The sequence below is a fragment of the Pantherophis guttatus genome, chromosome 1 (assembly GCF_059756535.1).
Source record: "Pantherophis guttatus breed Tessera chromosome 1, ASM5975653v1, whole genome shotgun sequence".
NCBI lineage: Eukaryota > Metazoa > Chordata > Lepidosauria > Squamata > Colubridae > Pantherophis > Pantherophis guttatus.
Window position 1 is genome coordinate 194,638,283 of NC_142063.1, and position 144,179 is coordinate 194,782,461.

Consider the following 144,179-nt stretch of genomic DNA (forward strand, 5'->3'; position numbering starts at 1 on the left):
TCTTTCTCTTTATGAGGGGAAGAAGAGGGTAGAAAGGAGAATTCTCATCTGATCTGTGAAGAAATTTTCTTTTCTTTTCTCATCTCATTCATAGAAGAAAACTGATGCCAAATAGATCCTCTTCAGAACCAGCTATTGGAGATCCCCTTCTATAAGATATCCAAAGTTTGAGAAAGATAGACTCTACATGACAACATTTAGGTCTTATTTTTGTTGCCACCAGCATGTCATTTCTTATCTTCTCAGAATGAGAGAGTCTTGACTGAATGAGTGATAGCTGCCAAGGCAATGCTACATCATTTTAGCTCTCAATAGACAATTCATCAGCAACAGAACCCCTTGTTTGGGATCCCCTCTTCCTTGAGATTTATTTTTGTTCTAAAGCTGCCCTGACTTTCCTGACTGCTTATACCCAAATGCCATTAATAGTGTACTCTGGGGCTACTTCTCCCCTGAATGGCTTTACGTATAGCAATCATTGGCCCTGATAGAAAGCAAGATCTATCTTACGATAATGCAATAACCTCTTGTAAGTGGAAATAGCCAACATTATAGCAGGAGATTTCCAATATTGGCTCCCAGCTTTGTAGCATAATTAACAGCAACACGCCCCACATTTTGACAAGAAAAGCTGCATGTGAAGTAGTTATGATTCCATGAGAATGTTTGTGATATAACCATGAATAATAAGTTTATTACATGTATGCGCTTTGACCAGTTTACAAAACATTTAAAAACAAGAAAAACAAGAGGCAAAAAGGAATAAATAAGATCAAGATAACAAAAACAGACAGGAACAACAACAACAAAAAAAGTCCCATCAAGCCATACAGTCCAAAGATGTCACTCACCCTTGCCAAAGGGCCTGGGTAAAGAATCAGGTCTTCAGGGTCCTTTGAAATACCAATGGAGTGGCGGGGGGGGGCATTCAGATTTTGGGGGGTTGGGAGTAGGAATCTCATTTCCAGAGGGCAGATGCATGTGTGGACAAGACCGCACATCTGACAAATAAAGGCTAGATTTGGATAGATGCATCCAAATACCTATCACTAGTCCCAGCCCTTAGGGATTGGAATTAAATCAGAGTTACTGTTAATCTCTGGTGCTAACACATGTGTGCAAACATGAGAAAAAAACTAAGCCATACATTATTTTCTTATGACAGTAGAGTTTTTTTTTTTACACATTTCTTTCCTCCTCAATAAACTGAAAGCTGAAATATGCCACTGGAATCTACACCATGTCCTGGGGAAAGAAATGAATGACTTGGCTTATTTCCATCTTGTAGTTTCGTCTCACAATAAGTGAACAATAGGCTAAGTAGGATGTTGTGTGCATTACTTTAGAGTGAAATATTGATAAACTGAGATTAAAAGGTTTTTTTTTTCCTCTCTCTCTCTTCTCCTCCCTCCCCTGCACACACATAGAGCAATTTATATCAAGTGCATATGCTTTGCCTCTTGGCCATTATGGAAATGTCAGAAGTTTAATTGGCAGTTGTGAAGAACAGCACCTGCAAACAGCTCAGAGCTTGTTCCTGTGGTCTGGCAACATTCTTATTCTACGCTTTAAATAAAGGCTAACTCAGGGAGACAGAAATAACTGACAGCTGATGATTGATTATCAGCCATCATGCAATGGCTGACATCTACCATTCACCAAGCTTACTTGTGGGTTCCATTGATGAGGGGATGGTATCAAGGAGCATAAATGTTACATAGAATGTAATTCAGTTAATACCCTTGGCGCATTGTCATCTTTCTAGTTCCAGTGCTTTTTGGAACTGCCTCACCAAGAATCTGGTAGTCATAGTGACACTTGTGGCGGCCCTAGTTACAATCCATTCCATTGCATGCATTCCATTAGCTTTATACTATTTTCATTGTATTTCCTATTCAAAAATGCAGCTGCTGCCAATGTGAAAACACTGTCAAAAAGCAACGATCAGGTGTTAAAAAGAGCAACTGCCTCACACTAATGAGAAAACATACCTCGGGCAGCACTCTAATGAGAGAATGTCTGAAGGTTATTTTCCTTCAAAATTCATATTTTGAAGAGATCTAGGAGAGGAAAAATGTTTTCACCTCTCGATAATGTGCAAGCATCTTCCTTTTCTTTGACAATAGTTCTTTCAGGATGTCACTAGGTAAGAGTGCTTCCATTTGTGATCAGGAATCTGGCTAATGCTGATTGATGCCTAGGTTGAATGTTGTAGACATTTTTACAATGAGGCAAAACAGTTTCTCACCCCTGAAAATAACTCATTTGATCATTATTATGAAGTTTCTTTCCAAGGGTCTTCTGCAATATATGGAATATATAAAGATACATCCTTTCAACAAGGATCTTACATAATGTGTAGTGACGTGCATAAGTGAATGAAACCACATGGATTAGATACCACTGACAGAACTCTCATACCATATTATGTTGATTTTAATATAATTTGTTTAAATGAAAATAGTTCGTGCATCCTAGTTGGAATCATCAAATAACGCACAAGCTACACCTGATGCTTGAGATATAGAGGACATTCTGGAAATGTATGACTATTATTGAAGGAGAAAAAGAAATTTAATCTGGTAAAGGTAGAAGTCCTGTTAATGAGGGATATTATGACTTGGGGGATTAATATTAAACATATGTCGTGCTATGGATTCAGTTGGAAAAAAGTGTGTCAGAATATACAGAGGCATAAGGCAGCATCCATCCACAGTTCATTTAAGCAGCTGCACCTGTCACCCAGATTGTGCCTCCACATAGCAGCCACATGATTCAGGAAATGATGTGGCTGCCTTAAGTAGACACAGACCAGAGCTGCATTCATATTTGTCCACATTTGAAGGTTCCTGAACTGAATCCAAAGCACTGTACAACCATAATAAAGATATTAAATATACTTATGCAGGCTCAGTTTTGCAATTTCAGTATGTTCTTGGGCTTGGAATTGCTTCTTGTTCTTCTAGCAGCAGTGGCTAAGGGCATCTTTGTTTCAAAAATGTATATGCAACCATTCAATGTTTTGCATGTTGCCCTTCAAGAATTTGTATTCTTGAAAAGTTTACAGCTTGGATTTATTCACTTGGATTACAGTGGTATTCTGTTTTCAAGATAAAATATGATCTCACCATAAGATATGAATACAGTTATATATAGCCCAACTTGATTACTATAATTTAGTTTATCTGGGGCTGCTTTTGAACAGCTTTCAGAAACTGTAGGATTAACATGACAAGCAATTGCTCAGAATTGGCTACAGAGAAACCAACATACCAGCCAAAAGAGCTTCATTACTTTCCATTCCAATATTTGGAGGGGGAGCAATTGAAAACACTAAATGGTTTGAAAGATTGCCTCCTGCCATATCAATTCCTTTTCTGAGATCAGTTGTGGAATCTGATCAGCGCCTTCCTGCAAACATTTCTAATGCATATAAGAAAATGGTTCCTTGAACTGCTCTTGTTAGATTTTTGTTTTTATTGTCATGGTATAAACTGCAAGTAATCTTAATCTGCTATCTTGTAACAATTCTTTTATTGTGCCATGTTTCTAATTATTTTATTACATATCTTAATATTTTTTTTTACTAACTAAAGAGAGCCATCGTGAATTCTAGGTGGGATATGGACTCATTAATTAATTCTTCACTTCCCTGAGATGATGCCCATCAGAAGAATAAGAAATCATACACTGTAAAGTGATTCATACACTTTACAGGGTGTCCCTTTTAGACTGGATTATTGTACATGGGAAGAGTTTCCTAGTTCAATATAATATTGTAACTCTGATTTATGTATATGAAACCCTTTACTAAGGATTCAGTGAAATCAGGAGCCACCAAACACCAAAGTCCAATCAACTACACATAATTTAATATGTTGTTTGAAGAATCTCCTTAGAATCAATTTGTGAAAAGGAACCCAAGCAATTTCAGTTCCTTTTCACAAATTTGGCTACTCCCCCCATTCTACACCTGTACTAGTGTGCCCTGTGATATCTGACTATATACTTGAATGTATATAAGAGCAAGGGACATGATTGGGTGATGGTTTATGACAGGGGTGTCAAACTCAAGGCCCGCGGGCTGGATGAGGCCCGTGGGGTGCTTAGATCTGGCCTGTGGGGCCGCCCTGGAAACAGCAAAGGACTGACCCACAGTAGCTCTCCCAGTGAAAATGGAGCTTGGGAGGGCTGCGTAATGGCCCTCTCAAGCTCCATTTTCACTGGCAGAGGGTTGCAGGAGACCATTGCAGACAAAAAGGGAGCTCAGGAGCCCATTTTCGCTGGCAGAGCACTCAGGCCATCACAGGCGCCTGCAACACGAGTGACGTTGAGCTGGCCATGCCCATCCCAGCCCCCCAAGTTCAAACACAACCCTGATGTGGACCTCAATGAAATTGAGTTTGACACCCGAGGTTTATGATCTCTATCTGACATTAGCTGCCAGTTGGAGTATTGACTGCATTTTGCTTTATTGTTGTAATTCTTTTGGATAAGACATAAATGGCATTTTCAGTAAAGTTGATTGTCCAATTCATCAATGATCCAACAGAAGCAAATAAAGGTATGTATGCAATGTGAATGCAAAGAATGATCCAGCAAGAAAAACAAATAGTACAATGTCTGCCTTATCAACACATACAGATTGATACCAGGGGTGTGCTGGAGCTAACTTGCACAAACTCATGAGAACTGACCATTATTTTTTGGGGAATTTTGCAAGTTGGTTGACAGGAGAGGTGAACCTTGATGCCTAGTCAATCAGCTGCTCTGCAGCTAGTGGCACAGCACAATGGTGGCAATGGAGCCAGCAGAGCTGGATGTTAAATATTTATCAGCACATCAGTGATTGACACAGCTAACATCTGGGGTGGTTATGAATGGAGTTTCATGTCCACGTCTCTGTGATAACAGGACAAGGGTCCATGTAACTTGGCCAAGAACTCTAAGGCAGTATTTCCTTAGCAAGGTGAGTTTTTAGCACAAAAGGCCAAATTTTTGGAACCCAGAAACAGAATCCAAAAATAGAACCCAAACCTTTATTGGAACTCAAAAGCAAAATCTGAAAGCAGAACCCAAAACCTTCCAGCATTTTTATAAGTCAATAATAATAATAATAATAATAATAATAATAATAATAATAATAATAATAATAATTTTATTTCTATACCGCCCTTCTCCCGAAGGACTCAGGGCGGTGTACAGCCTGTTTAAAAATACAAACAAAACAACAATATAAAATTTAAAATAATTAAATAAAGTGGCTCAGATTTAAAACCCCAATAAATTTAAATATCCCAATTTAAAAACTATTGTGTTGCTAGTCCGGCCTGGCGGAATAATAGGGTCTTCAGTGCACAGCGAAACGCCCGGAGGTCGGAGATCTTACGAATTTCCGGGGGCAGTTCGTTCCACAGGGCTGGGGCTCCCACAGAGAAGGCCCTCCCCCTGGGCGCCGCCAGTCGACATAACTTGGTTGACGGCACCCTGAGGAGACCCTCCCTGTGGGAACGGACTGGTCGGTGGGAGGCTATTGGTGGCAGAAGACGGTCTCGGAGGTACCCGGGTCCTATGCCATGGAGCGCTTTAAAGGTGGTAACCAACACCTTGAATCGCACCCCGAAGACCACTGGGAGCCAGTGCAGCTCGCGCAGGAGGGGTGTCACATGGGCACAACGAGTTGCGCCCATAACCACCCGCGCGGCCGCATTCTGGACCAGTTGGAGCCTCCGAGTGCTCTTCAAGAGGAGCCCCATGTAGAGAGCATTACAATAGTCCAACCGGGAAGTAACAAGGGCATGAGTGACCGTGCGTAGGGCGTCCCAATCCAGAAAGGGCTGCAACTGGTGAATCAGGCGAACCTGATAAAAGGCCCCCCTGGCCACGGCCGTCATATGCTCTTCTAAAGACAGCCGTGCATCCAGAAGGACACCCAGATTGCGAGCCCTCTCTGTGGGGGGCAGAGATTCACCCCCAATAGTTAGCGATGGCACCTGCTGACTATATCGGGGCGCCGGAAGCCACAGCCACTCGGTCTTGGAGGGTTTGAGTCTGAGCAAGTTCTTCCCCATCCAGATCCGCACGGCCTCCAGGCAGCGAGACATCACATCAAGGGCATCGTTGGGGTGGTCTGGGGTGGAGATGTACAGCTGAGTATCATCAGCATACAGATGGCACTTCACCCCAAAACCACAGATGATCTCACCCAGCGGCTTCACATAAATATTGAACAGGAGGGGCGAGAGGACTGACCCTTGCGGCACCCCCCATGTGAGACGCCTCGAGGTCAATCTCTGTCCCCCTGCCAACACAAACTGTGAGCGGTCGGAGAGGAAGGAGGAGAACCACCGCAAAACGGTGCCCCCTATTCCTAACCCCCTCAACCGCTGCAGCATGATACCATGGTCGATGGTATCAAAAGCCGCTGAGAGATCTAATAGGACTAGGACAGAGGAGCAACCCCTGTCCCGAGCCCTCCAGAGATCATCCACCAACGCGACCAATGCCGTTTCTGTGCTGTACCCCCGCCTGAAGCCCGACTGGTACGGGTCTAGATAGATAGCTTCATCCAGGTGTCGGGAAAGTTGTCGTGCCACCACGCTCTCAACAACCTTCGCCACAAAACGAAGGTTGGAGACTGGACGATAGTTAGCTAATTCAGCCGGGTCCAGGGAAGGCTTCTTGAGGAGGGGCCTCACCACCGCCTCTTTCAAGGTGGCAGGAAAGGCACCCTCATTCAGAGAAGCACCTATAATCCCCTGGAGCCAGCCTCGTGTAACCTCCCGGGAGGCCAGTACCAACCAGGAGGGGCACGGGTCCAATAAACACGTGGCGGCACTAATCTTACCCAGAACTCTGTCCACATCCTCGGGAGTCACAGGATCAAACTCCTCCCAGATAACATTCTCAAGACCTGCCCCGGTCTCCTCCCATGGACTCATCCAATCGGAGTTCAAGCCATCCCGAATAATCATGATAAAATGATAAAAATGATAAAAAACAATCCCTCTCACTTTGTATTTTGAAGAATTTTAAATTTAACTGTTGGGGGTTTTTGCTTGCCATATGAACCTAGATATATCTTTCTATCATTGCTTAAATTGTACATCAGTTGTTAAAGGAGGTATTCAAAACAAGATCATTCTAGCGATTGAATGACAATTGTAATTTTTCCCATCTTAACATATACTTTTTGATTTCATTCCATATTTTAACATAGTTATTTTGAAGCATGCAATTCATATTTGTCATAGTAATTCCCAAGTAGTTTACTTTTTTCTCAATCTGAAACACCATTTTTTTTCTTTTCTTTTCTTTCTTTCTTTCTTTCTTTCTTTCTTTCTTTTTCTTTCTTTTTTTTTTTTTTTTGCTCTAAGCTCATATTTTTGATAACATCTTCTTTTTCTCTTTATTGATTTTAAGGCTGGCAATCAAACCCAAAATCTTCACTTTTTCAATTAATATTTCAATTCCTCCCAAAAGGTCTTCCAAAATTACCACCAAATTTATTCTTTACTTCAGCAATTGTCTCTTCCTATTTTAGGTACCTCTTCAAGCCTTCAAGATTCAGAATGAACAAATGTAGGGATAAAGGACATCCTCGTCTGGTCCCTTTTTGTATTTCACAGGGTTTTGTTAACTTTCCATTAACAACTATCTTTTGTATCTTTTATAGAGGATAAATTGATTCCATTTGTTTAACAAAGTTTTCTCCAAAGCCTGTATCTTCTAAAATTTTAAACAAAATAATCCAGTTTAAATTATCAGATTTCTGCATCTAAAAAGATAGTGTAGCTTATTTTCAATTATGCTGATTTTTGTCCGGTACTTTTCTTATATTGTCTCTTAGGTGTCTTTTGGGTAAAAACCCATATTCATCTTCATGAATAAAATCCTATAAAACTATTTTCATCCTCTCAAACTAAATATTTGTACATAGTTTATAGTCATTGTTCAATAATGATATTGTAGGTAATTTTTTTTCTATAAAGCCAAATCTTGACCTTCTTTAGGAATTAATATTATATTGGCCTCTATCCAACTGACTACATCTATTCAGGAAATTTCTAATGGTGATTTTGGACATTGTACTCTTTGTATATGTGTTTTTGTATACACACCCACACCCACACACAAACAAACAAAATAATATATATAATCTATCATCTTCACAATTCCATTTTTGTCACCGTTGTTCATTCTAGGAATAAAATCATATTGGAAAAATCCAGGGATCAGCAAGTGAATCATATATTGATTAGAAGACGGTGGTTTATAGAGCAAAAAAATGAATAGGAAGAAAAATTAGTAAAGTTAAGGGTACATTAACTTTACTTCTTTCCTTTACATTTAGATAAAAAATATTATTGAGGCTGATGCATGCATGAAAGAAAATAAAAATAAACCTTCTTTAAGAAATAACATGATGCTAGAAAGCTCCAAGTTACATGACTCTACTTACACTTAAGAGGCTGAAGGGTATCTTCCTCAAAGAGAACAAATCAGATGAAAATCTGAACTGCACATTCAAGGGTTAGAAGCAACAGTGAAATGCACTTACCTTCGCTAGTGGTTTGAAACTGTGAGCGTGTGTGCCTCTTCTGCGCATGCGCAAGCCTTCTGTGCATGCGCAGAGGGTCAAAAACGGGACATAATGATGTCCTGATGGGTGGGCAGAGCCTCCACCACCGGCCCTACCGGTTTGCGTGAGCTGGATAGATCCAGCCGGATTTCACCGCTCGTTAGAAGGAAAAGAAAATGAACTGAGAGAAGGAAATGAGGAAAACACTGAAGATATGCAGCAGGAAGCATGGTATAGAGAGACACATAAGTTAAGTCTTTTAAAGGGAGGAAATAGAAGTGCAGAATCTTTCATTCTAATATTTCTAGTGGTCAGAAAGCAGGTGCATGAATTCCAAATATATATATTCAGGAACATCAGTGCTGCATTCTTTGCCTGTTTCATAGAAAGAATGCTAACAATTTCAGGGAGAAATGTGCAGCTAAAACTTTTGAGCTATTTTTTGTCTTCTCATCCCTCCAGGCTGGCACAGAAAGTGTTGAGAATTGGAAACTCAAGAGAAGATGAGGAAACAGTGAGAGGCACCATCAATGCAGCTTTTTTCACATTTTAGTTTGGCTGTCTTGGAGAGTCCAAGTCACAACAGTATGGAGAGAAACACGAAATAATATGAAAACCGCAGTTCCCTAAGGACATTCGTGCATGAAAGCTTAGGGCATTTAGGGCACCTAAATGTTGTTGTTTTGTTATTCGTGTTTTTGATTTTGTTAATGAAACTATATTGTCTTATGTTATTTTCTGGAGTCAGATTTATTCTTATTTTTCTGTTGATGTATCATGAGTGTAAAAGATTCATGGCATAGAAATGTAAATTTTAATGTTCTGGTTATTATTGCTATCTACACAATCTACTAGATTGTTTGGATTGGATTGGGTACTTTTGATTATCAGCTCCTTAATTAAAGTTGTTTTGTAATATATGTGCTGTTCCAAAGTTTGTTATGAAGCTTTTCTTAACATTTAACCAGAATCTGCCTTCTTTTAACTTAATATGTTTATTTGATATCTTGCGCTCCAGGATAATGTTGAGGAAACAAGGACTTTCCAACTTTCCAATTACTTCTAGTAATTCAAGAGTGCTGTCATATCACTCTAAAACTGGAGAAAAATTCTTGGGACCAAGTTAAAAGCTCCTAAGCTAAACTTTTCTTTCCAAGGGGAAACAAGTCACTGGTTCAACTATATGGTGTCAAACTGGGGGACTACCTCATTACAAAAATATAAGTAATCCTTGACTTATACGACCATAATGGAGCATTACAATCATAAGATGTGACAGTTATAAAGTGGGTCATCTTGTGACTGACCCAATTTTATGACATTTTTTGCCATAAAAGTAAATCACTTTAGTTGTTAAGTGAATTTGCAGTCATTAAGCAATCACCATGTTCAGTAAATGAACCCATGGTTTACTATAGGTATTTTTCCCCCAGAAGTACCAGAAGTAAATGTCAGTTTTAGGCAAAAAAGTTACAAATAGTGATCATGTGACTAAGGGATGCTGCAAACAGCCAAAAATTCAGGTCAGTTGCCAAGTGCTCAAAAATGCAGTCATGTGACTGGGGGGGGGCATCCATCAAAATTTCAGAAGTGGGTTATAAGTACCTTTTGGGGGGATGGGTTCTGTTGTCACTTCAAATGGTTGCTTAACAACCGTTCCTAAATTGAGGCTACCTATATTTATACTTCCCATATGGGACGTGATGGCTCAGTAGCTAAGACGCTGAGCTTGTCGATCGAAAGGGTGGCAGTTCAGCAGTTCGAATCCCTAGTGCCGTGTAATGGGGTGAGCTCCCGTTACTTGTCCCAGCTTCTCCAACCTAGCAGTTCGAAAGCACGTAAAAAATGCAAGTAGAAAAATAGGGACCACCTTTGGTGGGAAGGTAACAATGTTCTGTGAGCCTCTGGTGTTTAGTCATGCCGGCCACATGACCACGCAGACGTCTTAGGACAGCGCTGGCTCTTCAGCGTTGAAATGGAGATGAGCACCGCCCTCTGGAGTCGGGAATGACTAGCACACATGTGCGAGGGGAACCTTTCCCTTTCCCTTTATACTTTTCCAGCAAAACTACAATGTCAGCTTAGCCACAATGCAAAGAGAAGGCCAAGTAATGATAATTTGATAAAAGATACTGGAAGAGGAGCAGAGTTCTGAGAACATGAAACTAACAATGTTTCTGAAAGATGGCCTCTTTGTTCTTTCAAATCTCCATTGTCCTTGTAGTTTTGTTCCATTATATCATCTAGCCCTTAGGACCTCACTAGGCACATGATATGCTACATCCAACGAAATGCCTGACAGATTATCCAGTCACATACAAATTCCAACTTGCATGGGTCTATAAAGAGGGACTGTGACTCCATCCTTCTTTAGGCCTTTCTTTACCTCCATTGCTAAATAAATTTGTACTTCAGGATAATATGTCCTTGTCTCCAGTTCAAATGTGCAGCTTAGAAGCTCTACCATATGTTTTCAAAACTACAAATATTAATTTAGTTCAATCCCTTCTTGCAGGATTTAGTATCTGTCCCTTATTGCCTTTGTTGCCCTTCTTTGCACCTAACTATCTGAATTCATCTTAAATCTTGTCCTGGTAGTGGAGTAGCAAGGATTTTGGCCAAAGAACTTTTGTCTTTTGGGTTTGATTTATTGCTTCCTTTGACTGAATTCTTTTCAGGCCAACAAAACAGATCTTTGAAAACGTAGGTGCTCCACTGAGCCAGTTCAGAGCAGCATTATTGCTCTTACACAAGCATTTGTAGTTTTGTCAAAATTGCTTTCTTCAGAGAGTAAGTTTCCTTTGAAGATATATCTTTCTTTGCTGACAGAAAAGCCTGTCAGCACAACATTGGGTACTCTGATGCCTGACTTTATTCTGTTACAGTATCAAGACTGGTTTCATTTACCCTTCCACTGAATACCACCAGCCAGCAATCACTCTCTTTAACCTGTGATGGGATGGGGTGCAGTAAATGTAGGAAGGGTGCTTAAATATGCCCAATGGTGAGATTGCAGATACAGACCTTCATTCCTGTAGCCCATTATTTGAGCTTTTTCTGGAGTTGATTCTACTGCTTTTGTGAAACAAGACTCCATTTATGTCCAAAAACTGAGCAGCCACCCTCATGAAAGAAGACTGTGGGTTAAATGGGAGTGGGTGATAAGGAGTTAGTTGAAGGTTGACTCAGCCTTCCATCCTTCCGAGGTGGGTAAAACGAGGACCCAGATTGTTGGGGCTATATGCTGACTCTGTAAACCGCTTAGAGAGGCTGTAAAGCACTGTGAAGCGCTATATAAGTCTAAGTGCTATTGCTATTGCTATCCTTAGCTAGGGTTGCAAGAGACCATGTCTGGCATCACCCAGAAGAGTCTGATTCCTCCACTCCAGCCCATCTGCAGGTAGTCTTTGAGTTATGACCGTAATGGAGCCTCCCCATTATGGAGGCTCCATAATGGTTGTGATGATTGTAAATGACCTTTTTAATTAAACAAACATTGTAATTAAACAAACATCATGGTTATTAAGTAAACTTGTGGTTCACTATTGGCCTATTTTGCTGAAAACCATGATTAAATGAGCCACGGTGGTGCAGTGGTTAGAGTGCAGTACTGCAGGCTACTTCTGCTGATCATCGGCTGCCAGCAGTTTGGTAGATTGAATCTCACCAGGTTCAAAGTTGACTCAGCCTTCCATCCTTCCGAGGTTGGTAAAATGAGGACCCAGATTGTTGAGGGCAATATGCTGACTCTGTAAACCACTTAGAGAGGCTGTAAAGCACTGTGAAGCAGTATATAAGTCTAAGTGCTAGTGCTAAAAGCCAGTTTTCAGCAAAACTGTTGTAAAACACAGTCATATGACTATGGGATGCTTCAAATGTCTATAAATGTGATCTGCTTGCCAAGTGCCTGAAGTGCAGTCATGTAACCACAGGTATGGGGGAGTTGACCATTGGACCTTCAAATCTGGGTCCTAAGTACCCGTCCCCCAGTAACTTCAAACATACATTACCTGTAATACAAGGATTATGCCAGTATGAAATCGCTTATCAGCAGAAGTAATGAAAAGTCTATAATGCTTTCATTGTTGACTAACCCAGGAATGTAGAATGAGCAGGACTTGGGTCTTCTGCCTGGCTAAAATGAAGATTTTGTGCATTACAGGAGCTGGATAAAGATATAAAAGTCCCCGTCAGACAGTACTGGGGCAGCACAGGAGCTCAGTGGTTAAGACACTGCGCTTGTTGGATGGAAAGTCAGCAGACCAGTTTCGAGACCATGAGTGCCATGTGACAGGGTGAGTTCCCATCCTCCCCCCCCAGCTCTTGCCATTCTAGCAGTTTGAAAGGATGCAAAGGCGAGTAGATAAATAGGTACCACTTTGGTGGGAAGGTAACAGCACTCCATAACGTCCTGCTGGCCACATAGAATTGCCTTCGGATAGTTCTGGCTTAATGGCCTTGAAACGGAAATGAGCACTGCCCCTTATAGTTGGTGATAACTAGTGGAATAAAATCTGCACGGACTCCTTTACCAATTTTTTAGTCAGACAATATGGAACTAACTTCTCTGAAAAATCCAGACTGCAGTTAAGCCAAAATGATAATTAAGGAGAATAACCAGAGAAGAATTGGCATGCTCCCAGCTGCCTAAGCTGGCTAGTAGAAGCTGAGCAGATCCTGGCCTCTCACTGCATTGTCAACTACACAACATGCAAAAAACATGCCAGGAGAAATGGGTTTACATTAAAACTGGAACAGATAAGATCAATTTTAAGCTTCTTCTGCTGTTGTTGGGTTTAAGTTGAGCGCATCTCAAATGCGTGTAACTTGAAACCATTACTTAGGCATGTTCCTATCATTGCTAAGGGAATGTGAGGATGATCCCTCACCCTTTATTATAGTTAAAGTAATGCAGGCTTTATAGTTGAAATAATGAGGTTTTTTTAAAAAAAAAACTGTACAAAAGAGATACTTTTATAGTAATGTAGAATATTATTTTATAGTATTACAAATAGTTTTCCTTACTTTCTTCCGAAAGGTAACTAATTATTCAACTAAACCAAAAGTAAAAGTAAGGTTGAAGTATTGAGAAACTACCATGTTTAGACAAAATGAGGTTCTGCATATGGGAATTACCCTGCCTAATTTTCTATATGCTTCTCTGTCTGTCTATGTTTCCTCAAGTTTTGTTTTGGGGTTCACTGGTGGTGTACTTTAAAGCGAAGTTGTTTTTGTTGTGGTGTTTAAAAAATTGCTGATATTTAAGGCCACTGGCTTTCTTCTACACCTCTTCCTTCCACCAGTGACTGCTTTGAAAGGTTAAGTTAACCTCAGTTTATCCTCAGTGACTGAACTAATCCACAATTGTCTGTAAAAAGCTTTAAAATATGGCGCCAACTTAAAATGTGACATTCTGGATCCATTTTTGACAGGTATTCCTTGGTTTCACTTATCCAGATGGAGCTAATTTGGCTGAACTGTTGTGACCCACATTCAGAATCGTGAAATGTAAATGGTACAAATGTAACTTCACTTGCCAACAAAGTAGTTCAGTGTTCAGATTTCCAAGATCTGTCTCCCAAAAGAGACCTTAAAAGGAGCTAATTCTTTCTGTAGGGATTCCTGCAGCTATTAATCTATTACTTGTTTCAACAATAGAACGAAAAATGGGATGAGGTCATTAGGATGGATGGTCTGGTAATGACTATACAGTCCTTTTTTAAATTAAAAATGTTTTAAAAATAGATTTAATTCTAACATAAGTTACAATTGTCATATCATGCACACGATCATGAAGTCTTTTCAGTATTAATCTTTAAAAATACAATTTCAAGCGAGGAGCTACAATTACATAAAGAAATCAATGTTGCATCGAAACATCATTCTTCCCAGTGTAATGTTGCAACCAGATTGTTTGCTTGTTTATTTTTGGGCTCTGGAACAAATTGGATAACTAATTAGGATGGTTTGCATCCTTCTTGTCTGAAACAATTGAGACTGCTTTGATCTTGTAACTGAACCTTTGGACAAAAGTCCTAAGTTCTGCTGTATTCTCCAATGTCTTTATTTAAGCTGTTCTACCATATTAGGACTTGTTCACACTGATTCTGTAGTAGAAATGTATGGAAGCAAATGTTCCAAGAATATTCTAGAGAACTCCGGAATATTCTGCAGAAAAAGCCAGCATGGATGGTGAACCCACCATTGTTATAGAACATGCTGTAGAAGTAAAGAAAAGATGAATCCTTATCCTAGGGAAATAGGTAATGACATATTTAGCATAATTCAGGATAAATCTATTTCTATAACAACATAGATCAGAATAATTAAAACAGTGGTCTTTCCAGTGTCAAGGTATAGCTCGGAAAGCTGGACGTTGACAAGAATGAAGAAATAAATTAGATGTCACCTTCAAATTAAGGATTTGGAAATAGTTAATAAAAGTTTTAGCAAAAAGAATCGTCAATCATTTCTGATTGAAATCAAAACATAGAACTCCTTTGAGGTAGTGATCAGCAGACAGACATTGTCAGTCTGGCCATGTGATGTAAGCAGATAATACAATGGAAAATATGACTATGTTTGATAAGATTGAGTGAAGGAAAGCTATCAATAAGGAGGATGGATAGAGTCAAGAATATCAACAGAGATAAGTAATGATGGCAGGCATACAGTCCATACAGTCATCAGAATCAGGCCCAGTTCAAAGGTACCTTAGGTAATACAGCAATGTCCATTGAGTAGAAGGTGCAAAAAGATAAGATGGCACTCATGGAAGTAGAATTGAAGTTCCAGCTCTTTTATCCTTGAATCAATGTGGCATATATGTATAAAAGGGCAGGGCTTTGTTTGCATCATCATAACCACCATCTTGCCTTCTTTGATCCCACCTCATGGATGCAGCTACATTCACAAATATAAACATGGACACCCATTCATCTGGATAATTTATTAATCTATATATAGTAATATTACATGTTATACATATAAATACACACACACACACACAAGATAGATAGATGATAGATAGATAGATGATATAGATTTATATAGATATAGATGATATAGATTTAAATATAGAACATTTTAGACAGATAGATAAGAGAGAGAGAGAGAGAGAGAGAGAGGTGTGTGTATATGTATGTATAACATGTAATATTACAAACAGTGGTAAACTTTCTCAGTCTTTCTTCCCAGATTGCCAGGACTATGGGAAAAAAATAATTATTAATTGCTGTTTCGATTTACTTTTTATCAACTGAAGTTCCATTTACATTAATTAGTCACTTATTGGTTGGTATCGGTCTATATCTGTGATGGAAAACCTATGGCACATGTGCCACAGGTGGCATGCAGCGCCCTCTCTCTGGGCACGCAAGCTGTCACCCCTGTTCAGCACCGCCATGCATCCGCGTGTGCCTCCCGCCAACTAGCTGGTCGTCGGGTCTCTGCCGTGCATACGCAGGGGTGGGTGTATGCGGGGGCATGCGCAATTATGCACGGGGTGGTGGGACACATGTGGGGGGCACGCGGGCATGTGCAGTGTGGCTGTGAGCATGCAGGGGGGTGTGTGCATGTGCCGTGGATGGGGCACATATACAGGGGCCACATGCGCATTGCATTTTGGGAGTTCGGGTGCACATGCACACATTCGCATGCGCATATGCGCGCTTTGGGCACTTGGTCTGGAAAAGGTTAGCCATCACTGGTCTATATGGTTGCTAAGACCTGACACTGAATGCATGGCATGCAATCATCCAATCACCTGTTAACGGCTTTTTGAGATTCTTTAATAAGATGTTAGAGCCATGGTTTAAATAGATGGAGCAGTGATTAAAATAAAAGTCAGAATAATTCTCATTTTAATACAGAGTTGTCATAATACTTCCTAGAAAGACTGTTTACTCTAAATCAGAGTGATCATTAGTGATGTTACAGTTGTGTGAATGTTAATATGTAGGTTAATAGACAAAATGAAATTGCTCCAATGGCTTTCCAAACAAATAATTAAAAAAAAAAACCCTACATGGAGCTCATATGCTGAATACTATCAACAGACCAAATACTTCATTTTATATAAATAGTGAAGAAGATTTGGATCCAGATTAAGGCATACTGATATTACGTGGTTATTGTTTCTGGGTTTCTCTTTAAGATCCTGACATTCTACCTGGCCATTTTCATACTTAACCTTTCCCTTGGGACCTGATAAAGTCAGCACTAGCTATTTTTATTGCTGTTATATGTCAGAGATATAGTAGTTTATGCCAATTATAAACTGTTTTAAAGGACTTGAGTTTGGCTTTTCTTATAGGAAACAATAATACTTGGATCTCCCCATTGTTAAACTTCACATGCATTCCTACTTTATATGGCAAAGACTATAATAGGTCTTGCCAAAGGAAGCCATATATGTCATACATTTGGAAAATGTAAGTAAAATATCACATAATAACACCAGATCCAGGTCATTCTCATTGAAGACCAAAGCAGAATATGGAGTAGACTGTCTTAAATTTCTATGAGTGCTGTTCAATCCTTTTGAACTATGCAGATCCATTCCAAAGTGCTACATACAATTAAATACAAGGAGTCCTGATTAAATGACCACTCATTCAGTGACCATTCAAAGTTATGGCAGTAACAAAGGGGGCTTTGATAGATCCTTGTAGTTACAGCCGTCACAGCATAGTCATGTGATCACTGTTTGCAACCCTGTCAACTTCCAACAAGCAAAGTCAACAGGAAAACTGGCAGAAAGTTGTGAATGGCAATCATGTGACCAAGGAAAATTGCAACTGCATAGGATTTACTTAACAATGGCAATTGGGACTGCAATAGCTTCCATCGTGAATCAGATGGTTATGTGACACCATGCATTATGATTGCATTGCTTAGTGGGAGAGTTGCTGGTCCCAATTACTGTCAGTAAGCAAGGTCTAACTGCACACACACACACACACACACACAAATGCAATATCTTCCCCTCATTGAGATATATACGAAAAGCAACTTCAATGGTTCACATCAACCTCCATATGGAGGCCATGCTAATGCCAGCCTGGTTTGGTCATCCCCCCCCCTTTAACTGTGATTGTTTATTATCAGAAGGTTCAATTTCTTTTGTATGGTTTTCTAAATCCAAATAATAAATTATTATCTGAATATGTATGAGGTGCGTTTTATATACAAAGGCTGCCATCCAACACAGAGTTAAGCATACATAAGCCCACTGATTTCAATCAGCTTAAGTGCACTTAACTCTCTGCTGGATTTTGGCCAAAATGTGTATCATATCCCATATTGTTGAGCTATTGTTTTTTATCTCTTTCTGACACATCTGGCTTAGAGATTGGCTCAAATAGATTTGATATCCAATGCCACTTTATGCGGAGGCTCTGCTCCAGCAGACATATGGGCTCTCAGGGATAGTCACATTCTCACGTCCAGACCCAGATGCACCTTTCTAACTTGGAAACCTGCTATGTTTCTCATCTCATAATTGTATATCTCCCTTCTATTTGCCCCCTTCTCATCTTAAGAAAGAACAATCTCTCACAATCAGAAGGAATGTTTAAAGGTGCTTCATGTATGAAATGGGCAACAGAGATTCAGGGATGATTCAATTACATGCCAGCAAGGATAACTCCAATTTGGTGATTGGGGTAGTGAGGTGTTCAGCTTAACTAGGATTTCCACACAGGTCTTCATGCCATCTTGTGTCTTGCATTAAGTTTAAACGTTTAATTTATCAGTGGTATAAGATGTCTGCCTCTGTGTTAACAACATGGCCTTTTTAGAGTAAAATAAAATGGGACAGTTTGCCCATTCAGGAATGTATTGGCTTGTAAAACAGAGCAGTATCTTTTTTCATCCTTAAACAGCACACTGGTTGTTACTTATCATTAACCGATTGTTCAGAATCTGACAGAAAGAGAAAATGGCTGCTCCAGGCAACTAAGATCCTTAAATTCCATACTTTCAAGAAGAAACTGTCAACCAGATTTGAAAGTAGTAATTGTAGCAATACACTAGAAAGATTTTTCATTCTAGAGCTAGTACTGTTGGGTAAAAATGAAGGACCAAAAGACCACAGTTTGCAAGTTGAGGATTTATTTTTAGAATTGTAAAATTCTAAAAATAAATAATAATGGCCAGGTGTTAACTTGTTCTGAGATCCTTGCTGATGAAGAAAACCTTGCTGAGATCCTTGCTGATGAAGAAAACCTCAACTAATCATTTTAGATCCATAGAATCAATCAGATAAAGAAGTGATGGGCCACAATGAGCCAATTAAGATTTATAATCAGTGAGGTCAGGATTTTTTATTTAAGTTTTTAAGTGTATGAGAGAGAGAGAGATCATGTCATCTATTTTCAAAACAACGTGCTCAAAATTGGCTCACATTATTGGTATCCTGAGCTCCTTGATAGAACATGAATGTCTGCATTTATCGTTATCTTTATCTGGCGGAAAATGGAAAGTTTCAGTGAATTAACTTGTTTTGCAGTCAATGCAAGAACAGTAAAGAAGCAAATAGGCAAGTGTGTGTGTGTGTGTGTGTGTGTGTGTGTAAGAGAGAGAGAGAGAGAGAGAGAGAGAGAGAGAGAGAGAAAGGGAGGGAGGGAGAAGGAGGGGGGAGAGAGAAAAGCTTATGTGAAAGGAGCTTGCATGTTTATATAAAGATGGGGTCAATATGTTTTACAAATAGTTTGATTTAAATTTTAACCAATCTATTTTAACCATTAGTCATTATTTCAATTAATATTAATTTATCTATTTTGATTCTAGCCTTTGATAGGTCTCTGATCAGTTGTACAGTATATGTATATAATGTACCTAGTAATATAAATTATGTTTCATGCACACCTTTCTTGGGGATGGGGTCGGCATCAGCAACTGTAGTTGACAAGACAGAAAAGTTGGGCAGCATACCAGATATTTAATTTTGTTCATAACATTTTTTTCTTCATTTCTTCAATCTTTTTTAAAATCTATCTTAAATTCGGAATTGTTTTTCTCTAACATAAAACATAGTAAGGAATAACTATTACAGGCCTATGCTTTAGAAATACTACACATCACAATGTATTTCACAGATAGTTTTGTATGCATGAAAAAGATAATCCTTCCTTCACTGAAATGGATCTGTTTATGAGAGAAAACAATGACTTCCTTTCTTAAACAATTTAAGATGAACAAAGTAATTTCCTGTTTCATTATTCAAACTTCTTTGTTAAGTTTGGGCTTACGTGTTATATTTTATGTTTGCACAAAGCTTTCCATTGATTAACCTTTAGGTGTACATGCATAGCCGAGAACATATTATTTATTTGTAAAAAATAAATTAGTTGATTTAGCCATGGAGCAAATTCAAGAATCAAAAAAAGAGAGAGACCTGTACATTAGAAAATGATATTTGCTGAACTTCAGTTCTTGGCTCACCCACATTATGAAGCAAGTTCACATTCATTAACACAATATTCTTATTCATATCAGTATCTTATTTTATTCTAGTAGATGCTCTTATTTCTCCACACTTTGAAATGTACACCCAGAAATACTTTCTTTCTGTCGTGTTGAAATGTTTGATGTGTATTATCTGTCATTAGAGTCTTAAACAAGCTCCAGAGAAGCAACTTAGCTTGTTGCTCGAATAGCAACAGTGACCTCTAGTGTGTCTTTTTAATTTCTTCTTTTTTTCTTTCCAGTCCTTGTTCGGACAACCCTTGGAGGGGAGTTCTGGAGGGAACAAAACCCTGTTTTATTCTATTGACTAATTTTTATATTGGTTTTCCTAAAACACAAAAAGTTCCTTATCCTGTAGGTTTAACAATGTAATTATACTTATGAAATAACTGGAAATAATCTTTAAACCTCATAAAAGCAAAAATAGTTTTATTTATTGAATGAAAATTGTACTTCTGTTAAAAAAAAAAATCCATCAACCTTGCAGCGATTAATGTCCTGATCCCAAACCCAGACTGTATCAACTGGCAAATTTCTGCCAGATGTAACAATTCATTTCTTCTTGTGCACTAGAAGAAACAGGGTGTGCAAGAAAATCCACTCTTACACTACATGTGTATCTGCAACCTTTGTGTCGTTTTCTTCAAAAACGTGCTTTCAAAAATGCCAGAAGTTGAAGAATCTTCTATAACTTGTTCTCTAGCCAGGCAAGCATTCTTTCCAAACACAGATTTTTTTTTTTATTTTAAATGTGAGCTGAACTTTGTTTATGTCAATTGAAACAGATCAAACTGTTTAAACATGCTAAACTTTAAGGCATATAAGTAAACATTTCACTGATGAAGTTATCTTCTTCTGGGAAATTTGCACAAAGCTCTTCATTCCACCCCTTTTTTCTATACTTGCAGGTGATCATAGCTTATGTGCTTTTATACATTTCATGTAAAGAAATGTATTCCAGCTGTTTATAGTAACAGCTGCCTGAGTGTAAAATCATCATGCTCTTATTTATATCAATTTATTTTATTTATAAATGTTATAAAGCTGTCCCAGAAAGATAATTTGAAAGATCAGAACACAATTTTTTAAAAATACTGAAAGAAACATAGATTTTAAAAAAAGATAGGCAAATTAGTTACTGTCCTTACTAAGAGAAATTTGCAGATGTCTCAGGTGACGGAATCCTGAGATGGCAGAGAAAAATACAAGACTTCATACTGCAGCTGGAACTCTTCAACATTTCCCTAGTAGAAAGAAAAAATTCTGTGAATTAGGGATGTGCAACAGTTTTCTTTTGAATGATATGCTCAAGGCTAATCCTTAAATATTAGCACAAAGAAAAAGACGTATAGAACAGCCACCTCAAAATCTTTACTAGCACTGATGATGTTACCGAGTTAGGCTAATGAAATGTTTGCAAGAAAATAACAGAACAGAACAGAACAGAATAGAATTTTTTATTGGCCAAGTGTGATTGGACACACAAGGAATTTGTCTTGGTGCATATGCTCCAAGCAAGCTCAGAGAGCACCAAGGACCCCTCATTCCTGAATTTGATTGAATTTAAATTTATGGTAGAGAAGCCCTTGAGCCAATGTCCTGGTGACTATATATGGGCATATCCTCCTTGCAATGGTCTTGGCTACGGTAAAGAAGTAGTTTGCCACTTCCTCCTTCCAGCATGTTTTTTTTCTTTTCAGCTTCTCGATCCAGCCATCAGCCCCAGATTCCAAGTACTGATCAGGGTCAACCGAGGCTAGAACGCGTGGCTGCCAGTGAATTGACGTAATCCATACAATTATTCCCCATTTATTACTATTCCATCTCCACCCCCCACTTTAAAACCCTTTAATGGGCTAAACCAATCAACAAAAGAAAAAATACATACAACAGCAAGAAAGGATCAACTCCGAATGAATTGAGCAGAGCATTTAAAAATAATAATAATATTTTTTTTTTTTACACTGTAGCAGTAATAACTTTGGATGGCTCTTTGGGAGGTCATGCAGATTCCTGGAATTTTAGGTGATACATTCTATGCAAATAGAAGTCTCATACATCAAGGAGAAAAGGTTTATCTCTGCTTTCCTTCTGTTGCCGTCTATCGATTTGCAAGGGGGGGGGAATTGCTTTTTAAAAAAACTATTTCCATCTGGAGTAACAAATGATACAGCCTTTCCGTTCTACTTATTTGGCAACTTCATATAGCTGCAAGCCTTCGTTGTAGCTTTTCCAGTTCACTGGGATGCTGACTCATTGGAACTGGGAATGTTCGGCCACTGGTTTCCTGAAGTGCTGCTGAACCTGTTCCATGACATCAAATTCATGGTGCTGTTGGGCTGCTTAAGCAGTGGGAGAGGGAGTTTCTCCTCTCATGTGTCAGCAAGCTTCCCTGCTTGGCTCTGAGATCGCCTCGCTGTGACATATAAATGTAATCAAGAACTACATTTTTATTACTAGTAGCAACCCCCAAAGTGGAAAAACATCTGCAAAAGATTCCTGCTTGCTACAAATACTGTGAGGATATGTCAAGAGGATAGCTAAAGGGAAAAAAAGGCATTGAGGCTTTGTGAGGCAGAAGGAGAGAAGAAAGCAGAGAGGGAGAAGGACAGCTTCAATGAATAGTAGTAGCAATAATAATAATAGTAATACAATATTTCTGATTTCTCGCAGCAGAGTTCATGACAATCTGTGTGACTGACTACTGCATAGATATACTATGTATGGATGTTACAAAAGACTGAATGCTGGATGCTGGGTTTCTAGATTTCATTAACGGCTTTTCATCCATCCTCAGTGATACCAGCTTCATACACAAGGCATGTAAGAAGGAAAATAGTGAATAAGTTGCATGCTGTGTTCCCAACAGGGAGGAAGGGGGAGAGAAAGAGAGAGAGAGAGAAGCTCAATTTAATGTACAAGGATTCCTCTACATGTCCACTCTAAAGCAACATTTTAATGAAAAGAAGGACTAGGGGTCACATGATAGCAGTGTTCCAATATCTTAGGGGCTGCCACAAAGAAGAGGGGGTCAAGCTATTCTCCAAAGTACCTGAGGGCAGGACAAGAAGCAATGAGTGGAAACTAATCAAGGAGAAAAGCAACCTAGAATAAAGGAGAAATTTCTGTAAGAACAATTAATCAGTAGAACAACTTGCCTGCAGAAGTTGTAAATGCTCCAACACTGGAAGTTTTTAAGAAGATTTCGGATAACCATTTGTCTGAAGTGGTGTAGGGTTTCCTGCCTGGGCAGGGGGTTGGACTAGAAGACCTCCATGGTCCCTTCCAACTCTGTTATTCTATATTCTAATGGGGAAGTCCCCTATTACTGAAAACACTTATATCTGTTGCTCAGGGGTGGGTTCTACTTACCCTTACTTCCAGTTCACAATGGGATCACAGGCGGACCTTGCTTCACTCACACACGCACCTTGCTTTTGCGCATGCGGAGATCGCCGATAATGACATCCGTGGCAGTGGGGGGGCCTCCTGCCGGTTTTACTACCGGTTCTTGCAAACTGGTCCGAACTGGGGGCAACCCACCACTGCTGTTGCTCCACACTATGGTTCCTTTAAGGCAGGGGTGAAATCTAAAAAATTTTCGCTACCGGTTCTGTGGGTGTGGCTTAATTAGTGGGTGTGGCTTGTTGGTCAGGTGGGCGTGGCCAAGTCAACATCACTTCTTTGCCCTTTTTTAACCTACAAAACACAACACAACACAACTGGCTCACCCAATGTAAAAGCAGCTGTGGTAGACCCAAAATGGCCCCTGCAACAAGCAGGAACCTCACACAGCCACAAAAAGTCCAAAAAACCAACTTTCACACTTTACACACACACAACACAACACAACACAACTGGCTCATCCATAATGTAAAAGCAGCTGTGCTAGACCCAAAATGGCCCCTGCAACAAGCAGGAACCTCACACAGCCACAAAAAGTCCAAAAAACCAACTTTCACACTTTACACACACAAACTTTGTGAGATTTTGTGTGTTTGTGTAGTTAGAGTGAAACACTACAGAAACACACAAAATCTCAGAAAGCTGCACAAATATTATTTTATTTTATTTTATTTTTATTTGTATATAAAAGCAGCTAATTTTAAAACTTCCTAAACTTTAAATGGCTAGGTCTAAAAAAAGAACAACTAAAAAAAACCCCAATTAACTATTTTTTTTAAAGCTCCCAAAGGGGAAAAAAAACTTACATGCAGGCAGGCAGGCAGAAAGAGCTGCTCACCGATGAGCTTGATTGCAGGCAGGGAGATTCAGTTGCTTGCTGATGCAATGGATTACAGGGATTACAGCAAGCGAAGCAAGGCAGGTGTGTGAAGGAAAGCAAGCTGGAGGCTGAGGGGGGGGAAAGGGATTTTTGCTACCGGTTCTCCGAACTGCCCGCCGCCATTGCTACCTACTCACCCGAGCTGGTCTGAACCGGGAGCATTTCACCCCTGCTTTAAGGTATGGCTTCATTTATATACCGCTCAAGATAATGCAGGTAAATAGAAACCTGAAAACCCACCTGATAAAAATCAATGTTTGTTTCAACAAAAACCTGAGAGGTTAGATAAGTGAAGAATTATTTTAAACAGAAGAACTTTTCATATGCTATAGCAAGAATATACTTGGAATTTTGAGAGCATATTATGATTATTCCCTTAAGGAACTCACAACCCCCATCTTAACTTTTTTTTCCCTCCTTTATTTCCTCCTGTAGAATTTTCCTCCTCTCAGCTCAAATCCCAGCCCACAATTTCCTTTCTTGGGGTGAGGTGCACACTTTCACACAAGCCATTGCATGGATGGCTTATAAAGCCAGGCTTGATAATAAGTGCTTATTATAGATGCTTTCCTTACAGAGTGCCTGGCTTCTCAGTCTTATATTATAAGAATCTTTAATAATAAATAAAGTCAGGTGATTCAGCTTTATGGGCAGCAAAAGAAGTATCTCCTGACGCTTATGGAATATATATCACATTAACCACCTCCAGTAGATACATCAGTCCCAGATCTGTAAATTGTACTACACACTGACTTGGCACCAGTCTTCCAAGGAGTTAAGAGGAAGCCTTTCTCATTTCTTCTATGTCACTGAGAATCCAGGATCTCGGCTTGCAAAACAGATGCCCTATTATGGAACTGTAGTCCAGGTCTCTGGTCTATGACTGCAATAAACTGAATTGAAATTGGACTGCAGATCTTCTGGGAACAAAATGGGTTGGGTGTGACAAGGCATCAGGTGAAAAAGGTATGGACCCCACACTTGGTGGGAGGAAGAATGCCAATTAATTGCATTTTTGTGTAGCAGAGGGATAAAAAAAAATATGATATTGTTGAGAATGTTTACTTGACATACAGTAATAACCTGCCTCCTAATAAAAGGAAAACTCTAAATGTAAGGCATCCCATTCAACAAATGTCAGTACTTTTCTTAATAGGAAGACACCCATCTGGTTACTCCCCCCTCCACACCATTCTCTCCTTTTGTGCCCCCCCCTTACCGAGTCTGTAAACAGCATAAATTAGTAATCAAAAAGATACTGCCTCCTGAATATTTTATGATGGTGCGAATGAAAGGGAAATGTGCAGACCAAGGGCTTGGTGATGCAAACATATTTGTCCACGCTTTTCTTTGTTTAAGCAGAAGAGTGAAAATGCTGGAGGTTGGTCCCTCCCCTCCCCTCCCCTGTTCATTGGGAGATAATTATCATCTCAGCAAGCTGGCTGATTCTCAGCCACTGTGTGTTGGGTGGGGGGATGTGAGTTGGCGGGAGAGAGTGGGGGCCAAGTTGCTTACACAACATAGCAGCTTCCTTCAGTCCTCTGAATGGCCCCCTCCCACTATTTGATCTACAGACAGCACAACAGAAAGTTCTAAGAGAGGATGGGGCCCAAAACAAACAAAAAAAACCTTGATTAGTCTTCTCATTTTACCTGTGAAATAGCCTGTTTTGCTCCAGCCTGGAAAATATAGCTATACTCTTTACCAGACCTCTTACTGTTACATTTATAATCGTGGAGATTTCTGTTTGCTGATTGTGTAAGAGAGAGAATAGAAATACTACTGAATTCAATACATCTTATATCAAGAAAAATTAGATGCCACTGCCACCGTCAACCAATCAAACTCTGATCCTTCATGCATAATTCTGTAATGTTTTGTTTCTGTAATTGTGCATAATTTCTTGATCTTTGGCTGTTTAGCAAAGTACATCAAAAGAAATTTTTGCCAAAAGTTTCTCTCTCTCTCTCTCTCTTTTTTTTTTTTTTTTTTTTGAGATTTCTCAAAGCTTGATCTGTAAACCTAAAACCACATACTTGTAACCAAAAAACTCAGTAATTTGGGAAAAAAGGCATAACATTTTTCTTGAGTAGCAAAATTTTATCGAATATCATAGTCTCTACTTCCCCACTGGCATAAAGTACAATGCACATAATGTCTTGCTTATAACAAGCATTTTCCTTCAGTGATTTGATTACTGGGGGAAATGTAGAAAGATCTTAATGAAATTTTGAAAATTTCTTATTATGTCTGCCATCAAGTTTAGCAATCATAATCTCTGATAATGTTATTTAACAAGGAAAAAAAATAAGTTGAGGCAAGAATCAAGAATCACCTCATGTTTCCTGTAAAGGTAGAATAAAAAGGCAATACATAATAAAATTACTCCGCTCAAATAAAAGCATATCTAAGATAATAATCATATTGACCTCTACAAAGAACTAAGCATCACAGAATAAACCACTGTATTGTCTTGGTAGGCTTATGTACCGAACAATATGTCCTTGGAATTCAATGACAGCTATGTCCTACTAAAGAGGTATGTCATTTATTTTCATGTGTAAAATTAGTGCCTCATTCAGTGTAGTTTGAAAAGATTTAACCTCTAATGGATTGTGCCTAAGAAGTCTACTATCGTGAAAATCTTACTTTTCATTTGGTTATTTTTTTCAATAGCTATGGCACGCCTGTATTTTTTTCTGTCATGTCAGTCTTGTCCTTTAAAGTCCTGTAATGTAAACAGAACAATCAATTGTTGCTATTGCAGACAATAATAAAAGTTCTTTTTTTAAAAAATAATTTTATTGAGTATTTTACATTTTAAAATCAAACACACAATAACAAAAGAAATCAAGAGATAAAAACAAAAAACAAAAACACACGTACACCAGACGTTAAAATACAATATTAACAACAGATATATACAATTTTACAACTTTCTGCATCGACTTTTGTCTTTACTTTTTGCTTTTATCCTTCTGCTCCTTCTCTTTATTTTTAAATATTCATAATTAACTGTTTTGTTAGCAGGATCATTATTTACATTTATATCCAGTATGTTAATATCTAATTTCACTTTAAATTCTTATTTCTTAATTTGATTTCTGTTTTCCAACCATGTATAAAACCTATTCCACACTTTATAATAATCCGAGTCTTCTCTTTCTTTGATCTCCATCGTTAATTCATCCATTTTGGCGCATTCGAGGATAATAAAAGTTCTTAGTCTTTAGAGCAGATATGTGAAGACCCATTAAAGTGAGAACTGGCCACAGGTGAGTACATAGAAGCTTCAGCTTAAATTTCTGTTTAGGCAAAGGAGAAGGGGGATGGTTTAATGACAGCAACTACTGGCCCATCAAAGACTTAAACTTTGCCCTTCAGACCATAATCCTATATTTATATGGGAATAGGTTCCATTGAACACTAAGACATTGATATCTAAGCAGATGAACAGGATTACCTTAGGAAGGTAATGCTTCCTAAGGTAAACTTCACTTGAAGTTATTGAACAAAATATGACATTTGCATTGAGTGCAGAAAAAAGAATTTGCAGGAAAAGCAATAGATGTGCTAGCATACCAGCCTGCTTCTTGCTAGTGTGCAGTTGATTTAATCATAGTTAACTGGATAAACCTCCATTGGTTGGATTCATAAATTGTAATAAATTAAAAGCCATGGTTTGTCAGTCATAATTGATAGATCTGCCCTTTACATTAAATCAAAACCAAAAAATTACCTCAGAACGTATGTTTGGTTGCTACTATTTGTGTAAAAAATATTGTCCAAGAGCTATAGGAGATAAGACCAATGCCCAGAGAGGTACAAAATGGAGTGTTTAGCTAGCAGGGCATTCTGCTCCCTTCTCTCTTTGCCGAATGTTTCATTTTTTCCCCTACACATGTGTTCTGAGAGAGGTTAAGCACTTTGGACCAAAATAGAAAGTGACACTTTATGAAAGAAAATAAAAGCCAATACACACCTTTAAACCAGGAGTAAAATCCAGCAGGTTCTGACAAGTTCTGGAGAACCAGTAGTGGAAATTTTGAGTAATTTGGAGAACCGGTAGCAGAAATTTTGAGTAGTTCGGAGAACTGGCAAATGCCACCTCTGGCTGGCCCCAGAGTGGGGAGGGAATGGGGATTTTGCAGTATCTTTCCCCTAGAGTGGGGTGGGAATGGAGATTTTATTTATTATTTATTATTTATTTTATTTATTATATTTCTATACCGCCTTTCTCCCGTAGGACTCAAGGTGGTGTACAGTCAAGAAAAATATAGATACACAAACATCATAAAATTGCTAATTAAAATTATTACTTAGTTTGGTCAATTAAATAAAACCCAGAATTAGATAACATTTTAAAAAATCATTCACATGTTCATATGTTTAGCCCAGCCTGTTGGAACATCAGGGTCTTGAGGGCACGGCGGAAAGCACGGAGATCAGGGATATTTCGTATCTCAGGGGGCAGTTCATTCCAAAGGGTTGGAGCCCTCACAGAGAAGGCCCTCCCCCTGGGAGTCGCCAGTCGGCATAATTTGACTGACGGTACCCTGAGTAGTCCCTCCCTGTGAGAACGAACTGGTCAGTGGGAGGCTATTGGTGGCAAAAGACGGTCCCGTAGGTACCCAGGTCCTAAGCCATGGAGCGCTTTAAAGGTGATAACTAACACCTTGAATCGCACCCAGAAGACCACCGGGAGCCAGTGCAGCTCGCGTAGGAGAGGTGTTACATGAGCTTAACGAGCTGCGCCCATAATCACCCACGCGGCTACATTCTGGACCAGTTGGAGAATTTGCAGTATTCTTCCCCTGCCACACCCACCAAGCCACACCACTCCCACCAAGCCACACCCACAGAACCAGTAGTAAAAACAATTGGATTTCATCACTGCTTTAAACTCAGATGTATTAAAGATTGAACCAAACAGAGTCATACCCTCATATGACTACAGACACATACAAAGCATGTCCTGCAAGGTTTGTCATATGTCTGGGCATGTAATGGCCATGTAGTCTAAAATAACTACACTAAGCAGGTAAAAACATACTCAGCAAGAAGAAGGGGGTTTGGGTTACATGTCTGGGCAGAAGCAGGGCCTTTTAAAAGCAAGAATGGAAGTTGATTTGACTGATGTAAAAATGATCTCTGAGGCTCCAAAGGGAAGGAATGGGATAAGAAAGAGCTTCCACGCTCCTGAACTGCGCAACCCCCTTGGGGACAATGCAAAAATGGAGTTACATTGCCTTGTGTTAAGTATAAAGAGTAAGAAAATAGTATTTCAATTGAACGCTAAACCAAACATCCTAATTTGATTTTACATTATTTTTGAAAATGGTGAGGTCTCAACATGTTAGTATGACATAAATTTGGAAAGCTTGCATCATGCATATCCTTCCTCCTTGTTTGATGGGTTCTGTACATAACCAAGAAAAACAAGTTGATGGCTAACCTGAAACAGAGCTCAATAAAAGCTTTTGATGCAGGCTTTCCAGATCTGGGGGCTTTGGATCGTCATAAATATTTCCATTAAAGTTAATAAATTATATTTTACACATGATCCTTTCGTTGAAACGGCAGCCTTCATAGGTTGCATTAAGGATGATTCTACTCACTTTTAGGAACATCAAACACTGGGGCCAAATTGCTTATTAGTTCTGAAAAGGCTGGTATGTCAAACTTTCTGTCAGCTGCAAGATGTTAACATTGAATTTTGTGATAAAACATGTTTACATGTAAAACAAAATCTGTTTTATTTCTTTAGCTAACTCTGTTTAACTATGTCATATTGTAAAACAGATACAATTTAATCAAGTTGAAGCAATATACTATTTAAATCTCTTCCTTAATCTGACAGATTTTGCAAAACTATTACAAATTTAAGTCTGATGTGATTAATTTGTGGCACTGACTTGAGTCTTAAACTCAGAAACATATGCAGCTCATTCAATGTGAAGTTTTCTACCTTACCAAGCCACCATTTCATAGCTAAGAAGAGCCTTTTTAGAAGGGACACCATGTACTGTATATAGATAGACATATATGTAACTTTATTTTTAATGTAACCTTGTAAGAAGCAAAACATTGTAGTATTTGTGAATTTTCTGTTTTCTTTCTTCAACAAAATGAAATATTAGATTTACAATATCTGAACAATTATGAAGGTAAATTGATTTTCATGGAAATAAATATTGATGGAATTTCAGCTTCCTTTGAAGCATTTCTGTAGCAATTCTGGCCACTGTCGTGACTGTTTTCTTTTTTTCTTGAGTTTGGTTGGATGATCAAATCACTCCAGAATTGCCACTGCCCACTGATGCACCTGGCATTGGCATCCTTCAGTCTCAAAAGACTATGGTATTGTACTCTGGAAAGAGGTCCTAAAACAGCATCTAGTGTGACTAAAAAGACCAATTCAAGAGTAGCAATCCCTTCCACACTGATGCAGATACATTCTGTCCCCTGCCCAGCCCCCAGATTTCGCTGGTTCCAGGATTGCCTCTTTGCCTCAGCCTGCCGAACAAGTGTCTCTTCGAATTGGAGAAGGCCATGCTGCGTCTTTAGCCTCCAAGCTGAACAATTGGAGGTCAAGGTTTCCCAGCTGTTAATGTCCATTCCCAGGGCCTTTAGGTCCCTCTTGCAGATATCCTTATATCGCAGCTGTGGTCTCCCTCTGAGGTGCTTTCCCTGCACTAATTCTCCATTCAGGAGATCTTTCGGAATCCGACCATCAGCCATTCTCACAACATGCCCAAGCCAGCGTAGACGTCACTGTTTCAATAGTGTATACATGCTAGAAATTCCAGCACGTTCCAAGACTGCACTATTCGGAACTTTGTCCTGCCAGGAATACGTTGGAAACAGCGTATATGAAAGGTGTTCAACTTTCTCTCCTGCTGTGCGTAAAGGGTCCAAGACTCACTTCACTACAAGAGTGTGCTCAGGACATAGGCTTTATAGATCTGGATCTTTGTATGTTCCATCAGCTTCTTATTAAGCCATACTCTCTTTGTAGGTCTGGAAAATGTGGTGGCTGCTTTACCAATATGTTTATTCAGCTCAGTATCTAAAGAGAGAGTGTCAGAGATAGTTGAGCTGAGGTACACAAAGTCATGGATGACCTCAGTTCTTGTGCAGAGATTGTAATATGAGGAGGTAAATCCATGTCCTGATCCATGTATCAGTATTACTGTATTACTGATACAGTAATACAGACCCATGTATCAGTATTACTGATGCACAATTACACTAATAAGTTGTGGAAGATCTCCATTCTTCTACATCTAATGCTGCACAAGGAAGATTAGAGCATAAAAATATTTGCTGTGTTTTATTCAACTGCAAACAAGCTTAAGGGGCCAGGCATGTTGTAAAGCAGGGGTGGGCAAACATGGCCCCTTTATGACCTGTAGACTTCAACTCCCAGAATTCCTGAGCCAGCTTGGCTGTCTCAGGAATTCTGGGAGTTGAAGTCCGCAGGTTGTAAAAGGGCCACATTTGCCCACCGCTGTTGTAAAGGTATTACTGTGGTTTTCCTGGAGTTCTGTTTGTTTCTGCTGTTTTATTCAGAGACACCATGCAAAAAAGTAAACATGTAAGGTGGAAGGTTTCCTGGAGGTTTCTCAGGCAAAATAAGCAGCCCAGGGAAGACTATACTAGAAGCTCCACTAGTGGAAGATATAAACAATCATGAGACATAATCAGAGGACCCAATGAATATGCATGATGTACATGTAGGAGAAACCTATCAGGAATTGTGGTGCTATGAAATATTACCAAACTATTCATTCATAAATCATGATCATATCCATTCGTTCACACATATCATAGGTATGATTCATAACACAATAAGGAATCTTTGCAATGATGTCTAGGAGTTAGGGTCGAATGATTTTGTAGATCTCAGGATGGATGCAGATTTTTCCTCTTGGGAGGCATGGGGTGATTTAAAATGCAATGAATTCCTGAACATGGTGAAAGCATGTTAGAGAGAAATGTGGATATGTTTTCAGTGATGATTTATGGTTAGTAGTCTCCCTCGTTGAGAACAGACAGGGACTTGTTTTAGGAAGTTAAGCATTGTGTTGTTTAACCAAAATCTACAGAACAAAAGACACCATATGGTCAATTTCAAGGTAGAGTATATGGTTAATTTTCCAGATCTGCTGGGTTAGATATTGGGCTTTTTACAAAACATAACATTATTAGAGCTCTCTATCACAGAATGGATTTTTTTACTGAAAAGATGGTTTAATTTTCACATATCTATAACTTTGAAGACCGTCTTGGAGTAACCCTTAAGATTCTCATTTACATCTTAGTATAAACACATTTTATTTATTTTAGTTTTACAAATGCATTCCTTTTCCCATCAAACTTTTTATTGTATTTATTTGATGGTATAACCATCAAAGTTGGATTTTATTAAAACCATCAAAGTTTTAAAAGTGGGAGCTTTTTTTTTTTTTTTTTTTTGTCAAGAAGGCTCTCTCTACAAACAACTGGGTGTGAAATACATGTTTTATTATTTTGAATATTGTCAGCAAATAAAAGTTCACCTTCCAAATTATGTAAATGCTATGGATAAACTGCAGTAAGAGGATGATGAGGATTTGGTCAGATGGGAATATTATAGTGTTGGGTGCCTGACTCACTTTATGAAAAATAAATGTAATAAAAATCATGGTTAGCAGGATGTTTTTTTCATTGTTTCAAGGTTACTTGTTATCATGGTTACTGTTAGAGTTTGCAGCAATCCAACTAGCACACAAGTAAATAATTCAGCAGGATTCATTTATAGAAGAAACTTGTTTATATACAATAATATAAAACATGATGCATGTATACAATACCCATGCAACAGAAGCCAGAACCAGAAATCATAAAAAGTGATAGTGTAATAGATAGCAGTTTACTTCCTTTCGTCACTTGAATCTTTTCTCAGGTCAGCTATCCCAGAATCCCCAATGTCAAATAATTCTGAAACTATCAGGAGGTACCTTGACTCATACTGGACAGCATAAGATAAAGACCAGTGCATTCAGGATGGTGAAAACCACAACTGCATCCTCTTGTGTCATGAGCATATCAAAGTGATGCCTACAAAAGACTGATGATAGCCTGTTTTTAAATTTACTATGCGATAAATTTAGGCAGAGTATCAAGCATGCAAACATATCCATACTGACAAAGCCCATAGGAATTGTTCAAATATCTTTTTGCCTTCCTGTGTTATTTCTTTATGTAAATTTATTGACATGGAGACAGATAATGTTACATGAAAAACTGCCAAACACCACCCTGTCAAATGCACACATACTAACGTATTTCTTTTCTGTTTTAATTCAGTTATGCAAGGAGGAATTATATAAGCTCCTGGGGAGTTTGGGCAAAAGATATCTGCATCATGACATGGATTTGGTCATTTTTATCAACAGGGAAGGGGCAGGGGCATCACAATTAAGTAATTAATTAGGACAGCTGGCAAGTAACATTCCACCAAACACCATGAGATTGAGTTTATGTCAGCAACTCCAAAAATGTACAGGTATGCTTTATGCTTTATCAAATGGGAAAGTGGGGCTGATGGTAAAGATGCTAATTGAAATTAAATTAATGTTGAGAACCTGAAAGATGTGGATGGATGCCTACTGTTGCACTGACGATGAATATAAGAGAAGAGATGGAACAGACTTGTTAGCATTAAAGAATAGTAGCTGCTAGAAATGGGGGTATTTTGGGGGGGAAACCCTAAAGGTGGCATGCAGTAAAAGGGTGCTAAAGGGCAGGAACTATTGTACTCTATCTTGTGATTATCAAATATGATGGAAAAAGTGTACAGTGTGCATCCTTTCTCTTGTACGGAAAGCAGGTGTTCAGGGGAGTTTTCTTCAGATGATCTCTTGTGTCTTTAACAGACATATCCTTAACAATTCCAGATGTCTTTGTGCTGAAAAAAAGGTGGTAAGAAAAAGGTGCCCCTCATCAATCCCCAGTTGATTTACCACCAGCAAAATCACCTCTTTCCTCTGGAAAATTATCCTAAGGATGACTTTTTAAAGAACTGAAGAGCAGCCCAGCCAGCAATTTTACTAACTCTCCTTGTCTTTTTGCAGGAAAAAAAAAAAGAATTCAATTGTTACATGTCTACTGCTAGTTGTAATGCAGGGGAAAGGCAGAAACCCTTGTAACAACTGACTCTATGATTGAATCTCATTAATTGGTATCTTAATGCAATGTTTGCTTTACAAAAAAATGGCTCCCCTTTGTTTCACATTTTACTCAAGTGAACTAGCAAGCCTGAGTAATTAACTTGTTTTCCCACTTCTTTGCCAACAATTTTCCACATTATTAATTATAGCTGTAGCTCAGAGGGAAGGAGCATTAATTAATATTATTATTTTAGGCTGTGCTTGATCTTTGAGAGGCATGCCAGGGGCTGCAACCCAAATATAGGCAAGGTCAGCCCAAAGAAGACACTCCGCCCAAACAAAACAATTCATTCTAAATCCATACATGAATAACAGATGCCCAAAGGGTGGGGTGGAGAGATACCAAGAAATTGGGTTTTGTTGAAATTGCGTTAATGATTCATGCTTTTTTTAAAACAATTCTGTGTTGCACGTACCTATCATAACCAGCTATGGTAATTCTCTTACCTATTTAGAGCAAGAGAGAATAGATATGCCACAAGATTGTCTTCTCCACCCAACTGATTTCTTGCTTTCTGTTGTCTGCATTTCACATGTTTGGGCATCAACTGATTGCACTTGAGGGCTTGTAGCTGAATTGCTGATGTTGGTGCTGTCGGTTAGGATCATCAGGTAATAGACATGAATGGCTTATTGTGGAGACTTAACCCACAGGAATCTATGTTCATATGGTACCTACCATATGTTTCTTAGAAAAGAATCACTTTCAGCTATTCTGTTTGGTTCATTTATTCATCCATGTGCCCCAATCATTGAATGCAAAATCCTCACTGGTAAACATACACCTACACCTTTCTCTCCTTATTTTTGGAATGGTAATTAAAGTAGTTCCCAAACAATTGTTATGGATTTTTATGGAAGTGAATGTTCAAGATCTTCTAAAATGGACATCACTAGAATGTAGTCCGCTAACATCTGTCTTTCTCCAGTCTTAAATGTAGGAATGAGTACACATAGTCACACGGCAGAGCACGCAACACAAACTCAACTTGGTTTAGTAAGATATATTTGCAAAAGAGCATTTGGTTCCGAAAGTTGCTCAGAAACAAGAGGAATTGCCTTTTTAAAAGAGTAAAAATCATCAGGTAAATTGCATTTTAAAAACTAGATACCTTAAGGAAGATGCATTGAGAATCTATTTAAAGACCAGAATATCTCCCTACTAACATAAACAGTAAAATGAATGGGTTTTATACCGATCCAGAGATGTCTGCACTCATTAAAATTTCACTGGAAAAAAAAGATGAGTACTTTCCTTGTCTAAGCAACATTTCAAGCCAAAGTAGAGATCAGTAACAGATTAGCCAGTTAAAGGCATTTGTATTAAGATCATTGATAACAAGGATATGGAACAGCCACATATGCTGATAATTTCTCTATGAAGGAAATTATCATAGAGTCATATAGTTGAAACTGTCCATTTAGACTAGGGAGTCCCCCAACTGTTCAGCTTATCAACCCCTCCATGAAGTTTCAGATGGTTCATGAACCCTTAAACATTCATTATATAAAATTAATTTTATAAATGCTACTTCAATTAATAATAGCACAAAAACAATCTCTGAGGTTTGATACTGACCATTTTGGGGAGTCCTGATTTAGGCTCTAACCCCTGCTAGATGCTGGTGTAGCACAAAACGATCTTGAATCCATGTATTATTATGTGGTCATAGAGTTATACCAAGGAACTCTGCAAAGAAGAATCTGAGGCAAGTCGCCCCTCCCTCCTATGAAGAAGTGGGAGCTTTTAAAAAATTAAAACAAAGGCAATGGCAGAAATGTATGACATAACTCTGCAGGACATTTTTGCTGTGGAGGAGGGGGAGGGGGAGCCAAAAGTCATATCTCATTTTGTGTACTGTGTTTCCCCGAAAATAAGACCCTGTCTTATATTTTTTTTGAACTCCGAAATAAGCACTTGGCCTTATTTTCAGGCAGGTCTTATTATTTTGAGGCACATGGAGCAAGATGGGGCTCCTCTTGCCATCTTACCTGATTTCCAGCTCTCTGCTTAAATATTTTTGTGGAGGGCTTATTTTCAGGGGGAGGCTTATTTTAGCGCATGCGCTCAAAAGCCCAATTGGGCTTATTATCAGGGGATGTCTTATTTTCGTGGAGACAGGGTATTTGCAGATGGAAGTATACTTCTTCTCACAAACAGCCAAACAAATTTAAGTCCTGAAATTTCATAACAAATCTGGACCTAAATCTTCTTTTTTTTTAAATTTTTTATTTTTAACATTTTATATTTTAAATTACTAACATTACAAACAACATGTACAATATTTCACCCTGTGCTATACATAAGAAAGGAAGATTTGGTTCTTCGGATATATCCTCATGATCGCCAAAATCCATGTTCTCGGGATACAGGTACCGAAGCATCCAATTTTCCCAGCGCATAGTCCACAAATGGTTTCCAAATTTTCCAGAAAATGTCTTCTTTATAGTCACCATTTCTAATTTTAATATCACATGTCATTTTATCATTTAAAGCTAATTTCCACATTTCACAATACCATTCTTCTATTCTAAAATTCACATCTAATTTCCAATATCTGGCTATTATAATTCTACCCATTATAATCATAATTCTAATCAATTCTTTCTCATATTTTGTTGGTTCTATTTCCTTAATTAGCAACAGTAATATAGTTTCTGGTCTCAATATTATTGCTTTCCCCATCATTTCAAATATCATTTCCTCCAATTGTTGCCAAAACTTTTTAACTTTATCACATTTGTACCACATATGTTCATAAGTCCCTAATTCCATATCACATCTCCAACATTGTTTACTAATTTTTTTATCCATCAATGACAATCTTAATGGAGTCAAATACCATTTCCAAACAACCTTATAATTATGCTCTTTAATCCTTACAGATAAAGTCTTCATAATTCTACTCTTCCAATTCACGTTCCAATCTAAATCTGATATTTTAATATTAAGTTCTTTTTCCCAATTCATCTTCATCACCCTTTGTGGTTTTCCATCAAAATTTATAATCTTATATATCTTACTAACGAGTCCCTTTAGCCCAATTTCATCTTTCATAATTTGGAATACTAAATATTCAAATTCAGTTTTACTTCTACTTATCGAACAATTGTCCCTTACCTTCTTAGTCCATTTTTCTATCTGTATTTTTTCAAACCAGCCTAAACCCAATTTTTCAATGATTTCTTTTTTCCTCCTTTCATTTTCTGAAGTTTTTAACCAATCTATTATAGTTTGTATATTTTCATCTTCCATTACCCTATCACGACTTATATTAGTTTTAATCGGCCAATTTTCAATTGTCTTCCCTAAGAAACTTATATCTGGAATTAAAATTTTAACAAATTTGTTCCAAATTTTACTCAGTCCCTTTAACCAATAGCTATTAATTACACATTTTGATTTTGCTTTATCTAAAAACCATGTTGAGCCAAATCTCTTGATGTCCTTTAATTCTAAATCTCTCCAATGACTATCTTCTCCTTTAAATATTTTTACCACAGTCCGAATAGCATAAACCCAATAATAATTGAGTAATTTGGGGATTCCTAATCCACCTTCCTTTTGATTTTGATACCACATTTTCTTCACTAATCTAGGTCTTTTCCCACCATTACAAAATTTATCCAATTTCTTCTGATATCCTTCAATATCTTTCTCTGTCAAGTTTAACGGTAACATCTCAAATAAAAAATTAAACTTTGGCAACAACATCATCTTACACATTGCAATTCTACCAAACCAAGACAACTTTATCATTTTATATTTATCTATCTTTTTCTCAATTTCATTCATCACCACATCATAATTTAATTTTTTCATTTCTTTAACTTTGAGTGAAAGTGTTATGCCCAAATATTTCAATGTTTGTTTAATCCTTATCCCAAGTTGTTCTTGCATATTCTCCCACTCCTTACCATTATTATTCATTAATAATTCCGATTTTGACCAATTTATTTTCAAACCTGTCATTTCCTCAAATTCTTCCAAATGCTTATGTATCCTTTTCAAATCTTTCTCTATATCTTTCAAAATAATCAAAGTATCATCCGCATACAGATTTATCTTATATCCCTTATACCCTTCCAATTCTTCATCTTTTTCTATCATTTTAGTCAAAATTTCCATAACTAATAAAAATAATGTTGGAGACAGGGGACATCCTTGTCTTGTACCCGCTTCCAATCTTATCTCTTCTGTCAGCCTTCCATTCACCTTCACTCTTGCACTACTTTTTTGATACAGTTTTGAAATAACATGTATAAACTTATTACCAAAACCTAGTACCTCAACAATTGTTTTAATAGTTTCCCATTGTACAGAGTCAAAAGCTTTGAAAATATCTAATGATATTATACCTATTTTATCAGCATTATATTCAGCAACATCTATAATATTTAATACTCTTCTGACAATATCACTCATGTATCTACCCTTCACAAAACCTACTTGGTTATAACTTATATATCTATCTATAAATCTACTTAATCTATTATTTATAATGGCAGTAAATATCTTTGCATCTTGATTAATTAAAGAGATGGGCCGATAGGACTCAATCCTTTCTAAGTCTTTATCTGGTTTAGGGATTATAGATATCACCGTTCTGTTCCATGACAACGGAGCTTCTCCACCATGTAAAATTCCATTAAATAGTTTTTGCAATTTTGGTATTATTATTTCCTTAAATTCTTTATAAAACTCAGCAGGTAATCCATCTTCACCTGGAGCTTTCCCTAATTTTATTTTTTGTATTACTCCATTAATCTCGTCTTGTGTTATATCTTCTTCCATTAAATCTTTATATGTTTGGTCAATTTTCACAACATGTTTTTCTAAATAGCTTCTCAGTTTTCCCCGATCAATTAATTTTTTCGAATATAAATTTTGAAAAAAGTTCCTGACCACTTCACATTTTTCTAATTTTTTATAGCGTCTTATACCCTTATCATCTATCAAGGCTCCAATTTCTCTCTTCTCTCTTTTATTTTTCGCCATCCTTGCTAATAACTTAGAGTTTTTATTGCTAAATTCAAAAAAATTCCTATTTAAATATCTCATATTCTTTTTTACCAATTCTATATCTTCTTCTATCAATTTATTTTTTAGCAAATTTAATTCCTCCAAAAAAATTTTTTCTTTAGTAAGCAAAAATTGACCTAAATCTTCTGGAGTAGAAATTTGTCCTGCCAAATGGAAATCAAATGACTCAGAACTGAAAATTAGTATGGATCACAATTGTACTGATGTCATAATTTAAGAAAATATTGAAGTGCTATGTCTTCACTAAAATATTTCCAATTTAAATATATAAATCTGAAGCTTGGTTTTAGCTTGAAATGTCACTATATTATATTACTTCAAGACAATAGTCAGGTGATAGCAATAGTAATATCACTTAGACTTATATAATGTCCCATAGTGCTTTACAGTCTTCTCTAAGCGGTTTACAGAGTCAGCATATTACCCCCAACAACATGCATTCCTGTCAAACAGGCAACAAGTGGTCAAAACACCCTATTAAATCCTGTACCTGTTAACAGTGGTGTCCTCCAAGGCAGGGTTCTAGGACCAACACTCTTTATACTTTACATAATTGACCTTTGTGATCATATTAGAAGCAACTGCATTCTCTTCGTTGATGATGTAAAACTATTCAACACCACCGACAATGCTGCTACCCTTCAAGAAGACCTTGACTATGTGTCAGAATGGTCAAACAAGTGGCAACTTCAAATATCAACCAACAAATGCTCTGTCTTACATATTGGCAAAAAAAAAAAAAACAGAACATAAAATACAAGCTGGATGGACACGACCTTGTAGACAACCCTCACTCAGTCAAAGATCTTGGACTACTCATCTCTAATGATCTAAGTGCCAGAGTCCATTGTAACAACATTGCCAAAAAGGCATTAAGAGTTGTTAACCTAATCTTGATTAGTTGTTAACCTAATCTTCTCTGATAATATTGTACTGCTAACTAGAGCATACAAAACATTTGCTAGACCAATTCACGAATACCGCTCATCTGTCTGGACCCATACGACATATCGGACATTAATACAATTGAACGTGTCCAGAAATATTTCACGAGAAGAATCCTCCACTCCTCTGCTCGCAATAGAATACCTTATGCCACCAGACTTGAAATTTTGGGCTTAGACAATTTAGAACTATGCCGCCTTTGGTCTGACCTAAGTGTAGTACATAAAATTATCCACTACAATGTCCTACCTGTCAATGATTACTTCAGCTTCAACCATAACAATACACAAGCACACAATAGATACAAATTTAAGGTAAACTGCACCAAACTTGATTGCAGGAAATACTACTTCAGGAACAGAGTGGTCAATGCCTGGAATACACTACCTGACCCTATGGTTTCTTCCCCAAACCCCCAAAATTTTAACCTTACACTATCTACTGTTGGCCTCACCCCATTCCTAAGAGGTCTGTAAGGGGCGTGCATAAGTGCACCAATGTGCCTACCGTCCCTGTCCTAATGTCCCCTTTTATTCATAACCATCTCATATATTAATAACCATGTTTATACCTATATCTGTTATCTAATACGTGCTTGACAAAATAAATAAATAAAATAAAATAATTAAACAATCCGGGTCCTCATTTTACTGACCTTGAACGATGGAAGGCTGAGTCAACCTTGACCCGGTCAGGATCAAACTCCTGACAGTAGGCAGAAACAACATGCAATATTGCATTCTAACCATTGTGTGATGCATAGAAATGAAAGACTCTTGGGTAAACGGTGTTTTTTTTTAAGGGGGATAAAAATAGAATTAAATTGGTGAGACTGTGAAACAGATAGTTAGATGACACAGATTAATGTTACATATCTCTGCTTTACATTTTCTCTCAGGCATCTTATTATATGACATGATGGAATATTAACAGAATTGGAAAGAATCAATGCCTCCCTCCCACATTGCTGTACATTTTGAAGACTTCATCTGGTCAATACATTTTATTAATTTTATTAATTTTATAAAACCTTCCCTAGATTACTTTTATACCTCATTATATGATGACATGCCTGCTAACTGTCTGGCAGCTCACTCTTTCCTATTGATGCAATCCATACATAATGTTTTATCTTTTACTTCAGTTAATAGAGAAAGTAATGAGGAGAATTCTATGTGGCCATTATAATAAGGGGTTGTGATATAATAGCAATTGCCCTTTTCTTTAAATGGATTAAGCCAGCGGCCTTCAAGTTAACCCACAATGAAGGGATGCCCTGATCGAGTTATTCCAGTAGCAAGATCACAATTTCTTTTTATGTCATTTGAACATGATACGTGATAGTAATAATAAAGAGCAAAAGGTTAAATAGTGTTTAGGAAAAAAAAAACAAAGATAAACCAGACACATGTGAAAATTTGTGAAACATGGATTCAATGGTTGCAGGTTTGAAGGCAAAATTGTGCATTTCTAAATGAATTGTGTATAATCACACCTTGAAATATCTTCTGAATTTAGGGAGCTGGTTTCTGAATTGTGTTGTTCTGTTTATCTCTTATATTTTGTCCCAAATTTAGCACACAAACTTTTCCAGAGCTTTAAGTCTCCTCTTTTCTCCTTCTGATGTGCATGTTTGGCACAATGCATTCTTGAAAGGTCCATATATATGGTTGCATCACACATAGATATTTGTCAATCATTAAGGAAAAAAACCTCTTGACACAGTGGTAGATATAATCCTACTGATAGTTCTTTTCCTGTATCAAGAGCTTTGACAAAGTGGAGGGATAGAAAAATAGGAACAGACAGATCAATCTTTTCTACCCTCATTCCATACTTAGTGGCAGTTTCTTTCTTTAAAAATCTATATAAGAGATTTCTTAGAACGTTTGAAAACTTATGTCTCTGTATGTATTCTTTATTATTTTGTTGTGACAGTTGTGTCACAAAATAGGAGGAAATGTAAAATTGTCTGCATATATCAAAGGGACTCTGTTCAGATGTACTTGTGAATCCAAATCTTCTTCTTGATTAAAAAAGAATATTGATATCTGAAGTTTCATCCATTCCTTTCCTTTCTTTTATTTTATTTTAAGAAATTCAAATCCTCAGTCAAAACAAAAAACTCATATTTATATATCTATATCTATATTTCCCTATGCCTACCCCTATCCCTATATCCATCCATCCATCATCCATCCATCCATCCATCCATCCATCCATCCATCCATCCATCCATCCACCTACCTACCTACCTACCTACCTACCTATCTACCTACCTATCTATCTATCATCTCTATCTAATCTATCTATCATCTATCTGTCATCTCAAAGCAATATAATCATATACAGGAGAAACAGTAAGATAAAAAGGTATGTACCCCTCAAAGGGCTGTAATTTTTAAATTTAAAAAAAGGAATGTAAATTGTTTCTAAATTATTCTCATGTCAAGCAGTTCATGAAATAGTATACTTCCTCATTCTGTAGCCAATTGGGCTTCTGACTGTATTTGATTTTAGAAAGTTTCCTTTCTCAAAAAGGCATTTAGCTAAGTGTATGAGTTTGACAGACTATTGCACTGGATGCATCCAGATATATTCACAAACATATATTATTTTGTAGTATGGATTTAACATTTATGAGACAGATTTCTGGCAAAGACACTTGGGCACAGTAAGCTTCAGGAGATTCATACAATGTGTTTTTGTTGACATCATCCTAACACCTTGACTTAAAAAAAAGTCTACTTTATGGAGTTAAACGATATCAAGGTTGAAAGGCAGCCCTGGATGTGAAAAATAGCTGGTTGGTTGCCAGGGGTTAGAGCCTAATTTTGTTTCTGCTTATTCCATGAGGCAGTGTTGCTCTCATAAATCAACAGATACATGCAAATACTCACTTGCCTAGTTTTACACAGCCAGATAACCGAAACCCTATATATTGAGTAACCCAGAACTTTTGCAAAAAAAAAGATTTCACCATTTGCAAATGCAGAGGTGCATTTGCAAAAAATGCACTGTATAATGCATTTCTATCTAAGAATATTTCTGTATGGTACATATCAATCGCGTGTCTCAAACGATATGGCTTTTCAGTTCTCACACTTTAATTCAATCAAGTAGCTAGGAGCCTTCCTGAGGTTTCTTTTCATTTACCAGAATTAAACTATTGATCTTCTTGCTGTGTCCCATCCTGAGGCTAGCCTCGGAGATATTAAATCTTTTCTGCCCTTTTGTTTTGCAACATGTAAATGACTTTGAAATCGGTCACTTCTTTTTTTTTTTGCTCGAGTACCTGGTATATTGGTTGATTTGAGTTTTTAAGACCACTCTGAACTTGGTTTGGCTTGGCTTCCAAGACTAGGTTTTGGATTCTTTTTTGCTGAAATGCTAGCCCATATTTCAGTACAGAATTCTATCGTTTCTTGAAATACATTATGGCCTTATTTGAGGATATGTTGCATTATGTAGCCAACCCCAGCCCACACAAAAATAATGCCCTCTGCTTTTGTTTTTCTTTTGTTATCAAAGACTAACAGAGTTCTCCTACACCAGTAGCATCTTGAGAGGGTGCCACAAAATCTTTCAACAATCTAACCATGGCTCTTCAGTTTTCAGCATTCTTTTAATTAGCTTTCTTGCTTCCTTGCTTTTTACCTTGCCCTACCTACCATTTTTTTCCTTTGTCATTTTCTTGAATATGGAAACTACATACTGTAGTTGTAAGGGATCTCCCTAACTCCCTGAAAAATGCCTTGCTAACCTTTCTTTCAGGACATATTCTCATGACATAGCCTTTGTCTCATCCTCAGCTTATACCTAAGGTTCCCTCCCCTCATATTTGGCTGATCCAATCTCAAAATGGCATTTTACATCTTCTCAGTCTTGCTGTCTTCATAATTTCTGATATATTTTGCAACAAATGTAGTGATAATTCAGCCGGGTGCCTACCTCCCAACCTTTTTCCTCTAGTCAGTAGGCACTGCTCTCCATAACCATCTTGATTTGTGTCCTTAGATTGGTATGATATATAGTGACTACAAGCAGACAATCACATGGACTGATGCTTTCAGGAACATTCATAGAGATTTTGCTATCAATCTTCATACCCCAAAGAAGGCACCTGGGTCCAGGGTGTTAGGTTTAGCTGGTGCTCTGCTTCTCCTGCTTCTTTCCGTGGCTCTCCAGCATACCACCAGCCTATCAACCTGGGCAGGGAGCTGGGTGTGGTGTGTGTCCGAGGTGGGTTTCAGCAGATTCTGACCAGTTCTGGAGAACTGGTAGCGGAAATTTTGAGTAGTTCGGAGAACCAATACTAAAAATTCTGACTGGCCCCACCCCCATCTATTCTCTGCCTCCTAAGTCTCAGCTGATCAGGAGGAAATGGGGATTTTGCAATAACCTTCCCTTGGATTGGGGAGGGAATGGAGATTTTACAGTATCCTTCCCCTGCCATGCCCACCAAGCCACACCCACGGAACTGGTAGTAAAAAAATTTGAAACCCACCACTGGGGGAGGGAGGATGTGTCTACAACATTCCTGGAATAATGCTATAGATATTTTCACAACTAGTCCAAGTGTACATTCATCATTGCAACATATCTGTGTGCCAGCAGGCTGCCACTGGATCAACTTGAAAATTTTCCCAAAGTATTTATTTTAGTTTCAGTATAATCATTAACATATCAGCATGGCTATAATAGGTTCTGGTGGAAAAGGAGCACCTAGTCATAGATTCCCAGATACAAAGTTACCTTTTACCCTAAGGTTACAAAATCCACTCTTTTTTTTTTCTTCCTATCATTGTTTTTTCTAACGATCCAAACCACAAGACAATCATTTTTCTTTTCTGTTTCATCCCAAAAATCTACAGGATACCTTTTTCAGATGCATTACCGAGCAGAATATAGACCACCCGTCAAGAAAGAAAAAGGAGGTTGATAAACAGTTGTGCAGAAGTAGAGGTAAGCTCATCAAAGTGACTGCTACATCTAAGTAAGCAATGTATTGTATATACTTTTTACAGGCAAGGCAAGGTTCTTGGAGCAAGTTGGATTCTAGCCCTGCTAGCGAGTTGAATGATGGATATATATATATTTTTAATGCTCTTTCTCTTTCTACAATAGCAGGAAAACTCTGACTAATTTTCCATGCTCAAGATCGGAGCTAATGGGGCTGTGATATTCACCTCCTGTGACAAAGGCAAAGGTATGTCTCCTATTAATAGACTAATAGAAATTTAATGTACTTAAGTTTTAGCTCCATTCCTTCTCTGCACCCCCCGCCTCCCAGTACACTTTCCTGGCTCTGACTTTACTATCATAGGCTGAGGAAGGAAGGAAGGAAGGAAGGAAGGAAGGAAGGAAGGAAGGAAGGAAGGAAGGAAGGAAGGAAGGAAGGAAGGAAACGAAACCTGCCTGTCTTCAGCAAACCAAGACATATATCAATATTTCATCAGGCCTTTGTTGAGCCCCGGTTTTAGCTTTTCTTAATGGTGCACTTTACCAGGCAGCTTTTTCATACATCATTAAACAGCAGCTATAGTACTTGTGTGCCCTGTTTCTGATTTACCGTAGATAGTAATGTTTAAGATCACATTAACAGCACACAGGCTCTCTGCTCTTTGGCACTGCATCCAAATAATGAACAGTCAATAGTATTTCCAAATTGGCCTGTTCTCCAGCTCCCATTATTGAATGAAATAACTATTCTTAGGTCCGTGGGGGGGGGGAATCATCAGGGTAAGGCAATTAATTCAATGTCTAAACTAAATAGACAGACCTGACCTGCCCATACTAGAATTTCTAAAATAGAATATGAGGATGATATTTTTAAAAAGGAGAGGTTTCCCTGGCTGGCATCCAGTTCTGCAGACAGAAGGGCAAGCCAAGCATAGAAATTCTGGTTGCATATTCCTGTCCCTCGAGGACTACTTGATTGTTTTAGTGTACTCTTGACAGTGCAATGGAAGCAAAATATTATTAAAAAGCCAATAAATTAATGTGTCTTTCCAGGAAAACCAACACCACTATTGGGGGTGTGTGTGTGTGTAATATTTACTGTTTAGTGAGTTTTCACATGGTATGTTATTTAAATAAATAAATAAAAAAAAAACCCTGAACTTACTTGCAGGAGGGTTCAGCTTTCTTCATTGAGAAACTTAATTACTGAGTTGCCTAGAAATAGCAGATTATTTTGGTTTACATTTTGCTGTCCTGTTTTTCAATCCCGATCCTGCCTCTGTTGCTTCTTTTCCCTGTCACAGCCTGTCACCTGACTTCCTCTAAAAGCAACAAATCCTGACTGGTTTCGTGGACCTTGAGTGTCTATGGGTGAGGAATTTCATCAAACATATTCAGTCCACTCAAAATGGTTACAATATTTTCTTTCCCTAAGTCAATTTTTGCAGAACACATGTACAATATGCAGCTGACAAGAAAATCAAAAATAACAGCAGGAAGATGCTGGGAAGATCAGGAGACAAACTGATAGGAAGATAATCAGAAGTTCAATGTGGACGGGCTAACAGGAATATCAACAGCACCAATGGGTTGAAACTAGGAGTTCTCAATTGAGTTTTGTCTAGGTTAGATGCTGCTGCCCATCCTTTTCAAGTTCAAAGTTATCTGGGCATGTCTACATTTGCACAAAAGATACTTTGCTTGGGAAAGCTGAAGAATATGATACTAGGCCATGCAACTTTCCTTGGCTTCTCTCATTTGTTAAAATTGAAAATTTGTATTTGGGTGGTAGTATGAAATGAAATTCTTGAAATCTCAGTTCAGTAGATTGCATTAGGAAGATTGGGGGGGAGGGGGAACCATCTTGAAAGAATTCTGACTACATTCTAGCCAAGAAAACTATATGACCATATCCATGTAATTACCAGGGAATAACTTTAATTTAAAGGAGGTGTTTTTCATTAATAATCAATCCAGAGAAAAATACATGGAATGTTGAGGGCTGCTCTTTAAAAGTGGATGGTCCAGAACCCATTGAGGGAATTAAGGGGGGGGGGTGTTAAGGAGTAAGGTCAGACATTAATGTACAATTTTGACCGTTTAACCACACCTTTAATTTTTCAAAATGCATGTTAAATAATGCATGCAAAACAACTAGAATTTTAGTTCCGCCCAGAAACCAAATAGATGGGATCTATTTGGTTTCTGATAGCTTGATTTCCATATAGTCCTATTCCCAATTCTTTTTTCTGAATACAAGGAAGAGAGGGAGCTTGTGCACCTAATCTCTTCTACCTCCATCACCATCCTCCTGCTCGCTCTGAATTGCAGTAAATACCACCTTGAAAAGAAAACTTAGGGTTCTACTTATCCATTAGTGATTTAGAAACCTAACATTTTACAAGAATCTATATCAGTCTAATTGAGAAGCAATGTGCAATCTTCCAGAGGATGAGCATAAATGACCCTAACTATTCACACTGAATATATACTATACTGCTCAAAAAAATAAAGGGAACACAAGCAGAAGACATCTGAAATCTGAATGAATGAAATAGCCTTATTAAATACTTTGTTCTTTACATACAGCAGTTTATACACTGCTCAAACAACTAAAGGGAACAGAAAACTACTGTATGCAACGAACAAAGTATTTAATAAGGCTATTTCATTCATTCAGATCTCAGATGTCTTCTGCTTGTGTTCCCTTTAATTTTTTGAGCAGTGTACTATTTCAACTGTTAACTCTAAGCATAGGATCAGCAAGAGTAGGATTATTTTCCAGAAGTTTTGATTGCAACTGTTATAATCCCTACAATTTCTCCAGAATGACTGCATTTAAAGTGTCTTAAGTTCATTAATGCAGATTCCTGGTAGTTTTTCATAGCTTTCCCTGCCCAAAAGAAACACAGCCTAGACATTTTTTACTCATGATTTATAGGATCACCTAAGGCAAAAAATCACTAATGCAGATAACTTTTATATCACAAGAAGGATAGCTGATACCAATTGTTAATGCAGAAATGCTCATAGGTAGAATTTTTGGATAAAGGTGGGTTTACGGCACTACTTTGAATGGAGCATAAAGAAGAGCCACAGCCACTGAAGAGTTATTCAGTTTTGTAAGTTAGAGCCTCCATGGCTACTTCCCTCTCTCTGTTTTATTCCACCTGCTTCACCTTCTGCCTGCACTATTTTTCAGGATTATTTTACTTTTAGGTTCTTGCTTCACTTGGGAACACATTCTTCCTCAGAGTTCATTCTGTTTTCTGGTTGACTGGTTATTTTCAAATATCTATAAGCCTGGGAAAAAGTAAAGATTTGGCGGCTCTCTAAGTGGCTCAGTGGCTAAAACGCTGAGCTGTCGATCAGAAAGGTCAGCGGTTTGAATCCCTAGTATAGGTCTCATGCATGAGCAGAGAATTGGACTAGATGACCTCCAAGGTCCCTTCCAACTTTGTTACTGTAACTTATTTTCAAAATTATCAGAGCGCTGCAGGAAAATGTTTGATATCCAAAGAAAAATAAGCTGTTTCATAGAAACAAAATACTGTAATGCAAAACTAAAAAAGTAATAGTCGGATGCAATTATGCCCTGGATATTTTATGTATTTTTCATCACTACATCAGTAGACATTTCTTTTTTTAAAAAAAAATAATTTTTACTACAATTTTCCTTTACACAACTCTAGTACATAATCAACAGACTGTGTCATTTTTGTATATTTCGGATCAACTTTCCATACAATATATACATTATATACATTCAATATCTAGTCCTCAATAGCCTTAAGTGTATTTCCAATTTTTATTTCTATTATCTATCCAAGTGTATCATTTTTCCCAAACTGCATAAAATTCCGAATCATCTTTTTCTTTTAGTTCTAGGGCAGTGATGGCTAACCTTTTTGCCATCGCGTGCCAAAAGCTGGGGGACTGCTGGGGGGATCGCACATGTGCGTGCCCACACCCATAATTCTATGCGCCCTCCCCACGTATGTGTGCGCAACCCCCCATGCTCCCCCTGCTTTTGGCATGTGATAGCACAGTGGGCATGGTAGGCCTGTTTTTTGCCTTCCCCAGGCTCCAGAGGCTTTCTAGGAGCCTGGGGAGAGCAAAAACAGCCTTCCCAACCTCCCCGGAGCCCTCCGGAGGCCGGAAAAAGGCCATTTATTGATTTCCGTTGGGCCCAGAAGGCCCAAAAATCAGCTAGCCAGCGCACGCATGCGTGCTGGAGCTGAGCTAGGGCAACGCTCGCGTGCCCACCAATAAGGCTCCGTGTGCCACCTGTGGCACGCGTGCCATAGGTTCGCCATCATGGTTCTAGGGTAAGTTTATCCATTTCAGCGCATTCATATATCTTCTGAATGATCAATCCTTCTGGTGGTATATTGCGTTCCTTCCAATATTGCGCGAACACAATTCTTGCTGCTGTTAATATGTATAGAATCAAATATCTTATCTTTCTATCAATTTTTTTAAAAAATATTTCCAGGAGAAATGTTTCCGGGTTTAGTTCTATTTGACATTTTATTATCTCTTGTAGCCATCCTTGTATCTTAGTCCAGTACTTTTTCATTTCAGGACATAGCCACCAAGCATGAAAGAAGGTACCTTGACATTGGTTAAATTTCCAACACTTTGGTCCTAAATTTGAGTACATTTTAACCAGCCTTGCTGGGGCTAGGTGCCAATGGTAAAGCATTTTGTATTGATTTTCCTTTGTTATAGTGTAATTTTTGTTCCAAATTCTTTCCCAGTAGACATGTCATACTTTGCTAGGCTAAATAGCAAAACTAAACCCATATTAATCCAATTGTACTATATATCTGGAAACTCCTGACTCTCAACCTTCATTTACTATCAGCATAGCAGAACCTTGGGAATAGTTCCAGGCAAAGGAATATTCCTACCTATTTTTTCAGCCAATGCTCAATCAGTTTGATGAACAAGAATTTGTTTTAGAAATTCCTTGGAGGAGAAAAGGATTCTGGAGAAAATGGTATATGTGCTTAAGTTTATTAAAAGGTAGCCAAGGGGTCTACATGAATTCTTATATTAAACAAACATCACTCCAGTGTCTGAAGATTCCTGAGTTTTTCATCCTACAATTAAATTGGAAGGAAGACATCATGAAACAATTTTTTCCCCACTGGGTTTTCAGAAGCAACATTCCTATCACGCTAAGGTGGAATCCATTTAGAGACCATTGGAAAATATTCCTTCCTCTGGGGAAATTTCCCTTTAATTTCTCTTCCCACAAATGCCATGGAATAATTCAAAAGTAATTGCTGTCCCATAGTAGTTGTTGGTATGAACATGCCCAAGGGTGGGCTTCAAAAATTTTAGCAAGAGGTTCTCTGTCTGGTTGCTGCATAGGCATGGCCATGGTAGGCGTGGCCTAGTCAGCCTCCTGTACCACGGTGGGGGGTGGGGGCATTTTTGCCCTCCCTGGGCTCCGGAGGCTTTCTTCAAGCCTCCAGGAGGACAAAAACGGCCTCCCCCAGGTTCTGGAGACCCTCTGGAGGCCAAAACAGGCCCATTTCCAGCCTTCCAAAACTTCCGGTAGACCCGCTTTTCACCCTCCCAGAGCTTCTGTGCATGCCCTGCACTTACCTCGCATCCAAAACGGGCCACGTAGGGACTCCTGGGAGGGGTAGGGCGGGATGAGCGGGGTGGGGTGGGGCCAGCCAGGAGTGGGATTTGGGGGTTCTCTGAACTGCACAGAATCTTAGCTAGATTCCCGAACCCCTACAAACCCACAGCAGCCCACCCCTGAACATGCCTAATGCAAATCAACATTAAGGAAAATTGAAATATGATTCTCAAAATTGGGTACCAGTGTTGATTTATAAGGAGGCGATGACATTAAGGCCTCAGGCTTTCTTAGTAGAGTTCTGCTCATAAGTGAAAAGGGGGCTTCATCTGGACAGTGTTCAGAATGAAACATCCCTTTAAAGCTGTTTTGTGAAGTAATCTGGCTCCACTCTTATCAAGAGAGAAATGATGCTGCAGTGTTGTTTCTTTTCATGTCATTTTGATGATCTCTGACAGCAGTTCTAGCAGAGGCCTGTTCTAACCACTTGATGTGTTAGAGAAAGCAATGGGAACAACATGAAGTATTTCAGTGATGTAAGTTGTGACATCTCCATGCCTTGACAAGGTGGAAAGTGTCACCTGCGTGGCATGAATGCTTCATCGAGGAAATTGCTATTGTTTGCCACAGGGCTACTTTGTAACCTTTCTTCAGTGTGTCAGTCAGTATTTCAGCTCTTGCTATGTATCTCAAAACTTAAGACCAAGTTGGAAAAACTCCTAATTTTCAAGCAGTGTACATAATAACCAATGCAACCATAAGCTTTCCAACATATGGAAATAAGAAAAGAGACAGGGAAGAAAAGCTGTTAATTATGGCAAGTGACTAAATTTGGATCCTTCTACAAATAAAAGATAATAAACTGAATCCAAACAATTTATTATTGCACTTAGGTGTGAAAGCTTGGGAGTGTGTGAGGGAATTTCTCACTGGACACAGGATCTCTTACATTTGTTTTCCCTTTCTTCACTTTGATGGACAGTAAATATTTGCACTTCAGGATCCACTAGTTAACAGTTAAAATCCAAGAATAGTTAAATTCTACTAATGTTACTTAAAGTGGATCAGGAAGTATAAGAGGAATTAAAATGCCATGACTGGAACCATCTACAGCATTCTCTCTAATTGGGACATGCTTCATCAGGTAATCAACTTAATCAGGACCTTTCCCAAGGAACCCAATTAAAAGTTTAATGACACCGTGTGGCACGGGCTGCTGCTTAATTGGGATGATAATTCTGTTCTTTATAATTGGGATACTAGAAGGTGATTAAAGGAACCAGAACAGAATGTCCTTTGTGATTCTTACAAGCTGAGAGTAATTTGCTTTTTAAAAAAAAAAGAGAGAGAGAGTTTCTGTCATAGATGTTTCTAGCAATCTTTCCAGATTCTGAGAGTTGAGATGGCAATAATAATAACTCATTCCAAAATGACAATATTATTGCACAAAGCTGGTAGAACTCAAATTTCCCAATCAAAGTGCATTGTTCATCCAAATCAGTTCTTGAGATGTTCATTCAGAAAGAAAGATACACAGGGGAACATTAGGAAGGCATGCTAAAACAACCCCCATTTTAAAAAAGCAAGCTTATCCTCTTGCTTTATATGTGGGAAAGAGCCACATTTTGCACATGTTTATATATGTACTGATAAAGTGCAAACATGCATTGACTGCCTGTCACAGGAAAGGAACCTGCAAATATGTAACTGTTGATGATAGATAGATAGATAGATAGATAGATAGATAGATAGATAGATAGATAGATAGATAGATAGATACTGTAGGTAGGTAGGTAGGCAGGCAGGCAGGCAGGCAGGCAGGCAGGCAGGCAGGCAGGCAGATAGATAGAATTATTTATTGGCCAAGTGTGATTGGACACACAAGGAATTTGTCTTGGTGCGTATGCTCTTAGTGTACATAAAAAAGAAAAGATACATTCGTCAAGAATCATAAGGTACAACACTTAATGATAGTCATAGGGTACGAATAAGCAATCAAATCATACTAGGAAACAATCAGTATAAATCGTAAGGATAAAGCAACAAAGTTACAGTCATACAGTCATAAGTGGGAGTAGATGGGTGATAGAAATGAAGAGTAGAAGACTAGGTTCCACGCAGGTGATTATTTATAGGTAAATCAAGCTTTGTTTTTAAAAATCAACTGCTATATTTAATGTTTGCAGAAAAACTTAAAAATTTTGTATAATTCTGGTCATCCCCACAAGAAAATTTTGGAGCTAGAGAAGATGCAGAAAAAGAAGAAGAAAATGAGTAGAGATTTTCCTTTCTCTTACCAGAGCATGTTTCTGCCATGAAATTCATGAATGGTTGAGTGGAAACTCCCTGCTGCTTATGGGCCTTCCAATGGGATCTACTATGCCACTGTGGGAATCTACACTGCAAGCATTTAGTCTCTTCCAAAGAATCACTTGTTTATGCCACTGTAGATATGTGCAAGAGACAAGTCAACCTGAAATCAACTTTTGTGCATCTTGCTTACACTGTTACTGTTACTGCTTCCAAAAATCTTATCTGCAATTTCCTCAGCTCAGGTTCCAGAGGAAAATGTGTTGAAAAATTTCATGCAACTTCTCAAATCTTAGATGAAGCAGCTTCACTTTGATGGAAATTCTGCTTTCTTCTGCTTCATGTCTCTGAGATTTTCCTCCTTCCTCCAGAAGACAAAGCACTATTTCCATGGGTGAAATGCTACCGGTTTGGGCCAGTTTGCCCGATCCAGTAGTAAAAAATGCTACTGATTCACCGAACCAGTAGTAAAAAATGTAAAAAAAAAAAAGTTCCGACAATCAGCTGAGCAACGCAGATCATCATTTAAGCATTTTTTTTTCTACCAGTTGTCCAGAACTGGTAGTTAAAAATGCTTTAAAAAGTAAAAAAAAAAGTTCCGACGATCATGTGTCGCTCAGCTGATCATCGGAACTTTTTCTTTTTACTTTTTAGGCATTTTTTACTACCGGTTCGGGCGATTAGGTAGTAAAAAATGCTTTAAAAAAGTAAAAAGAAGGTTCTGACAATCACAGCTGTGCCGCATGATCGCCAGAGCCTTCTTTTTACTTTTTTAAAGCATTTTTTACTACCTATTCGCCCGAACCGGTATTTTAAAAATGCTTTTAAAAGGTAAAAAAAAAGGTTCCGATGATCACGCACAACACAGCTGTGATCGTTGGAGCCTTTTTTTTACCTTTTAAAAGCATTTTTAAAATACCGGTTCAGGTGAATAGGTAGTAAAAAAATGCTTTAAAAAAGTAAAAAAAAAAGGCTCCGACGATCACAGCTGTGCTGCGCGATCATCAGTATTCAATCTGGATCAGTCACTGGGATCAGAGAATTAGCCTTCTGAGCTTTCAGACTTGTGCTGGAGCCCATCCTCAGGCAACTTCTTTCTACCAAAATGTCTCTACACCGGAATGTCTCTACACATTTGGGTAGAGAGACATTCCCTGAGGATAGGCTCCAGCACGATTCGGAAAGCTTGAAAGACTAAACCTCTCATCCCTGTTGATCGACTCAGCTTAGATCCTGCAACATTATCCTGAGACATGTATATATTTGCTTTCATTCATAACGTGTGATATTTACAAATCACTTGTATACCTCAAATAGTAGAAATGTTTTTTTCTCCTCCTTTATAATACAGTTTTTTTTTAATTTTCTTCGTAATAACTGATGCTTTTGCTCATTATCTCTAATACAGATACGTTTTAGTAGAAAAGTTATACACGCCAGCTAGGAACTTCGGTTGCTTTAATTAATTAATTGCACTAATAATAATGACTGCTAATTTACTCTATAATTATGTTTATGAATTAATTGCTCCAATGTTGTGGCTTATAACCATTATACACAAACATGACAGCTCAGTTTAAGCGAAACATGTATGGGAGACTTTTCAGCCCTACTAGATCCCAGAATTTCATTTGAATAGCCCAACTTCCCTCCTTTTTTTCCCATCCATTGATTCATAAAACCGCTGTCACTTTGCCATGGTAGTGTGTTTTTTTTAAAAAAAAATTATAAGCTACCACAGAAAGAGTCTCCTCTATGTCAATATTCACATTTCCTTGGTGATTAAATATTTGTTCACTGTTACATCAACGTAGGAAATCCTACGCAATTTCTGGGCATCTCATGTTCTACATTATATGTCTCCAGATCTCTTTTTCTCAAGTTAAACCTTTCAGCTTTAATTTTTTAACACAAGCATATCTCTGCTACAGGCATTTGAAAATGCAGATTTGACTGGTGTAAGCTCTCTTTTAAATCTTACTTTCACTGTTTACATATCTCCTTTCAGATGTTTGGACTGTGTTTTTGTTTTTGATCTGAAAAATCTGACTATTTGCTCCCAACTCCTTGAGCCAAGATCAGAAATTCCAGTCTGTACTCCAAAGGAGGAGCTGTCCTCCAATTTGGACAATGGCCACCACAAGATCTGACTGGTTGCTCTTCTGCTTTTTGTTCATCCCATGCAAAAGAAAAAGAAAAAAAGGCAGCTGATATCTAGGTGGACCAGATATCAGTATTGGCCTTTTGTTTTTAGGGATTGTTCCCTTCTTGCTAGTCTTCATGTTTTTCTTTTGCTTTCCCAGAAATTTGTAGACATGAATGCCTTTAACCCCTTCCCCTTTAAGACTAAGGTAAAGTAAACCGTTTCTTTTTACTCTTTATGTGCTACAATAATCAAAGCAATAGGGGAATAGATTGTTCATGTCTACAATCCTGTGTACAATCTATGGAAACGTTGTAATAAGGAAGTTCAGCTCCATGGAAATAAAGTAATAATATATTCATTTATTCTTTCACTCATAGGATGGGAAAAGAATGTTTGCATTATTATTGGCAGGGAATGGGAAAACAAGGTAAGCAAGCTTAACCCAACCTGAGCAGAAACACAAGGGTGTTTGAGAGGTCCTTGGTGCTCTCTCTGCTTGCTTGTTTTCTTGAAGACATTTCATTACCCAAAGTAGGTAACATCATCAGTGCTAGTAAGGAGAATACTCCAATCAAGAAACTGCCAAGAAGCCAACAGTAAACAGTCCAACCAAAGAATCTCTAAAACCACTTCCACCAGTATTGACAGGGTAAGCCACTAGAATATAAACTGATAGCAAACCACACTCTTTACTAACACTGTTACCTAGTTTGAGTAATTACCTAGCCCAGGTAATGAAATGTCTGCAGGAAAACCATCAAGCTCATAGAGCACCAAGGACCCCTCATTTCAACCCTGTGCTACAAATATTCTCCTTTATTGGTACAAAGTTGTCTACTGGAAGACATAAGGACTGAATGGTGTGTGAACATCTATGTTTGAGAATAGTTCACTTAACTCTAACAGGCCATCAATAGATCAAGCCCAAGATAATTATTTTTTAAAAAAAAACCATTGCAACTGCTGACCAATAGAGAATATAACAGCTTGGCAGTCTAAGACAAAACGCTACTCAGGGCACCAACCAGTCACTGGAGGGAAGGAGTCATGCCAGCCACTCCACTGCAGCCAATCAGAAGTGGGTTTTACTAAAATGGAATGCAGGGCCCAAGACTACTCAGGCAGGAAGATATTTTTGACTGAAGATGGAAAACATGGATAAGGAACACATCTCTGATTGGCTGGGAGTGAAAGGAGGACAGTATCATTCCTTTTTGCATTCAGGAAGTGGTGAGTACCATAGACTAGCAATAGGACAAGCAAAAAGTGAGGATCTACTCTTCCCCTCCCTCCCTCCCTCTCTCCCTCCCTCTCTCTTCCTCCCTCCCTCCCCCCTCCATCATGTCATTGGACACCTCAAGTGATCCATCTACTTCACCTTCAGCCTGTACCAGAATTTGCCTTCTTTTTCTGTTGTGCTATCTACCTAACAACTTGCATAGTAGTTGGCAAGCACTTGGCCCAATCCGCCGCCTCTTACCGTTTACTCAATGCAATGCACACGTTCCAATAATTAGATATATGGATCAGAAGCATTTCTGAGCTGCTTAGCCAAGTGCATCTCTTGTCCTTTGTACACATATTTGTACAAAGTGTTGCCTGTAATTTTAAAGATGCTTGCCTGAGGGAGGTTTCATTTTTCCATTGAAGTCCCCTTGATTTACTGTATGCAATATGTTACAGCTTCCTTATTTGCTCCTCTGGGACACTTACTGACAGTAAATCTCTATTAAAATATTCTTCCATATGGTTGCATGAAAATTTTATAGCAGTGAGCCTGGGGCTGAAGGTCACAGCTGAGTAGCTGCAGTTAAGCAGTGCAGTCTATAGACTTGGAGGTACATCTGTTCTGGGAGTGAGAATAAAATTAGAATTTTACTCTCTGTGGCAATTCTTGAAACTAGTTACGCTTGTTTATCATAGCCAGCCTGCACCAAAGCAATGTCTTTCAGAGACACATTATTGAATATTGTGGTTACACGTATTAGATTGTGAGTCTAGATAATAAGAAAAACAAATGGCAAACCCTAATGAATATTTCATTTATGATAGAGGGATGTATCTTGCTTACATGGTTTATTAATACACGTAATGTATTGTTCACCAGAAAAAATTCTGGATGTTGGATTTTCAAGTTTTCTAAGTGATTCATTGCTATTATATTTAATCAGCTTGTTGAGAGGAAAGAGGTCAATTGCAGGCAGTCACCAACACCGTTAAGACAACAAGGTTGTTGGCAACCAGTGTTAGTCCTTAGAATCCCAGAAATGGGGGGGGGGTCAACTTTTTGTAAAACTCATGGCAAGGTGCTTCTAAATGTGTTCCTCACAAAGCATAGGATGTACACATGACTCTAAATGTGCACAGTATCCAAGACAAGGATCAGCCAAATGTTAATCTACAGCTTGTTGTTTGCTTGGGGAGAACAGCAGGGATGTTTCTAATCCCATTTTATTGAGCAACATCACGAAATCTATCAAAAAGAATTCAGGCCAGAGCAGATCTTTCCAAATTCCAAGTGGGATGCAACTGGAGAACTCTCAGAGAGAAATCTGCCCTAAAACGTATCTCAGAGGGCTAGCCTATTTTGGATTGTGGACAATTCCTCTTAAAACTATTTTGACCCATTTAGAACTAACTTCTTTGAAGTGATCCCAAATACCTTATTTCTCTCTCTCTCTCTCTCTTTTTGAAACATTTATCATCAGATTGCAATTAATCATAATGCAGGAGGGCAAACTTTCTGGCATGCCAGGGCTCGAGATTTTGTTCTCCAAGTTATGACTTATTTATTTAATTAATTGATTAATTTGCATGATGCTTGATTCCCCGGCAACTCTGGGTTGGCTCACAAGTAAAAACATTAAAAACAAAATGAAAGCAATAATAGATAAAAATAAAAAGAGTTAAAGATGGCAATGATGACAAAAAAATAGATGAACAACAGAGAAACAAACTCACCCAATCAAAAGGAGTTTTTACTCCTACTGACCAAGGGTCCGGGTGAAGATACAAATCTTCTAGGTCCTTTGAAATATTAGCAGGGTGGAAGCAGTCTGGATCTCAGGGGGAACTTCATTCCAGAGGGCAGGTGTTGTTGCTACAAAGTAGACATATTTCTCGAATCCCAAAAGACAGCATTGTTTAATCAAAGGAACCCAGAGTGTGCCAACTCTGCCAGATCAAATTGGCCAAACAGATATTATGGGAGACAGGCAGTCCCTCCCGGTCCTTTGCCATGTAGGTTTTTCTAGGTAATAACCAGCACTTAGACTTGGAAGCAAACTGGCCACCAGCATAGCTTGAGTAGTAAAGATGTTACATGGGCATATTAAGGCATGTCTGCTACTGCCCATGACATTTGAACCTTGTCGGTTGTCTTCAAGGACAGCCCCGTGTAGAACACATTGCAGTAGCCAAGACTTGAAATGACCAGTGTGAGTGACTATCTGAAGAGCTTCCCAATCTAGGAAAGGGCACAATTGGTGCAACACACGAAGCTGCGCAACAGCCTTTGTAGTCATAGTTGCCACCTGATCAGCGAGAAGCAGCTGTGAGTCTAGGAAAACATCCGAACTACACAGCAATCTTGAAGTAGATTCTCCAGGAATGCTAGATAAGGGAGAATATGGAACTCAACTTTTGAGAATATTAACTTTTCTTCTTTATTTTGTTGGGAAACAAATTTATAGTCCTTACACTTGCCGAACTACAGTATAGCTGTATACAGGTAGTCTTCAATTTACAATCACAATTGAGCCAAATTTTTTATTGCTAAGTGAGACATTTGTTAAGTGAATTTTGCCCTGTTTTATGACCTTTCTTGCCACAGTTCTTAAGTGAATCACTGCAAGTGTTAATTAACACGGTTGTCAAGTCAATCTGGCTTTTCCATTGACTTTGGTTGTCAGAAGGTTACAAAAGGGGATCACATGACCCCAAGACACTGCGATAGTTATAAATGTGAGTCAGTTCCCAAGCATCTTTAATTTTGATCATGTGACCATGGGGATAGCGCAGTGTGAAAAATGGTCATAAGTCACTTTTTTAGTGCCATTGTAACTTCAAACATCCACCAAATGAACTGTTGTAAGTTGAGGACTACCTGTAGCTTCGTTATAACTAAGCTATAACACTATGGAGGAATATCTGTGAAAGGATGGAAGAGTGGGTGGCTGAAATAAAGTTTCAATGATTGCTAAAGAGAGTCTAGACTCTTCTTCATCTCTGAAAGAAAACAGCAAAACTCTCTCTCTCTCTCTCTCTCTCTCTCTCTCTCTCTGCCCTCCCTCCCTCTCTCTCTCCGTAAAAGTTCTTTCAAATGCCCTAAACTCCACTCTTGCTCATTTCCCCTTAGAATAGCTTGAGCAACTACATTAACTCAGTCCCACCACTAATGTGAGCCAGGCCAATTTGCCAATGTTGTGGGGATTTGTATGACGCTTGGAAAGTCAAGCTAATGAAAGATTTATTTTTTTATTTATTTTTTATTTTAATTTGATTTATATGCCGCCCTTCTCTGGAGACTCAGGGCAGCTTACAATGCGTTAAGCAATAGCCTTCATACTTTTGTATATTTATACAAAGTCAGCTTAGATGGATGGATTCAGCTTCAGAGGAAATGCTGCAAAGGCAGATTTATAGCACCCCTGCTGGAGTTGTGGGGCACCTGTATTCTACTGGCTGCTCCAGTCACCTCCCAGGCTTCAGCAGTTTTCCCCTCTGTCCTGTAGCCAAGGCATAGCACCATCTTGGCTGCTCCTCCCAGTTCCTTCAAGGAAAGTTCTGCTGCCGCCCCTCACAATAGCTGGATGGGGGTTTAAAAACACCTTTGAATTGAATTCAATTGAATTGAATTTATTAAATTTTTATACCGCCCTTCTCCCAGAGGGACTCGGGGCATTGAATAGCCAGGATTAAAATACATACAATATGAAAATTAAAATAATTTAAAACATAATTAAATCCATTTGGCTTCCCCAATTTAAAACCCCTTACCCATAATTAATTAAAACCCCTTACCCAACAATTAAAAATTTTAAGCCAGCCCGGCTTGCTGAAAGAAGAAGGTCTTCAGAGCCCGGCGGAAAGTATGGAGGTCCGGGATCAATTGTATCCCTGGGGGTAGCTCGTTCCAGAGGGTGGGTGCCCCCACAGAGAAGGCTCTCCCCCTGGGGGTTGCCAGTCGACATTGCTTGACCAACGGCACCCTGAGGAGACCCTGTCTGTGGAGTGTATTGGTTGGTGGGAGGTTGTCGGTGGCAGAAGGTGGTCTCGTAGGTACCCAGGCCCTAAGCCATGGAGCGCTTTAAAGATGAAAACCAATACCTTGAAGCGCACCCGGAAGACCACTGGAAGCCAGTGCAGCTCACGCAGGAGAGGTGTTACATGGGAGCGCCATGTCGCCCCCTTAATCACCCACATGGCTGCATTCTGGACCAGTTGGAGCCTCTGGGTGCTCCTCAAGGGGAGCCCTATGTAGAGAGCATTACAGTAGTCCAGGTGGGAAGTAATGAGGGTGTGAGTGACCATGCATAAGGAGACCCGATCCAGAAAGGGGCGCAACTGGCGTATCAGGCGAACCTGATAAAAAGCCCCCCTGGCCACAGCCGTCATTTACTCTTCTAAAGACAGCCGTGCATCCAGGAGGATGCACAATAGCCAGCGATGGCACCAGCTGGCTATATCGGGACGCCGGCAACCACAGCCACTCGGTCTTGGAGGGGTTGAGTTGGATCCTGTTCCTCCCCATCCAGACCCGCACGGCCTCCAGGCACTGGGACATCACTTCAAGGGCATCATTGGGGTGGTCTGGGGTGGAGATGTACAGCTGAGTATCGTCAGTGTACAGATGGCACTGCACCCCAAATCCACAGATGATCTCACCCAGCGGCTTCACATAAATGTTGAACAGTAGAGGTGAGAGGACCAACCCTTGCAGCACCCCACAAACAAGGTGCCTTGAGGTTGACCTCTGCCCCCCCAGCCAACACGGACTGCGACCGGTCAGAGAGATAGGAGGAGAACCACCATAACACGGTGCCTCCCACTCCCAACCCTTCCAGCCAGCACAGCATGATACCATGGTCGATGGTATTAAAAGCCGCTGAGAGATCTAACAGGACCAGGACAGAGGAACAACCCCTGTCCCGAGCCCTCCAGAGATCATCAACCAATGTGATCAATGCCGTTTCCGTGCTGTACCTGGGCCTGAAGCTGGACTGGAACGCATCTAGATAGACAAATGCCAAAGCAAACAAGGGAAGGGAAGGAGGGATGGTGTGCTAGCTGTAGGAGAGAGAGCACAACAGTGAGGAAAGTTGTCTGGTGCCATGAAACTGCCACAAAGGAAAACAGAAAGGTTGGTTGGTGCATGTGCCGAAGTGACTTAAGAGAAAGAAGTAGATCCATAACTCCTAAGAAGCTTGATGGCCAAAGCAGAATTTTAACCTTGGTTTCCCCAACTTTGTTCCATCTCTCACACAGTTACGTTGCATTGGTTTTCCTCATAAAATGTATATCTGTACAGGGGTGGGTTCCACTACCAGTTCACAGCGGGATCACATGCGCAGATCACCAATGATGACGTTGTGCCGGGTGGGCGGAGCCTCATGCCAGTTTTCCTACCGGTTCTATAGAACCGGACAGAACTGGGAGCAACCCACCACTGATCTGTACAGTTTCATTCTAGGGAGCCTGTGTTAAACCTGGTTATTTCCAGGTATTGTTCAAATTGTCATAGTTTTCTTACTTTTTTTTTTCATCAAAGCAGTGTTTTTCTGCTTTTGTCTTTTTAAAAATTCACTGAAGAAAATAATGATGAAAACCACGTATCGATTTTGCAAAGAATCTTTAGAAAAATACAAAATATTTCAAATATACAAACACCTGTTGTCATGAAGCCATGTGGTTTTTGTGGAAAGAGAAATCAGGTCAAAAGTAGAAAAATTATAAGAGACAATAGGAGAAGAGAAGAATATATCTGGAATTGTAATGTGGGAGGTAGGAGTGCAGGAAAAACAGAAAGTGAGAGGAGAAAAGCATGGTTCCAAATCATTTATTGCTGGAACCCTTCCCTCTCGCTCCCCCACCCTCCTTCCTTTCCCCTTGTTCTGCCTCATCTCCCTCCCCCTACCCACCCTTTCTCAATATAGAACACAACGCTTGTACCTGTTCTCAGATTACAACCCCACCTTTCATGGTATTATGTGCTTGGGTATGGGAATAACAGCATCCGTTTCCTGTTTTCAACTTTCTATTCTATTTGAGATGAGGAACATAGAGATATCAAAGTACCTTCCCTGACAGCGTAATCTTAATCCACATAGTGGTTTCCAAAATGGGAATAATAATACACTTGATGTTATAGTCAATACAGTTGCATTGGAAAAGCAAGGTAACACTCACCCACCCACTCTGTCCTATTGTCTGTATACAAATCTTAGCAACAATACAGAAGTGTTTTTCTACTGCTTTCTTCTTCTTCTTCTTCTTCTTCTTCTTCTTCTTCTTCTTCTTCTTCTTCTTCTTCTTCTTCTTCTTCTTCTTCTTCTTCTTCTTCTCCTCCTCCTCCTCCTCCTCCTCCTCCTCCTCCTCCTCCTCCTCCTCCTCCTCCTCCTTCTCTCTCTCTCTCTCTCTCTCTCTCTCTCTCTCTCTCTCGCTCTCTTTTACATTTTTACATTTCTTTAGTATTTCTTAGTGGTTTCCTATCCAACTATTTAAACAGGCCTAAATTAGCTTAATTTCCAGGATGCCAAGTTCTACTAGCTCCTTTATATTAAGCAACAGCAGTACAGGATGAACTGCTTCATTGGAAGGGGAAGGGGGTTGTCCTGTTTTTCCACCACTGCTGAAGGAAACTCAGTGTAACAGTGTATTCTGTTAGGCATACCTCCGGGCTTGGCTATAGCCAATGAGGATTTATTTTTTTTTACTTCTTTTCAAATCAGCAAATCCCACAGTTCTTCGATAAACTGCCACTGCTTCTTAGAAAATACATTTTAGTGATGTAGGAGAAATTATTCTGTGGGAAGTATCCCACTAATGCAAGCAGAGAGAGGCAGAAATACTTATACAGTTATTGAATACCCAGTACCAATTTATAAATGGGTAAATCTCCTAGGGGAAAAAAAAATAAAGCTATCCCTTCATCTGACTTTCGTGGGCCAAGTTTATTACTCCAAAAACTAATTTCCAATACCAAGCTATCAAGCATCTCTTTCTACAACAATTCACTTTTGTACAATCCAGGTGAAGAATTCAAGATTTGGGGTCTCAGACAACCTCTCTCTCTCTCTCTCCCTCCCTCCCTCCCTCCCTCTCTCTCTCTCTCTCTCTCCCCTCAATTAGATGAGATCCAACCTCTGGCATGTACCTAATTAATTCACTTGTACCCTATTTTTCAAAGAAGATGGATATCAGCTTGCTGTAATATTTTACTAAAGTGGATGCATGCTGGGTTGGTTTGAAATGAATTCCCAGCCACAATCTCTGACATCCTGACAAGCCAATAAAAGTGATATTAGGTGATTAAATGTAGGAATAAAAAAGAAGGTCGACATAATGATAAACTGTAATGAAGTCAAACAGCTGGCTGACTCCTTGGTGAATTTGCCACCTGATGGCTTGTACTAAGATCCAGGCAATGCCTCCAGCTTGCTAGTCATTTGGCAACCACGGCTATACACACACCAAACATTGCCTCCCGTTCATTAATTGGCTTGCTGGAAATTTGCTTTCTTGCCATTAGACAGAGAACATCTTTTTCAAATGTGAGGGAGAACATGGCCTATTTGTAATATACAGGAACCATTGATTAATGCTGATAAATCACCAGTGGCTAATCTGCAGACAGGGCTAGATTTCTAATATCAAAAATCACACAGAGGCTTTCTTTCTACTTAACTTTGAGTGGATTTGACTCAAGGTGAGATGTTGATGCAGCAATTAATGGAGAGGGGGAGTGTAGAAAGGGAGTTCTTTGTTTTTATTTCCAACATATATGAATTGAATGTGTGGTTAGCTCAACATGATTGCAGCTTGGTTGGAGTTTCCCCACTTTTCTGGCATCCGTTCTCTTCCTCCCCCATCCTTCCGTTGCTCTGCTATGTTTTTCTTTCAGCTGCTAGTTTGGAATCTGAATGGCGTTTAAGTGTGAATAATGTAGTGTAAACTGCATAATTTCTCATGTGTGCAGCCTTGAAAAGAGCAAGAGCAGAACACAATGGAATGCAGTGCGATTCAACAGGGAATAAGGCAGAAGACAAAGAAGATGGATCTTGGCCAAGCTTCCTCGAGGTTTCAAATCAGAACACAGATACTAGGAGGAAACGCAAATGCAGATGTAACTTTGTTATCAAGCTGCAATGACCATCGTACGTCTCTTCTTCCTTCTTTATAGGTGGGCTTGGGGCACTGGGAGTTGTGATCCAATACATCTGGAAAGTATCCAGTTGCAGAAAATCGACATACACAAAAGTAATATTGTGACTACATGTTAGGAAAAATGGAGAATTACCACCAATCCTTTCCTATTTCAGGTCATAATAAGCCACTTCAGTGGAATAGCAGTAGCACTTCTACTAGTTACTTATTTACTTACTACTTATTTACTATGTACTTAATTACTACTTATTTATCACTCCATAGTGCTTTATGAAATCTTCCTTCCCAAAAGGAGTGTTTATAATTGTGATTGTTAAGCTTGTATGAATTAAAAAAAAAAACCAGCAGGTATCTTCAGGACACTTCCCCTCTGATCTGTACCATCATACCTAGTGAGTGGTGTAGAACTTCTCAGGGGGTTTTGTGCTCACAGATGCCTCCTTGCTTAACCCTTGCTCTCCTCAGCCCAGCAGACTGACTACATTCTCAGCAGTTCTTCGCCACCTCTTAAACACACTTTTATGAGGAAGGTAACGTCAAATCACTGTTGCTTAATTAACATGACGGCGAAGGCTCCCATACAGCTGCACAATAGCTTCCCTGACCTTGCAGGAAGGATGCATGACTTCATTATGGAGTATATTGTTTCCTATAAACATATAAAACCTGCGCCAATAACAACCCCATCAGCTGAAATGAAGTTATCCGAGAACAGAATTAAACTCTCCATGACCCCTTTGCTCTACTCTGTAGACCCCTATTAATAATTTCTAATTTAATCAACAGGGGTAAATGTGCTCTATGCAACCCATGCCAGGCACTCTGCCAGGAAGGACCTATCGCTGTCCCTCTCATTTATTCCACTCCAAAGCTCCTTCGTCAGAAGATGTATTTTTCACTGGAAGGCCACTGGTTGATTTCCTCTTTTGTTATCTTTTCAGGCAAAGTCATGTCCTTGTAACGGATAGACGGCTGGCTTTGTAAATAACCCTGGAGTGACTGATGGTGCTTTCACCAGGGGAAGGCGACAAATCGCTGGGCATTATTCACTCCTGGCCTGCGAAGGCAGAGGTGCAGCTGACAAATTTATGACAGATACCAGCTCACCCCTTACACAAATATATGCTTTCCTGGCAAATTCATCACCAGTTTTTAATGGGGCCCAGATCGAATTTGTCAGCTGTCTGTCCCAGTATGTTGTTTCCCTTTAGGTTTCCATCAACGATTGCTAGCTGAAAGCATCTTTCAGCTGCTAAGCCTAGGAGAGATCAATGATGACATATCTATTGATGGCATTTTACCTTCAACTCTTTGGCCATTCGTCATTTTAACAATGCTGATACGTTTATTGAGTCTCTGTGAGTGTCTAGAACTAGATGGAACATGATGGTAGTCTACATCCCTTCACCTCAGCCCTGCTTGCTAAGGATTTCTCGTCCTTGCTCATTTCCTTGCTCAATCTTTTCATCAGAAGATGTAAAGCACATGTCAGAAAAGGAAAGGGACTAGGAGGTGAATGTATCTCATTGTTGGCTGGGGAATTCTGGGAGATAAAGTTCACACATCTTAAAGTTACTAAGGTTAAGAAACACTGGACTAGAAAGTAGATCACTCTCCAAAGTTTTGTTTGTTTGTTTGGAACGTGGTTGATTTTGTAAGAGTTGACTTTTTATGTAAAATCAGCTGTATCTCAACATTTACTATCCCTTCAGACATATACAACAGAAGACTAACTGCCATAACCTTATTTCCGGATCTTGTCATAATTATTTGGATCTCCAATTTCCCTTAGTGTAAAATTTGAAATAATACAATCATATGAATGGACTTGTTCACCTTAGAAAACCATTGTTCAATTAAATAAAAATATGGATGTCTCAAACTAGATACTGATGAGTTCATCATAAACTATCCAAGAAAATTTGCATTGATTTTCAAAACCCTGTTCTTCCAGAATACCAATTTGGAGATATTAAAGAACACTAAATGTGGATCACATCTATCTGAATAGGAAACCAGTTCAGAAAATGAACTGTGGAAGTCAAATTCCCTAAATCGTACGAACCTGTAACCTGGATCAATTCAGCATTTGCTAACTAGCTCAAAAATAATGAGAAATTTTGCATGTAATAGAGCCTGGTGTTCTTTATGGATATTTGTACAACAGGTATAATAAAATGTGCTATTTGTAATGTTCAAATTTCATCTCGAGTTCACCTTCTAAAAAGCATTCTTTGAGTGAATTGTAAAAGGGAAGGGAGGGAGGGAGGGAGGGAGGGAGGGAGAGAGAGAGAGAGAAGAAGGGACTTCTCCTAAGAAGGATTGTTAGTTGGTGTGGATTAGTTTTTTGCATAACTAACTTAATCCTATATAATCTGCCTAAACAGATACCAAATATGCATCCATAATGGGCCACATTTATAATTTTCTTGAATATTGCCATGTAGAAAGACAAAATATATTTGTTTGGAATGAGTAAAAATAGTGAGAAGATGTCACGTAAGTCACTGCTAAAAATTTCAAATAAGAAAGTCACACTTAACCTGGAGAGAATTTATTTTTCCAACTTCCACCAGCCCTCAAGAGAGTACTCAGAGCAATCTACTGGCATCATGAGCATGCGTGTTCATGATCTTTAAAGGATATTAAAAAAGAAGAATATTTTGTTTCTGTCATTTGGAAGATGTCTGCTCCATAATTGGGTATCCCTCCACTTGAAACATTTCCAGCCCTTTGTTGCATATTGTCAAAAATTGAATGAAAACATTATGGCTAATTCAGCTTTTTGAAAAGAACCCTTTTATATTTTGCCTCTGCAAACCACGTTGATTGGGAACAACAGGCTATAGACTTGCAAACTGATGTAAAGACACACTTTTTCAGTATTAGCCATCAGCCTAGACCCGTGATGGTGAACCTATGGCACGTGTGCTACACCTGGAGCTGGAGCTCACCTCCAGCGCGCATGTGCGCACCACCCAGCTGATTTTTGGGCCTTGCGGTCCCACTGGAAGTCAGGAAATGGGCCATTTCCAGCCTCCAGAGGGCCTCGGGGGGGGGGGTTGGGGAAGGCCATTTTCACCCTCCCCAGGCTCCAAGAAAGCTTCTGGAGCCTTGGGAGGGCAAAAAATGGACCAACTGGGCCCACCGTGGCATCGCGTGCCAAAAGTGGGGATTGCATGGTGGGATCATGTGCGTATGCGTGGGGCACATTGAATTATGGGTGTAGGCATGCATGTGTGCGACCCTCCCCCCATGCTCCCCCCGCTTTTGGTGGCTAAAAGGTTAGCCATCACTGGCCTAGACACTGCCTAAATGGAACACAGCTTAGTAGTATAAAATATACCTCTCTTGTGCTTTGGAATAGGATATAAATCAGGGGTGAGTTATCTGTGGCCTGAGGGCCACATTTGGACACCCAATTCCATTTTCAGTCTCCCAGAACCCAATAGGATCACAGTAAAGTGGTGATATTTGATAGTATGATGGGGATGGTGGTTATCTTTTAATTTAAGCTGCAAAAAGGGCAGTTTTAAGAAGGGAGGGACTTTGTCCATCAAACAAAGAACAAATCACAACCTTTAAATGTAACAAAAATGAATCCCAAATCTGGCCTGCATGAATTTGACAGTCCTGGTCTATGATCTCTTTAAGACCCTCCATCTATTGCAATGAATCTAGCATCGGCTTAGTCAGTTTTTGAAATGATTAAGGACACTTTTGTTTGACTAAAGGAAAATTGAGGGTTTGACTCTGTTCACTGCCTCTTTTACCTAGATTTGCACACAAAGCAAAGGATGGCACACAAGTGAAATAATTTGGAGCAAGCAGTGAGAATCAGCTTTCATCTGAAAATTAAGAAGGCTTTGTTGATGGAGATATTTCCCTGCTTTGGTCAGTACTCTTTTCCATTTTCTGCACTTGGATCTCTATTATAGAATTGCAGTCAGATGATAAACATATATGAATGAAAGAATGACTGGAAAATGCGTCTTGATATATTTTTTTTCACCACAGTTGAATAACAGGGGGAGAAAGGATTAAACTGATGCTTTACCAGAAAACTTTAGATTTCTCTGCTTTTTCTTTTATCAAAGGAGGACAAATACTCAATCCATATTGGAAAATGATCCCACATTTTTTATTTTAAAAAGTATGATTTTTTTTCTATCTTGTTGCTAAGTAATACAATTTCCCCAAAGGAAAATAATGCTAAACATCTGTTACTTGTCAGTGTCACTGTCTATAGTCAATCACTTTATTGGGATATGTTGTTCAGAACCAGTTGATTGTTTTTTGTTAGATACTTCTAACATTATTGTGCTTATTGGAAAGGCAGAGTAAAGGGTTCCTCTCTAAATCCCTTTACCTATAAACTGAAGCATGTTAACTTGTATGGTTCTTTCATCAATTTTCTACTTACGGAATGCCTTCTATTGCCAAGAGACTATATGCCCATCTACCCTTTAAATACTTACTTTTAGAAATTCGTTATGACACATTAGAGGTGTGATTTTTCTCAAACTTTAGTAGGAATAAAGCATTCAGCTCTAGGAAAATCCATAAGATTTAAATACCCTTGAACCCATTAATACTGGTGATGTTGAACATGTTCATCAATGTAATGGATTTTTGTCCATAAAACAATTTCTTTACCAAAATTCCTCATCCACGTAGGTGATAAGAACAGATTTCCACAAACATTGTTCATACAAATATTCTTTAACATGCCTATGCTTGCATTTATATAATAGAACCTAACCATGTTGGACTTTGTAGACACTGGAAAAAGATAGGGTTTGTTGATTTGGCTGGATCATGCCATAACTAGTTTATTTGGCAAAGGAAAAGATAAGCCATCAAATGAGATACTATCAAAGCCAAATTACATGCAGTTGGAGAAGAGGGGAAAGATATTCACTTTAAAATTTACCTTGCTTTAAATTTGATAGCAAACAAGTGCATATTTATCATCTCTTAATTTTAGTAGCTTGTATGGAGCATAAAAATTAAAATCCAAAGCAAGTAAGTTAAAATTAAAGAAGCTTCTTGGATGAAAAATGAAATATTTTCAAAGGAAAAAAAAGAGTGTCCTTTAACATTGTCTTGTTAAAATTAAAAAGTTTAATTCATTGCTCTATAAATGTACAGTATATTCTTCCCAAACTCTCAGAGTTACATAATATCAAAAGCCAAGATTGGGAATGTCTATGAAATCCTATTTCAACAACTGCTTTAATAAATAAACTGAGTGGAAAACCTTTCCTATTGTAATGTGATTAAAAATGGCTTCTAAGTTATTTAGCCACTCCATAGATATTTGCAAGAATGTGATTCAGGAGCAGGTTGGACTTCGGATTCAGTCTCCTGGCTTCACAAAGCAAGCTGAGTTACTATTAAATGTAACATGAGCTGTCCCTTGAAAGTGTTTAATAAAGACATGACACTTCTCATTGGAAGAGATGCCAGAGTTTTAAGACTTATGAGCCATATGCTTACGTCAAGATTATACACTCGGGGTCTCCTTCTTGACTTCAAAGGGAGCTTTGGGGTGCTTTGCAGATGGTCAGGCTATGCTTACAAGAGCCTGACGATTGCATTCTGATGGTTTGGGGGGGATACTTGGCCAGCCTGAGCCAATTCATCACCAGTCAGCGTCTCCAGCCCACCCTGGTGAGTTGGAAGCAGCAAAACTGAGGTAGCTCTCCATAAGCATGGTCTTTCGGGTCTTCTGGAAACACATATTAAACCCAGGCCAAAGAAGGAAGTGAGAGATCCAGAGAACAATTTCTTTACGCTGGAAGCAAGGGTTCTGTAAGCCAGCTAAGAAGGGTGTGGAAAGCCTAAAGGCACATGGTGGCCAGCCAATTTTCTGAGTCATACTGTCTCAGCAGGGGCAGGGAGGGAGGGAAGAAATCTGGAGATGTAAGGATAGCAACAAGTGGGGGAAACCCACCTGGAAAAGTAACTCATGCCTGCAAAAGCAGGAACTGTCACTCTTTCAACAAGTTTTAGCAAATACGCTTACTTTCCTGAGAGGTAGAAGAGTTTTTAAAGAATGGAGACTGAGAATGAATAAGCAGCAAAGATGGTTCCTTTCTCCAGGAATGTTCTCATTAACCATGATTCTTTGCAATAGCCCAACAGCTGGCCTGTGTGTTGCCTTCTGCAGATGAATCAGACAAGTCAGATGTGCAGCTGTGCATATTGAGCACATAGGGATATGATTAGCTATTTGCTGGCCAGAAAGGAGTAGGCTGCATCTGGTGGAGTAGCGTGAGGTGAAAGTCCCAGAGTAGCCTCTGGAGTCATTCATCTTCTACAAGAGGCTGAGCTGCCTTAGAACCAGAGCTGTTCCTCAAATCTGTCATGTTTCTGTTATAAACGCATCCACTAGTACTACTAAAAGAAAAAGCCTGAGAAACAGCTGAAGTATAAAGCTCTATTCTATGACTACGGAGGAAATGAATTTGCTAAGGACACTAAAGCAAAATGTCATCTGGAAATAAATAGCAATAGCACTTAGACTTATATACCACTTCAGACTGCTTACAGACCTCTCTAAGCGGTTTACAGAGTCAGCATATGGCCCCCCCCCCAACAATCTGGGTCCTCATTTTACTGGCCTCGGAAGGATGGAAGGCTCAGTCAACCTTGAGCCTGGTGAGATTCAAACTACCAAACTTCTGGCAGCCAGCTGTCAGCAGAAGTAGCCTGGAGTAGTGCACTCTAAGCACTGTGCCACCATGGCTCATAAATGGCTTCTCTTTCCAAGGAAATCAAGTACTTTACAATAAATAGGGTTATCACCTTGTCATCCTATTAAAGCCAGTCAGTCCTTCATCATAAGATTCCCCCTTCAGGCACTTTTGGAAGGAAGGAAGGAAGGAAGGAAGGAAGGAAGGAAGGAAGGAAGGAAGGAAGGAAGGAAGGAAGGAAGGAAGGAAGGAAGGAAGGAAGGATTAGAGAAAGGGGAGGAGAAGCATTGAACCCTTCGGCCAGTTGATTCAGAAAGAATTACAGTCACTTTTATCCTGTGTATAAAATGCCAACAGAGAGCTAGTTTTGTTCAGTGGTTAAGGCACCAGGCTAGAAACCAGGAAACTCTAATCCCACTTTAGGCATGAATCTGGCTAGGTGATTTTGGACCAGTCATTCTCTCTCAGCCTTAGGAAGAAGAAGGCAAGGGCAAGTTACTTGTGAAATCTTGCCAAGAAAACTTCACAGACTAGTCCAGGCAGCTGCCTTGTGTCAACACTGACTTGAAGTCAGAATAGAAAAAGAAAAAAGAATATGGTAATGCCACTTTACATTTTTTAAATCTACGACATTATCCAGTTTGCATCTTTATCTCTAAAGAAAATTCCTATCTCAGACCAAGTATATGCATAAACCTATTTCAAACTATTCCAACAAGAACAGCTAGCTCCATTTTAGTTGAATTTATCATTTTTTTCCATGATGGACATAACTGAGGCTGGGACAAGAAGACATGGAGGTCCTCAAAGGTGCTGTTCGGAAGGCAACTTGATAGTCCAGAAGTGAAGAATCTTCTTATTTATTTATTTATTTATTTGTTGGTTCGATTTATATGCCGCCCTTCTCCGGAGACTCAGGCGGCTTACAATGCTTTTAAGCAATAGCCTTCATACTTTTGTATATACCTGCTTAGTAGGGCTTTCGCCCCCCCCCCCCAGCGGTGTTCTTTTTTATACAAAGTTAGCTTATTGCCCCCACAGACCGGGTCCTCATTTTGCCTACCTCAGAAGGATGGAAGGCTGAGTCAACCTTGAGCCTGGTGAGATTTGAACTTGCAGTAATTGCAGGCAGCTGGTGCTACTTAACAGCACTTTAGTCTGCTGCGCCACCAAGGCTCTTAATGACAAGCGAAAAATTGGATGACAAGCGAAAAATTTTCAAGGAAAAAGCCAAGAAAGTCCAGTTGCCTTTTGAAAAAAAGCACCTTTGGGACAAACGTGATCTAGATGACTCAGAAACGCCATGGATATCGACTCATAGAGGTGTTGGGTGGCTTCCCATAACTGAGGCAATGCAAAATGTGTCATTCATTTATGCACCAGAGAATTTATTTATTTAATCAGATAGCATAATCTGCTATTTCCTGAGGATTAATAGTGGACAAACAGATCAACAGACAAATAATTTGTAAAGAGAATGGGGGGGAGGGGTATTAATTCTGCCAGGCTCAGGACACTATTAATGAAGTAACAGCCACATGACCACTTGACAAATGACCAAGTCACTACTGTAAGTTAACACCGTGACTGCCAGGAAAGAAACAAGCCTTAATAGCTATAAATATTTAATTATATAGGAGATGAATAATAAATTAGCCAGAACATCCTAATGACATAAACTTACAAGGAAGTCTACCACAGACTGTGAACAATATGGCAAATACCATTAAAGCAGGATTGTGCAATTGTTTGTCTTTTGCTTTTTTTTCACAAATTCAAACTGAGATGGTATACCCGCACAGAAACACACACCTTATTCTGTATTCATTCTGGATACAAACCATTAAGTCAGAGGTCTAAGGGGGCTTGAGCCATCTGCATTGTTACCAGCTTAAAACCGTAATTTCTCAAATCTATTTCCCGGTAACCAAGCCAATATTCATTAATACCGCTGGCAAATTAAGTGATATTGCCTTTGTCCTCTCTCAGTGTCTGGAGGCTGAAGGAGTTTGGATGGGGAAACAGCAGGCTTCAGCTCATCCTTGGCAAGACTGAGTACCTCTGGGTTTTGGGACCTTCTGGTTCCAGAGATTTACCATCTCTTATTCTGGATGAGGAGGCCAGGTCCACAATCTGGGGCTTCTCCTGGACTCCCAACTCCTGCTCAAAGAACAGGTGGCAGCCTTGGCCAGGAGGGCCTTTGCACAGTTGTGTGTTATGCTCCAGTTGCACCCTTTCCTAGGAATTGCACTACAAGATTCTGCTCTCCCACACACATGTCCCGGCTACCTCCTGAATGGACTACTGCAACATCCTGCACGGGGAGTTGCCTTTGAAGCTACAAGTGGTCAAAAGGCAGAAGTTCAGGCAACTATGCACACTCCTTGAGCAGCATGTTATACTTCTTATCCATGAGCACCATTGGCTACAGAGTGCTTCTGGGTGCAATTCAAGGTGCTAGTAATGATGATCTTATGCAATGTGATATGGGGAAGTGTGTTTGAGAAGTTGCCTCTCCCCGTTTATATCTACCTGAGCCATCAGATCCAGCAGGAAAGGTATATTATGAATGTTATATGATGGAATCTAGAAGAGACCCTTTTCTGACATGGTACCAGCCCTTTGAAACATCATTCCCCTGGAGCTTGAATTGAATCTACCCTTCTGGCCTTTAGAAAAGGCCTGAAGAATTGGCTGTGCCATTGTGCCTATGGTTCAACCATAGTAGTGAGTCCTGACAATGGCTGTATTAAATGGATATATGATTTATACTCACCAGCTGATTATAATACTGTCTTATTGAATTGCCTTAGGATATAATAGTCCTATTGTCTATATCAGATCACAAGGAAGGGGAAAACATTAAGTGAGACTGTTCTCCCTTTTTTAAATAGAAATTTTATTTTAATTTTATTAAAAAGGACAATTGCAATGAAAAAAAAATTAATACAAACTAACAAAAGAAAAAAGAAAAAGGTGCAGAAAAGAAAAAATAGAAAAGAAAAAATATGAGTATAGTAAAGAGTAAAAAAAACCATATAAAGAATTCATTGCCCCCATCATCACAAGGTATTAAAAATTTAATGATTTATCACATTCTCTTAAAATGCAATAAATTATCTCTTATTCCCATATCCATCTCTTATCTATGAACAAATCCTTTAAAAACTCATAATTTCAATCCTTACCAGCAAAATCTAATAAGAGTTACCAGAGACAACAACATTTATTTTAACTTTGATCAAATCATCATCATCATCTTAGCTATCCACTGCAGGATGAAGGCCTCTTCCACATATTTCCAACCAATATGGTCCTGAGGTTTTCTTTGCCAGTTGGGCCCATAATAATTGGTGATATTGTTGATCCATCTTGTTTTAGGTCTCTTTCATGGACACTTTTTTTCAAGTGGGATCCATTCTATGACTGCCGTGGTCCACCTGCCATCAGTTATTTTTGCTATGTGACCAGCCCATTTCCATTTCAATTCTTTTACTCTCTTGATGATATTGTATACTTTTGTTTGTTCTCTAATCCATGTGCAGTTCTTTCTATCTTGTCTTGTATGCATCTTTCCATGGCTCTTTGTGCCACTCATAGCTATTGTATCAATTGTGAGGTTAGTGTCCATGTTTCCGGCATATGCTGGAACATGTAGCGCACACTTGATCAAATAAACCAACATTATATTCTTTCCTTTTACTTTTAACAATCTTAGTCTTTTTTTCTTCAAATAATGTTCTAAACTAATTTATTTTCATTTTTATTTTGCACAAAATTTTTCACAAAATTCTTCAAAGCTTTAACAAGCTTTTTTTGTAAATCAAAAATAGGAAGGTTATCTAGGTCACTTTCTTGCATTGTTATTTTTATATTCATTTTAATTATTAAGACATTAGCCAGTTCTTTTTTTATGTCTAGTGGATGATTTTTCCATACTATACTTTTAGCCTGTTATTTTCAACTACACTTTCAGATCAGTCTCAGTCTTGTCTGGTAAAACTTGTAAAAGACAATCAGTCTTTAATGGTAGATACTCTCAAAATTAGCTTCTGTATCCATTGTTCAAAAATATCATTCAATTAAAGAATTCAAAACAAAACCATCTTCTCACATGAAGGGTAGAAGAGTTATAAAATTAATTTATAATTAATTTCAAAAACATGTTTCAAATTTATCTCAATCCTATCTAAGTGATTAGAAAAGGAAGTAAGCAAACCTGGTGTTAAAGATGCAGAATATTTCAGCCAGATGACGATTCCTAGATTCCTTGTCTCCTAGAATTAAAACCACAGGAAATCACTTTCTCGCAGTCACCTCATGAAGAGCAGCTGTATGAAACACTTGTGGATAATCTCCTTTTCTTGCTGACTATTCTATCACAGCATAGATTTACATTGATTAAGCATGTAAAAAAAGTCGGCGCTTTTAACTACAAAAACTATGCGCACTTAGCAGAGTGTAAGTCCCATTGAACATCTGTGAGTAGACCTGTTTACGCTTGTACTGTCAGCCATTTTGTTTACTTAAGATACAGTGCAGAAGTGCCTATTAAGTAGCATATTTTTATAAAACTAATGAACACCTGTGAGTAGACTTGTTTATGCTTGTACAATCAGCCATTTTGTTCACTTGGGACACAATATGGAAATGCCTATTAAATAGCATATTTTTATAAAATTAATGAAAATGTTTTATGCACTCAGGTGAATTCAACCAGCCAACTTTCACAGAGATTATTCTTGAGGTCATATCAACTACAGGTAGAAAAAAAATCTAAAATGAAATTCTGTTATAAGTCATGGTAATGTTTGTGGTCCTGTTATTAAAAAATCACAATTTTAAAACATGAGCTGCAAAACTTACCCCAGGATAGAAACTTCCTGGGACACAGCAGGTGGCAGCCAGAGCAATGCTTGAAGCTCTGCTTAGACAGGAGGACTCCAAACAAAGCAGAGATGGGAAGGTAATAACCAAGAAAAAGAAATATTTGGTATGATTTAAACCACTGGTTCATATTTTACAGGGCAAAGAAAATGTCTCTAGAACTTTTGAAAACCCTAAAGAGATTTTTCTTTAAGTGATTATGCGTTATCAAGTCATTGCTGAGTCTTAGAGATCATATAGATTTTCTCCATGACAATTGATCCCTAACCTAGTCCCCCAGCTCTTCCAACAGTTCACCTATCATCATTGTAATGGAGCTAATCCACCTTGTTAATGGTTATTCTCTTCTCTCTCCTTCCACATTTCCCAGTATTAGAGCATTCCCCAGAAAGTTAAGTCTCTTCATAAATTGTCCAAAGTAGGATAATTTGAGTTTGGTGATTTATGCCTCAAGTGAGATCTGAGTCGATTTGTTTGATGATCCATTGGTTAGTTTTCTTGGCTGTCCATGGTATTCTCAGGAGTCTTCTCCAAGACCAGAATTCAAAAGTATCAATACTTCCATCAAGGGTCAAAGTGAATAGAAAAAAAAGTATTTTTTTTTTAATAAATGCATGTCAAATCCTATAAATGCCAGAAATACACTCATTGGTCAAATGTCCCTAAGAAAAATCTAACTGATACAAATCCTTTGCTAGCACAGGAAAATAAAATACAATAAAGAACAAAAAAGGCCTCAGAGACAAAAGTTGACAAAACAAATGCAACATTATTTTTATTCTTCAAAGCAGTGAACTTTTAGGGCAATGTCTCTGTTAGCCTGGCATTCATTTCTCTATTCCTAAAACAGAAATGTTAACTTTCCCCAATTAGGCTGATTTGATCAACAAGTTTCCATTGCCAGCCTTAAGCCAAAATTCAGAGCGTTTAGAACTGAACTGAATTCCAATATTCTGTTCACACAAGTGAGAGCAAAACAAAGGCAAGTGGCTGCCGCGTTCAAGAAAGTGAGAGATAAGGAAGCTAACAAAGCCCAAAGCAATGTTGGACTTCCCTTTTCAAAACAGGTGTGATAAATTGAGAGCTGAAGGATGAGGTAAGACACATTGGTTAGCCCGTCAGGAAAATATTGAAACTACTTGGTCCCTCTTTCAGCTTTCTTCAGCTATGGAAGCAAACTGGTAGTGAGGGAGGAAGTGGGGAAATTAAAAGTTCTCCAACATATATATATGCTCCTTCCCATATTTGGGTAGACCAGGTTGCTTTAATAGAAAACCCATTTAATCTCCCCTGGTACAAGCTGACAAAGTGAAGAGAACCTGTGGCTTAGAGGTTAATACATCTGCCTAACATGCAGGAAGCCCAGGTTCAAATCCCAGATGAGTATGGCTAGCTGATGAGAGCTAAATACCTTGAAATAGATCTATACTAGTCTACCTTTATTTCTTTGTCAGTAAATATAAATTTAACATAAAATAGTTTGTAGTAAGCAGGTCCCTCCCATGATATGGGACTAGCTATGAGCCAGTATAGAAGTTAAATTGCAACATTGGATATTCCCTACACTGTATCCATACCAAAAATGCAGGTTCAAAACAGAATATAAAGTTGTCCATAATACTTTCTAAGAGAATCTCTGAAGATTCTTTGTTGGGACTCTTCCTTAGAAGGACAAGGCGATAGGAGAAACAGGAGCAAGCATGATCACGTATATTGCAATTGATCATCAGGAAATCTTTTCTTAATTACATGGATTATGAAACCCCAGTTTATATCAGAATGATTCAATAAAGAAGAATATTTGTAGCTTAGGGTTGAAATGAGGGCTCCAGATGCTCTCTGCATTTTTTTTTTCTAGTAAGCATTTCATTACCATTTCATCATCAGTGCTGGTAATAGTAAAGTAGATAATAGTAAAATAGGTGTGTTATTTTAATTATGCCCTAGCATTACTGAGTTTGATGATTAAGTGACTGTTGATCAAGGTGTAGGAGATGACCAGGCTGAGCCCAAGGGAGGGTCAAACACATCATTAGTCATGAGTCCCTTTGTACCCACAAGAGACCTAAGTCCAACTCACCTTGAATTCCTTATTTACCACCAAATTGCTTTGACTGTTAATAGCTCAGATTCCTGTAGAGAGCTTAAGCTTGCAATAAATCTTTATACCCAGTTGAACTGCCTAGATTGCCTGATTTCCCTGGTGCTTGGCACAAGGCTTCTAACCTCTTTTTTCATCTTTATTCTGCTCTGCTTCCCATCAGAAATCCAAGGTGAACCAAACTACTGACTATCAACTTTTCTCATTCCTCTCTGAAGGTTGTTGTGGTATATTAAATTATTGACAAACTATTGGTTGTGTTTTCTTTCAACTACCACACACTTCTACATCAGTGCAGACCAACCTAGATTGTAAAACAGGATAAACTTAGAACAAGTTTCTTGTGATGTCTATTCAAAATCTGAACATTGCTCAAAGCCATGTGCAATCTGGGAAACTCCATTTTAAGATCTTGCTGACTTTAAAATGATCTTGGCCCAATTTATCTTCCACAAGAGATGTGGCTCAGATTTTTCTGTTGCTTAAGGCAAGTTCAGACAGCTGAAAAGAATGAATGGTATTATAACTTATTCAAAGTTCTTATCTCAGGAATATTATTTTGTTTCAGGAAGCAATCATGTACGTAGGTGTGACTAAGCAAACACAAAATAGAGACTTAATATATTAATTAACTATGATAATTGGCATTTTTCCTTGAAAATTGCACAATATATGTTAATTTATGCTACCTCTTTTAACCTGTATGTAGGAACTATTTTTAGACTTGAAATAAATGTTAGCTTGACTGCATGAGTCACTAAGCAGTTCTTGAACACTTTCTCATTCCTCACCTCCTATAATTATATAAAATGATTCTGTTTTTTGCATGACCAAATCTGACTTGTTTCTGATGTCCTTGAACACACAGATGTCCAATGTAAACCAAGGTGAGGAGAAAATGAAACATGTATCACTCAGGGGTGAAATTCAGCAGGTTCTGACAGGTTCTGGTGAACCAGTAGCGGAAATTTTGAGTAGTTCGTAGAACCTGCAAATACCACCTCTGGCTGGCCCCAGAGTGGGGAGGGAATGGGGATTTTGCAGCATCCTTCCCCCAGGAGTGGGGAGGAAATGGGGATTTTGCAGTATCCTTCCCCTGGAATGGGGTGGGAATGGAGATTTTGCAGTATCCTTCCCCACCATACATCATACTGAAATAGGCAACAATATTAAAATTGCCAATGAAGAAAGATATCCAACAGTTAAAAAGACAGATAATTTACCAATGAAGAAAAGTTTAATTGGCCTCTCCTTTACTGCAGTGAAAGATTCCTGCTACCAGGGGTGCTATTCAGCAGGTTCTCACAGGTTCTGGAGAACCAATAGCGAAATTTTGAGTAGTTTGGAGAACCGGCAAATACCACCTCTGGCTGGCCCCAGAGTGGGGTGGGAATGGAGATTTTGCAGTATCCTTCCCCTGGAGTGGGGTGGGAATGGAGATTTTGCAGTATCCTTCCCCTGCCACGCCCACCAAGCCACATCATGCCTATCAAGCCATGTCCACAGAACCGGTAGCAAAAAAAAAAATTAAATTCCACCACTGCCTACTACCCATTTTCCATACACATACTAACCATTTACTTCAAGTATTGTGTAATTGCCGCTGAGTCATCACTTTTAGGTATAGTATAGCTTGTGCTCTGAGGAGTGGCACACTTGAAGTACTGCTCTTGAAAACTTTCTCCCCTTTCTCAGTGCCATTAATTTTAATCACTGCAAAAGTAGGTGAACATGCTAAAACAAAATAAAGAAGCATTGAAAATGCAATCTGCTTTTTGCAGGTACCTCTGCCAATGAAACAGCTATGAAAACTGTCCTTTTAAGCAAGATAAACTGCAACAGGGAGGTGTTTTTCTGCTTCCTTTTTGTTTAAGTGGGGGGTGGGGAGGGAAACCTGATGGATGCTTCCATGCATTTTAAAACTTGGGGATGGATAAATTGTGGGGTTGAATCATAATGACATCAATTTCACTTATGGTGCCATAATAATTCAGTCCTTGATTATTATTTATGAAGGGATTTTAGGGTTTTTAAAAAAAAGTTTTATGTTTATTGACGTGTTTGGTTAACACACACTTAAACAGCATGGTCAGGTGCTTGGGAGGATGCTGGAGAACAGCAAAATCAATAGCTTCAGCACCTGAGAACAATCTTCTTAGTTTTGTAGTGCAAAATAATGATTCCCCAAGCACCATCTCTGGAGTATCAGAGATAATTGCAATTCTATATAGTGAGCAGTTGAGTCAGAACTATATTAACACTCTCTTTAGCAGATTTACATTTGTTTGTAATCTCTGGCTTGAATGCTGTTTCTTTAAATAAAGATTCCAGCTGGTTGTTGTGCTTTTTAATAAATTTAAGCACAAGAAGAATAGGAAAAAGCGTTGTATGCAAATACTAATCATAACCTCCTGGGTGCGTACTGTTGATTCAGTAGTGATCCCAGTGTGACTGTGTGGCATTGCCAGCTGATTTTATGTAAGATATTTTGGTGGGGTGGGGTGGCTCAGCGGCTAAGATGCTGAGCTTGTGGACTGAAAGGTCAGCAGGTCAGTGGTTCAAATCCCTAGTGCCACGTAACGGGGTGAACTCCTGTTACTTGTCCCAGCTCCTGCCAACCTAGTAGTTTGAAAGCACGTAAAAAATGCAAGTAGAAAAATAGGGATCCTATCTTTGGTGGGAAGGTAACAGTGTTCCGTGCGTCTTTGATGTTTAGTCATGCCGGCCACATGACCATGGAGACGTCTTTGGACAGCGCTGGCTCTTCAGCTTTGAAACAGAGATGAGCACCACCCCCTAGAGCTGGGAACGACTAGCACATATGTGCGAGGGGAACCTTTACCTTTACCTTTAAGATATTTTGAAACCACAGTGTTAAATATGAAAGCACCATTTCTTTCTCATGTAACACTTTGTATAACATTCATTTTTTTGTTTTAAAGCAACTGATGTACAACTGGATGCTTTTTACCACAGCCATTATCGCTAACATTACACAGATGTGAATACTGTGCATAACACACTCAAAAACAAAGTATCTCTAGAGTAGCACAGCACTTAGGTTGAATCCAAAGAACTATGAGTTGACAGGAGAGAAATAGAAAGAGGCACACCCGTTTTCCACAAATGGAAGATTCTTCCTTCTGTTTCCTGGGTGAATTGGGAGAGCTGCAAAAACAATGTGGAGCGGCAGGGTTGATTTCCATTTGGGTTGAATACTGGATCTAACCAAATGTTTTTTTACTTTACTTCCAGAAGTTTAATGATCCCTTGTGAATGGTTGAGTGAATAGAAAATTTCCTATCTGCAGAAACCCACTAACAATGTAGTTTTGTGCAGTTTTATAGAAGAATAGAATAGAATAGAATAGAATAGAATAGAATAGAATAGAATAGAATAGAATAGAATAGAATAGAATAGAATAGAATAGAATAGAATAGAATAACAGAGTTGGAAGGGACCTTGGAGGTCTTCTAGTCCAACCCCCTGCCCAGGCAGGAAACCCTATACTTCTTCAGACAAATGGTTATCCAACATCTTCTTAAAAATTTCCAGTGTTGGAGCATTAACAACTTCTGCAGGCAAGTTGTTCCACTTATTAATTGTTCTAACTGTCAGGAAATTTCTCCTTAGTTCTAAGTTGCTTCTCTCCTTGATTAGTTTCCACCCATTTCTTCTTGTTCTACCCTCAGGTGCTTTGGAGAATAGTTGACTCCCTCTTCTTTGTGGCAGCCCCAGAGATATTGGAACGCTGCTATCATGTCTCTCCTAGTCCTTCTTTTCATTAAATTAGACATACCCAGTTCCTGCAACCGTTCTTCATGTGATTTAGCCTCCAGTCCCCTAATCATCTTTGTTGCTCTTCTCTGCACTCTTTCTAGAGTCTCAACATCTTTTTACATCGTGGCAACCAAAACTGAATGCAATATTCTAAATGTGGCCTTACCAAGGCATAAAGTAGTATTAACACTTCACGTGATCTTAATTCTATCCCTCTGTTTATGCAACCCAGAACTGTGTTGGCTTTTTTTGGCAGCTGCTGCAAATTGCTAGCTCATATCTAAATGGTTGTCCACTAAGACTCCAAGATCCCTCTCACAGTACTACTATTGAGCAAGGTACCACATATATGGTACCTGTACATTTTGTTTTTCTTTCCTAAATGTAGAACCTTACTTTTTTCACTGTTGAATTTCATTTTGTTAGATAGCGCCCAATGTTCAAGTCTGTCAAGATCCTTCTCTATCTTGAGCCTGTCTTCTGGAGTGTATATTCTGGATTTATATTCTAAAGTAACTTCCATTTTCTTTGATAGTATTCATTTCTAGATCACAATCTGATTAGTGCTGCTGCATTAAAAATATTTTTTAAATCTCTTGCCAATTGCCATTTTGCCACAGGGAATCTCTTCATAACTCTGTTTTACTTCTCTCTACTTCTTCCATCCCTTTCTCCATATTAGGGATTCATCCACTGAATGAATATGTTTGAATTCTGAGAAATACGCAATCCCAGTAAATCTTTTTAAAAGCTTGACAAAAGTGAATCTTCTCAAGTCAACCTGAACTGCTGGTGACACAGCCATATAGTGTTCTCCAGACCATGATTGAATTGATTTGCAACTCCTTTTTTTTTAAAGCAGTGTTTTTTTAGCTTCCCAGACTAACTCACAGTCTTATGATTCCCTGGCGGTGTCTTACCTAAGTACTAAGAAGACCCAACCCACTTAGCTTCCAAGCACAGACAACAATACATCTAACCATCCATGAATGTGTCCATCTGTGAACTAGCACCCCACTTTGTCCAAGATAAGGCATCTATGCAAAAGGTAGCCTTCTCAGACCAGGAATCAAGTGGGACAGTTCTGTCAAATCATGCAGAAAATTCAACTGCGCTTACAAAAGCCATGGCAGTCCTTTTGAAAGTGCATCAAGATGATTTTTGGTGTGCACACTTCCATTTTATGCATATTGTTTCTTTGCTTTAAACCTTTCCAACCTGCTACTTAACCCAAACAGCTCCCAGAGTGGCTTCCCAATATCTGTGAAGAGATGGCCCTGGAAATGTTGAGAAACCACAGAATTACCCAGGCAGTGGTGGGTTGCCCCTGGTTCGGACCGGTTCGCAAGAACCAGTAGTAAAACTGGCAGGAGGCTCCACCCACTGCCCTGGATGTCATCATAGGCAATCTGCGCATGCGCAGAAGCTTCTGCGCATGCACAGATGCTCGGCATGTGCGATCCCATTGCAAACCGCTAGTAAAGGTAAATAGAATCCACCCCTGCACTCAGGTAATATTTACTCATTTCTATTTCTCTGCAGGGTTTTAATGAACGCTTGTAAGTAACTAACAGATACACAGACATGCAATAGATGAACTTCTTGAGTCATTTTATTTCAGTCCCTGAGAAACTGAGGGGGGCATTGACTAGCATGTTTTTAGTTCCACTCACTGGAGGCCTGCACTAAAATTACGACTTGAAAGCAAATGCAGTGACCTTTAAAGGAGTCGGGAAGAAGCTATTTCCAACATATTACTAAATGCTATATTTTAAAGGTTCTAACCTTATTTGCTACAAGTGTATAATATCAGGAAAACCTTGTGAGCCAAGGTTCTGCATTCATCACATGGCCCAAGTCACTTTACAGAAAAGCTGGGGGAAAGTTATTACATTTCCACTTCTAGACACTGAAGTTCAATTCCCTTTTCCAGTTGCATTTTTGCTGCATTAAATAAGGTTCAGGGATCACTTTCCGAATTACAGCCTTTTTGACCTAACAGAAAAAAACATATAAAGATTCCAAGCAGTAGCAAGGACTGTGTCATCTCAGAAAACAATTTATGATATATACACCTACCTTGAAGAGTGCCTACCAATGTGTTAACTGGGCCAGCATCTCTGATACCTTCAGAGTGTAAGCTTTACTGAGCAAAATGTTGTTTTATGTGGATTTTAATAGGAATTGGTTTATAAGGTATGGTTTAAAAGCAAAAGATGAGCGGGCAACCATGTACTGAGTTCTGTAAAGCCAGCCTTCAAAGGAGAGTTTAATTTCACTGAGCAGGAAACAGGAGCAGTGAAATGGCCTTATTTGATGGCTGAAACTCCATTAGAGATTTCAAATTTTTCCATAATGAGGCTTAGAGAAATAGAACATGGAATAGACACTTCATTTGTCATTGATGTAATTGCTTATAGATTTACATCTTACTTTTGTAGACGGCAATGTGGCATTCCCAAACAAATCAGATCTTGTAAAAACAGAATCAGGACCTTTGTGGGTAAAGAGGATTACAAACTGAGTGAAATAGAAAAGGACTATATGGGGGAGTAGTTAGTAAAATTTGGAAGTAGATTAAGGTGACCAGATTTTAACATTGGTAAAGAGGGACATTGTGGGCGTGGCTTATTTTGTGGGCGTGGCTAGCTGGTCATGTGACTGGGTGGGCGTGGCTAGCTGGTCATGTGACCGGGTGACCATGGCTATGTGTATAGGGTAAGGTGAACAGATTTTAACATTGGTAAGAAGGACACCATTGTGGGCGTGACTTATTGTGTGGGCGTGGCTTGGAGGCCATGTGACTGGGTGGGCGTGGCTAGCTGGTCATGTGACCGGGTGGCCATGGCTATGTGTATAGGGACTACTCAGAGGGCTGAAAAGTCATTTCTGACAGGTCCTCACACTTTTGACTGGTCCTCACACTTATGACCATCCTCACATTTATGCCCGTGCAGCATCCTTAACAACCATGTCACTCATTTCACAACTGCTTCTCTTCACCATGATGACAAGATAGGGCAAAAATGTAAAATGTGAGGACAGTCGTAAGTTTGAGGACTGGACAAAAGTGCGAGGATCAATCAAAAATAACTTTTTCAGCCCTCTGAGTAGTCCATATGCACAAAAGGACTAACCAGAGGGCTGAAAAAAGTCATTTCTGACAGGTCCTCGCACTTTTGACTGGTCCTCACACTTATGACCATCCTCACATTTATGCCCATGCAGCATCCTTAACAACCATGTCACTCATTTCACAACTGCTTCTCTTCACCATGGTGATAAGATAGGGCAAAAAACATAAAATGTGAAGACAGTCGTAAGTTCGATGACTGGTCAAAAGTGCGAGGACCAGTCAAAAATAACTTTTTCAGCCCTCTGAGTAGTCCATATGCATAAAAGGATACAGCAATAGAGAGGGATGAAGGAAGGGAAGGGAAATTAGAGTAGGAGTGAGGGTAAGAGGGGGAGGAAGAGAGGAGAAGGAGAAAGGAAGAGGAAGTAGGGAGGAGAAGAAGAGGGGGGGAAGAGAAAGTAAGAAGGAAAGAAAAGAGAGAGGTGGTAGGTTTGAGGAGAAAGATTGCTGTACAATAAAAAAGATGAAAGGGAAGAAAGCCAACCCCAAACAAATATAAAGATATTAAGATAAAGAATGAATGGTTAAACTTTAAAGAATAAAAGAGAACAAATATGAATAAATAGCAGTAATTAGAAACACACATACAAACATACAATTTATTTTCTTTGAACAGAGTATTTGGCTGGTTCACAAATTTAAACAGTGTTTAGTCACTTCAATTAAATTTACAATTTCTATATTTCCTTTTTGCCATATTTATTCCTCATCTATTTTTTTTAAAAAACCAATATTACCCTTCATCCTCATCTCTAATCTTAATCAAATTCAATTTTTCCCTTCTATTCTATATCATACCCCTTTCCATTGTCATCTATTTTTATATCCATCCTCACATTGTTTAATTATGTAATTATGTAATACAGTTGTTTAATACAAATTCAACATTTTAATATAAATCAATTAGTTATAAAACTATCTTTTTTATATTAATCAATATGAACATGAATATTCCAATTATTTCCATGCAATCCAATTTCTTACAAATCAATTAATTATATTTACCAATAATAATAAACCAAATAATTTCCCCCATATATTCCTCTGAACCACAACTTAAACATTTCTGCTTTCAACACAATATACAATTAATAGTATCTCAATTCAATTATTACAATTCCCTAGTTAAATACAGCTTTTTTTTCTTTTGTGTTTTAAAATCTTGAACTCTCCTCCTAAATTTCCCATTGCTTGCAGTTTTTCACCTACCTTTTTTGGGGAGGAAAAATAAAAATAAAAATAAATCTCTCTCTGCCTCATTTTGTCATGTTCCACCAAAGATCCTGGTTTCGGTTTCGTTTCTGCAGCTTAGCTAGGGGAAAAAAAAACTGCTTCAGGAACTCTTTACACTGATTGCCTGTAGGGCGGCCCTTTGAAGCCCCGGGCAAGAGTTTAAACAGTTTTTTTTTCTTCTAGCCATCAGCTGGGGCTCAAGAGGCAGCGGGACTGAGGAGGCAGAATGAAAAATCGGAACTTTTTTGAAACGCTGCGGGACGCGGGACAAATTGCTAAAAAGCGGGACTGTCCCGCCAAAAGCGGGACGTCTGGTCACCTTAAAGTAGATGTTCCTGACTCCAAGGACAAATGCTTTACTAGCCTGATTCCATCTCAAAAAAATGTGTCAGACAACGGAAAGAATAAGTAGCAGAATTAGGAAAGATAAATATAAATCAATGATAGGAAATAGTTTCCACAAAGGATTTTAAACATGAACCAGGACCAATAACATGAAATGAACTGATAAACAAGCAAAGATCGCAATAAAGTTTTCAATTATGTACACTAAGTAGAGGCAGAGGGAGTTCATAGATCATTATAGGTCAACAAAGTTAGTCAGGTTATTTATTGTTCATTACTGTAAAAGTACATCTTGAGCAGATGCTCATACGTATGCTATGGTTGATCCCAATTAAATAAGAACATTTTAATGATGGTTAAAACCTTGATATCTTCCAGTGGAAGACAGTGAATGCTCTTTTTGTACAAGAGAGTGACATCTCCACTGTGGTCTATACTGATTAGTTACAGTAAGTAATTATGAGAACAAATAAGAAGCCCACTTAAAAACATTTTAATCTGGTAGATATTTTGATTAGATATGGAAGTTGTTTTCATTTTATACAGAACTTGGGATATGTTTTAATTTAGTAAGTAAAAAAAATCTTTATTTGAATTGTATAGTTCTCACTGCCAGTTCTTGGAGGGGAGGATTTTGGTTTTGTTGGCATTTATATTTTTAACTATTTGTTTGTTTATTTGTTTGTTTTCTGCCTTTTCTATTTTTATAAATAACTCAAGGGGATGAGCATACACAGTACTCCTTCTTCCTCTTATTTTTTCCCCAACAACCCTGCTGAGAGAGAGTTACTGGCCCACAGGCACCAAACTGGCTTTCATATCTAAGGCGAGATTAGAACTCACATCCTTGTGGTTTTGTAGCCTGAAGTTTTAATCATTAAGCCAAACCTATTGGCAATTTTATTTTGTTTACTATGTTTTTATATAATATAGCTTTAATTTGGTTTTATAGGACTTTATGTTTTTAGTTTTTATGTGTCAATGATTGTAAATTGCCCAGATTGATGTAGTATATAAATGTATGAAAATAAATATATAAATTGTCTATTTTCTTTTTGAACCATTTTCTTTGATACATTCTCTCACCATTTATTGCATCCATCTTGACTTGCAATGGACATTTTTATACTATTATCATTATTGATTCAGTGGACCATCTAGTTAGCTGCTGCAAGAAGATCACACCAACCAACTACAAACAATGGAATGACAAAGTAGTAATAATGATGCATTGGAATGTCTCCAAGAAATGCCAAGATACGATTGAGGAACAAGTTAAAGAAACAATGTTAATTTGGATTAAATATTTTGTTCATAGTATTGATTTGGACAATTGGCAGATTCTATGGGAAAAAAATTAAAAATCACATTAGCAACTTCATATAATGAAAATTTATATAAGATATTTTATAGGTGGCATCTCCCCATCCCCATAAGATTAGCATGAATAAATAAGGGAAATTCTTTGGCATGTTAGAAATGTGAGGTGGCCCCAGGGAATTTCTACCACATGTGGTGGAAATGTCCAAAGGCAAAAAAAACATTGGAATCTAATAAAGAGTTCGTTGGAAGAAATTTTGTTAATAAATATGGAAGTCAAACTGGAACTTTTCCTCCTGGGAATGACAGAGGGTAAATACATGAAAGACATAAATTATCTACTATTGCATATACTTACAGTGACATGGATAGCTTTTGCTCAGAAGTGGAAAGAGAAAGATACCCCAACTGAAGAGGAAATACTACTAAAAATTTTTAACTGTGCAGAAATGGATAGACTCACCTTGGAACTCAAGGATAAAAGCAAAACATCGTACTATACAATCTGGACAAAATTCTATGAATGGTTAGATAAAAGGAGGATAGCCGAGACAAATGTGTAGTGTTAGACTAGAAATATATATGTTATTATAGATAAATGTGTATGTGAATTGTATGGATAGGTATAGATAGATAGATAGATAGATAGATAGATAGATAGATAGATAGATAGATAGATATAATTGTATGGAAATAAGGTATACATTATTATTATTATATTATGTTTAAATAACTATAAGGTTTAAGGAATATATTAGTATATTATCATTGGTATATTATGTATTAGTTTAAAGTGTTGGAAGATGCTTGGGACCAGTGACATTATATCTTTGCCCAATGTTTTAAATTTTGAATTATTAATAAAAAACTTTTTATAAAAAAAAAGAAAAGAAAAAAAGAAATGCCATTTGTCTGCAAGCAAGGACTGGTAAGACCATAAAATTCACAACATTATAGAAAATGAAGAGGCAAAAGAGACCTGGGATTTTAGACTTTAAATTGACAAGCAACTGCCATCCCACATCCCAGATTTAGCAATCATTGATAAGGACAAAAACCTGGATACTGAATACTGCAGTACCTGAAGACAGCCGAATAGAAGACAAAGAACTGGAGAAAATTACAAAATATGAAGACTCACAAATAAAAATAGAACAACTGCGACAACAGAAAGCAAAGACAGTACCAATAGTAAGAGGCTCTTTGGGTGCAATTCCAAAATATCTGGAATACCACTTGAACACCATCAGCGTTGACAAAATCATCATCAGTCAATTGCAAAAGGCAGCTTTACTTGAAACAGCTTACATTCTGTGCCAATACCTTTAATGCCCATCAAACAACATCTATTTCTATCCCAGGTCCTTGAAAAAGACTTGATAAGTGAATAAAAATCCAGTCTAAAGATCTGGCTGACTGTTCAACCAACTATAATAAAAATATAGGCAAAGACATATTAATTGATGTCCATAAAGACATACTCGTAATGACAAGCTACCTCGGAAAATAGTCATAACAACCCAGGGCAATCTTAGATATATTTTAAAAGGATTAATACATGAAACAACTGGTGGTTTGGAAATCCTTGTAGTCTTATGCGATACTTAATTGCCTGTCTTATGGATAGTTCATAATCTTCCCTTGTTTCACCTGATGTTTGGGTGTTCCTTACACCTAATACTTTCCATATCTGCTTATTATGATATTCTTTATATTGCATTACTGTTAACTGCTTATGTGCCTTTCTTGGTATAATATCTGCATAGATTTGCTGTGAGCTTCCAGTTGTTGAAAAGTCATCAAGAGCTGCCCAAAAATTCCACTGAGATTTCTGTAAGTTCATGACGGGAATCTAAAGGACTGCTCAATTATAATTTATTACATTACCCAGGATGAATTTCTCAGATTACCATGTTCATACATTCCAAAGGGGAGGAGGGCAGGGAAAGCTAGACAGAAAACAATACTCTTGTAAATCCTTAAAACAGAGAAATATGATGGATACCATACTGAGCAAAACTGCTCTAAGTGAATTTTCTTTTCTTTTACAGAAATAATTAAATGTGATCCCAGTAATTTGTAATATGCTGCTGAGATAATGCATTCACTATCAAGGGAAGTTTTGAGTTTCACTGAGCTTCAGTTTTAAATGTCATGGAATGTATTCTTCCCCCCCCCCCCACTTTCTCTGGCTAAAGACCTCTCATTGACATTGCAATAGTAGCTGGGGAATAGCTAGTGGCTATTTCTGAAGAAGGTACTATTTGTAAAACCCATCCACAGCCTTATTTTCCCATCTTTTAAGGTACAAAACATATCCTGGCAATATGGAGATGAAAGATGATGATAGATAGATAGATAGAGATAGATAGATAGATAGATAGATAGATAGATAGATAGATAGATAGATAGATAGATAGATAGATGTAGATAGATGATAGATAGATAGATAGATAGATAGATAGATAGATAGATAGATAGATAGATGATAGATAGATAGATAGATAGATAGATAGATAGATAGATAGATGATAGATGATAGATGATAGATGATAGATAAATGATAGATAGATAGATAGATAGATAGATAGATAGATAGATAGATGATATTTATTTATTTATTTATTTATTTTATTATATTTCTATACCGCCCTTCTCCTGCGGGACTCAGGGCGGTGTACAGCCAGGATAAAACATAGCATATAAAATTTAAAAACATTTTAAAAAACAATTAAATAATTTTGGCCCAAATTTAAAACAACCCAATTAAAACCGAAATTCGATTAAAAAACTAAGAGGATGGGATCAAGCCAGCCCAGCTAGATGGAACAAGTGTGTATTCAGGTCCCGACGAAAAGTCCAGGGGTCTGATATCATGCATATCTCAGGGGGCAGGTCATTCCAGAGGGCAGGCGCTGCCACAGAGAACGCTCTCCCCCTGGGGGTCACCAGCTGGCACTGCCTGGCCGACGGCACCCTGAGGAGGCCCTCTCTGTGTGAACGAACCGGTCAGTGGGAGGCTATCGGCGGCAGAAGGCGGTCTCGCAAATACCCCAGCCCTAAGCCATGGAGCGCTTTAAAGGTGGTCACCAACACCTTGAAGCGCACCCGGAAGACCACAAGAAGCCAGTGCAGCTCGCGCAGGAGAGGTGTTATATGTGAGTGCCCCGTCGCTCCCATAATCCCCCGCGCGGCCACGTTCTGGACCAACTGCAGCCTCCGGGTGCACCCCAAGGGGAGCCCCATGTAGAGAGCATTGCAGTAGTCCAGGCAAGAGGTGACTAGGGCATGAGTGACTGTGCATAGGGAGTCCCGATCCAGAAAGGGACGCAACTGGCGTATCAGGCGAACCTGATAAAAAGCCCCCCCTGGCCACGGCCGTCATATGCTCTTCTAAAGACAGCCATGCATCCAGGAGGAAGCCTAAGTTGTGAGCCCTCTCCTTGGGGGCCAGTGATTCGCCCCCAATAGCCAGCGATGGCACCAGCTGGCTATATCGGGACGCTGGAAGCCACAGCCACTCGGTCTTGGAAGGGTTAAGTCGGAGCCTGTTTCTCCCCATCCAGGCCCGCACGGTCTCCAGGCACTGGGACATCACTTCAAGGGCATCGTTGGGGTGGCCTGGGGTGGAGATGTACAGCTGAGTGTCGTCAGCATACTGATGGAACTCCACCCCAAAGCCACGGATGATCTCGCCCAGCAGCTTTACATAAATGTTGAACAGAAGGGGCGAGAGGACCGACCCTTGTGGCACCCCACAAACAAGGTGCCTCGGGGTCGACCGCTGCCCCCCTGTCAACACGGATTGCGACCGGTCCGAGAGGTAGGAGGAGAACCACCGCAGAACAGTGACCCCCACCCCCAGCCCCTTCAACCGGTGCAACATGATACCATGGTCGATGGTATCAAAAGCCACTGAGAGGTCTAACAGGACCAGGATAGAGGAACAACCCCTATCCCGAGCCCTCCAGAGATCATCCACCAACGCAACCAATGCCGTTTCCATGCTGTGCCCAGGCTGGAAACCGGACTGGAGCGGGTCCAGATAGAAGATAGATGATAGATATAGATAGATAGATAGATGATAGATAGATAGATAGATAGATAGATAGATAGATAGATAGATAGATAGATAGATAGATGATAGAGATAGGTAGATAGATAGATAGATAGATAGATAGATAGATAGATAGATAGATAGATAGATAGATAGATAGATAGATAGACAGACAGACAGACAGACAGACAGACAGACAGACAGACAGACAGACAGACAGGAGGTGGTGAGGTGGCTGAAGGAGAGGATTTTATGGAGAAGATCCTGGCATAGGTTCGTTGTGTTCAGGCTGAGGCTGAGCATTAGCTTATCAATTAGTCGACTGATGTTCAGAGAGGAATGGAAGGGAAGATAGATTATATGGTGAATCTATAAATAAAGACAATGTGAGGTAGCAAGTCACAAGTGTCTTGAGTGATGCTAAGGAAAATTTTCCTAAATTGGCTTAAAGAAAAGGAATAAAGCAAATGGGTTTTGGACTGCAGGATATATTGTCTATTTTTGAGGGGTTTTTTTGTTTTTGGGTAAGCTTTTCCTAATATTATAATCATTTGTTTATACCCTTGTAAAAACAAGTTTTTGGGGAAAGAGAGAATGAGAGAGAGCGAGAGAGAGCACCATGGGCCACAAGAAGACCATATAGTTTAATACTAGAAGAAGTAAATCAAGATTGTTGAATGGAAGAACATATCTAAAGCTTAAATATTTTACAAAGGCAGGAGTCATTGACAAGACCCTGATTTTTTGAAACGCCAACTGTAAAAGATGCCAAAGGCAAAGTGGCTAGTTAATATTACTGATGATCTAAGTATGAATTTGCTTTAATTCAAAGAAGCAGTTCCTGTGAAATGTTGTCCATCAAGTCATGAAATATTGAAAATGACTGAAAAACTGAATCAAAACAACAATAAATTCTTTTTAAAATCCATAGACCTTCATTTTAAGGCAATGAGGTCATTTTTTTAAGGACCAAAGAAAGAACAATAAAAAATGAATGAATCAGTTTTATATACAGCAATTCACTCAATTGTGCTTTGGAAAAATCAACAATACATCATATTTTTAATCTGGTTTCAGTTTACTATTTTCTAAATTTCAGTAATAAACCAGCTTCATTAAATTGACATTTAGGATATAATTAATCTCAAAAATTGGCAGAAATCTTTAGACCTTAGGAAAAAAAAATCAATTTGAAAAAACTATTTAATACTAGCACTCCTTTTTCAAAGCAGTAGATGATTAAAATACAAAGTGGTAAGGTGATTAGTCAGATTAATAGCCAAATTAACTCCAAATCACTTATGATCTGCCATGTAAAAGAAAATCCTTTTACTAAGAGAACATATGTGGCCACAATCCAAAATGTGGAGTGGGACCATCTCTCAAGCTGCCACGTATGCTTTCTAGCCAGAAGATGTCCACTTCTAACAATAATATTTTCCTGAAAAGGACTGGACAGCAGCTGAAGAGGAAAATTTGACTGGGACTTTGCACAGAACTTGTGAGAGGTTGACTCAGCCTTCCATCCTTCCAAGGTTAGTAAAATAAGGATCCAGATTGTTGGGCACTCACACTGTAAACTGCTCTGAGAGTGCTGTAAAGCACTATGGAGCGGTATATAAGTGCTAAATGCTATTGCTATTAGTTGCTCGGAAGGAAATCCACTTGCTCCCAGCTATGGGACATGGGTATATGTCTACATATCTCCTGAAGAACCAGGGCCTCCATCGCCATCTCTTAATGGTGGGTGGTTAAAAATGGAATTGCAGAAAAAAAAAGTTTAGAGATATATAACAGACAGTTTTCAATGACACCAAAGTGGATAATAAGGTTATGCAATGCAAAGCAGTGTGTTTTATATACACATACATATACATGCATACCTACCATGTTTCAACTACCATGTTTCCCCAAAAATAAGACATCCTCGGATAATAAGCCCAATTGGGCTTTTGAGCGCATCCCCTGAAAATAAGCCCTCCCTGAAAATAAGTCTTCCCTGAAAATATTTAAATGCATGTGCAGCCGGTCCCCATCATTTTCTCTGGTTAGGGTAAGGGAGACATAGCTGGAAATCAGGTAAGATGGCAAGAGGAGCCCCATCTTGCTCCATGCGCCCCAAAATAATAAGACCTCCCAAAAAATAAGCCCAAGCACTTATTTTGGGGTTCAAAAAAATATAAGACAGGGTCTTATTTTTGGGAAAACACAATATTGAATCCATAGCTGAACAAGTCTTCCCTATCAAATGGAAGCGATTGTTACATTCAATTTATACATCTTTCTGTTGATGTTCTGCAAAAACATCCCTATTTTCCTACATAGTAATTTAATGTGATAATAGGATATCAAACAGAAAAACATCAATTATCTCATATCTTATGGAGATTTTCTCATTTTCTGCCATGAGTTCTTAGTGTTCTTCAAAACTGCAGGGAAAAAATGGGAGTAGCAACTGGAATATTTACATCAGGATGTGTCAACTGAAAAAATTAACCAGTTAATTTTTAACAGCTATTTTCCAGTATTAAAATAACCAGGTGAAGGCAGTTAGGAAACCACCTGGTTATTTTAATACTGGAAAATAGCTGTTCTGAACAACATTGCTGTTTCCCCAAGGAAGATTGATTGATCTTCAATTATTTCTCCAAAACATGTGAATAGCTTTGCAGATATAACTGAAGAGGTATTGATCTGATCCTCTGCATTAAAGGAGAAGTTTTATGTTGAGTTTGGGACAATGCTGAAGAGGGTTTATGCATTCCTTGAACTGACAAGTATCACATGTGGAACAAGAACTAGCAGTAAGATGACAACTGAGATGGCAGATTTATAAAATGAGACTAGGAGGAGGAATATTGTAATTGTACTATTTCTGTCAACATAATGTTATTATGAAACTGTCTGCTAATCTAGGGACATTCTTTGTAGGTTTTGTAGGCAGCTGTGTTTGCTAGTGCTGGCTCCCAGAAATCTGAATATTGTATCATTGAATTTATCAATGTAACTTTCTCAAGTCTTTGCTTAAATGACAATGATTTTCCCGAACCCTAAAGGGAGGGGGGGAACCATGTTGCCATTGCAAAATATTGATAAATGGATTGTAAGAAAATTGAATTGTAGAGTGTTAAGAGATCAGGGATCCCAAGGGTTGACTTAAGTAGTTTAAGTCATGAAGAATTAAATAATGATTACTGAACTAGATGGGTCAGGTTGGGAAATAAATGTTCATTTCACATTCAGATGTAAATCTCCAAAATTAGGTCTGAGATAAGAGAAACATCAGCAGAGTAATCAAACATAAAGAGCCCAGGTCTGTTAGTTGAGAATTGAAAATGGTACTAGGGTATATGGCATTGGAAAAAGCAAAAATAGATCAATCTTTTCCTTTTCCTTTTTAAAAAACTCTAATGGACAATGTCTGAACTGGGAGAAACCATAATTGATGAATATCTATCTATCTATTTATCTATCTATCTATCTATCTATCTATCATCTCTCTCTCTCTCATCTCTCTCTCCCTCCCCTCCCTCTCCCCTTACTCTATCATCTCTAACCTCCAAAAATCAGTAGAGAAATTATTTAAAAGAACTTAATGGAAAGACCTGATTTGAGCCCAGGGGCATGGACACTTAGCTTCCCATTTGAAGTCTTCTTCAGGCTTTTTAATGGGGTCTGCAGAAGAAGAAAAAATAGATAATTCACCATATCTCCCTGGAGAAGAAACCCCTTGGAAAATGGATTACTCCATTAAAAGAAAGGGGGTAATGTAAAAACCTAAAGGGAATGGATTATTATAGACTTCTTTACTTCTGTGGTTCTTTTCCATCTCTTCAAATTTCATAGCATTTAATTAAATTTTGCTTACGAAAATGGGTAAATTTTAATTCTCCTTTTGACATTTTCCTTTTATGGGTCTTTGTATGTATAGCTCATTGTCTTTATATGAATCCAACCTGAAATTATATTTTAGATTATTACACATCTAAATGGCAGTTAATTCAAAGGTATTATATAAATTCTTGCTACTATTTTGTTCCTGATAAACGAGGCAGATTAATTCTAAATACCTGGTTATTGAAATAACATGGCACTTTTGATTAAAAAAACATATTAGTGAAATGATGTCTTATCCCCAGAACAGTGTGCAGCACTTGACTTGGAATGTGGGAGAATTGTGTTAATTAATGGGATTGTTTAAAGCTGTGTTAAGTGGTCATTTCATTAAGCAATAATGGATTAAAAATCACAAAGACTGAGTGAGAATTCAATCATGGTATGAAACTTAGAGATGGCACTCTACATCCTTCAGAGTACTGCTCTAGGCATTCACAGTATAATTATCAATTCAGCCACTTCACTCAGGTTCAACTAAAACTCTTTGGGAGATTTCTAATCCTTATAAGCACAAAATAATAATATTTTTTAACTAGCAGATATATAAAGTGGAAATATCTTTTTTCCAATATAGGACCCAAACTTAATATATTTGTGGCTTTGAGAAAATATAACGTGGCTTACAGTCATGAAAAACATTCTGAACAAATAAAAAAAAAATAATTGGCTAGAAACATTACAAACTGAGTTTATTTTCCTGTGGGGGATTTTTCATTGTCTCTTTCATCACATCTATCGTCTTAGCACGATCTTGCATGGAAAGGGGCATTATTCACATCCAAAGCCCTTCCTCCATTGTCTTGATGCTACAAGAGTTATCTTTATTTCCACATCAGCATTTCTTCATAAAGCAAGCAGGATACTCAAGGACTATCAGTGGCTCCCCCATTTTTGTTTCAAATAACAGAAATGTTGAAACTAAGACTCAATCCAGTTTTAACTGCTCAGCTTTGACAACACAGCCTTAATAGCCCTGCTAACTCCTATTATTCTGAGGAAAGAAGCCGATCTCTTACTTCCCATCCTGAAAAGAGAAATACTGCCTTGAAACAACAATATTACAAGATATCATTGTAGGATGAGGTTGATACATGAACACTTTCTCAACTCAATGTTTCTCAACCATGGTTTCTCAACCATCGCAACTTTAAGATGAGTAGACTTCAACTTCCACAATTCCACAGCCAGCACGCAAGGAAAGAAGTCCACACATCTTAAAGCTTGAATGATTTAATAACACTCTGTTTAAGGGATTGTTGGTGAAGACCTGGCTTCAGCATACATAGTTAAAACCTAGTTTCTCCCTGGCAGAGGAACTCTTAATTTCTCTCCTCCATCTTTAGTGCCCCATGCTTATGAATCCACTGGTAAGATTTTCAGTGAACAAACAGACCACAGCAACAAGCATTAATAAGACAATGTAACTGTCCTTAAACTTCAATTTACTTCATAGTACTAGTACATAGTACATAGTACAATTCGCCATTTTATCCTGTCATTTGAAATTTGTAGAGCAATGATAAAGGTAAAGGTTCGCCTTGCACTTATGTGTTAGCCGTTCCCAACTGTAGAGGGTGGTGCTCATCTCTATTTCAAAGCCAAAGAGCCAGTGCTGTCTGAAGACATCTTCATGGTCATGTCATGTCATGGCATGACTAAACACCAAAGGCTCACGGAACACTGTTACCCACCAAAGGAGGTCCCTATTTTTCTACTTGCATTTTACATGCTTTCGAACTGCTAGGTTGGCAGAAGCTGGGACAAGTAACAGCACTAGGGATTCGAAGACTAAGATTAGTCACTGAGCCACCACATCCCTAGAGCAATAATAGTGATTTCCCTATTCTCACTTCTGAAGAAAAACTGATGATGGGATGGCTGAATTAACTTTTGCTTCTCCAGCAATGTTATTCCAAACTGAGAAACGTCTATAATATGAACTATTTCTCAGCCATTCAGTTGTTGACATTTGTAAACTGAAGGTTCTCCTTTGCTACGAGAGGTAATCAAAGAGCTTTAGTGCAGTGACAATAATGCAGAGGGCCAAGCAAGTTGATACAGCTCTTGTCTTAAGCCGCTCTGTCTAACCCTGAGAAACATGTCCTTCTGGCAGGTTTTTATTTGCATTGGCACATGCATGATGGTGTTTATGACTTACGTGCCTGTTATCAGTTAGCAGAAGAAGAACAAGTTGATGGCCATGCATAAGTTTCAATCATATTTAAAGGGGATTTCACCAAAATTTAATCTGTCCATTAACTTTGCAGTTTTATTCTCCTCTAAATAATCCATCTTTCATGTTCAGGAATTCTGTTCCAACACCCTAATTTAAAGAAACAATGGCATATATTTCTAATGTTATTTCTTTCCTATCGAAAGAGGAAAAAAAATGACCAGTCTAGTCACTCACATGCCTAGTTCAGTTCTGACCATCTTGAAGTATGATTGTACAGTGTTTCTGGATACCTTGTTGTCCACTGGTTCACCAAAAAGCACATTCACACCCACAAACCAGCGATGAAATCCACTTATCTTTGCTATCGGTTCAGGAATGGGAGCATGTGGGTAAAAATGGGACGTAATGATGTCCCAGCAGGTGGGCAGAGCCTCCCGCTGCCAGCACTACCGGTTCACACGAGCCGGATAGATCTGGCTGGATTTCACCGCAGCCACAAGCATGTACTTTTTTGTCACTGAAATATTGTAAGATCTTCTGTGACATTACTGAAATCTATGCCAGAATTTTGGTAAAACTTTTCAATTATGAGGTGGGCATCCTGATGTCATGAGGTCATGAACTGTGTCAGAGAGTATTTAAATGGTGAAATTTTAAAACATCTACTTAAAAAAAAAGAAGAAAAAAGAAGAAAGAACTAATTAAAAAATCCATATTGTTACTATATAAAGTTAATTCAGCCATTAAACTTATCATTCAGTCTATACCAAAAGCAACATCTGGTATCATCTTCTCATTTTTTGAAGAAACTTTTCAAAAACTGAGAACAAGCTCATATCTTGAATCCGTTCATTAAAATCCAAAGAATGCATTTCTTGGCAATGGATCATGCAGATCTAGCCATGGACTGAAAAGATTGTTGACCTCTGATCTCTACGATTAGAACCTGGGCCTTGTTCTAGGCAAAGCTTGTACCCCACACCCTGAGGTACAATTCTGATTCTGTCCAAAGAGCTTAAAATGGAGCTATCATGAAGCTTCTGTGGGCTTGCATTTAGACTCAATTGCCACACCCATAAAGATGAGATATCAGAGGCCTTTTGCCAGTTAGGTTTAGCTGGCATCTCATCTACTTGGCCATGCTTATTTTCCCTGAGGGTGCTCTTTAATTGCTGTTTTGGTACCAAGAATACTCATTTTCTCTAAGGATCCTTTCATGGTGGGGCTTGTATTACATGTACAGTATCTTCTCCTTCTTCTTGACATGAAAAGTATTTCCTGATACCTGAACCTCCTGCACTCCTCCTCCTCCTCCTTTTGGTCATGTGCATATCTTTTGTTTCCATGCTTTCCACTGGTCTGAACTGAAGTTTTGTCTGTCTCCAGCACTCTGTATATTGCAGAAGGAGATGACAAATGCAATGGCCTGGTTATGGTAAAATAGCAAATTTCACAGTTGGTCATGGATTAACGGGAAGCCAAAACAAACACAAATGAAGTCATCCTGATTGTTATGAATGGTCCTTTGGCTGCCATCAAACAAAGGCTAAAGCACAGCATAAAAGCATACCAATGAATAAGATCTGCAATTGCCCTTTTAGACTATTCAGAGAGGCCCAGGTCTCCCTCCTCCCCACCCACCCCCACCTCAAATGGATTTGTACAATTCATCTGTCTGGATGTGTGGTGATGAAAGATGAGAGATATACCATTCTTTAACCCTACGATACCACATTTCACAGAAAATTACAACAGGACAATATTTCCATAGCAGACAAAGAACCAAATGTTTTCTATGAGGTTTATGACACTATGATGTATGTGCAGCTTTATCTGCATGCTTTAAAAATGTATATAGCACGGTTAAGCCACATGGAAAATGCCTTTGAAAGATTAAGGTTTTTAAGTCAGTTTTCATAGTTCATTCTGGCTTGTCCTGGTTTCCTTCATTGCCCTTCCTTGTCCTTTCAGTTAGTACTGCTTTCTCTGGCAAATGGTGATAACCACAATAGAAAACAGCAGAAGGCCTGTAGTAAAATACCAGATAAATCATCATCTTCTCCATGAGTTTCCAGTTTGCTTTTGGGTTGACTGCACCAGTCTTTGTTTGATTGTTTGAGTGCTTCTCCATATTGCTAAAATATGTCCCAAAAGATTATAGTGGTATTCCATTTGTATCACAGATCCATGCATTTTAAGCCCACTGCTTTGTGCATTCGTCAGATGCATTCTGTACAGCAGAGGAAATCTATGGACAGATAAAGCAGAATATCATCAAGCATCATTTAAAATTTGATTACAGGGTATAGAGCCATCTGGTTTTCTTTCCAGATTATCTACAAGCATCTATTGGGGTGTAGTGACCAGCTTTTATTACTTATTTTTCTTCTAAGATCTTTATGTTAAGGGTTTCCCTATGTACAATATTTTAGAATTACTTATGTTTTAAAATTATGAAACTAGAGTTGTGTAATTTGAAAATGCACGTGCATCAGAATTGAACATAAAAGTGTTGGAAATAAACTTCCACAATCTTCAAATAAGGAGGAGATGATATCTGACAATCTCAAGGACCTCCAGGTTGAAAGCTACTTCAAACATTGAGAGGGAGCACTTCTGCCTCACTTCCAACACCCACAATGGCACTATTGCTATTCATTCATTCATTCATTCATTCATTCATTCATTCATTCATTCATCTGACATAATTCCCACACATGTATGACAGGGTGACTCACAGTCATTAAAAACAGAAATCAAAATCAGATTTAAAAAGAACAAACAAATTGACCAAGGTGATAACTATTTAACATGTGATATATAAGATAGTCTAACTTAACATCCTGGGCATGGAAACAGCCAGGTCTTCATGGTTCTGCAAAAAGCAAGCAAGACAAGGACCATACTATAGGATTCCATAGGGCAGGCATTGTAATAGAGAGGTCTCATCACATGACCCTATTTAATCAAGGAATCAAAGCACAGCTAGTCATATAGAAGTGAATACAATTACCTGACCTGAAGAACTGTGTGAAATTCTCTTGATGCTGATATTCATGCAATGTCTGGCTGTTTAGAGCTAGGATCCCCAGTATGGTGTAAAGGGCAAAAACTACATGACTACAACTCTGGAAGACTAGGCTCCAGAAGACATTGGAACCCCCATCCCTTGTCCATCATCTGTCATTATGTAATAATGACTGATGTAGTTCCCATCTTCAAAAAAAGGGGAAAATGGATTCAGGAAACCACAGACTTATTGGCCTAACATCAATACCTGGGAAGATTCTAGAAAAGATAATAAGCAATGAATCTGTGAACACCTAGAGGCAAACAAAGTCATAACCAGAAGCCAACATCTTTGACAGAGTGACAAAATTAATGGACCAGCAAAATGCTGTGGATATAATTTACTTGGACTTCAGTAAGGCATTTGATAAAATAAACCACAACCTACTACTTGATAAAATAGAAAAATGTGGGTTACACAGCATTGCCACCAGATGGATTCATAATTGGCTGACCAAGCAAAGCCAATTTGTAGTCTTCAATGGAATTGCATCTATACAGAGGGAAGTGAGCAGTGGGATACCCCAAGGATCTGTCTTAGGCCCAGTACTCTTCAATATCTTCATCAGTGATTTAGATGAGGGATTAGAAGGGGACTCAGCAAATTTGCAGATGACATCAAGCTAGCAGGAATAGCCAACATTTCAGAAGATACAGTCAGACCTGAACATTGGGCCCTATCTAATAAAATGAAATTCAGTGGTGAGAAAAGTAGGGTTTTATGTTTAGGCCAAACAAAACCAAATGGTATAGTATCTGGCTCAATACTAGTAAGTGTGAGAGGGATCTTGGAGTCCTAGTGGACAATCACTTAAATACGAGCCAGCAGTGTGCTGCAGCTGCCAAAAAAGCCAATATAGTCCTAGGCTGAATTAAAAGAGGGATAGAATCCAGATTGCATAAAGTGTTAATACCACTTTATAATGCCTTGATAATACCACACTTAGAATATTGCATCAAATTTTGGTCACTACAATATTAAAAAAATGTGTTGAGACTCTAGAAAGAGTGCAGAGAAGAGCAACATAGATGGTTAGGGGACTAAAGGCTAAAATATACAAAGAACAGTTGCAGGAATTGGGTATGTCTAGTTTAATGAAAAGAAGGACTAGGGATGACATGACAGCAGTGTTCCAATTTTTGAGGTGCTGCCACAAAGAAGAGGGGGTAAACCTATTCTCCAAAGTGTTCTGACCTAGGCTTCCTGATACAATAAAAGCACACAATGAGTCCCCAAAACCCTCTTTTTATTTCCACGGCTGTGAATTCTGTTCATTCAAAGCCTGTTCATTCCCAATCTGTTCATTCATAGAGGAGTCCCAAATAATTGTAAAGAGTCCAACAGGAACTCACAGGAACACAGGGTCAACACAGAACTGCAGTCTTGAAACCGGCCAGCACGAACAACAGTTGCTTCCTGCAAAGGGCTCACGTGCCTCTGCTCCTCCTTTATGTCTTATGGGAGGGGCCAATCATCTCCAAGCCTTACTCCTGAGTCATCTCTTTTGTTTTAACTGTTCTTGCCTTCTGGCAACTCTGTGCATGTGCGCACTGGGAACAGGCTCCCCCTGTTTCTCTGCCTCGCTGATGTCCAACTCTGGAGGCTCCAGAGTCTGCACATAACTCCCAGATGGCCCTGGCCCCATCTCTGCCCCCGATGCAGAGCCCTTGTTCGAGCCTTCCCAAGACTCCAGGACTGGCCCATGTTCCTCCCCAGTCTCCTCACTGTCCGACTCTGCTGCCAGCTCCGTAGGCCGCCAGCGGACCACAACACAAAGCACCTGAAGGAAGGACAAGAAGCAATGGATGAGAACTAATCAAGGAGAAAACCAACCTAGAACTAACGAGCAATTTCCTGACTGTTAGAACAATTAAACAGTGGAATGACTCTTCTCCAGAAGTTCTGAGGTATCTAAGAAGAGATTGGGCAACCATTTGTCTGAAATGATATAGGGTTTCCTACTTGAGCAGGAGGTTGGACTAGTAGACCTCAAAAGTCCTTCCAACTTGGTTATCCTGTTATTCATTAGATCTGCAACACTGCCTAAAAATTCAGTTCGTCTCATGACCAATTCCATTCTTCTGAAAGATAAGACTTTGGGTTCAGTATTAAGTAGTTTGGATACAGAGTAATTCCTGCCTTACTTCAGTCCCAGTCACCAGGCTGTAGGAAAGTCAAAAGCAGAAAACTGCTTTTCATAACAAGGTAGTAACAGAGCTATAGCATTTTGTTTAAAATATCTGCAAAAGATGAAAAAAAAAAAACATTTACCACCCCAGCGTGGAAGAAAGTTAAATTGATCATTCAGAAAAGCTAAGTCTACCCTGTTCGCTATCAAGGTAACAAACATTATTTTCAACATCCAAGGGCCCCTTTGGCCATGCTCACTTAAAACAAATGAGTGCCTATTAAAATAATGAGAGTTTGTTAATCCACCCCTCCGACATCAAATTAACTCAGATCGGTTCAAAGGCAGAACACTTCAATACATTTTTTTCCCTGACAGGTAGGAAATTAACTGGATACCATGAGGTATTGAATTCAACTTTAATGGTGTCAATAAACATTTCTGATTAAATTATGGAATTGATTTTATAATTCTGACCATTATGTTTTTACATCAATATCATCATATGACAAGCAAATGTAGTTACTGCTTTCTTATTGATCACAAGCATAGCACTCCAAAGCATTCAGTTGACTATATTACAAAATCAAACTTGATTTCCTATGTACAGCAGTAACTTTAGGTCCTAAACTAATATGAAAGCTGAAGAATAAATGAGTTATCAAGTTATTCAAAGATATACCCCCTCCCATTCTATTCGCACAACTCCTCCCTTGGACATCAAGAAGTGAAATGTTCTGCCAGGTTGTTTATACAGTTTTGTGCAGGACCTGGCTTGCAGGCACACAATTATTTTCATGTGTCAGGTCTTAATCTCTCACTTTTAACAATGATTAGCAATCTATCATGCTTCTGCTGAGTAATACAAATACTATTTTATTAACAAGGAGGAACAAAGTGTTATTTATAATGTTCTCATTCAAGCCAGCCAAGCAAAACAAAGTGTGGGGGGGGAAACCTTTCCATAACTTAGAAGCATTATGCTCCATCTCTCCTGGTCCACTCTATCAAAGATAATAGTTAAGTGTTAGCCATTCCATTTTATCATAAGGTTTAATGTTCTGTTAAGAGAATGCATCATTCAAGACCACGAGTTATCGAATCCATGCATAATAGTAAATCAAAGATGTAATCGTGCTAGATAGGAAAATGAAGAACAACTCTGATCAGGTTAGAGAAGTTTGAGTTACCAATCTCTCATTTTAAACAGTTGTAAATTATTTATTTTTACGGTTCCTCTTATGTCAATGTCATTGCAAAGCTGGAAGTTCCTCCTTGATAGGAGAAACTAAACAAAAGGCCATCAACCAATTGAATCTCTAAGCTACCTTGTCAGATTCCAGCATTACAGCATGCCTCCTTGAACATCAATACATTACCTGAAGGTGTCTTTTCAAACCAGCGAGTCATGTTTCTTCCTGTGTAATTATATCAGCATCTGTTTCAGAAATCCGACTAATCCTTTGGGCTTTGCAGGTCAACTGAAGGCTTGTGCTCTGATCACGGGTGTGGGATTAATCTTTAATATTTGCAAAAGTATTTAGAATCATAACAAGTATTTGCCTTGACAAGCCCCATGGAAAACAAGAGCAGATTTTCTCTGGCACCTTTTTCTGTTCAAGCAAGCTGCCTTTAAATAGAACATTGACATAAAGGTGTGAATTATGGAGATTAAGGTCATTCAGGCTCTTTGAATCACATAAAATAGACTTCTGAAAGAGAACACAGTTGTCAGCCACCGATGTTAAAGTGGGATCTATGCAGCCATCTGAAAAGGGCACTGAAAACCCTGTTGAAAGCCAGATCCCATAAAGACAGCTGTAGAATCTACTAATAAGTGTACATAAAGATATTCATGTATATACACAGTATTTGACTTCATCACGTTGTACTACCTGCAACCCAAAAAAGCAAACCCCACCTTCTGGGAGCCACCACCCCTTTTGTGATTCCAAAAGACTATCCTCTCCTCTTTAATTTTGGTCATTAAGGTCAATATAGATGTCTTAATTTGCTTCATCAGGTTAGGGTTTAAATCTCAAACTTATAAGAAAAGTATTAAGAAAAGGAACTCTCAATTGTCCATTCATATCTCCTGGAGTAAAAGGAAGAACCATGCAAGCTATCACCATTTTAATCAAAACTCCAATATGCAGAAGTATTGTACCTCTGAGTACTAAATACTGACCACAATTATCCTATTTGAGTTGGCCCATTATTGGAGCCAGATACCTTTTAATTTGTAAGCTGCCCAGAGTCACCTTGTATGGGATATGGATGGCATACAAATTTAATAACTAAGTAAATAAATGGAATGTAGAGAAGCCATAGATAAGTATTCTGTTGCTTCAATACTTTTCATCACTGCCTATGCTGAGTGATGATAAGTTAGTAAGATCATATTTTTCCCAGTTCTGGGTTAGATAGTATAATCCATCAAGATTCTTATGATTAGCACTTCCTGTTTTAGAAATTAAGAACTGCTGGTATCAAAAGCATCTTTTGATGCTTTAGAGCCAAGGTGGTGCAATGGTTAGAGTGCAGTACTGCAGGCTACTTCAGCTGACTGTTAGCTGCAGTTCAGCAGTTCAAATCTCACCAACTCAAGGTTGACTCAGCTTTCCATTCTTCCGAGGTAGGTAAAATGAGGACCCAGATTGGTGGGGGCAATATACTGACTCTGTAAATCGCTTAGAAAGGGCTGTAAAAGCACTATGAAGAGGTATATAAATCTAAGTGCTGTTGTTATCTTTTGCCATCTGCCTGTTCTGTTTAGTTGCTTTTACTGCAAGAATAAATCCTATCCAATTTCAAGCGGATGCATTCTTATGCAAGTTAAAGTTTTTACCTTTCTTTTTCAAAGGAAGGGAATTAATTTATTATCCTCTTATCTTTCAGCAAGGATTGTTGATAAAAACTATTTTCACAAACAAGTAAATTGATTGCACTTCGAGAAAGACAAGAGGAAGGAGAGGTTTGAGAGAGAATTAAATTACATTTGCAAGGAATATCAAACTATTCAAGGCAAAAATGGAACTCACAATATCTTAAATAGTTCCTGGAGTGTTGACTTTGGCAATTACTTTATTTTGGAAAAGGGCCTAAAATCTTCCAATGATTTTATGTGGACCTTAAGAATCCATCAAGGTGTTGAACTGTTTATGTTTATCAAGCCTCGAGGGAAAAGACACCTGCGAAGCACCAGCATTGGAAAGTTCCTGAAAACTGAACTGTCAATCAGAAATTGGCTCCAGATCTCTTCTGGCATTTTATTGAAATATAGGAAAAGTATATTACAGGGAAATAAAACACTGGGGGACTATCTTTGTGCAGTCCTCCTGATGAGCTTGTCCCTGTGATCAGAAGACAAACCTAGTTGCTTGACTCCAGCCCTCTACCTTCTTACCCTCTTCCTCCTGCTCCCCTGCCTTCATCTTAGGGGAAAATGGAAGCAACAGAGCCCTTTTGGCAATGCCAGTTGCTCATTTATAAAACTGGTATTCAGCTTTGTTATTTTTACAGTAACTGCAATCCCAAAATGGTGTTCAAAGCAGGACATCAGCTGCCATGCAACTTTATGAAGGGCCAAGACATTTAGGAAGCCTTAGTATCCTGTCTAGAATGGATTTCTTCTACTTTGCCTTGTTCTGCCTTGGGTTTGAGTGCTAGGCATCCACTGAGACTTCAAGGTCAAGATGGATCTATGTATGATCCTTATTTTGAAAGCAAGCCAGACATAAAGCGGCTTCCCTTTATTGTAACATTTTGTTTGACTCTTGCTCAAACTGAATTTGCTTTTATTGTTCTACAGTTGGGGAATAAAGCAGGTTTCATCGGGGTTACATTAACTATTATTGCTCTGCTTAATCATTGTAGCCTTTGCACGTCTAGATAACAATCATCTTTTAAAAGTGTTATATTGGACTAAAGCAGGGGTCGGCAACTTTAGACATTCAAAGAATCACAAAGGTCCTAACTGGAAGCCCCCCATTCAATTCTGGAGCCAACCGGAAGTCCGGTTCCCCCACCATAGAGTCTCCTCCTAGCACAGCATCCTTTTTCCTCTACCTGTCCTAACCGAAAGCCCTATCAACTGTGGAGCCGACCAGTGACAGGGAGCCACAGCAGAGGGATGAAAGAGCCGCATGCAGCTCCAGAGCTGCAGGTTGCTGACCCCTGGACTAAAGTAAAAGAATGCTGCCGTGCTGTAATTTGTTTTATATGTACTTAAATATAGGCCTGAGCAAGAGTTCAAACCTTTTAACTTGCTGACTTGATTTTAAAAAATGAGGCATAATCTGATATTCTTTAAGGGAAGAAAAAAACCATTTGAACTGGGTTGCCTAACAGGTATTTTTGTTAAGAAATGTAGTTATATCCTGATTACACAAGTATATAGGAGATGTGATATTCCCAAACAGACCTTATGGTGCCAGACTGGTCCATGCATTTTCAGTTGAGGTTTTCATTAATACTAATAAATTTGCAAAAGATCATACTACAGTATAATTCCTTCTAGGCTGCAATATCAAATCCTTTTTTCAAAAAAATGAGAAGGAGAAGTTGTAATAAGATCAACAATTAGTGTAATCAGTCATATCAATTTCAAAGTATACATTTAAAACATAACATGGATTTGAATTAAGCCTATATACTCATGTCACACACAGAAAATTATTGTAAAGGCTAAACATTCTCAAGCTTCTCCTATCCTTCCATAATGCTAAGAAGGGTCTTTTTTAAAGATTCAACATGCTATGTAGCCATGATGGTGAACCTATGGCACGAGTGCCAGACATGGCATGCAGAGCCCTCTCTGTGGGCATGCGCACAGTCGCCCCAGGCCAGCTCCAATCACGTTTCTCCATCACATTTCACTCAATCAATTCCAACTTCTTGCAAAAGTAAAAAATCTCACGAAGTTGGAATTGAGTGAACTTTTTTACTCACGCACTTCACAATGGGGGAGATGGGATCCCGTCCTCCTCCTGAAGCCCCCGTCTTCACATGGGATCGCCCAGTAGCGGGAATGGAGAGGGAGAAGGGGGTGGCGTTCCTGTGTGCTCCCGTTTCTGTGTGGTACTCTTCCCTCAATGCTAGCAGCTGCCCTACTCCCTCTCCATTCTCGCTGCTGGGTGATCCTGTGTAAAGAAGGGGGCTAGTAGAGAGGGGAGAGTTTGAGGTTGCTGCTTCTGGGACGAGGGGACACGGGAAGCATCTGGGTCCAGCTCACCTGGCTTCTTTTCCTCTTGCAACCAGATTTCCCAGTCTAGCTTGATGCAGGCTGTGTGTGAGTGTGTGTGTGTGTGAGAGAGAGAGAGAAAGAGAGAGAGAGAGAGAGAGAGAGAGAGAGAGAGAGATTCGATCTCAGAGAGTTATATCAGGGCTGGTGGCAGTGTGCGCGCTCTCTCTCACACACACACACACAGACACAAAAAAACCAGGTTGGATCTTTCTTTCTTTCCTCCCCACTCCCACTGGAAACCCCTGGATTCCCTCTCTAACCCTGCCTGTCTCATACAGGCACCACCCACATGAGTGATGTAGAGTTGGCCATGCTCCCTCAGTCACATGATCCCCCCAGCCACACCCACCTGATCATTAGAAAGAAGCAGTTGTTAAAGTATTTGAATCCTACAACTGGTAGTAAAACCTTATTATTCAGGTTAAATTGCCGTGTTGGCACTTTGCAATAAATAAGTGGGTTTGGGGTTGCAGTTTGGGCACTTGGTCCTTAAAAGGTTCGCCATCACTGCTATATAGCATGAGATTTTTGCAGGAATTGTGCTTTAAAGTGTGGTTTGCACTCACAGTATCTCAGTGGACTCAAGCATTTGATCCTGGACTGAGCATTGAATGTGAGTTGTTTTGCCTCCAAAGACATATTTAGAAGAATTTCTGTGACATGAATTTGGTTTGAACCAGGGGTGAAATCTAGCAGGTTCTGACAGGTTCTGGAGAACCAGTAGCAGAAATTTTGAGCAGTTCAGAGAACCAGTAGTGGAAATTTTGAGTAGTTTGGAGAACTGGCAAATATCACCTCTGGCTGGCCCCAGAGTGGGGAGGGAATGGGGATTTTGCAGTATCCTTCCCCTGCCATGCCCACCAAGCCATGCCCACCAAGCCACACCCACAGAACTGGTAGAAAAAAAATTGGATTTCACCACTGGTTTGAACATTAGGCATCTTGTGTTTCAGCAGGAAGTGGGAAAGGGGAGAGGAAAATTAGATCAGAGGAAAAAGGAGACGGAAGTGGAAGAAGAAAGGAAACAAAAGCAGAAGACCAAATCTAGAACACAAAGGAGAGGCAAAAAGTAATAATGGTAGTTTAGCTGGCAAGAGGCGATTAAAAATGCTTTTCTTAACAAGAGAAAACCTCAAAATACAAAGGAAACTAATGGATTTTGACTGGGAAAGCCATTTATCTCTGAACAAACAATAAACTATCACACATTTGACTTCTCAGTTATTTGTGTGACAATAGAAATATAGCAAAAATAGCTCCAAACTCCCTTTCTGGCTTCATTTCTCCAAGAGGAAGTTTCTGCTCATGGGTAAAACAGGAATTGTGGCAATTGGTTAGAGATTCAGCAACTCACACAAGTCAATGGCATCACCACTCATAGCCCCAGGCTAGAATGATCCCACCATCAGACAAAATTCAGAAGCAGATTCAGAATATGAGCAAAGAGTATCAAAGTTTTGAGCTATTTTTATGTATTAAGTTAAGCTTATTATTGCAGTAGTATTATGAAGAGATGGAAAGAACCTTTGGGATTTTCTGCTTTGTGCATCAAAACAATTGAAGTGCTGAGAACTTTGACTTGGATGGGTGGGGACAATGTTTGTTGTTTGTCCCATCCCAAGCAGAAAACATCTTGAGCCAGGGATGACTATCTGTATGAGCTTACCTTCTTGTTCATACATTGTTTGCTGTTACATTTATACTAAACCTATTATAATTTGAAGAAAGCATTGTGGCTCATAAATAATTCCAAATTTCCCACAGGAAGCCAAGGCAGTAGTTTTCTCCCATGTCAACAATTAAGTTGGGCAGGGTAAGGAATTTGCCTACAGTCTGTCAGCCCTGGAGGCCATCTTTTACTTTGGATCTTCAGGGCTGCCACACACTGTGGAAAATGGGAGAGGTGGTGGTGGATGGAGACAGGGTGAGAGGTATAGCCATAACAACATTCTTTTCCCTGGGAGTCAAGGACATTCAGCTTGCACCTGGAGAGGCGTGACTGGGAAGCAACTCCAGTTGGGACAGGGACATGATTGGACCATGTGATGGACATGTGGGTACAGGGGAAGGAACTTTGATTTTGATTTGGGTGGGGAAAACCCGGAGGCCTTTCAGATTCAGGTTTTCCCAGATGTGCCAATATGACATCCCTAATAAAATGGAACTTTGAGGAGAATGCCTGCCTTGGAGTTTTACTTCTGCGGGGGGGGGAAGGGGGGGTGTTACTTGGAACCCTGACATAGTCATTTAACGAGCTTCCATGGTGAAAATTAGGATTTAACATGGTTCCAATTGCGTTTTTAACTATGGCTCTGCTAGCAAATATTATTGATTTGATTTGGATATTACAAAAACTTTGGCTTATGCAAATAAGAAGAACACAAAAATGCTTTGTTCTGCCTCAATCCTTTGATTATAAGCATCCAGGTAGTGCTGTGTGGTTTTCAATGGCCATCTTCCTGGAAAAGAGTGACAGACCCACTCCAATTCAATACTTGGAAATGCTATGAAACAGCCACAGGGCTCACCAGTGGGTTCTGTCAGCAGCCACATCTCCCTTGGCTAGATGCCATAGTGACCTAGGGTTTCCTTCACAGCATCTTTTTAATGCTTGTGTGGATGACCTCAGGATCTCTTCCCTCCAATAGAGCAACTGGTGAGGCATACAGTGGTTGTCCAGCCTGATGACATATCCACCACCACATCCTGGCTCTGATAATCCAAGGCCCCCAGGTTGCAAACATTGTCTTGCCAACAATGCCAAAGAGACTGTGCATGAGAAATTTCTCCAGTTGCTTGATGTGCCATTGGTACAATCCAGAACCATTTAAGTTCCAAGAACCAATCCAATCCATTTAAGAGAGAACAAATACCATAGACTTTCAGCTTTGTGGAGATATGGGCATTGGTGTTGATATCACTCTAGTTATGCAGCCACTCAAGAATAAGATTGTCCTTGCTGATCCTGGAGTTAATAATTTTGCCCAAAGGCTGATTACTCAAGATAATGCTTCCCAAGTATTTGAAGCTGAGGTCAGTTGGGTATTGTCAGTTACAGATGTCAGTTGGGTATTGCCAATGATGATTTTTGGTTCTATGGGGTTGGTATTTTATATGGGTTAGTAAAGCACTTCAGTCTTGTTCAGATTGATAGTTAGGCCAAAGAGCACAGCAAAATCTGAGAATTTGTTCATTATCAACTGTAGATCATGTTTCTGGGTACCAAGAGTACACTTTGCAAAGAGAGTTTCTTGAATGACTATATGGTGGCCCTTTGTCCATGCGTTCAAGCAGTAAAGATCAAAGACGGAGCCATCCAATTAGTACCTGATGTACACTCTCTCCTTCAGATCCTGGACAACATGCAAGCAATTGAACAGGCAGGAACTAGAACACAATGCTGCTTCACCCCCTTGAAAGTGGTAAATGCAGATGATATATCATCATTTTAAAGGATCTGTCCAGTCATTCCATCATGGGGCAGCAGAATCAATTTCATGAATTTCCTCAGGCATCCATAACATCTCAGGGTGGTCCAAAGAGGCTACCTATTCACAGGTCAATGAAGACAGAGGAAAGAAGCTTGTCCTGCTCAATGCACTTATCTCTGGACTTGTCCGACGGCAAATATCATGTCCTGGTTAGGACTTTATTCCTGCAGGCATTAATTTTTATCCTTAGATATAGAAACTCAAACGGATATATTTTCTATAATGCTAACCCATATTACTAGTGCCTTTTAGACACATATTTGCTAATTAACACAGTACATCAACATTTTTTTTCTTCTGAATGATAGTTATTTTTCTTTGTCTGCTTTCCTTTTTGTTAGAAGCTTACCTTTTTTTAATGTATTATAGAACTCAGAAGAATTCTTGTAATTACCAGTTGATTATTTGCCTTTCCAGAATTTTTTTAATCAATTGGATTTGCCCAAACAATTATTTCCAATACATTTTATTTTTCGCCAAAAGAAATCTTGCATTTTTTTTTCTTTTTAAAAAGCAATAAGAAGGAAAAATGGTGAGGAGAGCTGCTCATAAATAAACTATTACAATTATCAGTCTCAGAAGAGAGCATATTAATTACGCAGAAAAGTCATTAAATTTATGCTATGAATTTAGAAATGTGTTTGACCAAAGGTGTCGCCTCTTGTTTATAATTAATATTAGCATGAAGTTCAGTTAATCACATTTTAATTTCCTAGGTTTTTTCCCCCTTAAGACTTAATTTGTTTCAGCAGCACAAAAATATCATGCCCATCATGACATTATGTATGTATGTATGTATGTATGTATGTATATGTGTGTGTGTGTGTGTGTGTGTGTGTTTATGTATATATGTATGTGTATGTATGTGTGTGTGTGTGTATCATGTTTCCCTGAAAATAAGACCCTGTCTTATATTTTTTTGAACCCTGAAATAAGCGCTTGGCCTTATTGCCATGCACTCAAATGCCCGATTGGGCTTATTATCAGGGGATGTCTTATTTTGGGAGAAACAGGATATATAGAGGGGGGGAGGGAGAGGGAGAGAGAGAGAACAATTTCAATTTATTCTAGTCAGTTTAAGGTGGGGGGAAAAAGCAATATATTCTAGTGAAATGTTTTTCAAACTCGTCAACTTTAAGATGGACTTCAATTCCCAGAATTCCAGAACCTGGGATCTGAAGTCCATACATCTTAAAGTTGCCAGGTTTGAAAAACACTGCTGTAGTAACTGACTAGAAATAAGAAGATCAAAGTCCACCATCAACTACTGAAGCTCCCTAGATGAATTTGGGCCCAATCCACCTCAAAAGAGAAAAATGGGCTGAAGGAGTACCATGTGCACCATTTGTAACAGGCCATGGATTCAAATGGAAAATGCCTCGATGGTTTGTTTCTTATTTATATCTTCACCTGAGTTGAGGAATTTATCCTTTATCAAGGTCTTCAGAGGCTTCAATTTATTCCTAGGACAACTTTTCTTTTCCTTGCAAAAATGCACAGAACTTTTCAGATTGTTTCTTTCTGACCTTGACAAGAGTATAACAATTTTTCAGGGTTCATTAATGTAATATATTATATTACACGTTTCTAGAACAGAAAAGCTGAGAATTAAAATAAACAAATAATTCCTCACAAATTAAAAATAAAAAAGCTTGATCTGGTACTACTGTAAAATGACAACCAACTAAATGTCAGGGAAATATTGTAACTGTGCAGTAATCTGAGAATCAGGACACCTGAATTGCTGGAACAACATCACTTTTATATCTAGGTAGCTTCAAATCTACCATATCAGCTTAATTAACCCTAGTGTTAAATTTATATCCCGCCTTTCCTTTGGGAACTCAGACTGACACGCAGAGCACTTACTCATGTCTAACTAAGAGAATTGGCCCAAAGTCAACCAGTGACTTTTGTTGGCCAAGGATAGTTCCATGACTTAAGGGCCAGCAATTAACAAAGCAATCATCATTATTCTGCTTCTTTTATTTTTAATTTTATTTATTTGTCAAGAATTTATTAGGTAATATATATAAGTATAATCATGAATTGAATACATAAAATAGATACAAGTAGAGGAAACATTAGGACAGGAACAGTAGGCATGCTGGTGCTCTTATGCATGCCCCTTACAGATCTCTTAGGAATAGGGTGAGGTCAACAGTAGACAGTCTTAGGTTGAAATTTTGGGGGTTTGGGGATGGAACCACAGAGTCAGGTAGTGCATTCCAGGCATTGACCACTCTGTTGCTGAAGTCATATTTTCTGCAATCAAGTTTGGAGCAGTTCACCTTAAGTTTGTACCTATTGTGGGCTCGTGTATTGTTGCGGTTGAAGCTGAAGTAGTCATTGACAGGTAAGACTTTCTTTGGACCAAAAGAGGGCAATCGTTTTGGATTGGAAGTTGCAATGACCTCTGCAGAAGCCTTTGATAAATTCCCACAAATAGATAAGAAGGATAGATGAGTTACTATACAGTTATTGAACATGAATTTCTCATCTGGGCTTTAGGGCAGGGATGGGCAACTCTATGAAGGCAAAGGACCACACTTAGTGCTGGGGCTGCAACAGCTGCTGTGTAAGATATTAGGATTTTCTGAAAGACTTCTTGAGTCTGAGGAAGGAATCTTTCTTTCTTGTGTCTAGTTCTTGTGTCTAGTTGTTCTGGTGTGCAGTGCTCTATAGCTTCGTTTTGAGGGTAGGAGTTGAAACAGTTTATGTCCAGGATGCGAGGGGTCTGTAAACACATAGAATATTACAAGGAGTATCAGTTTTGCCTCACTTTACTTTAAAAGAGAGCCTCGTCAGAGCAATCCATTCATACATTCATTCCCATACACTCAAAAGGATGAGAAAATCAAATGGTTTACATGCCAGTCTGGAACAGGTCTTATAAGAAGTGCAGTCCATCCCTACTTAAGCATTCATTTAATTTTCTTACCAAAATAACTTTGCAGTGTTTAATATGAGTAGATCATATCCATTGTGCATTTTAATCCTATCATTTTCTAAGGATGATTCTTGCTTTTTTTTTTTCATTTGGATATAGTTAATTCTGGTTTGGTTTGGTTTTTTGTGGAAGGGAACAAGTCCCTTTTTTATTTAATCAGCATATGTAATTTCAATAAAGCTAGCAATCTCTGCTTATTAGGCTTCTGGAGAGTTAAAAGAATAATCTTTGTATAATTCACTGGAATTGTTTCTTGGCTAAAATGTTTTCCCATCAGTATTTTTCAGATGTTCAGCAACATCTGCAGGATGTGAACAGTAAGGAAACAAAACAGATGTTGTAGAAGGTAGTAACACTGAAAGAAACAGGCCTTTTCGCCATCATCTGTATATATTCATTACCCTGATTACTTTAAAAAAAAGAAGAAGAAGAAGAAGAAGGGAAGAAGAGAAAGGAGGATAGAAAGAATAAATGGCACCTTTGAACTCCAACAAGAGATTTATAATCCTTTGTAAAAACTGACACATACTCTCATTAAAGTCAAATTTCCTGTAGCAATTTAGGAGGGAGGGGGAAGAAAATAGATTAAGAAAATGTGGATGTTTATCTCAGCCATCAGTGTTTATTCATTTAGGTAATTATCACTTAATTAGCCTGTCAAAGGGCAAGAGAGACTTGAATAAACCCAACACCAGGAAAGTTGGCCCTTCTCAGCTGCCACCTCTCTTCTTTTTTTTCTTTCTCTTCCTCCTCCTATATTCTCTGCCAAGCTCTTTTCAATGAAGAGTTGATCAGGAGTGCCCATCAAAACATTATGCAACTGAAATCCATCTGTCATAGTTCATCCCAGAAAGAAAACATAGACTGGGACAACAGTGCCCCCCAAAGTAAGGAATCAGCAAAAGCCTGAAAAAAAGATTCCCTCCCCCGCTGCCCCCCCTTCCCCCCCCCCATCGTTGCTGCTCCAAGTTCCAGACTCCTTTTCATATGTGAAGTAGCGATTTGAAGAGCCACTTGCCAGATTAAAAGATGTATTACAGCCGGCTGAAGTGCCAGAGAGGGGGAGGGAAAGGAGAGCCTCAACTGGATGTCAAAAATTTTCCAGCAGTTTTAGCTCATCTTGAAAGAATTTCACAGAGGGATCACGGAAACCACAAAAATCCCCTCACAAGCATACACACACATAAGGGCTCGGCCTGAATTTGAAGGGAACGTATTAGACCTAGATTAATATATAAATCTTATTAACTCTAAGGCAGCCAAATACAGTCATTTGTTATCAAAGGCTTTGAATCATATTACAAATTGCAACATTTGGGTCTCACAGGCTCCCTGCCAAGTTGAAGGCCTAATTAGAGTGGCTGAAAAAGAATAGTGTTCTAATTAGTTTAATTACAGGATGATGAATTATCAAACTAATTCTTGAAAACAATGTGCAATTAGCCTTTCTGGAGTTCAGACCCTCGCTTTGCAAAATAGGAAATGAAGCAGAAAGTATTTGTTTTTAAGCATGAATGTAGGTGCTGTAGAAGATCAGTGACTGGGAAGGGAAAGGTAAGACAGGATCATGTCAGAGGTGATAGGCGGTCCAAGGATTCTCCTTCCACTCTTTTTGAGACATTTGGTTCAGCAGCCCATCAATGTGTCTTTTCCCCTCCACCAAAAGTCAGTAGCTACTTTTCTTAATACATTCTGAATGAAAGTCAACTTTCCAGTTCTGCAAAATTGTTGTGTGGCAGCCAACAAAGCATGCAACCACAGTCTAAACTCCCCCCAGGATGCATGTTCTAACAGAGGGAAGGGGGAGGGTCTTCATTATATCATAGAGGAGCTTGCAGTACATTAATTTCTGTAGATTTAATTTTTGAGTATTGATATATGTTTTTCATGTTGATGCCACATACAGAGTGAATATATTGAAGGTCCAGGATGATGCTCGTCAAAGCATCAGGTAACAAAATAGGTAACAAGCCTATAATATTTTGCAGTATGTTGCCTAAAATTTGGGCTGAAGCCTAAACCCAGCATAGAATAGAGTAAGCCATATTCACTCCTTCCTTCCTTCCTTCCTTCCTTCTTTCCTTCCTTCCTTCCTTCCTTCCTTCCTTCCTTTCTTTTTTTCTTTCTGCCACCCACCCATTCAGTAGATTAAAGGCACTTACCTGAAAAACGTATTTGTAGATCGTCTCCTTGCAAATGTGCTAAATTCTGGACAGGGTGGGACATTTTCACCTATAGCTAGTTCACATCTCCTCCACTCTTAAGTTCGTTGTCTAAGGAAGTGTTTCTTCTACACACTATCCAGATGCATAAAGTCTGCACATCTGGAAGTTGTCCAGGTTGGGGAACATTGGTTTAAACAATGGCCTTGAGACTGAAGGAGATGCGAACCAGCACTTGGAGAGCTATCACTGGACTATTTAAAGGCTCGACTAATATTTGCTTCAAGCATACTGTTCTAATGTCACACTACAAAAACATCTAGTGCTTCCATCTGTCACCTCCTGTTTTGGCAGTAGGGTTTTAATAATAAATAAATTTTTGTATTCAGTGCAGATCATAATGGATAATTAAACTCTTCATGAAAGAGGGGTTTGCTACAGCCACCTAATACATTTAATACATTTAATACCTAATACATTTACTTTGGGGTGATAGTTCATGCATCAAGTTAAAAATTGGGAGACTGTGGATTTTAGTTCCACCTAAATCCTTGTGTCCAATCACACTTGGCCAATAAAGGATTCTATTCTATTCTATTCTATTCTATTCTATTCTATTCTATTCTATTCTATTCTATTCTATTCTATTCTATTCTATGTAGAAGCTCAAAAACCAGTGCTCTGATTTAATATATAGAGTTGACTATACAATATTCTTAGTTCATTTTAGGACCACATGTTAGTTGTTCCTAGACCCAAATGCCAGCTTTTGTCAACTGCTCTGCAATTTAATGGAGCAATGTCTATCTGCTGACCTTGATAGTTTGATCTTCCCAATGCTTTGAGAATTGTAGAGCATTGCATTCACACGATGGTCCGACTAGAAAAAACCCAGGTTCAGTAGCAATGCACAGAGATAATATTTACTAAAATGTCCTGAAGAAATAAAACTCTGACTGCAAAGCCTGGAGGTGGGGATGGGTAGGGTAGGGGGAATACTTCCTAGCAGTAAAAAGGTTAACCAAAAGCAGCAGGTACAAGGATAACTAGAGCCCATCATTAAAGAAATTCAGTTATTTTGTCAATTTTACTTATTTACGGGCCAGAAGATTAATGAGTTCAGAGACAACAGAGACAGTAATTAGGTTTCAGAAACATGCTGTAGTGCAATCAATCATTGCTTGGAAGTGTAATGACATTATAGCAGAGCTTTGCCATTATTAGCATGTGATTGGCAAAGACTAGGCTCCAATACAGAGGAAGTACAGCACTTCAAGAGCAAGCTTATTTCCAAGGCACACTGTACTGTTGATATATGTCCTTTGCACCAAAAACAGATATGAGGCTGTGGGATTTTAGAAAGGATACTTCTTTAAAAAAATATGTAGGAGTTTTCTTTCCCTCATCACTCTTTTTATATGTCTGTCTGCCTATCTGCCTATCTGCCTATCATCCATCCATCCATCCATCCATCCATCCATCCATCCATCCATCCATATCTATCTATCTACCTACCTATCTATCTATCTATCTATCTATCTATCTATCTATCTATCATCATTTAATCTCTATCTATATTATCTATCATCTTCTGTCTGCCTGTCTATCATTTAATCTCTATATTATCTACTATCTCCATCTATCATATATCTATCTACTTATCTCTATCTATATTATCTATCATCTATATATAGATCTCTGTCTATCATCTATCTATCTCTCTATCTATCATCATTTAATCTCTATCTATATTATCTATCATCTTCTGTCTGTCTATCTATCTATCATTTAATCTCTATCTATATCATCTACTATCTCCATCTATCATGTATCTATCTACCTATCTCTATCTATATTATCTATCATCAGGGCCGGATTTTCCTATAGGCTAACTAGGCTTCAGCCTAGGGCCTCAAGATCAAGAGGGGCCTACACAGTGGTTTTATATAACTAATTGATTTATATTAAAATGTTGAATTTATATTATATTTATATTAAACAACTAATATTACATAATTAACCAAGGTGAGGATGGATATAAAAATAGATGACAATGGGAAGGGGTATAATATAGAATAGAAGGGAAAAATTTGATTAAGATTAGAGATGAGGATGAGGGTAATATTGGTTTTTTACAAAAATAGATGAGGAATAAATATGGCAAAAAGGAAATATAGAAATTGTAAATTTAATTGAAATGACTAAACACTGTTTAAATTTGTGAACCGGCCAAATACTCTGTTCAAAGAAAATACATTGTATGTTTGTATGTGTGTTTCTAATTATTGTTATTTATTCATATTTGTTCTCTTTTATTCTTTAAAGTTTAACAATTCATTCTTTATCTTAATATCTTTATATTTGTTTGGGGTTGGCTTTCTTCCCTTTCATCTTTTTTATTGTACAGCAATCTTTCTCCTCAAACCTACCACCTCTCTTTTCTTTCCTTCTTACTTTCTCTTCCTCCCCCTCTTCTTCTCCTCCCTACTTCCTCTTCCTTTCTCCTTCTCCTCCTCTCTTCCTCCCTCTCTCTCCTACTCTAATTTCCCTTCCCTTCCTTCATCCCTCTCTATTGCTGTATCCTTTTATGCATATGGACTACTCAGAGGGCTGAAAAAGTTATTTCTGACTGGTCCTCGCACTTTTGACCAGTCCTCGAACTTACGACTGTCCTCACATTTTACGTTTTTGCCCTATCTTGTCACCATGGTGAAGAAAAGCAGTTGTGAAATGAGTGACATGGTTGTTAAGAAAGCTGCACGGGCATAAATGTGAGGATGGTCATAAGTGTGAGGACCGGTCAAAAGTGCGAGGCCCAGTCAGAAATGACTTTTTTCAGCCCTCTGGGTAGTCCTTTTGTGCATATGGACTACTCAGAGAGCTGAAAAAGTTATTTCTGACTAGTCCTCGCACTTTTGACCAGTCCTCGAACTTACGACTGTCCTCACATTTTACGTTTTTGCCCTATCTTGTCACCATGGTGAAGAGAAGCAGTTGTGAAATGAGTGACATGGTTGTTAAGAAAGCTGCACGGGCATAAATTGAGGATGGTCATAAGTGTGAGGACCGGTCAAAAGTCCGAGGCCCAGTCAGAAATGACTTTTTTCAGCCCTCTGAAAAAAGTCTATGCACATAGCCACACCCACCCGGTCACATGACGAGCTACCCACGCCTACACAGTCACGTGACCAGCTAGCCACGCCCACCCGGTCACATGATTGCCAAGCCACACCCCCAACTAAGCCACGCCCACAAAACCTGTTGTTAAAAAATTGAATCCCACCACTGGTGAAAGGGCCTCATAAGTGGAATAGCCTAGGGCCTCTTTCAATCTAAATCCGGCCCTGTCTATCATCTATATATAGATCTCTGTCTATCATCCATCTATCCATCTATCCATCTATCCATCTATCCATCTATCTATCTATCTATCTATCTATCTATCTATCTATCTATCATTTAATCTCTATCTATATTATCTTTTTTTTTTTTTTTTTTTATTGCAAAAGTTTTACAATTACATTTTCACCCCTTTTTTCACCCCCCCACCTCCCTCCCCAAACTTCCCGTCCTCCCTAACCCTCCCTAACCCTCCCCCCCAGACTTCCCTATTATGTACTCATAACTAATAACACTGATATATATACCTGAACCCGTCCCTCCCCCTATATAATTTTCCCTCTTTGTCTCTTTACATTAAGATATTTCTAATACATTATTTTCAAATAAAAGCTATTTGATACTTTCTAGTTTGGTATTTGTTCTGAACATATTCTATCCACCTTTTCCATTCCCATTCATAAGTCTCTTGTGAACAATCTTTTAAATATGCTGAAATCTTCGCCATCTCTGCAAAACTGGCCATCTTCAAAGTCCATTCCTCGATAGTAGGCAAAGCTTCATTCTTCCAATATTTACCTATCAACAATCTTGCTGCTGTTATCATATGCAATATTAATTTTATTTCACCCCGTGTAAAACCCTTAACTATACCCAATAAAAACAATTGTGGAGAAAATTGAATTTTTTTCTTCAAAACATTCTGCATGACCCACCAAATTTTTATCCAAAAAGCCTTAACTTTCCTACAGGTCCACCAAACATGATAATATGTAGCATCTACACAATCACATCTCCAACATTTTGGCTGAACATTAGGGTACATACATGACAACTTTTTAGGATCTAAATGCCATCTATAAAACATTTTATAAAAATTTTCTCTCAGGTTTTGCGACTGTGTAAATTTAACATTCTGAACCCAAATTTTTTCCCAAGTTTCCAGCATCACTGGTTCTTCAAAATTCTGTGCCCACTTAATCATACAATCTTTAACTAATTCCGTTTCTGAGTCTCTTTCTAACAAAACATTATAAAGCCTTTTAATATGCATTGGACCTTTCTCTCTTATATGTCTAACCAATTCTTCCTCATGCAACATAATACCAGTTTTTTGGTCCTCTTTCCATCTCATTTGTAATTGATTATATTGTAACCAGGTTAAATTAGTCCCTTCGTCCAACAGTGTCTGCAATGTCTTCAGCTGCCATCTGCCCGCATCTGTAAAAAGAACCTCTTTGTATAAAAACCCCCCGAGTGACATTATATTTGTATTCCACAAGGTATGACCAAGATCCAGCCATAGCGGTATTTTATAATCCCATTTGAGTCGGTGCTTCTTCCAAACTCTCATCAAAGAATCTCTGAGTATATGACTTTTAAATACTTTATCAACTTTATCATCATAAAATAAGTAAGCATGCCATCCAAATTCAAGATCAAAACTTTCTGCATTCAATATTCCAGCCTTTTTATTTCCAAACCAGTCACTTGTTAAAGTTAAAGCTGCTGCATCATAATATAACTGTAGGTTTGGGAGTTTAAGGCCTCCTCTTTCTGGAACATCTTGCATAATTTTCAATTTCACTCTCGGCTTTTTCTCGTTCCAGACAAACTTATTCACACCAGACTGCCAGACTTTCAGTTGTTTATCACTTTTAAGCACCGGAATCATTTGAAACAAAAACAGAAATCTTGGCAAAATATTCATCTTAACTGCTGCTATTCTTCCAAGTAAAGACAGTTGCAGCTTTTTCCAGGTCTCCATGTCTTTCTGAACCTCTCGCCACAACACCTCATAGTTATTTTGAAACAATTTCATGTTTGATTCTGCAACCTGAACTCCAAGATATTTTACCTTAGGTACAATTTCAAAACCTGCCCTCCTTTCAAGCTCATGTTTACGATCTTGTGTCATATTTTTGACTATCATTTTAGTCTTTTTTGAATTCAGTCTAAAACCTGAAACTCTACCATAGTCTTGTATAATGTCGTTCATCAGGATTGTTGATTCCATTGGTTGTGATAGGGTAACCACCAGATCATCTGCAAATGCCTTTATTCTATAATCCTCTTGCCTTATCATTATGCCTTTCAAAATTTTAGAGTCCCGTATTGTATTTAGCAAGACTTCCAATGTTAAAATAAATAAAAGTGGGGACAACGGACATCCCTGTCTTGTTCCTTTCTCAATTTTAAACTCTGTCGTCAAACTTCCATTAATAATAATCTGTGCTTTTTGCTCTTGATAAATTGCTGAGATCGCCTGTATAAATTGGTCTATCTATCTATCTATCTATCTATCTATCTATCTATCTATCTATCTATCATTTAATCTCTATCTATATTATCTATCATCTTCTGTCTGTCTGTCTTCTATCATTTAATCTCTATTTATATTATCTATCATCTTCTGTCTGTCTGTCTAGCTACCTACCTTCTCTATCTATCTATAATTTAACCATCTATCATCTATCCTCCACCTGTCTGGGCCACCACCTGTTTGGAACTGAGCTGCACCAATGGTGGGCAAACACGCACATGAAACTCCATTTGTGTGAGCACCAGGTGAGGGTGTCCGCCATTCATGCAAATTGAATATGTGCATGCATGCGTGTACAACTGCCACTCACACAGAACCCTCCCCTACCCCACTGCCCATCCAGCAAGCCAGAAAGATTGGAGACTGCTGATCTTTCTAATGTATTGTCGGGCTAGCTAGCTATCTGGATGAACACATCAGTCTATTTTAATTCATATGATTTTCCATGCGTCCATTCATAACTCCATGTCATCTCTTTTCCATTTTAATTTACAGTATTAAAAAGTGAAACAATTTTCCTTACAGTGAATTGTTTTTGGAATGCCTTTTACCCTGAAACATGAGGCTTTGGATGCATAATGGAGAAATATTGAGAGATGGAACATATTTTGGTATGTTTTCAAGGAACAAATCACCATGCCAGATTCAGAAAAGTATGACAGTTACAAAATAAAGAACACTAGTGAAATCATAATTTAGAGTATCTGACATAGCATGCAAAGTTTTTATCCCACTGTTGATACAAGCAGGGCAGTAAATCAGCTAGCTTTGCACCTTTCTGTCTTAGTTAAATGTCTCCTTTCCAGTGAGTTGGCATTGCTCTAGCAGGCTTGCTCTCACCTAGGCCCCACTCTCTGTCATCAATGGCCATTTTATATTGGACTGCTGGATTGCCTACCATAAAAGGCTGATTCTCTTTCTTTCTTTCTTTCTTTCTTTCTTTCTTTCTTTCTTTCTTTCTTTCTTTCTTTCTTTCTTTCTTCCTTCCTTCCTTCCTTCCTTCCTTCCTTCCTTCCTGATTCATTAATGATACAATGAAATGCTCAACATTTCCTGTTTTCTCCCCTTTTACTGAATGACATTTTACAAAGTTTCTTCTTCTAGTCAAAGAGTATGTTTTATAAACAGGTTCAGCAGACAAATGTATTTTCCTTCCTGTCCCCTTTCTCTCTTTCTGACAAAAATTGACCCATTTTCTAGATCTGGTGGCTGAAGGAACTGTAAGATTGTGGTTTAAAAAGAGGAAGAGGAGGAGGAGGAGGAGGTATTTTTCCCCCTCTTAATCCCAGAAGACTTCTGCCAAATTTCCCCTTGTAGCCCAATAACAGAATAAGCTGCACAATGTTCCTTCTTTTTCCAACAATCCTCAAAAGACATGCAGTTGGACTTGCTGTCCCAGCATTTATGGCAGGGAAAAAGAAGGAGGAGAATCCAGTAAGTATGTGCAATGTTAACTGCAATCCTCAAGGATACTTGACCATTACTGTGGTCAAAATAGAAGAAGGGGTGGAAATCTGGAAAGAGTTTTCTTAAAATGGCTTAATTTCTATTCACCTTATGCAGGGGAGACAATTAGCTGAAGGGCTGCAATGCGGAAGAACCTTTAGAAAGGGTGTATCAGTGGTGGGTTTCAAAAATTTTTACTACCAATTCTGTGGGTGTGGCTTGGTGGGCGTGGCAGGGAAAGGATACTGTAAAATCTCCATTCCCTCCCCACTCCAAGGGAAGGTTACTGCAAAATCCCCATTTCCTCCCGATCAGCTGGGACTTGGGAAGCAGAGAATAGATGGAGTCCAGGCCAGTCAGAATTTTTACTGCCGGTTCTCCAAGCTACTCAAAATTTCCGCTACCGGTTCTCCAGAACTGGTCAGAACCTGCTGAAACCCACCTCTGGGGTGTATCCATCGGTACCTTCAGGTGTAACATATCAGTATAAAAGCAAGCAATGAGGTGGAGTACACTAACAATTACCAACCAAGCAAAAGGAAATTGGGAAACTACAGACTTTAGGCACCCACCACACTGTCTTAATGTTCCTTTCTACCAATTCTTTGTAACCTGTTCCAGTTTTCCCCACTGGCAGATGCAGATACATTCCCCAGATCTGTGTGAATTCACCTGTCTGAATTATTCAGGCCTGTTAGCATATACCAAAGAATACGAGGCACTAAAAAACCCAGAAGTGAGGGAGCTATGCTCTGCTCTTTGCCCATAATTTAATATAATTGAATAATGAGGCCCATTTGAAACTTACCCCTTGCCTTTTCAGGCACCTGAAGTATTAAGAATATTTATAAATATTAAATAAATTGTTTATGGCAGGGAAAGTACATCTTGGAAGGCATTCTGTTTATTTGCTTTTTTTCCCCACACAGTGATCTGCTGTTTTTAATGTTCTCTTACTTTTCCCATACCTATCTTTCTTAATTTCCCTGGATACATGTTTATTAGTATCCAAACTATATATGCATTTAAGAAACAAATATTCAAACACCTGAATTAGAAAAAATAATCATAGACTGAAATATATATATATTGAATTATCTATATTAAAACATATTTTTTCATATTCTGCTAAATCTCTGCTAAGTAATTCTAAGATACAGCATCAAATTTATGAATAGATCTTCTAAACTTTGGCTTTAATAAAAGAAAAAAGAAGACAGATTTGAGGAGGGGGAAGCCAATGGATACTATATAGTAGCTACCCAAATTGTTAGATATAATAATCCATTTTTTGAATGTCAGTTGTTGGCATTCAGATGTCACCATTAGTGCTCAAGAGTAATATATCAATACTGACTTCATGAAAATTCAAGTTTTTCAGATGTACAACAAATCCTTAAAAACTAGGGGTCAGAACACCTCAGTGAAGACTAAATATGCTCAATGGCTTTAGAATCATGGCATTCTATGGGGTGACAATAGGAGGGAGGGAGGGGGGAGGGAAGGAAGGAAGGAAGGAAGGAAGGAAGGAAGGAAGGAAGGAAGGAAGGAAGGAAGGAAGGCAGGCTGGGATATTAGGGAGAATGACATAGCTGGATGCTGGAATCTTGAGCGAGACTCATTTATAAAAATATGGCAATGAAGAAGAAAGAAAAATAAGAAAGTTGATTCCTGTTTTAATATGAGAAACAATATCCCTGATTTATACCACTTTCAAATAGATATAGTGGTGTTCTGCCCCAGCTCCGGATTTTCGAGGATATTGACCCACACCAAGGGTCCTTATCAAATTTATTAAGTAGCAAGAATAAACAAGACCGGCAAAGGTTGGCAACCAGCCCACAAGATATGATAAACCAAAATACTCTGATAATAATATGAGTTGTTTCCAGCAAGAACGCACTTGCTGCGTGTGACTTAAATAGGCTAAGGGAGTGGCCAATTATCCTCAAGCCCTACTCTCGAGTAGACCTCCTCCTCCTGAGTAGCTACTCCTGCCTTTTGGCAGCCCTGCGTGCTCGAGCATTGAGGAGAGGCTCCTCCACTTCGCTCTCTCCACTTGAAGGAGCCTCTGGAGGTTCTGAAGGCCCTGGCTGAGTCTCTGCCTCTGGCACCACATCCTCTTCAGCCTCCTCGCTGTCCGACATGAGCACTGGCTGCGCAGGCTGCTGGCGCAACCCCACACCAGCCTCCTCATCGTCGGGATCAGCCATGATCCGCGCAGGCCGCTGGCGGGCCACAACATAGTGGATTACCCATAAGATTAGGGACACTCCATCATGCAAAGAATTGCACCTGTTTCTGGTAAAGATTTTATACATGTTACTGAGAATTAGATCCAGGTTGCTTTGATAGATTGCTCATAAGTAATCAGGATTCTTGAGGTGCTGGAAATTAGACAGTATATACATTTAATAAATAAATCTTTTCTAATTCATAAAAATATAAATCCAGAAAATCATGGAGTGGCATCCTACAAGAAAGCTATAGGGTATTTCTGGAGCAGGCTTCATTCATGGTTTGGTGTCATTGTCTTTGTTCTGTACATGGACCTTCCAATATCTGTAAGAATACTATGGATGGTCAATCCACAAGCTCTTTATTTTTGATCTTTCAAGAGCCTCTCCTCCCTAGGGAGGAAGAAAGGAGGATGGGGAGAAAGGAAAGGGAAGTAGAGAAGGAGTAGGAGAGGAGGGAAGAAGAAGGTAGGAAGGATAAAAGAAGGGAGGGAGAGGAAAGAGAAGAGAAAGAGAAGAGAAGAAAGATTGCTGTAAAACAAAAAAGATGAAATGGAAGAAAGGCAACCCCGAACATGTTTAAATGAACTAGGATAAAGAATGAATTATCAAAGAGATAATTAAAATGAATTATCAAAGAGATATTAAAAGAGAATATATATGATTAAAAATGGAGAAATTAGAACTTAAGGGCAAAAGAAGATGTTGTTTATATAAATAAGAACAGAAATATTAAGACATGATTTAAAAATATGGAAAAGGAATATTTTGGCAGAAATTGTAACTAAGTAAAATGTATTTGGATATGACTGGTTGTATATGATATGATATGGTCAATACTTTGTTTCATAAAATACCATATTTTTCAGAGTATAAGACACACCAGAGTATAAGACTCACTTATCTTTTTTGGTTGTTGTTTTTTTTAAGTTTTTTTTAATTTTTTAGACAAGCACACATACAAACATACAATGTATTTTCTTTGAACAGAGTATTTGGCTGGTTCACAAATTTAAACAGTGTTTAGTCATTTCAATTAAATTTACAATTTCTATATTTCCTTTTTGCCATATTTATTCCTCATCTATTTTTTTAAAAAAACCAATATTACCCTTCATTCTCATCTCTAATCTTAATCAAATTCAATTTTTTCCTTCTATTCTATATTATACCCCTTCGCATTGTCTATCTATTTTTATATCCATCCTCACATTGGTTAATTATTTAATATTACAATTGTTTAATACAAATTCAACATTTTATATAAATTAATTAGTTATAACTATCTTTTTTGTATATTAATCAATATGAACATGAATATTCCAATTATTTCCATGCAATCCAATTTCTTACAAATCAATTAATTATATTTACCAATAATAATAAATCAAATAATTTTCCCCATATATTCCTCCAAACCATAACTTAACCATTTCTGCTTTCAACACAATATACAATTAATAGCATCTCAATTATTACAATTCCCCAATTAAATAGACCTTTTTTTCTTTTGTGTTTTAAAATCTTGAACTCTCCTCTTTTGCCCTAAATTTCCCATTGTTTGCACCTACCTTTTTTTGGTGAGCAAAACGAAAAAGAAATCTCTCTCCCTGCCTCATTTTGTCACGTTGCAGCTGAGCCTGCCTCCGTTTCGTTTTAGCTAGGGGGAAAAAAATCTGCTCCAGCACTCTTTGCAGCAAGCAAAGAGCTTGCAAAACAAGAGCTTGCAAAAGAGCCTGGCAAAACAGCTGAGAGCAAATCAGCTGAGAGTCGGGAGGCCGATCTAATCAACTTGTGCTAATTAACCTATGCTGAAGCTGAATGGGGCTGTTTTTTCTTGCTGTTTGCTTGCAAGGAGGTAACTGCTGGGAGGCAGAAGCCAAAGGGTGGGGGCATCTTATACTGGAAAAATACGGTTATGTGGGAGGGGGGCGTGAGGAAGAAAAACTAATAAAACTTGATTTTTTTTAAAAAAAAAAAAAGATCCCCTCCTCCCATCACATATTAAAACTGCCATCTAGCAGCACTCAATTTGCTTCAGATTTGAGACAAAACAAGAAGCAAAATCGATAAGGTTACCAATGGTTTTACATGTTTATTCATTTTTTAAGAATATCTCAAAATCTTCAAAAATAAGGAAAGAAGTATCAAAGATGATCATAGTATACAAACAGACAGCACACCACACTCCCTTCTAGCACTGAAAATTACATTCTTGGGTAATGCAATCAAGTACCCAAGCAAACAACCAAGCTCACAGAGCATCAGGGACTCCAGAGTTCAACCCGGAGCTACAGAGATTTTTTCTATTTTCTCTGTTGGTAAGAAGTGCAGCCACTGTTCATTTGAAGTCATTGAATAACAGACAATGAACAAAAATGGAATGGACCAGTGGTCAATATAACCAGGACTGCTAAAAGAATCACTCTTGCCCCTCTCTTAAATTCTTGTGGAAATTTGTTTGGTTATGAGATCTTCTTGAATTAAGCTAGAAAAAAAATAAACAGGCATTACACCATTTTTAAAAAATCATCTTCCAGTCATCTTGTCATAAGTTTGTTTGGAGCATCAAATCAAGTTGGGAAAGTATTCTCAAGAAATACTTTGTTTTAGCACATGTAATTCCGGACAAGGTTTATGGCATTATTTGATTGAAAGCAAATTTAACTGTTCCTCTATATATATTTTTGCTAAAAGATAAAGTTTTTATATAAACAGATGGAACAGAAAATAGTAGGATTTTTACATACTAACAAGGACTTAGGTTCATCATTGTGTTTGGTAGGGAATATTGCCATAGCATTTACAGTATCTGAAGTAGATCTGAATATTAGAAGTAGAAATACATTTTTACTTTATAACTTTTAAAATCCACATATATTTTATATGGTTTCCTTTATAAATAAAATATGGATGTAAAATGTACAATATATATTTACAGTATGTAATGTTCTCATATAATTATTTTAAAATAAATATAACAAAATATGAATACATATATGTGTGTGTGTGTGTGTGTGTGTGTGTGTGCGTATTTTTCTCTTCGTGTGAATCTGTCAGAGAGAGATGGCAGAAAGAACCAGAGACACAAAGGAAAATGACTGAATTCCGCCCACCCACCACGACATCATCGTGGATGATCTGCGCATGTGCAGAAGTGCATGCATGCACTCCTGCTGTGTACCGGTAGTAAAGGTAAGTGGAACCCACCCTTGCTCTGTGTATCTTTGCATGGATGCGCGTGCTGGTAGATCCTGGTTGGATTGCCTGTACTCCGAATCATATGACCTGAATTAATGGAAATTTAGAATGAAGCTATCAGCAATATTGTGAGCCACAGCCCATTGGGATTCTCTACAGATCTGTACTGGTGGTGCAGGGGTGGAATTTTTACCAGCCTTAGGAGATTATTTTTTTTTGTTCTGGACTTTTTTCTCTGAAGTCCCAGACTAGATCTGATCCCATTTTTGAACTCAACTTTTCTTTTCTCAGCTTCTCCTACCACACTAACAAATGGCAGTCCAGTCTCTTCTTAAAAGCCTCCAGTGATGAAGCTCCCACAACTTCCGAAGGCAAACTGTTCCATTGGTTGATTGTTCTCACTGTCAGAAAATTTCTCCTTATTTCTAAGTTAAATCTTTCCTTGTTCAGTTTCCATCCATAATTCCTTGTCTGGAAACTCTTTGTCTAAATTTGTTCCTGTTCTGTTCTGTTTCCATTCTGTTTCCAAAGAATGATCCTGAAAGAGACAAAGGTCTATTTACATAATTACTTCCTATCATCCCAATAGGTTGAAAGAATAAAAATGGAAAAATGCAGTCAGACTCATAGAATAAGAATTGAACTCAGAGTGCCAACCCAGCAGGAAAGTTACTTGGATTCTGAAAATATGAAGTCAATATTTCCATGGCATTTTCTCTTCTATACCTCATCATAGTCCTTTTTATCACTGATATTTGAGCCAAGCAATAATGAGTACATCATATGGGAATCCCTCATTTGATATCAAGTTGCATTTCATGTAGCTGTTATATCTACTTCTAAAATAAGCTCTTAGTTGTGAAAATATTTCCTAGCATGAAATACCTCTGCTAATGCTGTAGGCTGATTCTACATGACCCAAAATGTTCATACAGATTATTGACAGAGCTGCATGTTACAAATTGGGAGCAATTACAAAGATCATTTGGCTGGGCAGAAAACCAACACAATTGGACAGAAGGAAAACAAGTAAGCAAAATGAATATCTGAGCAATCCTAAAATAGCATCCCACCCTCCCAGTCTTGTTTCACTCAGTGATGAATGCAAGTCAGGCCCACATAATCAATCTCTCTCTTTTGGGGGTAGGGGTGGGGAAAGGACTCTTGCCAAGCAGTGAACTAGCCTGCAAAATGAGGTACCAGACCATTCTCAGGATTATTACTGGAATTGTTCCCCACCTATAATACAATTACTCTAGGTTACTGAATTAGGAACATTTATTTTTATTTCTCTCATGTCTTGTACAACATAGCTTTGGGAACTTCACAAAGAACAGGTGTACCAGATGTCATTAAAAAAAATTAGAGCATGTAAAATAAGCCACCAACTCAAGCAGAATAGCTATGATTAATGATCTCTTCATTCCTACCAGCATCTGAAAGGTGCTACATTGCAAGCTATCTGCTGGTCTGTCTTCCCTCAAGAATACCAGACCCATTGACATTTGTGTTTTGTCGATAAGAGAAATGTGTGAAATAGAGGCTGTGACACTCAAGGAAGGGAGGTGGCATGGGGTAAGAAAAGACATAATAAGAGCAAAAGGTGCTTCTTTTGAAAAATGTGTATAATTTATGTATTTTCTAAGGGATGAGTTCAGTTGTGACCTCTCAGCTGGAGCTGTCTTAGCCTGCTTCTCCTTCCCACCTACCTAGTGAGAAAACATCCACCATCTCTGTAAGCATGGATAAATCTGTCATAGTGACTTATACAGCAAACTCTCTGAAGGAAGAATAAAAAAGTCCAGAGGATAAATTTAACCCACAGGAGCAGAAGTAAGATCATCAGAGATTATAGAGTATCTCTCTACTAGTTGAAGCCTTATTGGCTATAACTATAAAGAGGCACAGCCTGACAATATGAAGGCTACCTTACAGCATAGTGAAGTTATAGAGATTGAACTTTCAAAAAGACATAGAGGCTAATCAGTGAAACTGGATGCCTGTCCTTCCTTCCTTCCTTCCTTCCTTCCTTCCTTCCTTCCTTCCTTCCTTCCCAATTACAGGGTAATAGCTACTGCATGAAAAGGAAAGAATGAATTAAAATGGTAAATATTAGAGTTCTACTTCCTGCTGGTGAACTGCTGCCAATATACCATTTTGATTAAAATTCTACTTTATCTTTATCTTGCAATTCATTGTTACATCCACTAATCTTCCTCATTCTTCTTTTCTTTACATAAATAATAGGAGTCTGCAAGTATTGGGGTTTGCAAGTTCTTTTTCTGACAATAATCATGACTTGCCTTTATAGTGTAGCCAAATTATTATAAATGTTAGGTAGTTAAACAGAATATTGTATCGCTGGAAATTTAAAACTAAAGTGAAAGTTAGCCCCCAAATCTTTCTGAAGTGAAAGATTAGAGGATGGACGCTAAAACATATAAAGAACAGTTGCTGGAAATAGGTATGTCTAGTCTGATGAAAAGAAGGACTAGGGGTGACATGATAGCAGTGTTCCAATATCTCAGGGGCTGCCACAAAGAAGAGGGAGTCAAGCTATTCTGCAAAGCACCTGAGGGCAGGACAAGAATCAATGGGTAGAAACTAATCAAGGAGAGAAGCAACTTAGAACTAAGGAGAAATTTCCTGACAGTTAGAACAATTAATCAGTGGAACGATTTGCCTCCAGAAGTTGTGGATGCTCCAGCACTGGAAATTTTTAAGAAGATGTTGGATAACTATTTGTCTGAAGTGGTGTAGGGTTTCCTGCCTAAACAGAGGGTTGGAAGGTTCCTTCCAACTCTGTTATTCTATTCTATTCTATTCTATTCTATTCTATTCTATTCTATTCTATTCTATTCTATTCTATTCTATTCTATTCTATTCTATTCTATTGTCATCAAAAACAGAGCTGAAAAGCAATCCTGAACAGCTTCAAAATGTATATTTTTTCTATCTGTTTTTTCATACCTGATCATCATCTTCCTAGCATTAGTCCCACAGGTGCAGGGGCCACTTTTCAGATCATTGAATGCCATCTTGAATGATCAAATGCAATATCTGCGCAATATCTGCATTTTTATGGAGATGACACCTAGTTGTTGTTGCTGTTGATATTATTATTATTATTATTATTATTATTATTATTATTATTATTATTATTATTATTATTATTATGTGGTCTGTCCTCATTTACTGAACGTTAAATAGTATCAAGGATTTCCAAGCAAGCCTGATTCCTTCATCTTATTTTAAAAAAATAAACACTGTTTATTTGCTTGCAAGTTCTGTGCCTAACTTATTTAGAAGAGTTAGATACAGAAATAAATAAAAACATGAAATATACTGTAGATAGTAAAAAGGGTGACAATTCCATCAAACAGATAAGTGTAGAAGAAGGAATGGCAGAACTGAGGGTGGAATTAAAAGAGGAATCAGCCTAGAATCCCTACACAGCCACAAACAGAAACACACACCCCTAGAATTCTATGTACTCTTCTCTAACTCCAAGCATATACTAATCATTAATTGAGAATATTCCTGTGTATAAACTGTTTAGTATTAAATCAGTTTAATTGAACCACTACCAGTTTCATGCCTGACACATTATTCTGCCACAACTTAGAGTCAACACTTAGGTGTTGGTTATTACCTTTAAAGCCCTACATGGCTCAGGGCCAGGGTATCTTCGAGACCGCCTTCTACCGCACAACTCCCAACAACCGGTAAGATCCCACAGAGTTGGTCTCCTCCGGGTCCCGTCAGCTAAACAATGCCGGCTGGCGGGCCCACGGGGGAGGGCCTTCTCTGTGGCTGCCCCAGCTCTCTGGAACCAGTTACCTCCTGAGGTCCGGACCATCCCCTCCTTATTGGCCTTCCGAAAAGCGGTGAAGACCTGGCTTTTCCGGCAGGCCTGGGGCCGTTGATCTCACTGTTGCGATCTGGCGAGATCCGGCCATGAATGGTGTGAATGAGTTTTAATGTTTTTAATGTTTTTAATTCTTAAATGTTTTTTATAATGAGGGTGGCGTCCCTCTGGTTGAAATGTGCCCACCAGGCTTCAGAGCATTCCATCAGCCGAGGGCCCAGGGGAGGGGCGGGGGGGTGGCGGTTATTATTAACGAGGATCTGGGTCCGAGGGAGACCGCTGTGCCTCAGATAGCCGGATGTGAGTCCCTCCTTGTGAGGTGGGGCCGTGGGGTTCAGATGGGCTTGTTGCTTACGTACCTGGCTCCCTGCCGCGTGGCAACAGCCCTACCTGAGCTACTCGACGTGATAGCCACGGTGGCAGTAGATACACCCAGGCTTTTAGTCATGGGTGATTTCAACTTGCCATCTGTCGGTGAAACGTCTGAGGTGGCTCGGGAGTTCATGGCTTCCATGACGGCCATGGACCTGACCCAGTTAGTTCATGGCCCTACTCACAGGGGAGGTCACACTCTGGATTTGATTTTTGTCTCTGGCCAGTGGTTGAGTGGTCTTGTTATAGGGGATATAGACATGGAACCCTTGTCATGGTCTGACCACTCACTCCTTCACCTAGATCTTCGAACCGCGACCCCTCGCCGCAGGGAGGTGGATCCAATTAGATGGATCCGCCCCAGGCGCCTGATGGATCCTGATAGGTTCCAGACGGAGCTTGGGCCATTTCCTGAGGATCTAGCACATGACTCGGCCGAGGACCTGGTAGCCGCCTGGGATCGGGCGGCTGGTGGGGCCTTGGACCGAGTTGTGCCTTTGCGGCCTCTGACCCGATGCCGATCCCGGGTGGCTCCTTGGTTTACTGAGGAGCTGAGGGAAATGAAGCGCCGGAAAAGACGCCTGGAGAGCGGTTGGAGGGCCAGTCTCGCTGAATCTGATCGAACACTGGTAAGGTCGCATATTAAGGCCTACCTAGTGGCGATAGAGACGGCAAAGTCTAACTACTTTTCCGCCTCTATTGCGTCATCAGGGAATCGTCCGGCCGCCCTGTTTAGGGTGACCCGCGCCCTGCTCCATCCGGGAGTGCGGGAGGATCCCTTAGAAGGCAGGGCGGAGGATTTCGGACAATACCTGTATGACAAAATCGCCCAGATCCGGGGGGATTTGGACTCTGACTGGGTAGATCAGGGCAGGGTGACGAGGAATAGTCTTGAGAATGTTATCTGGGAGGAGTTTGATGCTGTGACTCCCGATGATGTGGACAGGATTTTGGGGAGACTTAGTGCGGCCACATGTTTACTGGACCCGTGTCCCTCCTGGTTGGTACTGGCTTCCCGGGAGGTTACACGAGGCTGGCTCCAGGGTGTTATCAACGCTTCGTTGAGTGAGGGTTACTTCCCCACCGCCTTGAAAGAGGCAGTGGTGAGGCCTCTCCTCAAGAAGCCGTCCCTGGATCCGGCAATATTGGCCAACTATCGTCCTGTCTCCAACCTTCGCTTTATGGCGAAGGTTGTTGAGAGTGTGGTCGCACGACAGTTTCCGCAATTCCTGGAGGAAACATCTTATCTAGATCCGTTCCAGTCGGGTTTCAGGTCTGGGCACAGCACGGAAACGGCATTGGTCGCGTTGGTTGATGATCTCTGGAGGGCTCGGGACAGGGGTTGTTCCTCTGTTCTGGTCCTGTTAGACCTCTCAGCGGCTTTTGATACCATCGACCATGGTATCATGCTGCACCGGCTGGAAGAGTTGGGGGTGGGAGGCACCGTGTTGCGGTGGTTCTCCTCCTTTCTCTCCGACCGGTCGCAGTTTGTGTTGGCAGGGGGGCAGAGGTCGACCTCGAGGCCTCTCATTTGTGGAGTGCCGCAGGGATCGGTCCTCTCGCCCCTTCTGTTCAACATTTATGTGAAGCCGCTGGGTGAGATCATCCGTGGCTTTGGGGTGAGATACCACCAGTACGCTGATGACACCCAGCTGTACATCTCCACCCCAGGCCACCCCAACGATGCCCTTGAAGTGATGTCCCAGTGCCTGGAGGCTGTACGGGTCTGGATGGGGAGGAACAGGCTCAAGCTCAACCCTTCCAAGACTGAGTGGCTGTGGCTCCCGGCATCCCGATATAGTCAGTTGACTCCATCACTGACTATTGGGGGCGAGTCATTGGCCCCCACAGAGAGGGCTCGCAATCTGGGAGTCCTCCTGGATATGCAGCTGTCCTTGGAGGAACATCTGACGGCTGTAACCAGGGGGACCTTTTGTCAGGTTCGCCTGATTCGCCAGTTGCGGCCCTTTCTTGATCGGGATTCCCTGTGCACAGTCACTCACGCCCTCGTCACCTCTCGCCTTGACTATTGCAACGCTCTCTACATGGGGCTCCCCTTGAGGAGCACCCGGAGGCTCCAGCTGGTCCAGAACGCAGCAGCGCGGGTAGTGACGGGAGCAGCATGGCGCTCCCATGTAACACCGCTCCTGCGCGAGCTGCACTGGCTCCCAGTTGTCTTCCGGGTGCGCTTCAAGGTGTTGGTTATCACCTTTAAAGCGCTCCATGGCATAGGGCCTAGCTATCTTCGAGACCGCCTGCTGCTACCAACGACCTCCCATCGACCCATGCGCTCCCACAGAGAGGGCCTCCTCGGGGTGCCATCAGCCAGACAATGTAGGCTGGTGACCCCCAGGGGGAGAGCCTTCTCTGTGGGGGCACCTACCCTCTGGAATCAGCTCCCCCCAGAGATAAGGAGAATCCAAGACCTCAGTGCCTTCCGTCGCGCCCTTAAAACCCATTTATTTAAACAAGCCGGGCTGGCTTAAGATGAAATTTTTAACTGTTTTTAAATGTTTTAAACGTTTTTAATTGGTAAATGAGTTTTAATTGGGCCAAATTTATATATCTTTTAATTGTTTTTAATATTTGTTCTGCATGTTTTTTTAATCTGGCTGTACACCGCCCTGAGTCCTCAGGGAGAAGGGCGGTATAGAAATCCAATATAAAATAAAATAAAATAAAATGCATTGTGAGCCACCCTGAGTCTTCAGAGAGGGGCGGCATACAAATTGAATTAATAAATAAATAAATAATAAATAAATAGAGTCTACATTGGTTCCGATTCAATCAACCTGTTTTTGGAATGGGTGTGGTGGGTCCCAAACATGCCTGGGTTGGCTAAATACTAAGAGCTTGATGACAAGATGAGATGTGCAGTCATAGGCTTGCCAAAGGAAGATTTCCATTTAAGAAGAAGAAAATTTCTCAAACTGCCATAGCTAATTTCTTGTATTGGGAAAACACTGGACTGAATAAATTTTGGATTCTCTTCCAACTCAATGTCAATTGTTATGACACTGGATTAAGAAGGTTATGTATATATTGATTTTAATTTATATCTCACATTTCTGCCCTAGAGTGGTCAAAGACTTTTAAGATAGACTCTGATTTATTCACTACATGATAATATTTCATAATTGTACAGAATTTTCTTGCTACCATTCAATATTAGTTTTCAAAATCTTTCCTCAGGAGGAAGTTAGCTTGCAGAGAGGGAACTTGTAAAAATAAAAACACTATTGGGTCCCTTAAGAGTTAAACTCATACTTCCAAGCAGAGTTAAGAACAAAATAACTCAACAATATTCTCCGTATTCTCAGTGATATTCTTTTATCTCCTTTCTGTATTCAGGTTAGACTGCACACACTGTCCCATTCAAAAAAGTAGACTTTCATAGTGCATCATTGAAATGTTCTCTGCCTACAAATATTATTTTCATGCCTTTTGATCTACTTATGTAAGCATTCAGAAGCTTAACCAGAAATGAATGAGATTCATTTTAGTTTATATGTTGTAAGAGAATCTGGGACTCCATTACTTCTCTAACAGCAGTGAAAAGATTGCTTTTCAAGTCAACAAGCAAGAATATATATATATATATATATATATATATATATATATATATATATATATATATATATATATATATATATATATATATATATCCTGCTCCCTCCCTACCTGAAAAACTAGTTTCTTTCAACTCAGAAAATGTGTTTTCCAAATATCCAAAGGTGTACAAAAAAAAAAAAGATTTACTTCAAATGCACCTGGAACATCTGTTGCTTTTCAGTGCAGTGAGTACATAAATAACAGAAATTCAGCAACATCTGCAAGACTGAACCAGAAAGGACTGTGGGGTGGGGGGGGAGGGCAAGAAAGGTAGTTGTATTTCTTAGATCCAGAGCATGTGATCATCAGAAATCATTGCACTCAGGGAGCTTACTTGATTAATAGACTAGTGCGTTAAGCCATCTGCTCTTGGGTACCCAGCTTTGAATCCCAGACCCTAGCTGGGTCAGCGGTTTTTTTTGGTGCTGAGAAGTGACTTTCTAAACTTTTTTTTTCTTTTTTTGCTCTGGTCTTTGATGGTTAGGTGAAAGAAATGAGGCATGTAGTTTCATTCATCTTGAGAGAGGAGGGAAGCACCTTGAGACAGAGCAAAGAAGGGAGGGCACCTGTAACACATTAGCTTTAATGAAACAAGTTTTAGTAGCATTATCATATCTGGGCTGCAAAAACCCAGTAAGCCACTGGAAGTCAGCAAAGAATTAATATGTTTCTGCATCTCTTTAGGGCCATCTAATGGTAGTGCAGAATTCTTGTAAAGGCTTGTAATGTTTTTTGACCATTGTATCAGTTGTCTTAAATGAAATGTATTTTTTAAATGTTCGTATTTTGTTTTTATTTTTTTTGCAAGAATCGAAAAGGAATAAAATAAAGTAAAATGCTGTTCCAAGGTATCTGGATCAGCAGAATTTAGTTGAGAACAAAGTTAATTTTAAGTTCCAGAGTCAAGGTACACTATGTTGTGTTTAGAATCCAGATGAGTTCCTGGCAGAGGGGGAAAAAATCAAGATATTATACAAAAGAGCCAAAATACAATTTTGGGTGGCTGAGCTGTATTCCAACATTTTATTTTGGAATAGAAATAATATTATATTTCTCAATAATTTTACTGGATTTATAATTAGGGGCAACTTTCCAGAAGACTGCTGACTTTCCTTTGCTCCCCTGCCTGGAGCTGGTTGTAAACTTGCATGTACAGAATTAGATCCTAACATATTGAGATCAAGAAAAAAGAATGTAACTATTACTCTTGATAATAATATCTATAATAACATGTTTTTATTTTATTTTATTTATGTAATTTATATGCCGCCCTTCTCCAGAAGGACTCAGGGCTTACAAAGAGACATTCAACAAATTTGAAAATTACATAAAAATTAAAATCCAATTAAAAATTACTTAAAATTATTTCAATGTAAAAATCCCCCAACGGGTCAGCCCATTTGATGAAAGAGCCACGTCTTCAGTTCGCGGCGGAAGGAGAGGAGGTCAGGTGCTGTCCTAAGCCCGGTGGGCAACCCGTTCCAGAGGGTCGGCACTCCCACAGAGAACGCTCTCCCCCTGGGGGCCACCAGCTGACATTGTCTGGCTGACGGCACCCTGAGGAGGCCCGCTCTGTGGAAGCGCACAGGGTGATGGGAGGATGGGAGGAGATGATCCTGCAAGTACCCCGGGCCTAAGCCATGTAAGCTTTATAGGTGAGCACCAGCACCTTGAAACGGACCCGAAGGACCACCGGCAGCCAGTGCAGCTCATGCTGCATTCTCCATGCATTCTCTAGACATTCTCCAGAATTTTGTTTAATGAAGCAAATAATTTTTCAACAAGTTTGGAAAACAATGAATGCTTTCCAATGAATGAATGTTTTCCAACATTGTTTGCAATCAATGTTTTCCAAACTTAACATTCTTGAAAATAAGTTTACTAGAGTCATACTGATGGTTTCACAACATGTCAAAAATGTTATCTCATGTGTTGAAAGAGGCATAGTCTTGTTGAATGCTAGAGCATTGTTTCTTCTTACTTTTAAACTAAAGTTAATGATACTTCCCAGTTTCATTCGATGTCACAGCATCTTTACATCAATACACCAAAATTAGTGAAAGAATCCATTGTAGTACCATTGCACATCACACCTGACCTAACCAAATACATAGTTCATAATAGCCAGAATCATGGACCCCATCAACTTTTCCTTATTACCTTCTGTCAGTATTCTGTACAAATATACGAACAAATAGCAATAGCAATAGCACTTAGACATATATATTGCTTCACGGTGCTTTCTAGCCCTCTCTAAGTGGTTTACAGAGTCAGCCTATTGCCCCCAACAATCAGGGTCCTCATTTTACTGAAACTCGGAAGGATGGAAGGCTGAGTCAACCTTGAGCTGGTGAGAATCAAACTGCCAAACTGCTGGCAACCAGCAGCCAGCAGTCAGCAGAAGTAGCCTGCAGTACTGCACTCTAACCACTGTGCCACCATGGCTCAGAAGAACATCCATGGGATCACCATTTTCAAAACTCATAGCATAAGTTGTAACGTAACATCTAGTATTTAGTTAGGCCAGGTGTGTGGTGTAGGTCTATGCTGCCATGGTTCTTTCACTAATTCTGGGTCCATCGATGTAAAAAGTGCTGGGACATCAAATGAAACCATTCATTCCCCCTCAAAAAAAGTTGATTCTCGTTCCATATTTTGGAATCTTATACCACTCATGTCCATTATTACTTACAAAAAGCTGATGATAATTAAGAGATGGTTTGTGGGGGCACTCTGAAAGCCTGGGGATAGGCTATGATACTTTACATCTCCAGCAGGCTCACACAAACAATGATTCATTCCTATGAATTGAAGAATCTAACATAATAATGATGCTTTAAGTCCTGGGGAGAGATATATCAATAGAGGTTTGTTCCAAATAGGTGCTGAATGAACCACACATTTGTGGTTTTATCTGATTTCTCAGTAAATCACTTACAAATAACCCCAGAAAACCCACAGTTGGGAATATATGGGTTTTGTTTATATTTTTTCAGTGTACTTAGAGTTCTGCTTAATTTATTTCACTACTACCAAAATAGACATTTTCCTCACACAACTCTCTTAAATATACACCTTTTCCCCTGTGTAACTTAATCTGTCTTGTGCATTTTATCTGCACAATTGCCTATGTATGATTTATATAAATGTGTGTTAGCCTATATATATATAACTTTCTCAGCGTGTCTCCTTTCCAACTAAGCTGATTTTTACACAATTTTTCCCATATATATGCTAATTTTAACACATCTTCTTAACAAAAGTAGTAGATGACAGCTGGGTTCTGTTCGGCTCATGGCTGCCATGTGTATCTTCCTTTGGAGGAGCATGGCCTTTTGAGATCAAAGAGATTTGAGTTGAATTTCCTAGATTTTCTTCCCGGAAATACTATTGCAAGATCACTGCAACCCAGCCTTTTGATTTGACAGCTAAAGAGAGCAGGGTCAAGACAAGGAAATAAATTAAGCACCTGTTTTTAGAAAGAACAAATAATAGCTTTACCTGGACTGAAACTGGCTATATGTAGCTAGTAGCAATGTTGGCATGGCAGAGCTACACTAATGAGTCACACTGTGGATCATTTGGGCTAGAGGTTTTGAAGTCAAACTTGCCAATACATTTCACTTCTAAAAGAACAAGAGTTTTGTGCTACAGAACTTCTAATTGTCTGTGGAAGCTATTTAGGTGGCAAAACGCACCTGACCTTATACCAGGTAGCAAGTCTATTTCCTAAAGGGTTGATGCCATTTCACCTGTGAAAACCTGTGAAGGGACATAAAAAGTCTCTTCAGTGTCTGTCTTTCAGTGCTTACTCTGATTTTTGCGCAAAGTAGGTGTGATTTGAAAAAAGATGGGGATTTTGAAACTTTTCCACTTAACCATGTGTGATGTGACCAAATCTCTGCAAGAAATTTTTATATTAAAGTATTATATAACTAATATAATATAAGAAATAATCAGTACAAATCGCTGTTTTTGAGATATACAAAGGCTGAGATATTATATATCAGCCTTTGTATATATCTCATAACCAGCAATTTGTACTTATTATTTCTTCCCTCAACAGCAACATTTATAGCCCTGCTAGTAATGGCTGTATTTTGCAGATATAAACATACTGGACCAGGTCCTTCAATGGAGTAAATAAGCATAGTTACATCAGTAATTTATGCCCCAGGAAGATTTGTTCCTGTCTCCTTCTCAACCATCTGCTGTGGATGCTTGAAGATAATTCTTAATTTAAACAAATCCTAATGGTCCTACATTTTCTTCTCCTCCTCCTCCTCCTCCTCCTCCTCCTCCTCCTCCTCCTCCTCCTTTCTTACTTTCCAAAGGAATTTCTTTCTACTGACTGCTGTTCAGTTCAGAGGCAAAAAGGAGATGTTACCATATGTTCAATGCTCAAGGGCAGAAGGCACTCCAAGCGTATGAAATACTTGCACTATTCTAGCCATGCAGATATATTAGTTGGATTTCAAATCTAGAGATCTAGAACTACTATCACACTATAAATTAAAAGAGCTTGCTAGTTTGGAAGGGCAGACAGAATATAATGCAGAAGAAATTACACTTGAATATGAAAGCAGAGCAGCCATCACTCACTGTGTGTTTTGTAGACAGATGTCCTTGCAGTGTAAGACTTACAGTATATATTCAAAACATAATCCTGATATGCATCAGATAGAAACTACAGTGCCAAAATAAAGTTGCATGTTCCAGAATATCCTAATGAAAATAATGCAAATGTATAATTTATGTCATTTACATAGTGATGTCATAATTCACCCAATGTCACCTGTTTCTCCTGTTGCTTCTCTGAATGATGCTCACGAGATTTCTTTGATGGAGCATTCTTTGTAACCTACCCAACAACTGTTTGGTGAGCATCTTTTGAATTTTTGTTGAAAAAATTCCAGAGGTAGTTTTCTGACTTTACATGTTGAATTTTTCCTTTTTAGTCCAAGAAGTATTAATATAATATATCATTTATCTAAGAAATACTTATTACTGAGAACATTTAGTTGTTTGAGAATAATCAATGTCCATGGAACTAAGGAAGGTCTAGTGCAGAGAAGCATTATAATAGTGGCACAATAGAATGGTAATGATAATGAAATGGAAATTATATTTGAGTTCAATATGATAATATGGTTAAAGTAAAATACAAGGGAAACTACCCTTACCATTCTTCTATTAATAAATACTGTAGTAATGACGGTTTGTGGCATTGTTTTAAATTTAGTTGGGTGGACAGAGAAATGGCAGCCACCTACCATTTCTTTTAGTTGCCCATGAGAATAAAGCATAAAGTATGGCATGACCTCATCTTTTTCCATCTTGGGCAATTCTATATTCAAAGCAGTCTATATTTAAATCATGCCAATGGCACCCTGTTTTGGTGCCTATTATCAGTAAAATGTACCAATACAAATTTAGCAATATAGTACTATTACAACTTCCATGTCAGAAGCACCAAAGTGCTTCCATGGTGAAAGGATCTGCTAGATGCATCACCATTGCCTGGAGGACACCCAGTTGGGGGCTCCTTTCATATCCCCATGAAGTTGCACACTAAAGTGGTACTCATTTATCTACTCACAGTTGGCCACTTTTGAACTGCTAAGTTAGCAGGAGCTGAGGGATGTGATGGGAACTCACCCCACCCCACGGTAACAACTGGGTCTCAAACACAAGTCTGTCGATCATCAACCTCTTGAACCACTGTGCGCCCAGCTTTCCTCAGGCAGACTGCGGCCCACCAAGCTCTACACAAACATCTATTGGCAAAGTTTTCTTTATTAACAGAGTGTTCATCCAAGCTATCCTAAACCCCTCTTAATCTGAATGTTAGGGTCACACTCTTAATTATATTTATAGGTCTGCTTGGAAATGACTACTTCATCATTACGGTCATGTCAGGTGAAGATCCTGAAGAAAGAACACAACTTGCTAGCTCTTTTTTTTTTTTTTGAATGGCTTTACTGAGAGTTTATAGCAAATATTAATGGCCAAAAGAGGACTATTAGATTCTTTCTTGACTTTTGTTTAGAGAGTTTCCAGAAAACAACCAAAAGCGATCTCTCCTTTTTTGCACTTAATCCTGAAGGTTAGCTTAATGGTGCAGATAGGGTAAACAAAGAGATATTTATTTCAGAGCACAGCTCCTTTG

At 38.8% G+C, this 144,179-nt stretch overlaps 4 long non-coding RNA genes across 5 annotated transcripts; 1 reads left to right on the plus strand and 3 right to left on the minus strand.

Moving 5' to 3' along the window:
- Positions 1–20,462: 20,462 nt before the first annotated feature.
- On the minus strand, positions 20,463–24,011 carry LOC148116710 (uncharacterized). Its single transcript, XR_015731246.1, has 2 exons — positions 23,423–24,011; positions 20,463–21,294 (listed from the first exon to the last, which is right to left on the minus strand). It is a non-coding gene; the product is annotated as an uncharacterized LOC148116710 (long non-coding RNA).
- Positions 24,012–26,332: 2,321 nt separating this feature from the next.
- LOC117674166 (uncharacterized) lies at positions 26,333–76,128 on the minus strand. Its single transcript, XR_015731247.1, has 3 exons — positions 75,854–76,128; positions 28,318–28,496; positions 26,333–27,063 (listed from the first exon to the last, which is right to left on the minus strand). It is a non-coding gene; the product is annotated as an uncharacterized LOC117674166 (long non-coding RNA).
- Positions 45,245–48,013, plus strand: LOC117674440 (uncharacterized). 2 transcript variants are annotated; one of them, XR_004593859.2, is made up of 4 exons: positions 45,245–45,306; positions 45,413–45,503; positions 45,669–45,747; positions 46,805–48,013. It is a non-coding gene; the product is annotated as an uncharacterized LOC117674440 (long non-coding RNA). The 2 variants fall into 2 exon arrangements; XR_004593858.2 differs by lacking the exon at positions 45,245–45,306 and having other exon boundaries at positions 45,350–45,503.
- Positions 76,129–101,357: 25,229 nt separating the features above from the next.
- LOC132711084 (uncharacterized) lies at positions 101,358–105,492 on the minus strand. Its single transcript, XR_009621873.2, has 2 exons — positions 105,144–105,492; positions 101,358–103,416 (listed from the first exon to the last, which is right to left on the minus strand). It is a non-coding gene; the product is annotated as an uncharacterized LOC132711084 (long non-coding RNA).
- Between the last annotated feature and the right edge of the window lie 38,687 nt (positions 105,493–144,179).